General features: G+C 46.8%; 1 protein-coding gene across 1 annotated transcript; it reads left to right on the plus strand.

The window, feature by feature from the left end:
• Positions 1-29,868: 29,868 nt before the first annotated feature.
• Positions 29,869-99,791, plus strand: LOC146859489 (uncharacterized). The gene is made up of 6 exons (XM_085647171.1): positions 29,869-30,073; positions 31,223-31,276; positions 31,789-31,881; positions 40,142-40,240; positions 64,534-64,632; positions 97,264-99,791. Exons 1-6 carry the CDS (start codon positions 29,869-29,871, stop codon positions 97,659-97,661), a joined length of 948 nt encoding a protein of 315 aa, XP_085503297.1. The 3' UTR covers positions 97,662-99,791.
• The last annotated feature ends 44,388 nt before the right edge of the window (positions 99,792-144,179 follow it).

Raw genomic sequence — 144,179 nt, forward strand, 5'->3', positions numbered from 1 at the left:
TGACACAGATGTTTGTGCATATAGCATAAATGAAGATAAACCAATTCAAACAGAAAAATGTGCACCCAAAAATCCAGAAGAAAGTATAACCAATGAAGTCTTGAGCCAGCAATATCCAGTTTTTAAGTGCAAGTACAGGAAATCTTGCAACGTAAGGCAAGAGTCTGTTAAACACTTCAGACAATTCTTAGGGAAGTACAAAGAAATAATTCAGATACAGCAATATCTTAATCCTTGTCATGGACATTAATTGGCTTGCTTATTACAACAGATTTCCGTCGCATACACACACCTTCTGTCCACTACACTACAATGTGTTACCTAGTAAAAAGGTTGTATTGAGTCAAAAGCCCAGCCCTTCATCTTCAAAAACTGTAGAACATGTTACAAATAACTTGTCTTTCTGAACTGTCCTCTGTTATAGCTGATATTCAGATGACAAACATTTGGCCCGACAGGCCATCTGAAGAGAACAAGGAGAATGAGGAGGTGAACAATGACATTTCCAGTGCAAGCAATATTTTAGAAACATTTCAAAAGGAAATTGATGCATTTGATACAACATCTGCAGAACTCCCTGACAAAGATTGTATTTGTTCTGCGTGCATTGTGGGCACAATCTGTGCGGAACATAGTACCAGCCATAGAATACAGCTGACCACTCCTGTCTATGTAAACCCACCCAACCATTAATTACGCTTGCACAAGTGTTGCAGTGTGGAACATCAAATTCCCCCTTCTCCACAGACCAAATATCTCAACAGTACATTCACTCGAAGACATTCATTGGTGGGGCCCATAACACCAATACTCACACTCCGTTGATCTGCTTCCTAGAGGAATAAGCTTCCAAACGCTGACATGAAAGGAATATACCTCACTCTAAATACATTGACTTCAACCCTAAGATATTCCTCTCATAAGGAGATTAATCATTTAGTTATTCTCTATGGTTTAGTGAGACAATCATTTATCTACTCTTTACATACTAAACACTCTTCTTAAAAAATCGACACAACACATTTGTCAATTAATCAAATATTCTTTATCTAAGAAGTATTGCAAAAATCGTGAGAAATCATTATCAGCATTTCAGAGCATCATATTTACCTAATCTGGCTAAAAGTCGACCTCTAAGTCAGTCAGGTCGAAAGAATTTTATTCAGCAAAGTTAGGCCGCAATTCAGTCTATCAAAGATTCAGGATAACAGCTGTCCAGCAGTGTCACCGTCCTCTCCGTCAGCATAACGTCAGGAAATCGAGTTCGTCAAAGAAGAGCGTTTTTTAGTTCAATTCCCTACCTACTTTTATAATGAAAATAATGTCAAAAAGTATCAAGATCGGGGTTTAGGAACTCCTGATTGGTCGACTCGGGGTCGTGAGGTGAAGTTCTCAGGGTGTCCATGCAATGAACTCATCGTACTTGCTGGTTCCGGTTTTAAATTGTCCATTGTGTGATTGTGTGCGAAGTTCCCGGGATAACCTTGGTGGTTACATCTTCTCCCGGGGTCAGGCCCAGGCCACTGTTGCTGGCGGTGACGCATGCGCACTTCACCAAGAACCTTGTGTTTGTCAGGGCAGTCACGTTCAACGTCTCGTTCCGCCATCTTGTTTAGGCCGAAATGGTCAACTTAAGCAAAAGAAACACAAAACGTAATTAAAACATAGAAATGGCTAATAAAATGTTATCCCTTCGCTAATACCCATATGTGTGTGTATTTATCTAGCAAAAGCAACACTCAAAGCGGTTTATACTCACTTAATAAAGCACAACTCACAAATACATCACGAAAGCAACATATATCATGCAGTTTTCTAACTTTCTACTATTAGTATGCGGACATAAGTTAGTTTACAATTAATATAGCCATGCAAATTGCAATTCCCACGTGTAATTCTTTTGTTAATATGATTGATAAGTCTTCCACTGCAAACCAATTAATAAGATTACTATTAGTAAATTATTCAGATTAATATAAACATGCAGAATGGGGGGGTATACAAAATTTTGAACTACCCGCTCTATCACAAGTACAGCATAAAGCTAACTGTACAGATGCATACATCAATGTGTGGCTAGCTGCTTGCATCAATGTACACCCAGCTGCTTGCATCAATGTGCAGCCAACTGAATGCATCAATGGATGGCCAGCCGCATGCATTAATGTACGCCCAGCTGCTTGCATCAATTTGCATCCAGCTGCATGCATCAATGTGCAGCCATCTTCATCCTTCAATGTGCGGTGAGCTGCATGCATCAATGTATGGCCCGCTGATTGCATCAATGTACACTCAGCTGCTTGCATCAATGTGCGGCCAGCTGATTGCATCAATGTACACTCAGCTGCTTGCATCAATGTGCGGCCAGCTGCTTGCATCAATGTATGCCGAGCTGCTTGCATCAATTTTCGGCCAGTGGCATGCGTCAATGAACAGCTACCTCCATGCATCGATGCTTAGAAACTCTGGATTACAATTCCATCTGTACATTGACAACACCAAATATAAATGAAAGTCTCCTCCCTCTGTAAGTGACTTCATCCTCTATCCCAACAACCTGATGAGAATTCAAAGTTGGATGACAAACATCCCCTGTTGGAGGGAGGGTATATAACGGGACAAGGACGCTAGGGGCGGTACTCAGAGCCCCGGGAGCCACCACAGAACAGAGCAGGAGAGGGAGTCAGGGACAAAAGGGGCACCTTAATTTGAGCTGGGGTGCCCGGGAACGCTTGCTCTAAAACTGAAGAAAACAGACATGTGAGACATGGAATTGAAGGCAGAGTAAAATGGCAGTTTAATGAGAAGATGCAACTTCAAAGAAACTGCAAGACAAAGGCATAAAATACAAAATACAGAATTCAGATAATCACATGGAGCTCATCATGATACCCTCTGCATCTGCACTATTGTACTATCAGAGAGAAAAGAGAACGCATCTAAAAGTGCAGTTGAAGAAACAAATTACACCAAGGATACATGTTTCAGAGTATACTCTAGAGCAAGCATTCCTGCAATTCCAATGAATACATTATTCAAAGAACAATGATGAAACATAACAGGACATTTCATATTGGTAAAATACAACAAAATGCTAAGCAGACGCAAGAGCTTCAGAGCTGCTCTTGGGGAAAACCCTACGGAGTCTGCTACCTACAGACAGACAGCAAGGTAGTCCAACGAGGTCTCTGGCGGCACCCCTTTTATATCTTTTTTCGGGCTCCTTCGCACGCAACTTCTACCTACGTATGCTACCCAAAAAAGCCTCGTCTGCAGATTGCACCAGACATGTCGTCATTTACCCACTTAATGCTGACAATGGACTAGGTGAAAAAGTCAGTTTCTCAGGCCAAACGCTTGTCGTAAGTTTCACAGAGCAAGCAGAAAAAATAAACAGATATTGTACGCGAAATACATATATACATATATAAATCTCCTCACTTCTCCTAACTTGACGCTCTGCGGTTGCCACTTCCTTGCAAGCAGGAAACCAACCCAGGAAACAAGTGCCAGGCCAGGATGCAGCTTACTGTATGTCGATGTCTCAAGGGGATGCTGAACTTTGATACCGAGCACAGAGCACTCGGGTAGGGTGGGGGCTACCAGTCTGGAGCAGAAAGCCTCGCAGAAAGAGGAACTGAATATGTGTTGGGTCAGACCTGCCAGACCTGCCATCAGCCTGTAATACACTAAAATGGCAGAGCTATGGTCAATTTAACAAAGGCCTACATAACGTATAAAAGGGCCTACACAGCACGGTCAAGTGGGAGGGATGTCTCAGGACAACTATATGGGACAATCGGTCCCTTTCTCATTTCCCTCCTCTTGTTCATCTTTAATGAACACCATTCGTACAGCATACTTAGCTGACGGTGGGGGCAGTGGCCATGTGGCGTCACGAGGAGAAAGCCCTCGATCACTCCTATTCGGGCCTGCTTCTATTTCTCCCTGTGATTCCCCTTTATGCCCAGCCATTATCTCATACGGGTGTACTAAGTCTTTCCTCGAGGGAAGTGGGGGGCTACCAGGCACCTGGGGCTGGTAACACCTACCAAGGGAAGCTTGTGACGTGTTGGACCCAGGGATGGTGAGCTCTACTATGTTCAGCATAGTCACTTCTTCCCCGTCCCCCTGTTCAGTGCGTATTCCAGTGTACACTCCTGAGCCCGCGTAGTTCATACCAATTACCTTAGAACTGAATCTCTTCACACAATGTATTAGAATCTGTATACCACAACACAACAGCAACAACACACAAATGACAGGCATCATAAATTTTAGTACAGCAGACAGCCATGAAGGCATCCAGTCAAAACTGAACCAATTATCAAAAACGTCTGCTTCAGCACCTCCCTCCTCATGCATCTGTCTCCCCAAAGTGTCCAAGTCCTCGATGGCCTTTGTAAGTGTTCCGTTGTCCGCTTCATTAGCCAAAATGAAAGTACAGCAGGACTTCCCCACCCTTGCGCATACACCACCACTCATCGCAGTCAGCTGATCTAGAACATATCTGTGCTCTAGAACCATAAGTCTCAGAGGTCTCAGTTCTTCTTTCACGGCGTTGAACCCATCACGGGTGTTGTTGACGAGCTGCATCAGTTCGTATTGCGTCACTTGGAGCCAGCGAGCATTGGCTTTTGTCTGGAACATGGGGACAGCACCCCCGAAGAATAGTTCAGCTTCGTTGAAAAGGAGGAATTCTTGTGGAATCTCGTGAAATGGACCATTTGAGAAGTATTTCCGGAGGCTCCTTTTCCGGTGGTGGAGCAGGGTGACATCACCTGTCATTGGGTGGGTATGGATGCGGGAAATGTTCGATGCTGGTAAAACCAGGTGTAGTTCATGCATCAGAACGATGGAACAGAGTCCTTTCCAGTGGGGTGGCAGCTGCAGATAAATGTGTTCACCGCAGGCCCAATAGATGTCCATGAGGCTGGAGGTGCCGTACTGAAGGTCCAAATTAAAAATTGTGCTGCTGCAGTTTGTGTTGCGGCCCACAGAGATCGTTCCATTACCTAGGAAACAAAGGAGAGGAGACTTTAGCTTGTATGCTTTCTTTGGTTTGTATCTTGTACCCTCATTGAAAGTGTATCTTCTAGTCTCTTGTGCCCATATCTCAGCGCACTCCTCCCCTATCTTCTCATCAATACGATGTGTGTCATCTTCCTCCACAATGGCATCCCCTAAGGAGGCTGCCTTACACACCAAGTCATGTGGGCCATTCCACTTACTGCTAAAATAAATGTTGGCCTGCAGGCGCAATATTGGCCTCCACTGACAAGGGTACTGGGAATCATTATGGTTGGCTTGGCGATGCACTGGCATTTTGACGAGGGTGTTGGGAAGGCGAAGTACCCTAGTCTCTTAAACTGGTATCTCCAGACCTCCAACAGGCCGACGGGCATTTCCATACTACGGTAAACCCCTATCCTCCTTTCATACTCTGATGGATTTGTTACAACTGTAAATGTAACATACTTGTCATCCCACTCTGTAGTATTCACAAACGCACCATCTATTGTGGCTGAGTGGAGCAGTATCTGACCGTGTATGCGACAAAGAAACAGATGTAGGAGACATTTGGCAGTGGGTGGTGGCACTTCTCTGGGGAATATCAATTTGTCTGCGCCCACAGCATGAGGGATGTGAGAGCACACAAAGCAGGATTCATTCGTGACCTTCCTCCCAACCTCCCTCATGTCCCTATACCACATGTTGTCAAACAGTGCATTGTGAACCCCATTATCCTCTGACATCTTATCAGTGCGCTGGGAGTGGAAACCAGGCATGGAATGTTGGTCATAGGTGTACACAACTGTGTCCTGAAGTTTTTCTAACCCAGTCTGCTACTGGCGAGGCCCCTGCTTGCTTGCGAGTGATACGTGGCGAATACCTGGCAGGTGCCTTTATGCCTCTGACAATCAACTCGCTCCCAACACTACGCTTATTCTGGTGGAATTTTTTATGAGTATCTGGCATATGGGCATTCAGGGTGATATCTAGTACCATATCCCATTCTGTTGGGTTAGCAGGGGGTGTGGAAGGTGCCAGAGTGGGCGGTGCATAGGTGTCAGGAAATGTCTCAGACTGGGGTTGTCCTAGGGTAGATCTAATATTGCTAGCTGTACCTCCCCCTCTCTCTGGATACACCACAACCCAATGAAATGCAGTTACTGCAATTACAAATGCAACAAAGAAAATACTGATGACTGTACATATCTTTTTCAGTGAAAGTTCGGTATGCGAGGAACGTCTGTTACTGTGTCTCAGTCCATAGATGGCCATGCGATCTTCATACTCCTTCTCTTGGTTAGACCACGGAAACATGATGCCCTCCTCTCGTCCATAGTTCAGGCCTGGGATGGTGGATCCTCACGTGGCTCCGATGTATCCATGCCTTCCTTTCAGCTATTCGGACTGCAGTGGGTGAAGAGTCTATAACCTGATAGGGTCCTTCAAATTTAGGATCTTTCCACTTCCGGACTTGTTTCTTTACGAAGATTTGTGTCCCAGGGCAAATAGGTGGAAGTCCATCAGAAATGGAGCCCTTGTTCTGTGTTCTTGATATCTGAATAGAAAGGAACTTTGCAGCACGAGTTAGAGCACTCAAGTAATCAAACAGTTCAGCTTTCACAATTTCAGAAGACGTTTCAGTGTCTACTTTAGGTCTGGTGGAGGGAACAACCACATTCATTGATCTGCCCGTGACAAGCTGGTGAGGTGTGAGGTGATGGTCAGAACTGGGAGCGTTTCTGAGTGCGAACAGAGCAATGGGAAGGCAAAGAGCCATTTCTTTCCAATTGTGGCACTTATTTTACTGATTTTGGCTTTGAGCAGGCCGTTAAGGCGCTCACAAATACCATTGCTTTGTGGATGATAGGCTGACGTCAATTTATGTTTTATTCCTAACATCGTGGTAATTATGGCAAAGATATCATTTGAAAAATGGCGGCCATTGTCACTTCGAATAGCATCCGGTAATGCCCAGCGACATATGACCTCACGAAGCAAAAAAGTAGCTGCGGCCTTTGCGTCACAATGGACACATGGTCCGGCTTCAATCCACCGTGAGAAAGGGCATACCACTACAATGAGGTACCTGTAATTACTGCATCTGTCAATCATGTCTATGTAATCGATGTGGAGTTCCCTAAAAGGACCTTTGGGCCTAGGTATTGTTGAGGCAACTGTCTTCATAGTTTGGTTAGGTGAATATTGTTGACAAATGAGGCACTGATGAACAAAGAGTTGTATCTGCTCATATGCATTGGGGATGAACCATTCTGTCTGTAAAGTTGTGGACATGATATCACGAGGGACATGTGTTGGAAGGTGTAACTGAGTTAGTGCTACTTGCAATAGTGCCTGTGGCATAACTGGCTTCCCTGTCATTGTCTGTCTGTAAATAAAATCTGAGACATCTTGTTGCACTCCCCTCTTCTTCCACAGCTCTTTCTCTTCAGGAGGGGCACTCTCCTGTATCTCTCGTAGGTGTAGTTGTGCAATGATATCATATTGCTGTGTGTCATCTATAGTGTATGGGAGTGTTGGATCAGTGATATCTGAGAGCAGCGGCTCACTTGTGTCATCAAGTGTACTTTGTGTATCTACCTGTACTACGACGGATGCTTCTTCAGCAAGCAGGATGGGGGCACAGGTATTTTGCTCTGTCACTTGAGATGGTGCACGTCGGGGCCCTCTGGCAGCTGGTTTTGCAGCCCAATCTGCCATGGCATTCCCTCTGGAAATGACATCTTGGCCATTTGTGTGTGCAGTACACTTTACTGCAGCCACTTCTGCTGGCAATGTTAATGAATCTATTAGTTCCTCAAGTAACTGTTTGTGCATCACAGGTGTGCCATCAGTTTTAAGGAAGCCACGCCTTTTCCATCTCAGGATGCTGGAATGTGTTGTTGTGGTGACATACGCAGAATCTGAGTACACAGTAATCCTTTTATCAGCTCCATGTCTGAGGGCTGCAATCAAAGCTACCAACTCTGCTGCTTGTGCTGAATAATGCGATGGCAATGTTACTTGCTGTACGATGTCCAGTGAGTCAGAGGAGTCCCTCTGTTGTGCTCTGACCACTGCAGCGCCTGTGTATCTTATTCCTGTCTCTTGATCAATGGTAGAGGAACCGTTAACAAAGTAAATTACACTATCTGGCAATGGGTCTTCTTTCGCTGTTCCTGACTCATCGGGACAGTATGTGGCACAGTCATGACTGTCATCATCAGTGGCGGCAATGGGATGCACAAAGAACGTGGCAGGATTCACAGTATGAAATTTAACAACCTTCAAAGATGGTAACGACAGTATGACTTCATATCCCGACACTCTTTGTGTGGTGAGAGTTGTTTTAGCTTTTTGTATCACTGCGAATACTGCATGTTCAGTGTACAGTGTCAGAGGGGAGCCCATGACTATGGGGGTGCTTTTCTCAACAGCAAATGCTGCGGTTGATAAGGCTCACAAGGATAATGGCCCTTCATTACCGAGTTCAACATGCCACTGAAGTATGCAATGGGTTTGTGGCCCATGGGGTACTTCTGGGTGAGGACTGCTGTCATGACCTGTCCATTACAGTGAGTGAATAGATAGAACTCTTTTGTGTAGTCAGGAGAGCCTAACACAGGTGCGTTTGTAATCTCATCTTTCAACTTTGCAAAGGCTGATGTCATTTCAGGTGTCCAGTCAATCTTGTTATGCCTGTCTTTGGCCGTTTTGACAGCTGTCAGGAGTGGTGCAGTAATGGTAGAATAGTCAAAAACCCATTGTCTAACGTAGTTCACTAATCCTAGGAACTTTTGCATGTCTTTAACTGACTGGGGTTCTGGAGTGCTTCTTATTGCCTCTACTCTTCCTGGGGTAACTCTTCTCCCTGATGCTGAGATCAGCTGTCCTAGGTACTGTACTTCTTCCTGACAGTATTGGAGTTTCTGTTTGTCTAATTTGAATCCTCTCTGTGCCAGTGTTGTAAGTAGAGCAACTGTATCCCGTCGGCACTGCTGCTCTGTGGCGCTACAGAGGAGTATGTCATCGACATATTGTAGCAAGGTGCTGTCACATTGGAAATTTGACAAGTCATCTTTGACAACTCTGTTGAACACACTGGGGGACTCACAGTACCCCTGGGGCAATCTTTTATATGTAAATTGCCTACCTTGGAATGAAAAAGCAAATAAGAACTGGCTGTCTATGTGTAGAGGGACACTAAAAAATGCATTTTTCAGGTCAATGACGGAAAAATATTTAGCGTCAGGCGGGATGTTGGTAAGTATCACTGAAGGGTCTGGGACAATGGGAAACTCTGGGATCCCTATCCTGTTAATTGAGCGAAGGTCGTGCACTAATCTCCATTGATTTGTCTTCTGTTTTCGCACCGGAAAAAGGCACGTGTTACACGGCGAAATACAAGGGTATATCACACCTTGATCTAGCAGCGCTTGTATGGTAGGGGCAATTCCCTCCTCTGCTTCCCTAGACAAAGGGTACTGGCGCACTCTGGGTAGAAGGACACCTGGTTTCAGTGTCACTCTGAATGGTGCAGCTGATTTAATGAGCCCCACATCATTGGGACCTGTTGTCCAAAGGATGCTTGGTACCTGAGCTAAGTCTAAGTCACGAGTAGCATTGAATACTTCGGGCGGAGTTGGAGTTCTAATCTCAACTGTCACTGACAAAGGTACTGGATTTTGGTAAATAATCTCCGCTTTGGAATATTCCTCAGGCTCTCCAAATAGTTGATGATCTGAAATATTCCTTACCTGATGTCCAGGTTCAATGAAAATGACACAGGCCCATGTGTGGGCATAGTCGTCTAGTGCTAAGAAGGCTCCACACGTGGGTGTTATTTCAAGACAGTGTATTCCTAGGATCATATTTTTGTCAGGCGCAGGGATGCCCTGTGATTGGGAACGAAAAAGAAATTCTTTGGGAAGCTGGACAATACGCCCATTCATCTCTGGTGTGTTGGCAACAACAATATGTACCGCTGTGGAGAAAGCTTGCTCATCCATTGGGCGGGCTCTTATCTCATCTCTCAGGGAAGAATCCACAGTGACAGCCATCATCCTGCACGTTGATGTACCAGGAATGGAACAAGTCATTGTGCCGTTCTCTTTAAAACTAATTGTCATATTTAATTTGGCCATGAGGTCTCGTCCCAAGAGATTTACTGGGGACTGTGTTGAGTAGAGCAGGCGTTGCTGAATACATTTACCTCCTATTTCCATTGGTACTGGCTTGGTAAAAGGGACCCTTATTATTGCCCCAGAGAAACCCTGTGTGTCTGCACTCTGGTTGGAGATGGGCAGTGCTCCTTCCCTGATACAGGAAAATGTAGCACCTGTGTCAACCATAAAACTGTAAGTTTTGTTGTTTATCGTGACATACACAACTGGGTCCTCTCTGATATTTGTGAGGCACGATAACACGGGACACACTAGAGTTGTCTGTGGGCTGTCCTAACTTGAATACCCTCCAGCCTGGTACTGCTGGATGGTGCCCTGCGAAAAGGGATTGGTGGGGGGCAGTATCGTGGCTCCCTGTGTCACAGGAGCTTGTATCTGTGGCACCATTTGGTACACAGGCATCTGTGGCTGAAGTAACTGTGGCTGTGCTTGTCGGATCTGGGGCTGCATTTGGGCCATCACAGGTGTCTGTAACTGTACCTGCTGCAGCATTGGCTGCTGTGCTGGGGAAGGATAGGAGTATACTGCTTGGGGCGGCAGCGGCTGCTGCTGCTGGTAGTATTGTACTGGCACTTGAGCTTGTTGTGGGTGTCCTCTACCCACCGACCTCCCTTCATCCCGCATTTTGTTATAGCATTCCCTCATAAGGTGTCCTGGTCGCTGACAGTAGTAGCACAGTCATGCTCCTGGCTGTGGCGCAGGTCTTTGGAAGCCGAATCCTCTACCTCTCCCCCGCATCCCAGTATTTGTATACCTCATCTGCTCATTACCATAATACTGCTGTTGTTGCTCATTGGTGTATGCCTGTTGTTGCACATTGTTATGGATGGACTGTGCCTGTAGGTTTGGTGCAGCTACCTGTGTGTTACCTCCTAGTGCATTCTGGGCGTCTTGTGGGAAATTAGTAACAGCAGTCATTTGACTCACTGGTGAAGCTACCATCATTGTGTCAGGGGTCTCTCTTTTCTTAAGTTTTTGCTGCACTAATTTAGCTGCTGCATTTTCAATCGCTAATAACCTTTTCTTCTCCTGTTCCTGCTCCTTTTTGCAAAAATGAATGATGTGGTGTTGTATCTCTGGCCATGGTTTGCATTCCATGGCTACTATTCCATCTAATTTGTCTTGTACTGCAGTGGGCAGGCCCTTCTTCACTGTGTGGTAAAAGAACCTACAATTACCCCCTGTTACGTCCCATTTTTCTCCCAACTCCTGATGCCATTTCTCCTTCATTCTTGAAATGTACTGTGCTGGATCTTCATTGCTTCGCATTGTTTGTGACATCAAAGAGCCAATGTCAGGAACGTCAGGAAACTTCCTACGCAATTCATTCCATAGGGGTGATCTAATCTTATTGAAGGGGTTACCATCACACCGTGTGTTAGTGGTAGACAGTCTTGTGTCAATGCGTGTGAACATGTCCTCTGCATCCTCTCCAATCAAGGAGGTGAGCAGACTTTTTACATCTCCAATAGCCAATGGGACACCTGCAGTGTGTTTTTCAAAGGCCTGTATCCATTTTCCAGCACCCTCTGTGAGGGGTGGGAGTTGTTTCTTCAAATTGTCCTTGTCCATAAGCGACCAAGGAACATATAGGGGGGGGGATCTTTAATATTTTTAAATAGCAGGGGTAGCTGGCGTGTCACCCCTGTAGGCCTTGTGTTGTCATATCTACGTGAGTATTTCTGCCAAACTTTTAGGCCTTTGCTCATGTAGTCGTAATCCCAATCGTCATCTCCTGCCCCCTGCAGAATACATTCCTCAGCTGTGGCCATTTCTTCTGGTTCAAATGACCCATCTCGAGGCCAGACATTCATTTGAGGTGCATTGGCTTCTGTCCAACCTGCTAAATTATCTGAGAATGGATTGACATAATAGTCAGTCCCTTCTCCAAGTATCACTATCTCATTTGGCGTCAGACCATTGGTCATTGACAGTACTGACCTGTTAGGGGCCATGTGATGCAGAGTTCTAGATCTTGTTGTTCGCAGTGTTGCAGTACCTGACACATCATAATCTTGTGGGATGTCATCAGGTCGCCCATGGCTACCTAGCACTGCAAGTCTCGCTCTCTCTCTGTCCTTCTCTGCCTTCTCCATCTTGTTTCTGCCCGTTCGAGCACATGTGGCAGATCAAAGTTATCAAGATCCATCTGTTGTGCCTCAGGCCTACGTGGTGTTACTACGGGTGGCACTGCCTGAGGTATGTGCATGGATGGGGGCGTAACAACTGTTGGCAGAGCTTGCGGTGTGCTTGGGTTGGTCGTCAGGGGAGCTGCTGAGTTAGTCTGAGGTGGGGCTGGGACCATGCTTTGGATTTCCTGAGTAAAGTCTATCCATGGCTCCTGTTGTGGTGGGATCACTGGGACCCCACCACTACGTGAACCCACCGGGCCTGCAGCTCCAGCCAATTCACTTAGTGTTGGTGGCTGCCTTCTTCTAACTTGGCCTAAGCCACCCATCAGTTCAGTGAGTTGATCCTCTACCCTGTCCACTTGTAATGATAACCGCTGTATTGTTGCCGGATGGCCAGTGGGGCTCCCTGAATGCTGCTCATATGACATGTCCCCTGATTCTCTACCTGTTCCTTGGTGCAAGTCGTGCTCTGTTCTCCATCTGCTAATGTCCGCCTCAGTGATTATTTCAGGGCGATATTGTTCACTATCCCTGTTCCCTCCATTGAATTGTAGCAAGTACTCTTCCTCTCGCTTGGGACCTGTGTTAAGGGGCCGCCACCCGCTAAGATGTGTCTGTATATTGCTGTGCTGCTGGCCAGGGCAGAGGAATGGTCCATAGTGTCTAGTCCTTGTCTCCAAGGGCTCGCTATTGTCAGTGACAAATGTAGGTGCTGTAGGGTTAGGCCTAGGAAGCGGCAGGTGGGAGCTGTGCTGTGAACCACCAGAGGCTCCATCCCTCTCTGAGCCTTCTTCTTGCTGGTGAGCTACAGAGTTGGGTGCTGGTGTCAATTTCATTGTGAATAGTGCGTCAATCTGACCTGGCATTCCTGATGTTGCACACTGCACCCCTGGGCTTTGGGAGCTTAAGGTTATTTGGCCCTGCACATTCTCTGACATGCTGTCTGGTGATTCTTCTGAGGGCACTGAGGCAGAAATATCCTCATGTCCTACAGCTGCCTGATCATTTAAATTAGGCTCTAGGTCAGCCTTGACATCTCGCTCTGTATACATGCCATCTGCGTCATAGGCTGGTGGCGGTGCGGTAGGTACTGGGGTCTTTTCATCATTGTCTTTAAAGACTCTCCACAGAGACAGGGTCTCTTTACGTTTATCTAGTTTGTTACCAGAGTACTTCCCTTCCAGGAATGTTTGAGCATGATCTAGTACTGCCTTATCGAAGGTACCCTCTTTTGGCCAAGGGTGTAGCATAGTCTGTGTGAGCTTGTGCAGCTCTCCACAATGTTTTCTTATACGTTTCCCCTGAGTAGTAAAGTTCTTTATCACGTGTTCTAGTGGTGTTGCCATTATTCCCTAGCGCTGTGTGTGTTCAGGAATAACAGTGTACTGGGCGTTACTTTTCAGCCTCACCCAGGCTTATTTATGGCAGCAAATTAACAATGTTATTCTTTTGGCACACAGGCGGTTTTGTAAGTATCCCCACAACAATGGGTAATGTGTTATCGAAAGTTGTCCTTGTAACTGCTCTACGATACTTAATGAGGGCTGCTGCTGCAGCTGCTCATGTAGCTGCTGGGCGTGATGACCACAAACCAGGGGTAAGTTGGGGTCGTTGAGTGCCTGCAGCAATAGCATGTGCTGTTCACAGCCTAATGCGTCGCTAGTGATTTGTGAACCTTCCTGTTGTTCCAGGTGGCTGGTGCCTGGAGGAGACGGTGTGAATAGAGGGGATGGTGTAAGGAGTAGTTGTTGAGCGAGATCAGGGCTCCCCAACTGGGTTAATTCCTTGGAGGGGTCTCTAGCAGCACATGGCGTCGATGGGGACACCAGTGGTGCCTGCAGTGGTGTACCTGGAGTGTCTTCCACAGAGAGGGTGCTTCGTGGCCCCTCAAGCGTAGGGTCTGGGCTCAGAGTAGTGGGTCTACAGGATTACACTGGGAGGTGCAGCTGCACTAGGTGCAGTGAAGATACTTTTACCTCAGTGCCCTGTGCTAGTGTGACTCCCAGCAACTCCCACGCGCTGGCTATCAAGCCACTTTGTCGCTTCTTAAAGGGTGCTATAGTCTGTGCATCAGGATTGTGCACTGCTATTATTCTGTCATCTAGTATGTGCAGAATTATCCTAACCGATGTATGTTCACTACAGCTCATCTGTATCCGTTAGTACTCTATATAAATATACTGCTCTCCTTATGTGTCAGTAGTTAGGGAGGAGGCAGGGTGGTCAAGTATAAGCTCGTCCCCTAATGCCTCTTTGATGGTTAAATAAAATGACTCTTTAATCTCCCGTTTATCTGGACCGTTATAAACTCCTTCTGGTAAGAAGTCAGGAAATTGCAGGGCACCAGGATGTTCACCAAGGCAGGAAAGAAGGACCTTGCTTCGCAGGGGGTTACGGGGCCAGGAGCTGGTGACCTCAGTCGGTATTTCTAATCCTGGCACTACCATAGAGACATGCACATATATGGTGTCTGCGGTTTTATAAGTTCTGTAACCAAATATTCTATTCATCTGTGTACCTATGCTGTACCTGAAACCTTAGTGACACCTAATTAATGTTAGCAGCACTGGAAATGGTCAATGGTTTGTAAAGAAGGCAACACTAAACAATATACTTGTGACAATTGTGACGCAAAAATATTTTTAAAAAGAAAACAATACTTTAAATCAAAAATCACTTCAGTTATCAGTGTCAGATCAATACATGTGGGAGTACAAAAAGCATTTACATTCCTCCCTAGTTATTGAATCTCACTAATAAACCAATCTCCTGCATTTGGAATTGATCTTCTGTTACAATGTAAACCCTACCTAGCAGGCCTCACCCTATTAGACTCGGTGAAGGCCAGTCAACAACAACTTAACAAAACAGTTATGTTCTTATACATTTAATACACATCTGCAGATCATAAAACATGTTATAAAAAAAAAAACAAATAGCAAATAACTGCGCACGTAAATAATATGGCCTCACTAAAATCAGTTTCTGTGTCAGCCAGTGACCCTTACTGCAGTGCCTATATGAGCACTAACCACAAAAAAATGCAACTGTTGCACTTAATAAACCTCTGTATGCATCGACATACTGCATACTTTGCCCACTGAAGGACAGAAATACATGTGCTTCCTATTTACAATGGCGCACGCACAAAAGGGAAACTGACACACAACCCAAAAATACCCAAAAACACTTAATCATAACATCCAATAAACAGTCCCGGGAAACCTCTTATAATCCACATCAATCAGGCGATATCCATTAACCTGCTAGCTAGGCAGACATGAGATAATCCAGCCTCTTCCCCACTTTGTACTGACGTAGGGGTTCTTCTCCTCTGCCTACAATCAGAGGAGCACCATACTATTGCTGAAAGATTACGATAGTAAATCGAACCTCTCCTCCCCTCTACCAGGCCGATCCCTTGACCCCCTGGTAGAGGCCCTCTCTATTCCACTATATGCAGAGAGGCACTTTAGCAAGCAAACTCCAAATTTCAAAATACCACTGAAAAGACTGCAGACATAAACAGTCTCTCCCTTATCCCTTATTTCTTTATTTTTTATTGTCTTTCTCCATATGTCTGTTTTCCACAAAAAAGATAATATACGAAAAAATGAAGCTAAGTGAGCCCGTGAAAGACGCAAGACGCAGTCCTTTCCTTCTGGCACTCAAAGCACAACAATAGCACACATCTATATATAGCACAAAATAAACACATAAATCAGCTAGCTTCCTAACCGTACCCTCCAGCTCAGAATTCCATGCTGCACAAGCCTCCCCAGTTAAAGAATGTCCTTAGCGAGACCCATCAGACAGGAAAGAAAACACTGAGAGAGAGCGTAAAACACAGAGGTGTACACAAGCGCTCCTTTCATAAACCGTCACCATAAGTCCCCCACATCAGGTAGCATAATACTCACCCGAGTGCTTGTACTCAGAGGCTTCGGCCAGAAAGGAGTCACGAGTGCCCAGTCTGCGTCTCCTCAAACCCAGCTGTCTCTGCCCCCGTCTGCTGGCACTGCTAATCCGAGTCACGGCACCAAAATGTTGGGGGGAGGGTATATAACGGGACAAGGAAGCTAGGGGCGGTACTCAGAGCCCCGGGAGCCACCACAGAACTGAGCAGGAGAGGGACTCAGGGACAAAAGGGGCACCTTAATTTGAGCTGGGGTGCCTGGGAACGCTTGCTCTAAAACTGAAGAAAACAGACATGTGAGACATGGAATTGAAGGCAGAGTAAAATGGCAGTTTAATGAGAAGATGCAACTTCAAAGAAACTGCAAGACAAAGGCATAACATACAAAATACAGAATTCAGATAATCACATGGAGCTCATCATGATACCCTCTGCATCTGCACTATTGTACTGTCAAAGAGAAAGAGAACGCATCTAAAAGTGCAGTTGAAGAAACAAATTACACCAAGGAGAAATGTTTCAGAGTATACTCTAGAGCAAGCATTCCTGCAATTCCAATGAATACATTATTCAAAGAACAATGATGAAACATAACAGGACATTTCATATTGGTAAAATACAACAAAATGCTAAGCAGACGCAAGAGCTTCAGAGCTGCTCTTGGGGAAAACCCTACGGAGTCTGCTACCTACAGACAGACAGCAAGGTAGTCCAACGAGGTCTCTGGCGGCACCCCTTTTATATCTTTTTTCGGGCTCCTTCGCACGCAACTTCTACCTACGTGTGCTACCCAAAAAAGCCTTGTCTGCAGATTGCACCAGACATGTCGTCATTTACCCACTTAATGCTGACAATGGACTAGGTGAAAAGGTCAGTTTCTCAGGCCAATCGCTTGTCGTAAGTTTCACAGAGCAAGCAGAAAAAATAAACAGATATTGTACGCGAAATACATATATACATATATAAATCTCCTCACTTCTCCTAACTTGACGCTCTGCGGTTGCCACTTCCTTGCAAGCAGGAAACCAACCCAGGAAACAAGTGCCAGGCCAGGATGCAGCTTACTGTATGTCGATGTCTCAAGGGGATGCTGAACTTTGATACCGAGCACAGAGCACTCGGGTAGGGTGGGGGCTACCAGTCTGGAGCAGAAAGCCTCGCAGAAAGAGGAACTGAATATGTGTTGGGTCAGACCTGCCAGACCTGCCATCAGCCTGTAATACACTAAAATGGCAGAGCTATGGTCAATTTAACAAAGGCCTACATAACGTATAAAAGGGCCTACACAGCACGGTCAAGTGGGAGGGATGTCTCAGGACAACTAAATGGGACAATCAGTCCCTTTCTCACCCCCTCAAACTAAACCGAATGGAAAGAGACTTTCTACTTATCGCTACAAAAAAAGACAACCCTTCGATTCTAGACTGGGTGTCATTTCCCCCAACCTGGAGAATCATCATTTCATCGTTTTAAATGTCAAATCTTTGGGATTCACCCTTGAGCAATAGCTCATCTTCCAGAGCCATGTTTAATCCATGGCCAAGAGCGCCCAGTCCCAGCTAAGGAGGTTTTATGGAATCGGCCACCTCATCTCAGATCAAGAGCTAAAACCAGAGAGCCGCCTGTACTCTCCAGGCTGGACTACAGTATTGCTCCTATCAGGTATCCCCAAAATCCACCTAGGACCATTTTCTGTAGTACCATGCTTCACAACAAGAAGCAAACAATGTGAACACATCACCCCTATTATACGCTCCCTTCAGCGGCTTCTCATCGAGATGAGAGCCCAATGTAAAACAGCCTGCATCACTCAAAGGCACTTCACTTCTCTTCCTCCTCATACCTTCCTGAAAAACTGAACATTTCAGACACTGATTGAGATTCACCAAGCGCTCTGTCCCTTCTCCATAGCCTCAGCCGGCATGATCTATTGATGAGCTTTACATGGTACAGCATCCACCCCGTTGAATGATATCACTTGCTCTTCATTGCTCTGTTTTGTTGTGAGTGTGTGTAATCTTCTTCTTGTGAGGGGTACCCTGTTACTCACTCCTGCTAGGGTAATGTTTTTAATTTTACACTTATTACTGATCTGTTTTGAGTTTATTGTAAAGCGCTTTGTTGCCCATGGGCAAAGTTCATGCTATATAAAATCGTAAAAATGAATACATAATTAAATAAATATATAAATACACAAAATAAATATGGCAGATGTGTGCATCATTGTACAACCAGCAGCATGCATTGATGTATGGTGAGCTGCATGCATCTACGTATGGCCAGCTACATGCAACAATGTAAGGCCATCAGCATGCAACGATCTGTGGCTGGTTGCATGCATTGATCTATGGCTGGCTGCATGCATCAATGACTGACCAGCTGCATGCACTGATATATGACACATGCATGCATGGATGTACATCAAGCTGTGTGCATCAATGACCGACCAGCTGCATGCATCAGTCTACATCCAGCTGCATGCATCAATCTACATCCAGCTGCATGCATTGATCTACATCCAGATGTATGCATCAATGACCGACCAGCTGCATGCACTAATGTATGACGGATGCATGCATGGATGTACATCAAGCTGCATGCAACAATGACCGACCAGCAGCATGCAGTGATGTATTATGGATGCATGCATGAGGTACATCTAGCTGCATGCATTAATGACCGACCAGCTGTATGCATCGATCTATATCCAGCTGCATGCATCGATCTATATCCAGCTGCATGCATCGATCTACTTCAGCTGCATGCATTAATCTACATCCAGCTGCATGCATCGATCTACTATAGCTGCATGCATTAATCTACATCCAGCTGCATGCATCGATCTACTTCAGCTGCAAGCATTGATCTACATCCAGCTGCATGCATCAATGACCGACCAGCTGCATGCACTAATGATTGACGGATGCATGCATGGATGTACATCAAGCTGCATGCATCAATCTACATCCAGATGCACGCATTGATGTACATCACAGACACATGCACGGATATAGATCTAGCTGCATGCATTGATCTATAGCTAGCTGAGTCCATGAATTGCATTGCTGTGACCAGCTTCATGCATCGATGTAAGCCCAGCAGCATGCGATGATCAGTGACTGGCTGCATGCATCAAGGACCGCATAGGTAAATGCATTGCTTTTCAGTCAAAATCCATCTGCATGCATCAGTCTACATCCAGCTGCATGAGTTGATGACTAACAAGCTGAATGCATCGGTGCATGGTGAGCTGCATGCATCTACCTTTGGCCAGCTGCATGGAACGATATAAGGCCAGTAGCATGCATCAATCTATGGCTGGTTGCATGCATAGATCTCTGGCTGGCTGCATGCATCAATGACCAACCAGCTGCATGGTGTCATGTATGACGGATGCATGCATGGATGTACATCTAGCTGCATGCATCAATGACTGACGAGCTGCATGCATTGATCTACAGCCTGATGCATGAGTCGATGATTAACAAGCTGAATGCATTGGTGCATGGCTTACTGCATGCATTGATGACCGTCCAGCTGCTTGATAGAATCAGTAGCCCCCCTCGAGCTCCATACGGACTGAAGTGTGTGTACAGACCACAGCTGTGTGCTCTAGTGAAATGGTACAAGCTCACTGATCAACATGAGGTCATGTTAATGCGATCTTACAAGAGAGGTGCAGCCAGACCGAGAACAGCTACAGAATACAGCAGAACAAACACAGGCCAATTTGTTACTTTTTAAAACTTTGACATGGAATATCAGTTTTGTTTGGACATGATGAGGCCCCCATTGAGATTACGCTTCTGGGTTTTACAACCGCGCACCTCTCCCCAGCTCCTCACCTTGCTAGATTTCCCACTAGAGTGAGAAGGAGCTGAAACATGTTGAAGAAAGTGGGGATTCCTCTGTGCTATGGATGCATTCCTGACTTCAAGTACCTCCTGTTGCTGCTGGCAAGGAGTGCCTGCCTGGCACCACATATTCAAGGCATAGGAACAGCTGGCACTGAATGTCCCGTGTGATGAGGCAGGATCCGTGAGAGTTTTTGATGCCACTGCAGAGCATCTGCTGCAGCAGACACAACAGAACCAAGGTGCAATCTGAGAAATCCCCTACAACCATTAGTGCACAACAGAAATGTGAACTGTAGGAAGGGTTGGTACAAGCTGACACCGCTCCTACAACCACAGGTGCACAACAGAACCAAGGTAAACTGTAGGAAGGGCTGGTACAAGCTGACGCCTCTCCTACAACTACTGGTGCAGAACAGTACCAAAGTGAGCTGTAGGAAAGGCTGGTGCAATCTGGGAAATCCCCTAAAACCATTAGTGCACAACAGATATGTGAACTGTAGGAAGGGCTGGTGCAAGCTGACACATCTCCTCCAACCACTGGTGCAAAACAGAACCAAGGTGAGCTGTAGGAAGGGCTGGTACAAGCTGACGCCTCTCCTACAACTACTGGCACAGAATAGAAGCAAGGTGAACTGTAGGAAGGGCTGGAGTCAACAGAGAATGGGCATGGAGGGCACTGTGCTTAAATGGTTTGCCTCCTTCCTCTCTGATAAATCCCAAATGATCAAAATAGCGAACAGTCTTTCATCTCCTTTGGCGGTCGGTCAAGGTGTTCCTCAAGGCTCTATACTTGCACCCACATTGTTCAATCTCTATTTAGAACCGTTGGGAAATCTCCTGAGTAAATCCGGGATCCACTATCATCTATATGCGGATGACACTCAAATCTACCTCAAGGTGGCCTCCACTCACGATCTCTCCTTCCTCAGCTCTACTCTCAACTCCATTCAAAACTGGATGTTAACTCATCAACTGATTCTGAATCCCTCCAAAACTGAAGTCCCCCTCCTCTCCACCTCACTTTCTCCTCCTCCGGTTCAATCGTGAATGGATCAGATGAATCTACTTAACAATAAACCCATCATTGTCGACAGCGCAAAATCCCTTGGTGTCATACTCGACAAAAAACTCAATCTACTCTCCCACATCGATTCCATTGCAAAGTCTGCTCGATACTAACTGCGCCTTCTTTGGGGGATTCGTCGCTTCTTCCCGGAGCACGACCTTAAAACCGTGGTCCAATTGCGGGTTCTCTCTAGATTGGACTACTGCAATTCTCTTCTTACTGGCCTCCCAAATCCCACCTGTCCCCCCTGAAGTCTGTTCTCCATTCAGCAGCTCGTTTCATTTATGGGGCCAAAAGAAGCGACCACATCACACCCATTTTATCCACCCTCCGTTGGCTTCCCATAGAGGCAAGATCTATCTACAAGACTGACTGTATCACCCACAAAGCCTTGCACTCATCCTCCCCTCGCTACCTGGCGAATAAACTGAAACTCTCTGGTGGCTCCAGACCATCACGGAATGCAGAAAATGCATTGCTTGAACCTCCCACTTTCAAGAAGGAAAGATCGATGCCGCAAGCCTTTTCAGGCAACGCGGTGAGAATCTGGAACTCACTTGCGCCTCAGCTCCGGACCACCACCTCTTCCCAGGCCTTCAAAACTGACCTAAAGCTCTCCTCCTTCAAAGACACCTCCAAATTTAATTCACGCCCTCTCTGTTATCTGAAAGAAGTCCTTCCATTATAGGAAATTCTGTTCTCCACGCCTATAGAAGTGCCTTACCAGTGTGTTTTTGTGTTTTGAGTGTCTGCCATTTATTGCAGTTTTTTACCTCTGTGTACTTTGTATGCTTTTGTAACCTGCACACGTCACCTTTCCTTTTGTAACGTATCGTTTGCTCCCTCTTGTATTTTCTTTGCTCCTGATACTTGCACAATTGTCACTTTTGCCTCATGTAACGTAACATTTGCTTTTGTAACATGCTCACTTGTAATTTTTCTCCTTATGTATCATTACTGTTCCTATTGTGAAGCGCTCCAACACCTTCGGGTAAAGTCCGCGCTATATAAAAACGCATAAAATAAAATTAAAATAAAATAAACAAGGTCAAGCCTGGGGCCAAACCTCCAAATCTCCCCGGGAGCATTCAATTTTTTCTTTTTCTTCACAATATTCCTCCTCAAAAGAAAAAGCTTAAAATCAATACCAACTATATTCAATGCAGCAGATTTGTATCTGAAATGAGAGAAAAAACCCAGAAAAATAACAATTCTCACACTGAGAGATCTTCCTTACAGGAAGGAAACTCTCGCCTCTGTCACCACACTTCTCCCGGGCGGGGCTCCCTCCTCCCTGAAGCCCCTCTCAGGCCGCTTTATATTTCCGCCCTCAGCTTCCCTCGGTTGACTCCGGTGCCGAGGGTCACAGGTGGAGTCTGTCACTTCTAGAGCACACCACGATGTGTGTCCGGGCTCTGCTGCTGGCTGCGGTGTTTGTGTGTAAGTTGTGGCTCTTCACACACCGAGGGTCACACAAGGGATGCTCTGTCCTGTGCGTTGTGTTTACTGATACAACTGTTTTGTCATATTATGTCTCCTGTGTGACTCAACATGTAAATAGTAAAGACTTGTTTCCTTTTCAGCTCCAACCCCTTGTAATTTACTTTTCATTTATTCTCCTCAGGTGCAGACACCAGTCACCAGGTCCTGCAGCCTCCGGCGCTGGAGGTCACGGAGGGAGGGACGGCGGAGGTCACCTGTAACCACACCATCACCAACACCCAGTATCTAGCCTGGTATCAGCATCATCCTGGGGGGTCCCCCGAGCTCCTGATCTCGGGGTACAGCTCTCCCCCAGACATCGGACCCCTCTCGATGCACATCACCAAGGACCGCCTGTCCACCACTCTGAGGATCCGCGGAGCCGGAGTGAGGGACGCAGCCGTGTATTACTGCGGAGTGAGGGACACGGTGAGGGAAGTGAGGGGAAACCTGCACAAAAAGAGAGACAGAGAACAGTGGAGAGAAGCGGAGGCACCCCGGAGTGCGTGCTGCTGGCGCCACCTGGTGGATTAATGTTTATAAACACTCAAAGAGTAGCAGTGACATAAACAAAAGTTGGCTCTGCGTGTATTAGTAAATCTGACTTAAGTGCTTGTGTTGTCTGGTGTCACCTCACCTGAGTCAAGGGCTACACAAGCCCTTGATGCATCTGGGCTCAGTGTTCACAGTGATGACACAAACACAACTGAAGTATGTTTCTATTTCCTAAATAGGTTTATAAAACAGGTTCAGTCCTACAGAAACATTGTTTTACAACAAGCACTGGATGAAAAAGACATAAAATGCCACCCAAATTAAACAACCTTTTTAAAAAGCCTATATATCTTTTTGTAAAACTGAAATTGCTTTTTCGTTGACCTACAAGTTTGTGAGAGTATTTTTGTGAATGTGTGAATATAATATTGGGTGAATGGTTAGATGAATACATTGGTTGATTAACAGTGAGTGAGTGAGTGACGATGAATGAAAGCATTGACAGTGATTAGTGTGTACGTGGAGCAGGGATAGGAGGCTGGTGTAAAGGGAGAGTGAATGGGCAGCTGAATGTGCAGTGTCAGGGTGTAAACAAACCAGATGAGTGTAAAGACAGTGTGAGGTGGGACAAAGAAAGTGTGGGGCATAATTAACAAGGCTTTGCATCATGTTAGTGCTCCAGCGCTAAATACCAAAATCCCCTTTCTACACCACAGACCACAGATCCTCTTCAACCAACATTCATTCACTCATTCACTGGTGGGGCCCATAACACCAATCAATAACACCAATCACTCATTCCACTTTTTAAATCAATGGTCCTCGAGAGAGGGGAATTTCTTTCTCTATTCCATGCGCTGGAAATGGGAGGAAAAATTACACCAATCACCTGATGAGTAATAACAAATTCACCTATTTATCCCTACCTCACCAGGATCTCAATATGTTCTTACCTAGCAGTTCCTCCCATACTATAGGCCATGGATCAGCTTAGTTGCTGGGAAAAGCGACACCTAATTCTTCTAAACGATATACATCAATCTACTTCAATAATAACCCGACACAGTTTAAATGAATTGAAATGTTTATCTAAATAAAGCATTAGAAAATCATAAAGCATTCAATATTTTAATTCGCATATTTACCTAATCTGGCTAAATGGCGTCCTCTATGTCAAATTCAGATCTTTCATCTCTATGCCCATAAATCGATCAATCAGTTTGTGAATTAATTGGGCATCTGATCAGTCCGTCAGAGTCTCTGGCAAGCAGCTATTAATATTAATCAGTTATTCGTTTTAATTCAAAATGATAAAATGGAGGAGGTATACGATTCTTAGAGAAAACCTCACTCCAGCATTAGCACCACGCAACATGGTGCATGGTGCATGTGTGATGCAAACCCCAAAATGTGATTTATGCAGGGATGGCCATCTATGGGTGTTCCTTGGCTGGTCCAGTGAAACTACCATGGACGTTGGTGTAATCCAAGATTTACCGTCACTGGTAGACCTGGGAATGTACCAAAAAGATAGGCCTTCCCAGGTGAGGCATAATGAGGAGAAATATCTTCCTTTTTCCATGTTAGTTCCTCTTTCTATGTTAGCTACAGTCTGCAGCACATGTGGGTAGAGGAGAATGACTCTCAGGATTGTTTTTTTGCAGGGAGGAGGCTCATGCTCTGGGTCTGTTGAGGAACAGTAAGCATTGGTACCTGAAAATGAGTCCTGGGGGACCCCACCTGCAACTAATGGCTCAAATTAACTTGTGGAATCTATTATTATTGCAAGCAGTTTCAATAATACATATAAATTTAAGACTACATTTCATCATCCAAATGTAAAAAAAAGATCATTCCTGGGGGATCCTGCTTTTATCTGCACACAAATAACACATCCAACCCAATTTACATCTCCGCCTAGGCCCTCTGCCTCGGACTTGGTTTGAGAGCTTGTAATGGTAGGCCTCGCTCTGACACGCCTCTCACTACACAACTCGCATTTTCATTGCAGCGTCATCGACTATATATTGTTCATGCGAGCCGACTGGCATACGATTTTAAAAATAAACCGTGTCCATTAATGTGCTGAGTGCATTAAACTTAGGTCAAGTAGATAATTCAAGTCTCTAGTCCTGATTGTTTAGCACTATTAAAAAGATTTTTTTTTTTAAAAGGCCTCTTAAATGTCAACCAGCATCAACACCACCCACTGCATTGATTGCAACTTCCATCAGCCCAGACACCCTTAACCCCTTCCTCATGATTGCCGTCACACCCAACATTTGTATCATTTTTTTCTACCCCTGGAAAATGCAAAAAACATAACCCAGAGAATCAAAGGAACTATCCCCAAATGTCACCTCCAGTAGCTGTAAATATACTGACCAGTATTTGGGCTGTCAGGGAGGGAGCCCAGTAACCCCCGAGGACCTCCTGCAACCTTCCCAAGAAGGCTTCAAGGCACATGCAGCCCATAATCTGCAGAATCCCAGGAATCCATGATCAGCTTCTGATCCTGGGGCAGGCAGACCCCTGACTTGTAATGTGGGACCTACTGCCAGACTCAGAAGATATCAATCCCAAGCCTGCTCTCCACAGCTCCTCGTGCGAGGCCACAGGGGTTGTCTCACCCATTTATTGCTAGTGTTTTTTATATATTTCTTTATTGTCATTTTCACATTCATGTTTACTGTCATTTTCTTGGCATGTGGACGAAGTACAGAAGCAATAGCACAATTACTCAACTCTATAAAGCAAGGCGCTACCAATTAACAAAGGAGTAACATTGCAGCGTGCCTACTACAACCCGTAACTTGAGTGGACTGAGTGGTCATTCCAGGACAGGGGGTGACACCGTCAGGGCTGAATGTATCCACAGGTGCCCCCTCCCAGGGTCTATAGCAGGCATCAGCAGGCCTAGTCATGCACAAGCACAGGAGACAGATGGGGAGGAGAGGATGTTGCTGCTTTTGCAGCACTGCATGAGGGGTGGGCTGGGGTGCTGCAATCAAACATGGGGAGCCACAGAACCAGGAGAGAGGGAAGACATGACCTCTAAGCATGCATATCCCCATCAACATTCAAGTCAGTCACTCTGTGGGTGAGGGCAGGGTTCAGGAAGGGCTCCTAGAGTGCCTCAAACACTCCCATTTGATCATTACATTTGTAGATGATGTGTTCAGAGTCCATTGTCCACACTAATCCTGCGAGGCAGTCCGAAGAAGTTGGGAGAGATGGTTACCCCCAGTGTCGAAGGATGCAAACTTCAGTTGATGGGAGGGCTGTCACCAGACAGCATTGCACATGCTTAGATAGGTTACACAGTCTGTCCTGTCACAAGGAGAGCCAAGTACTCTGAGGGGTTTATGGACAGTCCCTGGTTAGACAGAGTTGACCAAACGGTGAACCAATACTGCTGGAGTGCTGGACTGCTGGACAATGCCACAGTATATGTGGTATATGACAGCCCCCAGCACCGCATCTCCAGCATGAGGCTTGTGGTAAAAGGCCAGCTCTCTGAACCTTTTGGGACCTCAGTGTCAGCCATGTAACACTGTGAAATAGTTGAATTTTAGTTTGGGCTCTCACAGAAGAGTATCATGCATTTAAAGGGGATTCTGCCACTTATCATCACTGCCATGCAGTGGAGGCTGGACAGAGGAGCCACGCAGGGCCCGCTGAGCAAAAGTACCTTCATCCTTGTTGCAGCACAAAATGCTTCAATGATCACCACTCAGTTGATGTGTTACATCAAATTTCTCCATGCAGCAGCGGTGATGCCTCAGGTCCGTGTGAGAAGAATTGGACCTGGAGTGCATTGGTTCCAATTCTGATGCACCAGGTTTCTCCATGGTGCAGAGGCACTGCAATGCACCAGGTTTCTACATACTGTAGAGGTGATGCATAGATCCTTTCCACACAGTGGCGACGATGAGTCATTTCTGGAGTGGTGGTTCCTAGTGCGATGCAGTGGTTCAGAGCATGATGCACCAATCCGGTTCCTGCAGCAGCAGCAATGCATTGAGTCTGCCCTCGGAGCAAAAGGTGCATCGGTCTCACTGGAGGATTTCCCTAGGTACACTTCCAAGGGTCCAGGAATGGGTGGCATCAATTGGAAGGATAGACTCACAAGGAGATGAACCTAAGGGTTGGACAGGAATGTTCTAAGTCTGTTTTGTCCCTTGGACCTAGGCAACAGGAGGCAAGCCAGAAAGCCCTTGGAGTCACCCTGGGTTAAAGTGATGCAAGTCCAGTCCTTCTCACCCAGGCAGCAGAACAGCAGATAGCAGGGCAGCTCATCAAGGCAAGAGCACATCAAGGCAGAGTCCATTACAGCAGTAGTCCAGCAGAGGTGCAGTCCTTTCAGCAGCACAGTAGTTCTTTTTCCTGAGTAGTCACAGGTCCAGAAGCATACTGAGTTGGTTATGTCAGGGGTCCAGTGCTTATTCCAAGTTGTGCCTTTGAAGTGGGGGAGACTTTGAAGAAAAGCTGTGAAGGACACTGACCTTCCTGCGCTGGCTCCAGACTCAAAACAGGGGGGCATGCAGCCCTTTGAGTGGGGAGAGGCACAGCCCTATTCAGGTGTAATGTTCAGCTCCTACTTACCATCTTGCTCAGGAAGACCATCAGCCAGGTGATGGGTGATCAGGGTGTGAATGGCCCATCAGGCATACCTGCACTCCATTTGTGTTTGACTTTCCAAAGGGAATGTACAAAGCCCAGCTGTCACCCACCGCAGACGTGTATTCAGAGATAGACAGATGCACAGAACGGTTAAAGTAAGAAAATGCCTAAAATTTGCCTTTTCAAACTTAAAATTATAATCCAACTTCACCATACATTGTGGTTTTAAATTGCGAGTCCAAAGACACCAAACTCGACATTTCTATCTTGTTCTAATTGGAAATTACACTTATAGAATGATACGGCAATCCCAATGCCAATCTGAAGGACAGAGAGGCCTTGCTGTAGTGAAAATCAAATTTGATAGTTTTTCACCACCAGGACATCTAAAGCATAAATGTACATGTCCTGCCTGTTAGATACTCTGCACCCTTCTCTGTTGCTTATACAGGGCTTACCTTAGTGGTGACGTATATGTATAAAAAGGGAATGTTTTGGCCTGCCAATCGGGTTGGTCGACATGACTCACAGGCTCTGGAGTGGCAGTCATGAGAAATGGTTAAGGGGCTTCCTATGTGAGTGGTACAATCAGTGCTGCAGGCCCACCAGTAGCATTTAATTTAGAGCCCCTGGGCACATGAGGTTCACTTTACTTGGGACTCATAAGTAACTAGATTTTTCAATTGGGTATGATCCAATGATGCCATGTTTTAGGGAGTGAGAACATGGACTTTAGCTCTGGCTAGCAGTGGTACAGTGCTCGGAGTCCTAAAGCCAGCAAAAATGAGACCAGAAAAACTTGTAGTTAAGCAGAAAGTTGGGGCGAAGACCAACCTAAGGCTGTCACATCTAACAAATATTTATTCTGCTATCCAAGTATTGGGACCAGCTAGAAATATGAATACACCACTATTTTTAGTAGTTGAATTACGGAAAAGTAACTTTCAGAAAGTTACCTTTTCTCTGCCTGAAGCTCCTGGAGACACATTTGCATTACCTCTGTAGCCATAGCTCAGTGAGTGCTTAGCCCAGATGGATTGTGAATAATGCTCCCAGAGTATATACAATGGCCTTGGTGTGAGGAGGTGTTGTTGTTCCCCTGGCAGGCAGAACAGTTGTTCTGTGTCCAGGGATTGGCAGAGTTCGCGGAGTAGTACTACGCGGAATTCCACTGTGTCGCAAAAAAACTCTGCAGCGCTATATGGAGTTCCGCTTACGGGCAAAGTTTGAAAGAGTGGCCGTTTGTGTTGCGTTGGGAACATGGAGTGTGTCAGCGTTCTCCAAAATCTCACATGAACGGCACTAAATGGTCCTGAACAGCACTACGATGTCCGCATGGGTGCGGCCATCTTGTTTTTCTGCTATCTTTTATGGTGCTGGGCCTAAATTTTAATCTGTACTTTATCTTTGTAATCCTCCTCCTTTATTACTTTACTAGCCCTAATTTTTATTTTTTATAATAGTGTGTGTCTTTGTGTTTGGGTTGTTTATGTTTTTGTGCACATTTTTTTGTGTTTTTATGACTTTTTGATTTAGTTTATTTCCCCTCCTTTCCTTCTTTCATTCTTCTTTACTTTCCCTTTCTTTTGCTTCTTAGTTATTATTTCCTCACCCAGGGCCATGGCAGGGGGGACTTCTGTGCTGGCTGAGCTTCTGCCCAGGTGTGCCGCCCCAGGTGATCTTTGGAGAGGAGGAGGTGGCAGCACAATTTTATGTTGTGCAGCACCACCTACCCTCTATGCTGGCAGCAGGCGACAATACCGATAGCGAGTACACCCTTAGGGAGCATCGGCGGTGCTGGGGATGCTGCGCCTGTGTTTGCACTGCACCAGCAGCTTTAGCACCTTTGGGCAGTGTCACTATTCCACGAGAACTGTGAGGGCATTATATGCAACAAGGAGTGGTGGGCAGTACCTGATGTCGAGGACTCTCTTCTCTCTCCACAGACGACAGACAAAATGCCCTGGATGGAGTTCTCCTCCCCCGCCGATCAGCCTACATGTTCCTTTAACTGGGAACATGACGAACTGGACCATGCCCCCGACTGCCACCCACCTTCCCTGATCCAATCCCAGTTGATCAATCCCCAGGAGAAGGACTGTTAATGACGGAAGCCAGAAGACGCAGAGAGAAGGAACCAGCATCGTGGATGTCAGAGGAGCTGAGTTCCAGAAGAGACAGCATGCTGCGGAAGCAAGCGGAACCAGAGTCGCGGGATCCAGCAAACCTGGAGGCCAACGTGACCGCATTTCGACCAGCCACGTTTCCTGAGGAACCTGGTTCTCCCAGGTACATGCTCGCTTTGCCGGGTGAGCCGGGAGGAGGGAGGAAACCGGGGAGTGACAACTCACTCTAAAGCCGGTGATGACTCCCTTCTCCCCCTGCACTCACCTCCTCACTTTGAGACGCCGTTCTAAAAGAGCACGGGTGTTCCCTCACTCCCTATCCTGCATGGAATAAAAAGAGGATAGTATTTTGAATCTTATTTTTTTTCTCTTTTCTCTCTTTCTTTGGGGCATACTTGCATGGACGTTCCCTGAGGACAAGCGATCTCCGGAGGACGGTGCAAGTTTACCGGATTGAGACATCCTTACCCCTAGCCCAGGAGAAAGGGGCAATACAGACTTTACTTTTGACTATTAAATCCAAAAATCATTAAGAGAGAATAAAACCTACACCAGAATAACATCTCCATCTGTATTTCATTCCTCTCGCTCGGCTCTCAGCCCACAGGCAGACATTCTTGACTGCGAATAGGACCTGCTTGACCTGCTAGGTATTCAGATTCCGGGACTTGGTGAGGTTTCATTATTATTTGTTGGGTTTGTGTTCTACAATGCTAAAAAAAATTGTCTGAATAGCATGCTGCTCACACTCAGAGGTAAGTTATGTTTAGTTTACGCTGGTATATTATTGTGTGATCCAGTTTCTAGTTTCTGCTAGGCAGATGACGCTACCTAATCACACTCATCATGCATTCGGCTGATTAATTAATAAGCCATTGCATAATGTTCTCCTGTCACTTTAGTGAATCACTGAGTAACGCGTTATCTCTGTGACTTTACGTATCTCGTACAGTTCCAACTTATTTAATTGAATTCACAGCGATGATGTGAAGTATGCATCTATGCATTTCAAGAAAGGGAGACAGAGTTGGTTCATCAAGGGTGTTGAGAAAGGGGAATAGAGAGAATCAAATATCATTTGCTGCGATACATTAGTTCCAAATGTAGTTTTTGTTAAGGAGATTTGAAGTATGGATTTAACGGCAGTCGATAGACTTGAGTCAAAACTAGTAGTACTCTAGGTGATCTGTTTTAGTGGCTGCGTTTGCTGTTCGTAAAACATCTTATGGGGATTATTAACAGAATCACTAATCTATTTTTATTTATCTCCTTAATTTCTTTAATCAGCATGCAAGGGCAAGAAGAGGGACGCTTTGGAGGGTCCGGGATAAGCTGGTCAGCCGCTGCCAACCACCAGCGCTTCTGCCGAGGGGTCTGCAGATCCTAGTAAGTCCTTTTATGATTGTTGTGGACTTCTTAGGGTGGAATCTTGGGGCATTGGAATGCTGGTGCTGGCTTTCTTGATTCGTGAAGCTGCAGATAGCAGGCCCAAGTAACCTAGTATCACCGTGTATGTTTGCTGTGAAAGCTTTCCTTTTCCTGCTCATGCCGAGCTCTAACACAGTTCAGTTCAGGAGACAGTGCCCACACCCCCAATGCAGTGTGCTGCAGACCTGTTCATTCATAGTTACAGTATACAAGCAATATCCCATGAATGTGCTGCAAGGCTGGAAAAAAATATGAGGTTCCACTCCCATTTAATTTGGCATTGAACACCATATGTCTTTCATTGACCATTATTCCACACCTGGCTTGCCTAACTTTGTGAACCAACCAATCAAATGTCCAGAGAGATATTTGGAAGACACTGACATGCTAACTGAGCAGTAGTGCTGCATTGCTATTGTATTTGGGGTTGAGTATCTGGGATCTTATTTATGTGCAATGTTTAATTCTAGCCTCACAGCCAATCAGTGATGCCGGCTTTAGTGCCGCTGCAGGAGGAGATGGGTCAGTTGAAGGGGGAGAAGCGGCAGCAGGGACGGGCACTGGTAAGTCACATAATTTCTTCCAAGTACTATGCTCACTAGCTATGGCATAGCGTCATTCGCCACCCTAAAAAATGACTATGAAGTGAACCCGCACCCTAGATTTACCAACCACAGCAGTGGTTGAGTTATTATTATAGACTCATCTATTTGCAATGCAGCAAAACCTCACATAATAAGCCTTGATGGCTTCAGGGAGACATGAAAGAACGGAAGTTAACTTATAAGAACGAAATTGGTATATGAGTAAAAAGGTGTGTGGTGGATGGGCAAAAGGATGGTTTGGAGAAAGGGTTTCTATTGAATGGGTGGATAAGGTATTGGAAATTTTACTGGAAGACCGGATGAGAGAAAGTAAAGCTTAATCGTGGTGGCTCGGACGAATTAGAATGAACATTTGGATTGTTTGGATGAATAGGCAAGGCAGCTCTTCTCACGAGGAGCGGGCTGCTGCTCATCGACTCTGCTTTATGTAGGGTTATCGCTATCATTCAAAGCTAGGGTTCTAAGCAGTGGTTATTTATTTATTTGTATTCTTTGGTTTACTTCCTTGACTCGCTGTATTTGTTAAGTGAGCCAGATCGATCCTACCTATCATACATCAACCCCCCTCCCCGCTCAAGGCATTTTTGCCAACTATGACCCCAGTGCAGTTGGGGCAATCAATTTGTGACTGCAGTGTTGGCTGTGTAATGTGTGTCTGCTTCAGTTAACGCAACATTTATAATCTTTTCAATGTTTTGCAAACTGAACACACAAGGTGTGTTGTTCCTTCGCCAACTCAGTCACCTCTTAGTACTTCACTCCTTTATTTTTTCTTAAGTTCTTCCATTCCAGCCTTCCAAATTGAAAAATCCATTCCTGGCATGTGGCACATTAAATCATTCGATACCCATGCAAAGTGATTCCAGAACATATATCATGGTTTCCCATAACAGATTTATATTTTTCCCTTTTGAATCGTACCGTGACTGAATGAGCCAAAGATGATGAATCAGTGATCAGTGTAGTGGTCCCTCTATTATATATATAAAAAGCTCTGCCCTACCGGTCTAATCCCTCTACCCTACCCCCTGCAGTAGAAAAAATAAAGTTTATTTTCCTTGGTTACTGCCTAGCAAAAGAATCTGTTGTATATACATGGTGGCAGGCGAGGCCACAGAGTAAAGTGGGAGTTAGTGCATGATCTTATGTCACGTTTTGCATATAGGATACACAGTGAGGAATGTGCCAAATAAAATCCATATAGTCCGTTCCTTTACCTGTAGGGCAGTCCATTAGATTCATTTTTCTCAACGTCTACTTATAGCAGACATAATATATTAATATCTGCATTTCATATATGAGGTGTGTGACTGACGTAGTATCTTATTTCTTCTTTATCTGCCTCTTTGGAGACAGGGTAGAAAGAGAACTGCCCTTGGCGCAGAGCAAAGGCATTGTAATTAGATATTTGTCATCTTCAGATGTAGACAGTAGCAAACTAGCAGAGGCGCTGGCAAGGAATGAGCGTGGCTTCATTATTTCAGCACCGCATGCAACTTGTACCCCATATATTGCATAATGTCGTACTCATCAATTAGAAGTCATTTATTTTTCAACTCTAAGAGTCTGACTCTGTTTATAGTTACTTGAAAAGCATTTAGAAAAAAGAAAAAAAATCACTGTTTTTTTAATCCTGTGGTGTTATTCTCTGCTTTTTGCTTTTCTGCTACACAGACAGTGCTTTTTTATGTATGGTCACATGTGTGGGTAAAACATAAAATTGGCCTTGTGACCCTCCATAATGCCCTCTTTTGGCCCTTTTGTATTGTTTGTTTTGGTGGGAGGGATTTGTAGATTGTTGGGGCAGGTTGGAGAGATTGGGAAGGGAGTTGGGACTGTAGAGACTTTCTTAGACATTTTGGGGCTTATTTATGAGCCCTTGCGTCACTTTTGCGCCGCCGGTGCGTCACTTTTTGTGACGCACTAGCAGGGTAAAAAATGCGCAATGTTGCATCATATTTACAAAGTGACGCATCTAGGTAGATCCATCACTTTGTACCCCCCTGCACCACATTATACCTGCGCCAGGTATAATGTATGCAGGGTGGGCGTGCTGACACAAGTAAGCCTCGTAGAAGTGATGCAGTGAAATCTATGAGCTTTCACTGCATCACTTCAAGGACGTCAATATCATACGCCTGCCTCACAGCAGGCTTCAGACTGACACAGGCACATTTGAAATGGGATTTGCCCATGTGAAATGACCCTTTGATGTAGTTGCGTCACTTTTGTGACACACTCCAGCAATGTGTCATTTTTGCGCCTACAGATACGTCAGAAATACTGATTTATCTGGAACTCCTTTCGACAGGATGTGTCATACTGTTAATATGACGCATCCAGCATGTCTCAAGGAGGGTCTAATGAAATGTGACGCATCGCTGTTATCACGCAGCAATGCATCACTTTTCATAAATGAGGCCCATTGAGTTTTGGGGCTCGGGTCAGTTTTGTTTGAGAGAGGGTTGTTTGGGTAGAGATGGTGGGTTGCTTGTAAATAATTATGCTTGAAGTTTTTTCTTGTACTTTTACTTTGCATTGCTGCCTTCAAGTAGTTTTACACAGCCTGTTTATGTGCTTGTGACTTAAGAGAGAGCAAAGCACTTAGTTATAGAGTCTGGGCTTTTACTTCTCTATCTTGACCATTACGGGGGGTGCTGCCATGATGACCTCAATTGTGTCAAAGTTCTGAATGGTCTCGATAAGAAACAGTGGCAGATAATTTATTTCTGAGCAAGTTAAATTTCATCCATTTTAGTTGTCTTACTGAATATACATGCAGCAATAACAGTTGAGGCATCACAACTCTACAAGCGTGGTCCAACTTCCAATTCCACCTAGGTGAGCTTCAACTGTAGGATTGATCTGATTGCTTATCCATCTTAGGAAACTAAATGGAACTAGAAAGACTAAGCAATTGGGTTATATATTCTTCTTTAAAGATTTACAAAGAATTGACACCCCATGAGTACTAAGTGATGACACAATGAGAATGCCTCATTGCGCTAAAAACAGAAAAAATTGTCAGTTTTGGCTAATGTGGAGCTAGCATTATTATTTGTGAATCCACAGGTTAATAAAAATGGACTCAAAGTCTGGAGTCGACAAACTTAGGTTAGGCATTCACTGTTAGGTAACACAAGTCCTGAATCATGATGCTGATGACTGATGTTCTTCATTCTATATCTAAAAAATACGGATCATTATTAATGCATGGGTTGGTAATGGGCTGGTGTGGGCTACTGCTTCGAAGATTCTACAGTAAGTTGGTGTTGCTTTCACTACATCAGCCCCCCAAGTGTGTGATTAATTGATGGTATAATTGTAAGCCACAGCTCAATAAATCACACAGCTCGGGGGAAGAGCGTACCGGGTTGTATGAATGGATGGGTAATGGGGTTTGGCGAAAGGTTTGACATAGACAAACACTACGACACAAGGCCAACATTCCTCGGGGCAATCAGCAGCAGCACATCATTCACCATCAATCTGTAGTTAGGGAAGGAAACAAAAGAATGAGTATGACCGAGTACAGATACATGCATTGCAAACACTCCTTCTGCCCCGAGACCCAATTTACCATATATCTAAATGTTATGTCTTCTAGGTTAGGAAGTGAACCCACAAACCCACTTCTCCTAGTTAATATGATTGTTAAAAGCAAAATGATAATGTATTGCAAAATTGGGTGGTGTATCTGCATTCTCATCTGAAATGTCCTTTATTTGGGGTCTGTCTGCACTGGTCCCGTAGGTATGCAAAAGAAACAATTGATGGACGGAATGCTGGACAATGCAAACATTCAACCCCAGTCACAAGGATCTGGGTTAAATCCATCATTCTTTTGCTCACCACACCACCCCAGTTTGGACCCAGCCAAATGCTAATCAGTCTTGACCCTGTTCTTGTGGGATCAGTCCAGCCCGAACTGCCAAGCCAGGTCCTCCCTGCACCGGAAACAAGCATCCTAGGACCGGTTTCAGGGCATCACCCTTCATCAGCCAGGCTAGCTTGAATCCAGTGGTGTAGTGACCACGGGACCAACGTCTGGTCTGGTAAGTGAGCAGGAGAGTAGTTGAGCTCATCTAGCTTTTTCCTTGGGATGTGAAGGAGACTAGAAGAAGGTCCGGGGCTTGTAAAAGAGAAACTGTATTTTAGAGTTGAGGAGATGGACAGAAGGAAGGTATGGGTCATGAGGAGTGTATCCAGAAGACTTAGAGGCAGTGCAAAAAAATAAAAGGAAGACTCAGAGTATCACTTTTGCCACAAATACAACATACCCGCACACACATACAGAACAGCATTTCACAAAGCACCTCTCTCTATTCCACACAGCTGAGTACTAGGCCTCAGATTCTTGGTTTACCTTTGAACTCAAGTCGATAGTGTACTTGATATCTTCTTGTTTCTAGCCATTGATGAGGTAGACCTGCAGCTCCTGCCCCGACTTCTTCTATGATACTGGAGCTAACTGGAGGCGTTGTCCACCCCCAAAGACCCTCAGGATTGCTGAGAGGTTTTTGGAGGCAATGCCCGCTTTCTCCACCACTCTACAAACACATCTCCTGATGCAATTATTTTTGAGGACTCGAGTCCCCTTGGCTCCTGAGGGTTCTTGAGGGCCAACAAGGCCCCCTGTTACCTCTAGTAAGGCTCACACAGCAGGATTGCTGAAATATCTTTGGAGGACAATCAGAGCAAAAATGCTTTTGGGCATGCAGCTTCCTCTGTCCAAAAGCAATGCTGGTAGGGAATGTTAGGCTTAAGTTTCACTCATACACAACCAGTGAAATTCAGCAGTTATAGTTAGCTGAGCTACAAATCACACCCTCACAATGCATTGCTTATGACCTCACATATTACACCACTCATGACATGATCAGTGACATCTTAAATGACATTACTGATGAAATCACTGATTACATCATCCACAAAATCTCCTACGCACTCACAAATACATCTCCTCACAGATGCACTCACTAACCCATACAGCCACTGACTCACCTACTTACTCATCCATAAAGGCAGTCACACACACCCTCACCCACTCACACAGACATTCATACACCCATACAGGTACTCAGACAACCATTGAATCACCCATATAGCCATTCACTTACCCACTCACCAACCCATCCAGCCACTTACACATCAACTGACAGACTGATACAGACAATCACACAGCTCAGTCACTCACCTATACATTCAGTAATACACCTAATTACTCTATTATACAGTCAGTCATGCACCCCCTGAATAATCCATACTGGCACTCATAAAGTAAGTAAGTAAGTGTTATGTTTGTAGAGCGCATGAATACCGAGGCGTCTTGGCGCTGTAGCAGGACACCGGTTTAGCACAGGAGGGGTACCTTACTTCTGCCGCGTAAATAGCCATATCTTCAGCAACTTCGTGAATCCTGGTCTGGAAGATTGGAGTTTGATATCGTCTGGTAATTCATTCCATAGTCTGGACGCACAACATATCAGGCTCCTACCACCCAATCTAGCTCCTTGTATTCTGGGTATCTGGACCAGACCTTTGTTAGCCGACCTAAGTTTGCGCCAAGGAGTGTACTGCTGAAATAGTTTCTGTAAATCCGCTGCTCCACCACCAAACTGAGTTTTATGTACCAAGCAAAAAGCTTTAAACTCAATTCGCTGTTGCACCTGCAGCCATTGAAGGGTTTTAATGCTAGTGGAACTTAGGAATGTTTAACAGCATTCTAGCTGCAGCATTTCGAATAGATTGCAGATTGGACAACCGATATCCTTAGTTCCGGGGAATAGAAAGAAAGATTTTTCGTACGACTTTCAGCTGGAAGAAGCGAGCTGATGTAAGCTGGTTAATTTGGCCTAGGAAACTCACTTGATCGTCCAACAAGATTCACAGGTTCCTGACTTTTCCTACGGGTACAGGGCAGTTTCCTGCCTCTGCCAGACCCATTCCTGGTTCCAGAGCGATGCCCCAGCCCCAAACTCCATCACTTCTGTTTTTCCCGTATTTAGGTTGAGATAGTTCTGGTGCATCCAGTCCATGTTATGTTTTAGACAGCCATGGAATTTCCCAGCAATGATGTCCTCATTTGAAGAGATGGAAATGACAAGTTGGGTGTCATCAGCATATGACACCTGCAAGAAGCCATGTCCTCTGGTTAGCTCAGCCAGAGGTGCCACATAAATGTTAAAGACTGTTGGGGACAGCGCTGACCCCTGGGGAACTCCACAGGGGAGGGAAAAAATCTCTGATTGATGGTTGTCATACACCCACTGATTCATCAATACACATTGGTATTTATATTTAACACTTATTAACGTTTTAAAAACACTCACAGTAACTGGATGATGTCATCAGTGATGTAATTTGAGATGCAATCAGTGATGTCACTGAAGATGTCATGAGTGATGTCATATGATAGGCCATAAGCAGTGCATTGCGGTGACGTGAGTTGTAGTTAGATCAGCTACCTATAGCAGCTGAAGTTCACTGTTTTGAATGAGTGAAACTTGTGCCTAACTATAATGTCTCTGTAAGTTTGTTTTTTTTCAGTGAATTTCTAAGTTTTTGGAAAATTCAAATTCCTAACTATAATGTCCCTGTAACCTTTGTTTTTTTCTAAGCCGGGGCGGAGTTCGCCTAGCGGCGCTACGTGGAGCCCCGTGAAGTTGCGAAAAAATCTGCTGCGTTACTCGTAGTTCTGCATGGGTCGGAGTTGCTTGTCCCGCCCATTCGCGTGACATTTTCCGCTGTACGTCAACGCAGATTTTGTGTTTGGGTGGAAATATTGAAGGTACTGCACCACGGGGACGCATCATTCCTTAATCTCTGTAATCCTTGGCTTTTTTTCCCATCTTATTTTTTATTGTTTTACCCTTAGTCTTTCTGAGTGTGTATTTGTGTGTTTTTTCTACTTTACTGTGTGTTTTTGGTGAGTTTTGTGCTTTATTTTTTAGCATTCCTCCTTTCTTATTACTACCCAGTCCTTCCTTCTTTTTTCCTATTTCTTTTTTTTCTCTCTTTTCCCCCAGCCCCATGACAGATAAGGGCGCACCAAGGCATGGCCTCTTTGATTGAGGAAGGCGGCGCCAGGCAGGGGTGCAGCCCAGTGCTCTGTTTTCCAAGGTGGAGGTGGCAGCGCTTGTTTTTTATGTCCAGCGCCACTTTCCACCCTCCCTGGCAGCAGTCGGCAGGCCTGGGTCTGGGTACGGGATGCAGGAGCACCAGCAGCTCTGGGCGAGGGTGCGCCGGGCAGTTTACCGCTGCTCTGTGGTCCGGCACACCCATCAGCAGTCAGACATCCTGGCTTGAGAACAGGACATGCATGACCCATCTAGGAGTTGAGGTTGCAGGACTAGGTTAATAATGATTATAATTATTACTTTTTATTATTACCTGTGTTCTATACTACAGCTAATATTTTTTCCCAAATAATGGCAAGCTTACAAGCTGGGATGTTACGTTTTCAAATACTATGTATAATCTGTTATGTTAGACAGGTGCGTAGCTTACTTGGCGCTACCCACCTAACCTTGTTATTGAATCGTACTTGTTGCCAATCGCTTGGGCTGATGTAATCAGTGATGATTATGTAATATGATCTGTAATTAGTTATTTGGAATGTCGTAACCTCGTGGTGCATGGGATGTTTGTGAACAACAACATCCATTTTTCAATTGAAGCTTGTGCTGCAGTCCTTTTTCACCTGCCACACAAGCTTCCATTGACAAATGGAAGTTTGCAACCGTCCCATGTCCTATGGGCGATCGCATTGATTTCTAGTAGACTAGTGCGGTCGTTGTGACCGCAACACCGACCTAAGGCCAGGCGGTTCCAGAACCGCAATGGCATCCGCCTGACATAACTGTAATCATTATAAAAAGGCCCTTAGTGATTAGTGCATTGGCCCGTCAAAGGGGGTTGACTTAAGACTGAGAGATTGCGAATGAGATTTGAGAAGAAGCAAACATGAAACCTCAGGGTTTTCTGCAATTTATTATTAGTACTTCCAAAATGCAGTTGACCAAATTTGGAATAGGAGTGGACTAAGTAGGTAGGTTTTGTAAATTGTGAATACGATATGTCCGTGATATACTACTACTAGTTGATCTGATTTAGAAAAGTTTAATGTTATTGCGATTGTCTTTCCTGTCAAATATGTTTCGGGGAGATATTATTTATTATACCGCTAATCTTTTTTTATCTTTATGTTTTACATCAGCATCCAGGGGCAAGAAGAGGGCTGAGGCGGTTCAGGGTCTGGAAGCTGGAGCTGGAGTCGCCTCCCAGAGTTCCTCGGCCGATGGCTCTGCTGGCCCCAGTGAGTCAATCAATTAATCAATCAGGGTTTTTTTAAAGCGCGCTACTCACCCATGAGGTTCTCAAGGTGCTCGCGGGGAGGGCAGGGTGTGGGTCAAAAGTTTTGTTTAACTGAACAGCCAGGTCTTCAGTGCCTTCCTGAAGGTGTTAAGGGAGGGGGCACGTCTGATGTCGGTCGGGAGCTCGTTCCAGGCCTTGGCCGCGATGTAGGAGAAGGATCTTCCCACCGCTCAGGCTATGTGGATGCTTGGGGTTTTGGCGAGGAAGAGGTTGGTGGATTGGAGGTTTCTCTTGGGTATGTGGAGGTTGATTCTGTCATTGAGGTATTGGGGTCCTGTGTTGTGTAGGCATTTGCAGGCCTGGGTGAGTATCTTGAAAGTAACTCTCTTCTCAATGGGGAGCCAATGGAGCTTCTGTAGGTGTTGGCTGATGTGGGTGTGTTGCGGGATGCCGAGGACAAGTCTGGCAGCGGTGCTCTGTGTCATCTGAAGCTTGCGGAGTGGAGACTTGTTTATGCCGGCGTAGAGGGCATTTGCGTAGTCCAGCATGCTGGTGATGAGGGCATGGGTGACTGTCTTCCTTGCCTCGGGGGGATCCACTTGAAGGTTTTGCGGAGGATGCGGAGGGTGTTGAAGTAGCTGTAAGTGACGGCGTTGACCTGTCTGTTCATGGAGAGAGAGGAGTTAAGTACGATGCCAAGGTTTCATAGCATGGTCCATGGGGGTCAGGTGGATGCAGAGGGCGGTAGGCCACCAGGAGTTGTTCCATGCCGATGGGGGAGTTCTGAGGATGAGGACTTCTGTCTTTTCCGAGTTGAGCTTCAGGCAGCTGTTGCTAGACCAGGCTGCTACTTCCTGCATTCCTTTGTGGAAGTTGCGTCTGGTGGTGGGGTCCTTGGTGAGGGAGAGGATGAGCTGGGTGTTGTCAGCGTAGGACACTATGTTGAGGCCATGCTGTCGGACGATGGTGGCAAGGGGGGCCATCTAGATGTTGAAGAGGGTTGGGCTGAGTGATGACCCCTCTGGGACTTGATTTCCGTGGATTCGGACAGGAAGGGTGGCAGTCTGATCCTTTGGCTTCTGCCGGTGAGGAATGATTGGATCCAGTTGAGGGCGATTCCTTGTATGCCGGCGTCATGTAGTCTGGCTGCGAAAGTGCGGTGGTAGTCGGTGTTGAATGCTGCTAACAGGTCGAGTAGAATCAGGGCTGCAGACTGGTGTGGCCTTGGCCGAGGAGGAAGTGGATGTCATCTGTGGCGGCGAGTAGGGCAGTCTGGGTACTGCGGAATCTGGATTCGGAGGAGTCGAGTATGGCATGGTCAGTTCTGGATAGGCGGTCTTCTCTGCTACTTTCACCACGAAGAGGAGGAGCGAGATGGGCCGGTAGTTCTTGAGGTCCTTCGGGTCTGCTGAGGGTTTCTTGAGCAGGGGCCTGACTTCTGTGCGCTTGCAATCGTCGCGGAAAGAGTCTGTCTTGAAAGTGGTTTTGACGGTGCATTGCAGTGCGAGTGAGATGGTGTGGTGGCTCTGTGGTAGATGTTGTAGGAAGGTGGAATCTACCTACATGGTTGCCCCCACTTTTATTCTGGTGTTTTGATGGTTTTTGACTTAGTTTGGCTGGGAACCTGCTTTTCAGGTCCCCAGCCTATCTGCTTTCTCTTATAAATTGATTCCATGTACTTTAGGTACACTCCAGATTGGGATTCTGGGGTACCCTTATGAGTCCCTAGTATATGGTATAATATGTACCCACGGCATACCAGGGGCTGAAGCATGTATTATGCCACCCCTGGAAAGCCCTCGAAAATGACACCACAGGTCTGCTACTGCCGCCTGGGTAAGGTGGTGCATGTGATGCAGCGCGGAATGCAAAATCCCTCCCTTCGTCACAGATCATAGATCACACTCAATCACTACATACGCTGGTGGGGCCCACAACACCAACATTCATCCTTCTAACAACCTGTTTCCAAGGAGGCGATTGTTCCACTCGCTGTAATGGAAGGAAGTACTAATATATCCCTATTTATAAAGGCCTAAACTTCACCTTTTAGCACTTCTCCCATGAATAGGCCATGGATCAGCTAGCTGCAGGTTGGAGTGATAACAAAATCTATAACTTATTTACATAAATACATTTTTCATAATAACGACCCAACACAGTTCTTGTAATAAATCTTAAATTTTTATCTAAATAATTGAAAATTGAGTTTTTGGTTTAATCAAGCAGTAGACCATCATATTTACCTATTCTGGCTAAAAGTCGTCCTCTAAGTCAAAATCTTGGTCATCAGTTCATACTGTCAGAGTCTTAGGAAACAGCTGTCCTGCAGTGTCACCGTCCTCTCCGTCAGCATAACGTCAGGAAATCGAAAATCTTCTGAAGGGTCTCGCTCCTCAACCTCTCTATTCTACCATTTTTATAGTAAAATTACATTCCAAATAGTAACGAATGATATTTTAAAATGCTTCTAATTGGTCCGTTTAAAATGGTTCAACAGCTTTCCCATGCGGAAGATATAGTTCATATTTTCTTCGGAAAAGTATCTTTTATTGTTTCTTTCAGAGTAGCTGGCTGGTAGCCCGGTGTGTCCTTGAGTGGCACAGTTGAGTTAGGGTCGTCCAAAGGCCACTGCTGCTGATGGTGACGCATGCGCACTTCACCCAGAGACCTTCATAATGGAGTTGTGTTCATCAAATAGGGATGTCGGCCATTTTGTGGCCACCAAATGGTCAACTTAAGCAAAGAAACAAAAAAACGTAATTAATACATGGAAATGACTAATAAAATGTTATCCCCTTACTAATACCCATATGTGTATGTATTTATCTAGCAGAAGCAACACTTAATGCGGGTTATATTCACATTAATAGGCACATGTTAGAGTCGGGGATCTCTGGTTGGCGCAAGGTTGCCCTTGTGTCAAGCAGGAACCCTCTCCTCCACGTCAGGGCGCAGGATAACCCCTCGCGAATGACCCTTGCTCACCCTCTAGGTGCGTGGCGTGAGCAGCCAAGGCGATTCCTCAGGCGTTGTTGGTTAAGCACTTACAATCATACACACAGTAAATACATCAATCCCCCCAGAAACGGACACCAGACTTGGATTTATATAAAAATACGCTTCTTTATGTAAAAATAAGGATATATATCTCAGCAGACTTATCACAAGACCAACAACGTTTTCGCTAGGCCACCAGGTTGTAAAGCGGGCAAAGGTTCTTGGTTCGTAGCTTCAAATAGATTCTTTGCAGTCTCTTACAAATGTTACTTGTGGTTCCAGTACTCACAGAGATCGGCTCCTGCGAACGGGGAAATAAGGCGTTGCGGGCCCCGAGCCCGATACTGGAACTTCTTTCGTGATGTGGAGAGTCGGCACAGGTCGGTGCGACTCTCAGCTTGGGAAGTGTTCTTGGGTCCTCAATCAGCAGGTGTGGGCAAGTAGGCAGGCGCGGCCAGCGACCCTTTAGCACGCGGTGCCGGAGGGTCTCCACAGTGGGGGCGGCGCGGCCTGAGATGTCCGGGGATAGCGAAGCGGGGTCGCAGGGCACGGTCAGTGCAGCTGGATGACCCGGCGTAGATCACAGTCGTCGGACGGTTTCCGGCGGGAGGGGTGATAGCGCGGTCAGCGCGCTCCAGTAGCAGGCGGTGACAGGGATGCAGGCGACCTGGCCCGGGGACAGAGAGCGGCTCTGGACGGAGCGGGGCTCTCACGGGTTTAAGGCAGGCAAGCTTCTGAGTGTCACGGCCCTAGGAGGGGCGATGAGGGGCGCAGTCTCTTTCCAGCGGGATGCACACACGGCTCGAATTGGAGGACGAGCAAAAGCACAGAGAACCCACTGGTCCTGGGGTTCAGTTCAGGGGGCAAGCTCAGATCAAGCCCTTGGAGAATGTTCAAGCACAAAGTAGCAAAGTCTTTTCAGTAAGTCTCTTCCTCTCCTTTCTCAGCAAGGCAAGCAGCAGGCCAGCTCCTCCAGCGTCTTCTTCTCCTTCTAGTCGGGCAGAGGTTCTTTGTGGTAAACAGGATTCTGATTTCTTAGGAGCCAGGCTCCTACTTTTATACCATGATTCTTTTGTTCTTTAGCGCCAGGGGGCCTAGGCCTGGCTCAGTCCAGTTCTGGAGCACTTTGTTATGGTGACTCTGCTCTTTCCTTTCAGCAGCAGGGCAGAGACATCAGCCGCCCCACAGGGGGCGGCGCCGGCTTTGTGGTGGCAGAGCACAGGTCTATTCAAGAGTCAAGGTGTACTCCTCCCACCCATCCAGGTGTCACCTTTCTACCCACCACCTGGCAGCCAACCTGTCTCTGGGGATCCCCCCACCCTGCTCCTTACTGTTGCTAGGCAGAACACACACACACACAGCAGAGGCGGACTGAGATGGTCAGGTCAGTAAATACTAACTTTCTAAAAGTAGTATTTACAAACCCAGGATATTAAAATAAACTTGACTACAAGAAGTATTTTATTATTCTGAGTTCAGGCATACTAAACTTGATACTCTACCATGCTCTATGAGTCCACTGGAGTCACAGCGTGTAGTGACTCCAGCAGCCCATTCTGGCCTATGGAGAGCAGGTAGCCTTCAATAGTGAAAAACGAAAAGGGCTGTAATTCACTACTAAGACATGCCACACACATCAGGGCATGTCCTACCTTATGCCTACAATGCACCCTGCCCTTGGGCCTACCAGAGGGGTGGCTAATATGTAGGTAAGGGAAGGTTTAGGGACTGGCAAGTGGGGGCACTTGCACAGTCAGCGCGACAGTCCCAGACTGCACGCAGGTTCTGCAGTGGCAGACCCTAGACACATTTTACTAGGCCGCTTCGGTGAGTGGCACAACCAGTGCTGCAAGCCCACCAGCAGCATTCGTATTTACAAGCCCTGGCACTCCTGGTGCACTTTACTAGGGGCTGATAGTAAACCGAATAAGCCAAACATGGACACCAATCAATGTATACATTTTACCATAGGGAGAGCATATGCACCTTAGCACTGATCAGCAGTGGTAAGGTGCCCAGAGTCATAAAACAGCCATCAACAGGTCAGAAAAAATACTGGAGGAAGGCAAAAAGTTTAGGGATGACCCTGCAAAAAGGGCCAAGTCCAACACAACCCCCTTCCAGCCAAAACGCAGGGTAGACCAATCACCACCGTGATGGTCTTCCCTGCTTGGGGCGATAGAACAAGGACCTGGCCCGCAACTGCAGGGGCAGACTCCATTTCTACGCCAATCTGAACCTATAGGACTCCCTCTGTCCATACTCTCAGGGCCCACCAAGCCAATCCATGGGGAACCCTTCTCCTCCCCGGTGGACACCACCTGTGCAGCACCTAACCTCAACTGGCCCACAGGTGTGTCCCAACAGACAGACAGCAAAATGCTACAGTGGCCACTGACAGTAGTCCGGGATGAGACCCAGGCCGTATGCCTCTCAGGGCTCTCAATCCTCTGTGGCGCCAGGGAGCGGGGGGCAGTATCCCCAGGTGCTTGGCACCCTTTGTCCATTCTCCCCCTTGTCAGGTCAGGTATGACATCCTGGTACTGACCCACCAGCCCCAGGACTGTACCCGGCGACTGGACCCAAGACTGGGGTGGCCTCTCCCACACCCGGTCCTTCTCCTTCGGGCTCTGTACCCTCCCACCTGGAGTGGTACCCCCTTCCAGAATTGCCAGGGCACCTGGGGCAGGTATCCTGCACAATTCGCCCACCAGTTCAGGTGTTCTATCCTGCAACTGGGCGTCCAGGTCCGGGGGGACACCCTGAACCTGGCCCTCCAACCTAGGGTCTAAACCCTTCAGTTGAGCCGGGGTCAGAGGCGAGGACTCCCTCCCTCTGCACCCCCTTCCAGAGTACTGCCCACTCCCACCTGGCGTGGTACCCCCAGAAGCAACATGGGTCAGGACACTGATTACAGTAGTCCCACCCTCCAGGTCAGACAACACCTGAACCTGGCTTCCCAACCCTGGGACCAACCCATGCGGTTGAACGCTCGCCTGGCGCACCAGGACTTCCCGGGGAGCACGCATGCCCCCCCTGAGGGTGACGCATAACTCTTGTGTCGTGCGACAGTCTGCCTGGCGCTGATCTCCCGACCCCTGTCCATCTGACAGTGCCTGAAGATCCCCCAGGACAGAAGTGGTGTCACCATGGTCATTCACCGGTGACGCAGCCCTTCTGGCTGGCCCCTGACCCACTGGTTCTTCCACGGGGGACTCTTTCCCCCTCTCACCCCTCAATCTGGACCTCTGCACCCTCCCAAATGGAGCGGTACTGCCAGACACCAGAACTGATGGAGGTCTGATTACAGACACTCCTAGCTCACCAGACACTAGGGGACCCCGCACGACGGGCAGACCCTCAGGACAGACTAGGCTCCCCACCTGGTGTTCCCTCAAAGAACCATCCAAGCTCTGAGACTGAGGTTGGGCACTACCGGGACATACCCCATTCTCACTCCTTCCGCTTACAGACAGGACGTGAGGCCCTACACCCCTCTCACTATTACAGGACCTAGCTGGGCTACTCTGAGCCACTTCCCCCACACTGGGTTTGAAGATACCTGGACCACTCATCGTGGGATCACTTCCCAATGCCTTTCCAGACCCTCTGGACTCCACCAAAAGGTCTGCCTCCAATGTGAGCTCCCTGCGGTCAGAGAACTCACTCTCCCACAGGTGTTGGCATAGCTCTGGAAAACAGGGACTTACAATATGCTCTCCCACAATTGTATCACACAGCCCCCTAGCAGGGTTAACCAAACTATCCTTCACCTCACCATCCAGTGCCTCACACACGTACTCCACCCCATTCTCCTGAGACCGGCAAGACAGTATCTGACTGTCTCTGTCACACAACCCACACTCTTCTGGGCGGTCTTCACACTCACCCACCAGGACTTCAGTTTTGGGGGAACCCCTCTCCCTGCACCTCTCATCTAGAGTCAGTAGAGTGTCCCTCCCGCCACTAGGACCATGAACCCCTGCGCCAGTTACCCTATTCCCTTCAGGGATACTGCGCACTACTGGAGCTACCTCATGCCCTTGAACCTCCTGGGCTATGTTAACCCCCTCCTTCAAGTCAGGCGCCATATCTCTGGGTGTGCGTACTACTCTCTCAGCACTGTAACACTCAATATTGCTGCCACCAGAGGGAGAGCGGTCTAAACTCTTGATCTTGAGATCCAACTCCCTCATTTTTATATCATGATCCATTTGGCGTTGTTGTGCCTCCAAGGCCAACTTCTGCTTTTCCATTTCCATTTGTCCTGCCAACTTTGCCATCTCCATTGCATGCGCCCTGTCTGCTGCCCTGTCTGCCAGCTCCTCTGGCGACCGGACTCTGCTGGGCTCCTCAAGGTTGTCGGGTGGAACGATGTCCCCCGCATTCCGTGGGTCTCGTGACTCCTTCCAGGCTCTCAAAGCCTTGGCGTACTGGACCCTCCTCTTGAATCCAGCATGGGGAACTCGGAATTTTACACTGTAGCCTTTCAATTGCTCTATCGTGTAGCCTTCCAGTCTCTCCCAATCCACCTCATCCATTCCAGAAATCACAGAGAGTGCTCTTCCAGCGGAGAGTGAGCCAGGCATGGTTGCAGTAATGGCAGATGTCTCAACAAAGTTCCAAATGAAAACCTGTGGCTGCGTTACTTGGTCTGCTCTCACTATCTGGTGATTAATAATTCACTGTATGTCAATTATAAATGCAAATCCGAAATCCCAGCCGCTGCCAACAATGTTAGAGTCGGGGATCTCTGGTTGGCGCAAGGTTGCCCTTGTGTCAAGCAGGAACCCTCTCCTCCACGTCAGGGCGCAGGATAACCCCTCGCGAATGACCCTTGCTCACCCTCTAGGTGCGTGGCGTGAGCAGCCAAGGCGATTCCTCAGGCGTTGTTGGTTAAGCACTTACAATCATACACACAGTAAATACATCAATCCCCCCAGAAACGGACACCAGACTTGGATTTATATAAAAATACGCTTCTTTATGTAAAAATAAGGATATATATCTCAGCAGACTTATCACAAGACCAACAACGTTTTCGCTAGGCCACCAGGTTGTAAAGCGGGCAAAGGTTCTTGGTTCGTAGCTTCAAATAGATTCTTTGCAGTCTCTTACAAATGTTACTTGTGGTTCCAGTACTCACAGAGATCGGCTCCTGCGAACGGGGAAATAAGGCGTTGCGGGCCCCGAGCCCGATACTGGAACTTCTTTCGTGATGTGGAGAGTCGGCACAGGTCGGTGCGACTCTCAGCTTGGGAAGTGTTCTTGGGTCCTCAATCAGCAGGTGTGGGCAAGTAGGCAGGCGCGGCCAGCGACCCTTTAGCACGCGGTGCCGGAGGGTCTCCACAGTGGGGGCGGCGCGGCCTGAGATGTCCGGGGATAGCGAAGCGGGGTCGCAGGGCACGGTCAGTGCAGCTGGATGACCCGGCGTAGATCACAGTCGTCGGACGGTTTCCGGCGGGAGGGGTGATAGCGCGGTCAGCGCGCTCCAGTAGCAGGCGGTGACAGGGATGCAGGCGACCTGGCCCGGGGACAGAGAGCGGCTCTGGACGGAGCGGGGCTCTCACGGGTTTAAGGCAGGCAAGCTTCTGAGTGTCACGGCCCTAGGAGGGGCGATGAGGGGCGCAGTCTCTTTCCAGCGGGATGCACACACGGCTCGAATTGGAGGACGAGCAAAAGCACAGAGAACCCACTGGTCCTGGGGTTCAGTTCAGGGGGCAAGCTCAGATCAAGCCCTTGGAGAATGTTCAAGCACAAAGTAGCAAAGTCTTTTCAGTAAGTCTCTTCCTCTCCTTTCTCAGCAAGGCAAGCAGCAGGCCAGCTCCTCCAGCGTCTTCTTCTCCTTCTAGTCGGGCAGAGGTTCTTTGTGGTAAACAGGATTCTGATTTCTTAGGAGCCAGGCTCCTACTTTTATACCATGATTCTTTTGTTCTTTAGCGCCAGGGGGCCTAGGCCTGGCTCAGTCCAGTTCTGGAGCACTTTGTTATGGTGACTCTGCTCTTTCCTTTCAGCAGCAGGGCAGAGACATCAGCCGCCCCACAGGGGGTGGCGCCGGCTTTGTGGTGGCAGAGCACAGGTCTATTCAAGAGTCAAGGTGTACTCCTCCCACCCATCCAGGTGTCACCTTTCTACCCACCACCTGGCAGCCAACCTGTCTCTGGGGATCCCCCCACCCTGCTCCTTACTGTTGCTAGGCAGAACACACACACACACAGCAGAGGCGGACTGAGATGGTCAGGTCAGTAAAAACTAACTTTCTAAAAGTAGTATTTACAAACCCAGGATATTAAAATAAACTTGACTACAAGAAGTATTTTATTATTCTGAGTTCAGGCATACTAAACTTGATACTCTACCATGCTCTATGAGTCCACTGGAGTCACAGCGTGTAGTGACTCCAGCAGCCCATTCTGGCCTATGGAGAGCAGGTAGCCTTCAATAGTGAAAAACGAAAAGGGCTGTAATTCACTACTAAGACATGCCACACACATCAGGGCATGTCCTACCTTATGCCTACAATGCACCCTGCCCTTGGGCCTACCAGAGGGGTGGCTAATATGTAGGTAAGGGAAGGTTTAGGGACTGGCAAGTGGGGGCACTTGCACAGTCAGCGCGACAGTCCCAGACTGCACGCAGGTTCTGCAGTGGCAGACCCTAGACACATTTTACTAGGCCGCTTCGGTGAGTGGCACAACCAGTGCTGCAAGCCCACCAGCAGCATTCGTATTTACAAGCCCTGGCACTCCTGGTGCACTTTACTAGGGGCTGATAGTAAACCGAATAAGCCAAACATGGACACCAATCAATGTATACATTTTACCATAGGGAGAGCATATGCACCTTAGCACTGATCAGCAGTGGTAAGGTGCCATAGAGTCATAAAACAGCCATCAACAGGTCAGAAAAAATACTGGAGGAAGGCAAAAAGTTTAGGGATGACCCTGCAAAAAGGGCCAAGTCCAACACAACCCCCTTCCAGCCAAAACGCAGGGTAGACCAATCACCACCGTGATGGTCTTCCCTGCTTGGGGCGATAGAACAAGGACCTGGCCCGCAACTGCAGGGGCAGACTCCATTTCTACGCCAATCTGAACCTATAGGACTCCCTCTGTCCATACTCTCAGGGCCCACCAAGCCAATCCATGGGGAACCCTTCTCCTCCCCGGTGGACACCACCTGTGCAGCACCTAACCTCAACTGGCCCACAGGTGTGTCCCAACAGACAGACAGCAAAATGCTACAGTGGCCACTGACAGTAGTCCGGGATGAGACCCAGGCCGTATGCCTCTCAGGGCTCTCAATCCTCTGTGGCGCCAGGGAGCGGGGGGCAGTATCCCCAGGTGCTTGGCACCCTTTGTCCATTCTCCCCCTTGTCAGGTCAGGTATGACATCCTGGTACTGACCCACCAGCCCCAGGACTGTACCCGGCGACTGGACCCAAGACTGGGGTGGCCTCTCCCACACCCGGTCCTTCTCCTTCGGGCTCTGTACCCTCCCACCTGGAGTGGTACCCCCTTCCAGAATTGCCAGGGCACCTGGGGCAGGTATCCTGCACAATTCGCCCACCAGTTCAGGTGTTCTATCCTGCAACTGGGCGTCCAGGTCCGGGGGGACACCCTGAACCTGGCCCTCCAACCTAGGGTCTAAACCCTTCAGTTGAGCCGGGGTCAGAGGCGAGGACTCCCTCCCTCTGCACCCCCTTCCAGAGTACTGCCCACTCCCACCTGGCGTGGTACCCCCAGAAGCAACATGGGTCAGGACACTGATTACAGTAGTCCCACCCTCCAGGTCAGACAACACCTGAACCTGGCTTCCCAACCCTGGGACCAACCCATGCGGTTGAACGCTCGCCTGGCGCACCAGGACTTCCCGGGGAGCACGCATGCCCCCCCTGAGGGTGACGCATAACTCTTGTGTCGTGCGACAGTCTGCCTGGCGCTGATCTCCCGACCCCTGTCCATCTGACAGTGCCTGAAGATCCCCCAGGACAGAAGTGGTGTCACCATGGTCATTCACCGGTGACGCAGCCCTTCTGGCTGGCCCCTGACCCACTGGTTCTTCCACGGGGGACTCTTTCCCCCTCTCACCCCTCAATCTGGACCTCTGCACCCTCCCAAATGGAGCGGTACTGCCAGACACCAGAACTGATGGAGGTCTGATTACAGACACTCCTAGCTCACCAGACACTAGGGGACCCCGCACGACGGGCAGACCCTCAGGACAGACTAGGCTCCCCACCTGGTGTTCCCTCAAAGAACCATCCAAGCTCTGAGACTGAGGTTGGGCACTACCGGGACATACCCCATTCTCACTCCTTCCGCTTACAGACAGGACGTGAGGCCCTACACCCCTCTCACTATTACAGGACCTAGCTGGGCTACTCTGAGCCACTTCCCCCACACTGGGTTTGAAGATACCTGGACCACTCATCGTGGGATCACTTCCCAATGCCTTTCCAGACCCTCTGGACTCCACCAAAAGGTCTGCCTCCAATGTGAGCTCCCTGCGGTCAGAGAACTCACTCTCCCACAGGTGTTGGCATAGCTCTGGAAAACAGGGACTTACAATATGCTCTCCCACAATTGTATCACACAGCCCCCTAGCAGGGTTAACCAAACTATCCTTCACCTCACCATCCAGTGCCTCACACACGTACTCCACCCCATTCTCCTGAGACCGGCAAGACAGTATCTGACTGTCTCTGTCACACAACCCACACTCTTCTGGGCGGTCTTCACACTCACCCACCAGGACTTCAGTTTTGGGGGAACCCCTCTCCCTGCACCTCTCATCTAGAGTCAGTAGAGTGTCCCTCCCGCCACTAGGACCATGAACCCCTGCGCCAGTTACCCTATTCCCTTCAGGGATACTGTGCACTACTGGAGCTACCTCATGCCCTTGAACCTCCTGGGCTATGTTAACCCCCTCCTTCAAGTCAGGCGCCATATCTCTGGGTGTGCGTACTACTCTCTCAGCACTGTAACACTCAATATTGCTGCCACCAGAGGGAGAGCGGTCTAAACTCTTGATCTTGAGATCCAACTCCCTCATTTTTATATCATGATCCATTTGGCGTTGTTGTGCCTCCAAGGCCAACTTCTGCTTTTCCATTTCCATTTGTCCTGCCAACTTTGCCATCTCCATTGCATGCGCCCTGTCTGCTGCCCTGTCTGCCAGCTCCTCTGGCGACCGGACTCTGCTGGGCTCCTCAAGGTTGTCGGGTGGAACGATGTCCCCCGCATTCCGTGGGTCTCGTGACTCCTTCCAGGCTCTCAAAGCCTTGGCGTACTGGACCCTCCTCTTGAATCCAGCATGGGGAACTCGGAATTTTACACTGTAGCCTTTCAATTGCTCTATCGTGTAGCCTTCCAGTCTCTCCCAATCCACCTCATCCATTCCAGAAATCACAGAGAGTGCTTTTCCAGCGGAGAGTGAGCCAGGCATGGTTGCAGTAATGGCAGATGTCTCAACAAAGTTCCAAATGAAAACCTGTGGCTGCGTTACTTGGTCTGCTCTCACTATCTGGTGATTAATAATTCACTGTATGTCAATTATAAATGCAAATCCGAAATCCCAGCCGCTGCCAACAATGTTAGAGTCGGGGATCTCTGGTTGGCGCAAGGTTGCCCTTGTGTCAAGCAGGAACCCTCTCCTCCACGTCAGGGCGCAGGATAACCCCTCGCGAATGACCCTTGCTCACCCTCTAGGTGCGTGGCGTGAGCAGCCAAGGCGATTCCTCAGGCGTTGTTGGTTAAGCACTTACAATCATACACACAGTAAATACATCAATCCCCCCAGAAACGGACACCAGACTTGGATTTATATAAAAATACGCTTCTTTATGTAAAAATAAGGATATATATCTCAGCAGACTTATCACAAGACCAACAACGTTTTCGCTAGGCCACCAGGTTGTAAAGCGGGCAAAGGTTCTTAGTTCGTAGCTTCAAATAGATTCTTTGCAGTCTCTTGCAAATGTTACTTGTGGTTCCAGTACTCACAGAGATCGGCTCCTGCGAACGGGGAAATAAGGCGTTGCGGGCCCCGAGCCCGATACTGGAACTTCTTTCGTGATGTGGAGAGTCGGCACAGGTCGGTGTGACTCTCAGCTTGGGAAGTGTTCTTGGGTCCTCAATCAGCAGGTGTGGGCAAGTAGGCAGGCGCGGCCAGCGACCCTTTAGCACGCGGTGCCGGAGGGTCTCCACAGTGGGGGCGGCGCGGCCTGAGATGTCCGGGGATAGCGAAGCGGGGTCGCAGGGCACGGTCAGTGCAGCTGGATGACCCGGCGTAGATCACAGTCGTCGGACGGTTTCCGGCTGGAGGGGTGATAGCGCGGTCAGCGCGCTCCAGTAGCAGGCGGTGACAGGGATGCAGGCGACCTGGCCCGGGGACAGAGAGCGGCTCTGGACGGAGCGGGGCTCTCACGGGTTTAAGGCAGGCAAGCTTCTGAGTGTCACGGCCCTAGGAGGGGCGATGAGGGGCGCAGTCTCTTTCCAGCGGGATGCACACACGGCTCGAATTGGAGGACGAGCAAAAGCACAGAGAACCCACTGGTCCTGGGGTTCAGTTCAGGGGGCAAGCTCAGATCAAGCCCTTGGAGAATGTTCAAGCACAAAGTAGCAAAGTCTTTTCAGTAAGTCTCTTCCTCTCCTTTCTCAGCAAGGCAAGCAGCAGGCCAGCTCCTCCAGCGTCTTCTTCTCCTTCTAGTCGGGCAGAGGTTCTTTGTGGTAAACAGGATTCTGATTTCTTAGGAGCCAGGCTCCTACTTTTATACCATGATTCTTTTGTTCTTTAGCGCCAGGGGGCCTAGGCCTGGCTCAGTCCAGTTCTGGAGCACTTTGTTATGGTGACTCTGCTCTTTCCTTTCAGCAGCAGGGCAGAGACATCAGCCGCCCCACAGGGGGTGGCGCCAGCTTTGTGGTGGCAGAGCACAGGTCTATTCAAGAGTCAAGGTGTACTCCTCCCACCCATCCAGGTGTCACCTTTCTACCCACCACCTGGCAGCCAACCTGTCTCTGGGGATCCCCCCACCCTGCTCCTTACTGTTGCTAGGCAGAACACACACACACACACAGCAGAGGCGGACTGAGATGGTCAGGTCAGTAAATACTAACTTTCTAAAAGTAGTATTTACAAACCCAGGATATTAAAATAAACTTGACTACAAGAAGTATTTTATTATTCTGAGTTCAGGCATACTAAACTTGATACTCTACCATGCTCTATGAGTCCACTGGGGTCACAGCGTGTAGTGACTCCAGCAGCCCATTCTGGCCTATGGAGAGCAGGTAGCCTTCAATAGTGAAAAACGAAAAGGGCTGTAATTCACTACTAAGACAGGCCACACACATCAGGGCATGTCCTACCTTATGCCTACAATGCACCCTGCCCTTGGGCCTACCAGAGGGGTGGCTAATATGTAGGTAAGGGAAGGTTTAGGGACTGGCAAGTGGGGGCACTTGCACAGTCAGCGAGACAGTCCCAGACTGCACGCAGGTTCTGCAGTGGCAGACCCTAGACACATTTTACTAGGCCGCTTCGGTGAGTGGCACAACCAGTGCTGCAAGCCCACCAGCAGCATTCGTATTTACAAGCCCTGGCACTCCTGGTGGACTTTACTAGGGGCTGATAGTAAACCGAATAAGCCAAACATGGACACCAATCAATGTATACATTTTACCATAGGGAGAGCATATGCACCTTAGCACTGATCAGCAGTGGTAAGGTGCCCAGAGTCATAAAACAGCCATCAACAGGTCAGAAAAAATACTGGAGGAAGGCAAAAAGTTTAGGGATGACCCTGCAAAAAGGGCCAAGTCCAACACAACCCCCTTCCAGCCAAAACGCAGGGTAGACCAATCACCACCGTGATGGTCTTCCCTGCTTGGGGCGATAGAACAAGGACCTGGCCCGCAACTGCAGGGGCAGACTCCATTTCTACGCCAATCTGAACCTATCGGACTCCCTCTGTCCATACTCTCAGGGCCCACCAAGCCAATCCATGGGGAACCCTTCTCCTCCCCGGTGGACACCACCTGTGCAGCACCTAACCTCAACTGGCCCACAGGTGTGTCCCAACAGACAGACAGCAAAATGCTACAGTGGCCACTGACAGTAGTCCGGGATGAGACCCAGGCCGTATGCCTCTCAGGGCTCTCAATCCTCTGTGGCGCCAGGGAGCGGGGGGCAGTATCCCCAGGTGCTTGGCACCCTTTGTCCATTCTCCCCCTTGTCAGGTCAGGTATGACATCCTGGTACTGACCCACCAGCCCCAGGACTGTACCCGGCGACTGGACCCAAGACTGGGGTGGCCTCTCCCACACCTGGTCCTTCTCCTTGGGGCTCTGTACCCTCCCACCTGGAGTGGTACCCCCTTCCAGAATTGCCAGGGCACCTGGGGCAGGTATCCTGCACAATTCGCCCACCAGTTCAGGTGTTCTATCCTGCAACTGGGCGTCCAGGTCCGGGGGGACACCCTGAACCTGGCCCTCCAACCTAGGGTCTAAACCCTTCAGTTGAGCCGGGGTCAGAGGCGAGGACTCCCTCCCTCTGCACCCCCTTCCAGAGTACTGCCCACTCCCACCTGGCGTGGTACCCCCAGAAGCAACATGGGTCAGGACACTGATTACAGTAGTCCCACCCTCCAGGTCAGACAACACCTGAACCTGGCTTCCCAACCCTGGGACCAACCCATGCGGTTGAACGCTCGCCTGGCGCACCAGGACTTCCCGGGGAGCACGCATGCCCCCCCTGAGGGTGACGCATAACTCTTGTGTCGTGTGACAGTCTGCCTGGCGCTGATCTCCCGACCCCTGTCCATCTGACAGTGCCTGAAGATCCCCCAGGACAGAAGTGGTGTCACCATGGTCATTCACCGGTGACGCAGCCCTTCTGGCTGGCCCCTGACCCACTGGTTCTTCCACGGGGGACTCTTTCCCCCTCTCACCCCTCAATCTGGACCTCTGCACCCTCCCAAATGGAGCGGTACTGCCAGACACCAGAACTGATGGAGGTCTGATTACAGACACTCCTAGCTCACCAGACACTAGGGGACCCCGCACGACGGGCAGACCCTCAGGACAGACTAGGCTCCCCACCTGGTGTTCCCTCAAAGAACCATCCAAGCTCTGAGACTGAGGTTGGGCACTACCGGGACATACCCCATTCTCACTCCTTCCGCTTACAGACAGGACGTGAGGCCCTACACCCCTCTCACTATTACAGGACCTAGCTGGGCTACTCTGAGCCACTTCCCCCACACTGGGTTTGAAGATACCTGGACCACTCATCGTGGGATCACTTCCCAATGCCTTTCCAGACCCTCTGGACTCCACCAAAAGGTCTGCCTCCAATGTGAGCTCCCTGCGGTCAGAGAACTCACTCTCCCACAGGTGTTGGCATAGCTCTGGAAAACAGGGACTTACAATATGCTCTCCCACAATTGTATCACACAGCCCCCTAGCAGGGTTAAGCAAACTATCCTTCACCTCACCATCCAGTGCCTCACACACGTACTCCACCCCATTCTCCTGAGACCGGCAAGACAGTATCTGACTGTCTCTGTCACACAACCCACACTCTTCTGGGCGGTCTTCACACTCACCCACCAGGACTTCAGTTTTGGGGGAACCCCTCTCCCTGCACCTCTCATCTAGAGTCAGTAGAGTGTCCCTCCCGCCACTAGGACCATGAACCCCTGCGCCAGTTACCCTATTCCCTTCAGGGATACTGCGCACTACTGGAGCTACCTCATGCCCTTGAACCTCCTGGGCTATGTTAACCCCCTCCTTCAAGTCAGGCGCCATATCTCTGGGTGTGCGTACTACTCTCTCAGCACTGTAACACTCAATATTGCTGCCACCAGAGGGAGAGCGGTCTAAACTCTTGATCTTGAGATCCAACTCCCTCATTTTTATATCATGATCCATTTGGCGTTGTTGTGCCTCCAAGGCCAACTTCTGCTTTTCCATTTCCATTTGTCCTGCCAACTTTGCCATCTCCATTGCATGCGCCCTGTCTGCTGCCCTGTCTGCCAGCTCCTCTGGCGACCGGACTCTGCTGGGCTCCTCAAGGTTGTCGGGTGGAACGATGTCCCCCGCATTCCGTGGGTCTCGTGACTCCTTCCAGGCTCTCAAAGCCTTGGCGTACTGGACCCTCCTCTTGAATCCAGCATGGGGAACTCGGAATTTTACACTGTAGCCTTTCAATTGCTCTATCGTGTAGCCTTCCAGTCTCTCCCAATCCACCTCATCCATTCCAGAAATCACAGAGAGTGCTCTTCCAGCGGAGAGTGAGCCAGGCATGGTTGCAGTAATGGCAGATGTCTCAACAAAGTTCCAAATGAAAACCTGTGGCTGCGTTACTTGGTCTGCTCTCACTATCTGGTGATTAATAATTCACTGTATGTCAATTATAAATGCAAATCCGAAATCCCAGCCGCTGCCAACAATGTTAGAGTCGGGGATCTCTGGTTGGCGCAAGGTTGCCCTTGTGTCAAGCAGGAACCCTCTCCTCCACGTCAGGGCGCAGGATAACCCCTCGCGAATGACCCTTGCTCACCCTCTAGGTGCGTGGCGTGAGCAGCCAAGGCGATTCCTCAGGCGTTGTTGGTTAAGCACTTACAATCATACACACAGTAAATACATCAATCCCCCCAGAAACGGACACCAGACTTGGATTTATATAAAAATACGCTTCTTTATGTAAAAATAAGGATATATATCTCAGCAGACTTATCACAAGACCAACAACGTTTTCGCTAGGCCACCAGGTTGTAAAGCGGGCAAAGGTTCTTGGTTCGTAGCTTCAAATAGATTCTTTGCAGTCTCTTGCAAATGTTACTTGTGGTTCCAGTACTCACAGAGATCGGCTCCTGCGAACGGGGAAATAAGGCGTTGCGGGCCCCGAGCCCGATACTGGAACTTCTTTCGTGATGTGGAGAGTCGGCACAGGTCGGTGCGACTCTCAGCTTGGGAAGTGTTCTTGGGTCCTCAATCAGCAGGTGTGGGCAAGTAGGCAGGCGCGGCCAGCGACCCTTTAGCACGCGGTGCCGGAGGGTCTCCACAGTGGGGGCGGCGCGGCCTGAGATGTCCGGGGATAGCGAAGCGGGGTCGCAGGGCACGGTCAGTGCAGCTGGATGACCCGGCGTAGATCACAGTCGTCGGACGGTTTCCGGCGGGAGGGGTGATAGCGCGGTCAGCGCGCTCCAGTAGCAGGCGGTGACAGGGATGCAGGCGACCTGGCCCGGGGACAGAGAGCGGCTCTGGACGGAGCGGGGCTCTCACGGGTTTAAGGCAGGCAAGCTTCTGAGTGTCACGGCCCTAGGAGGGGCGATGAGGGGCGCAGTCTCTTTCCAGCGGGATGCACACACGGCTCGAATTGGAGGACGAGCAAAAGCACAGAGAACCCACTGGTCCTGGGGTTCAGTTCAGGGGGCAAGCTCAGATCAAGCCCTTGGAGAATGTTCAAGCACAAAGTAGCAAAGTCTTTTCAGTAAGTCTCTTCCTCTCCTTTCTCAGCAAGGCAAGCAGCAGGCCAGCTCCTCCAGCGTCTTCTTCTCCTTCTAGTCGGGCAGAGGTTCTTTGTGGTAAACAGGATTCTGATTTCTTAGGAGCCAGGCTCCTACTTTTATACCATGATTCTTTTGTTCTTTAGCGCCAGGGGGCCTAGGCCTGGCTCAGTCCAGTTCTGGAGCACTTTGTTATGGTGACTCTGCTCTTTCCTTTCAGCAGCAGGGCAGAGACATCAGCCGCCCCACAGGGGGTGGCGCCGGCTTTGTGGTGGCAGAGCACAGGTCTATTCAAGAGTCAAGGTGTACTCCTCCCACCCATCCAGGTGTCACCTTTCTACCCACCACCTGGCAGCCAACCTGTCTCTGGGGATCCCCCCACCCTGCTCCTTACTGTTGCTTGGCAGAACACACACACACACAGCAGAGGCGGACTGAGATGGTCAGGTCAGTAAATACTAACTTTCTAAAAGTAGTATTTACAAACCCAGGATATTAAAATAAACTTGACTACAAGAAGTATTTTATTATTCTGAGTTCAGGCATACTAAACTTGATACTCTACCATGCTCTATGAGTCCACTGGGGTCACAGCGTGTAGTGACTCCAGCAGCCCATTCTGGCCTATGGAGAGCAGGTAGCCTTCAATAGTGAAAAACGAAAAGGGCTGTAATTCACTACTAAGACATGCCACACACATCAGGGCATGTCCTACCTTATGCCTACAATGCACCCTGCCCTTGGGCCTACCAGAGGGGTGGCTAATATGTAGGTAAGGGAAGGTTTAGGGACTGGCAAGTGGGGGCACTTGCACAGTCAGCGCGACAGTCCCAGACTGCACGCAGGTTCTGCAGTGGCAGACCCTAGACACATTTTACTAGGCCGCTTCGGTGAGTGGCACAACCAGTGCTGCAAGCCCACCAGCAGCATTCGTATTTACAAGCCCTGGCACTCCTGGTGCACTTTACTAGGGGCTGATAGTAAACCGAATAAGCCAAACATGGACACCAATCAATGTATACATTTTACCATAGGGAGAGCATATGCACCTTAGCACTGATCAGCAGTGGTAAGGTGCCCAGAGTCATAAAACAGCCATCAACAGGTCAGAAAAAATACTGGAGGAAGGCAAAAAGTTTAGGGATGACCCTGCAAAAAGGGCCAAGTCCAACAGCACAAATCACGAATACATCACAAAAGCAACATATAATCATGCAATTTCTAATTGTCTATTATTAATATGCATACGAAAATTAGTTTACGTATTAATTAGGCCATGCAAATGCAATTCCCATGTGTATTTCTTATATTAGTAATGTTGGTCAATTCACACAGCAAACAATTAGTACAATTACTATTAATTAATTATTCTTATTAATGTAAACATGCAAAATGGAGAGGGTATACAATTTTAAAAGAAAACCCCACTCCAGCACATGCACCTCTTACTGAGATCTGGGTTCACTATATCTCACCATATACTGCACATACAAACCTATCAGTCACCCCTATAGCAGGCCTTAGCAATACTGAAGGCAGGGTGCTTGGTTATATGTGAGAGGGTGTCCAGGCATGAGCTGAGCCCCTATGCAGCCTTCAGAATCTCTTCTCCGGGGTTGTTAGTGGTGCAGCCTGACCATATACTCTTAAGTGCATTAGAACCAAATTGTAAATGTTAATTTTGGACTGGCTGCACGGAAACCTGTTGTGTTTGGGGTCACTCACCTTGGAATCATACCCCCATACCAGTAACTGGTGTGGGAGTATGATCCCACCCTTCCAGATGGAGAGACATGGCAGCACTGGTATACCCGGTAGAAACTTAACAGAGCCCTGGCATCAAAAAATGGATGCTGCAGCCACAGACACAGGTCTGGCCTCCTGCTGCTGACCGAAACTCTGGCAGGGGAGGCCTGGACAATAGGTTTCCTGTCACTGGGAGGGTAACCCACCTCCCAGACAGGATGATGTGTATTGGGGCTGAGTGGGAGCACTCTCAGAGTGCTTTGAAGTCCTGCACTGAGGGCACATTTGGTGTCCCTGTGCATAGTCCAGCTCAAACCAGTTCAGGGGCTTCCAGCCCCTGCTCTGGTGCAAAACTGGACAAAGGAAATGGGTGTAATCACCCCTCTTTCCAAACCCTCCCATAGGTGGGTCCCTGGAGTAAGTCCAACCCCTTTCTTAGGTATAAGTAAGGAGCCCCTGGCAACAGGAATTTAGATATCCCTGGACGAAACTCTGAAGCTGAATCCTGGAACTTCGATGCTCTACTCAAGACTAGAGGACTGAAGAAATCTTCCTTGGGGTCAAGGAGTGACTCCCCTGCTTGGCAGGCACCAACGAAGCATTTTGCCAGTCTGCATCTCGAAGCTCCCGCTGGACTCCGAAGTATTTGCAGCATGGGAAGAGGATTTCCAGACATCTCAGAAGCCGACTCGAGTCCCCAGCAAAGCTGAGACCCGCAGCCCTCGTGAGTAGCATGGAACCGGAACTCCTGGTCACCGTGCACATTTGCAAGTGCATTGACCTCTCGACGTCTCTTGAAGTTGTGCTTGGGGTTACTTGTAGCGCCCACCTCGTGCATAGAGTCCACCGAAGATTGTCGGCCTAGTGACCCCGAGTGACCCGTGGGCCACAATTTTGTGTTTCCTCTCGAGGTTCCTTTGCGATCCCTGTTCCGTCGACTGGTGGGACCCTGAGAAGGCAACTTTGATTTTCCTTGGGCTTCTCTGGTTGCTCCAGATGTGCCCTGACTCCCCACCACGTGGTGAGTTCTCCAGACCTTGCTGATCTGCACCGAAGCATCTTTCTCCTTTCTGCATGGGTTGCTGTTGCCATGGCTTGTTGTGTCCAATCTGGGCACCAACACTGCAACACTCGACATCCTTTGTGGGAAAGCTCTAATCCAGCTCCTGGTCATCCTTGACGCATCCTGGGCCTCGTGGCTGAAGAGTCAAGCTTCACCTTCTTCACCTGAAACACCTGACATTGGTGGGCATTCATCTATCGTTCCCCTGGTCACTGGCAAGTGACCCAGACTCTGTCCCCTCTGCTTTCAAGTTCTTCTCGACTTCAATCCAGGCTTGGATCTCTTCGGACACTTCGCATCTTCCCGGCAGCAGCACTTCTTTGCCAGCTCCCATTGAAAACGACGACGCAACCCGACACTATTTGACACCTATGCAACCGGCTTCCCTGGGTGAGGAAACTTCAGTACTCCAGTGCTCCCGTGGGTGTTGACCGTAGAACTTCCTAAGTCCCAAAGTGTTTGTTCCTGACTCATTTCTAAGTGTCCCTAATCTTAAAAAATCTAACTGCGTCTTTCCCCATAGAAGCTAATGGGAGCTCGCAGCTGTGTTCTCACACTGCACACGGCCCCCGTGGGTCCCCTGTGTCACTACCTTGGATGGTTCCTTGGGGTACAACAATTCTATAGGCTCTAGGCCTTGTGTCTAGTTAAGTCGTTGTTCTTATACCACTATTTTAGTATATGGTTTGGCTCGCCTCTAGGGCCTGACGTGTATTTGTGCTATTTTACTGTAAAATTTGAAGTGTAACTTATGTGTTTGGACCTCTAGCCTCATAAAGAGACTAGTAGGGTGTGTTTAGAAATAAATCAATATATTTTATATATATACCTGGTGTGGTTGTCTTTCATTTAGCCATTCAAGAGGTTATAGACTGGTAAAACAATCTGATTTACATTCCTTCAAGGCTTAGCCTGAAGGCTGCTCTCCATAGCTACCACTAGGATAGCTTTCAATAAAGGTTGTTTTTAACCTATCATCAATAAGGGGTTGTTTGGACTGGTACAAGGTGCCCACTATAATTAGTGGACAGCGTATACCAGACCAACTTCTCATAGATGTGTGGTGGTCAGGGGTCTTTGGGGGCCCCCAAGTGGATGCTTTTCATGGTCGAGGTGGTCTCTTCGGTCATGATTGGTGTCCAGGAGGAGATGGTGGGCTGGCCGGCGTTGCCGGAGGGTGAGCTGCCTGCGGAGTCAGGCATAAGGTTGTTGAAATTATCATAGAGGTTTTTGATCTTCAGGTGGAGGTAGAATCCGAGTTTGTCGCAGAGGTCCTGAGAGGGGGCGATGTCCGTGGCTTCGCTGGGGGGCCTGGTGAATTCTTGGATGATGCTGAAGAGTTCCTTGGGGTTGCTGGAGTTGATGTGGATTTTGTTGTGGATGAAGGTTCTTTTGGTGGTTCTAATATGTTGATTGTATTCCGCCATTGTGTCCTTGTAGGTGTTGTAGTTTTAAGGTGTCTTGTTTCTCCAGTTCTTTTCCAGGCATCTGAAGGTGCGTCTGGCTTCTTGGAGGTCGGTAATGAACCAGGCGGCTTTCCTGGTGTGCTGTTTGTCGGGGTTGCGTAGCGTGGCGAGCTTGTCCGTGCAGTTGGAGGTCCACATGCGGAATTCCCTGGCTGCGAGGTTGGCATCGGTTGCAGCGGTGGGTGTGTTGCAGTTGAGGGTGGAGTTGAGTTGTTCCTCGGTGACTCTGCTCCAGTTTCTTAGCGGGGGGAGCGGAGCAAGTTTGGGCTGCTTGGGTTTGTTGATGAGGAAGTGCACGCAGTGGTGGTCGGTCCAAGGGGGTTTTGTGGTGTGACTGAAATGGATGCTGTTGCCTCCAGCGAAGATGGGGTCGAGGTTGTGTCCTGCCTTGTGGGTCTGTGTGGTTACAAGTTGTTTTAGTCCTATGTTGGCGAAGTTGTCGTGGAGGGTGGTGGATTTGGGGTCACTGGGGTTATCGAGGTGGAAGTTCAGGTCTTTAATGAGTATTTAGTCCAAGGTGGTGATGGCGTGGGGTGCGATGAGGTCAGTTATGGTGTCAGCTAAGAGGGTCTGGAGGGTCTGTAGGCGTGGGTGCCTCAGAGTGTGGAGTTGGGGCTGGTCTGGACTTGGAACTGCAGGTGTTCGGCGGCGGGGAAGGTTTCACTGTAAGTGGTGAGTCCTCCTGGTGTTAATATTAATATATTTATTCCCCTAATTTTCCTGCTCCTTTTTGAATATTGTGACGTACCCGTTTATATATTATTTTTCCAAATCCTCTTCGATGTATCCATTTCTAAATTCTTGTTATCCCTGTATTATCCTATTTACTTATTTTCTATATTTCAAGTTTCTTTACTTTACATCAAACTGTCTCTAGTTACTAGTCTGTCTGTCCCTTCCTTTCTTCTACTTTTTCAGTCAGCTTTCCCTCTACCCTTTTGTGGACTGCCTAGTGGTGGAACTCTAAGACTCAGAGAACCCATTGTTCACATAGTACTTCTACTCATCTGCCATGCATATTGCATGCCCATTGCCCAAGTGAGGTATTCTACACATGCAATCGATGAGAAGGCTTCTAATCACTAAAACAAGAGAGTAGCAATGGTCACGTTGGACACCCCAAAGTTGTGTCTTCTTATTATCGAGGCCTAGTATTATTAGCATCAGTTGGGGAACTGATGACTGTGCACCATGTGTGGGAGGAAGTACGAGGAGGACGGCCACATTGCAATTAGCCAAACTAGGCCATATGCTATTTTTTCTCAAAACATCAGATTCATCAATCAATAGCTCCAGCCACTCCTTAACAGCTTGTCTCTTGCCTTCAGGCTTTTTTAAAACTTTCCAACAACAAAATGACCATCCTGATATTTTCAATAGAAGATGCTGACTGTAATGTATCCAAAGTGTAGTGAATGATGTGTGTTTTTTTTTTAATTTTGCTATAAAACAATTAATAGGAGGAGGTGTATCTGGCATCTAAGAAATGTATAATCTTTTTTTTCTAGCTGCCCCGACCACCAGTGCCGGGGCAAGCACAGACAGCACCAGCCAGTCTGCAGATGCAATAGCAGAAGGGGGTGAGCCAGCGGCAGTAGCGGGCGGTGGTAAGTCATATTGCTTGCTTATTATTGAAAAATCATTATAATTATAAGCTCACTTTAAAGGTGTAGTCTTGTTGACGTGTGAACAACAGGTGAACACAGCAGGAGTTGAAGTTGAGCTGAGTAACTAATGGCCGCTCCTATCTTCAACTAAGCAGAAAACGTTTCATGTACAAGCCCGTGAACTATGGGTTGTTGCAAAAGGGAAAGATGGAATGGGAAAGGTTGTATGAAATGTATTATATATGACTGAAAGCAAAGGATAGGAAATTTAATTAAATGATCTGTAGGAGTAAAAAGCAAACATTAAAACAACACACACAGTAGTAGTGAATGAAGAGAAAAAAAAGATACTGTATAAATTGAGAGTTGCATCTCCGCATTCCTATTGGACTGTCTGCCTGTGAATCTTGGGTGCCTGGTGGATGCTTTTTGGTATGGTATGTGTGAGTTGTTTTTCCAGTATGCTTTAGAGTAAAGGGCCTGTAATTGGAAAAAGAAAAAGTATATTTAAAAATCAACGAGAAAACAAAAAGTTAGACTGCATAAGGAGGAGTGCAACAAGAAGACTTTAAGAGGCAGCATAGCTAAATCAGATTCTGTTTACGGCAGTTACCCCAAACAACAGGCCACCCCCCACCCAAACTCACATTAGCTTCAGATTTGAGCCACCAGCACTGAGCACACATACATCGTATACACACAGAAACAAGAAATGCACCACTGTGAGTCACACCACAATCACTGCCCACCACCACTAGACAGACATGTAGGTGTGGTCTATGTTGTTGTTTACATTAAGGTCACTTCAAAGTCCTTATCAATTATCCAAATCGGTTGGTTTCTGTGAATGTGAAAAAATCTATCTTCTTCCGGTGGCATTTCTCTAAGTAGTCACACTCTCACCCTGATTTATTCCATGAATCATCTCTTATCCTCCTGACCTGACTCTGACTGCGAGTATGGTGTCCAACTCCAAGTCTGTACCAACAGTGTCTGACTCCTGAGGGAGTCCTCCGGACTCGTCCACTCCCGACTTAAAAATGTAATGGATTAGCCTGTAGTAGTACTATTGTGATATTGAACAACAAGAAGGTAAAGATTGACTTGCGTCACTTTGTAGAATAGACATTCACAAAAAACAACAATCACTCATTGTTCAATGCATGCCATCATTTACCTGTTCTTCCAGGGCAGTACCTCTAGGTTAGGAAAGGAAAGATAGATACTCAGGGCCCAGGGTTGGAGGCAGGCACACATTTGTTTGAATTCTCTATCCAATGTCTGGATTGATAGAAATGGTTTTTGGGTGAGTCAGGAGTAGACGTTACTTCTTCATTGACTACACACAGCTGCAACTCTGATCCGGCAATAAAAGAGTAAGACGGTGGGGATGGATTTGTGAACAAGAAAGACAGTCACACACACAAATAAATAATACAGTAAAAGATATTCCTTAGCTTTATCTTTTTTTGGAAGGGGCGTCAAAGAAAGAAAGAAAGTAACTGAAAATTGAAGGAGCCTACTTGTCAGGGAAGTAGAGCTCATCCTCAAACTCTGGTGGTTCGACCAGAAGTAGGTCACCTAACACACTGCTTTTATGACCTGAGTCACCGTCATCAGCTTCCTGCTGTGCTACTTCAGGTATGATGTAATCTGGTGGTATAAAGTGCTGATTAAGTTTGATCATGGTTAAACTCTCCACGTTTTCGGGTGAGAGACTGGTCCTTCTCACTGTCAGAACGTCACCAGCAGCATTGAAAACACGCTCAGAAGAGACACTTGTGACAGGGCAAGCCAGATAGTTTATCGCCACCCTGCTGAGGACTGGCTATTGACGCCTTTTCCCATACCAATAAGCAAAAGGTTTTGGTCATCGTAGACCCCTGCTGGGTCATCCAGATGCCTGGACCATCTGCTCAATGCTCAGGGGTGCGCCGCTTTGCTCAGCCACTTTTTACCTTTGCCTCAGCACTGGACCTAACAAGCCCTTGCTGTAGAAACCATTCCTGTGCCGATTTTGGTAGGGATGATGCTCCTGTTATTGTTGTTGTTGATGTTGTTTTGGTGCTGTTGGCAGTTTTGGCTGCTTTGAGCCAACCGCACTGCTCTCAGGCTCTGAAGTTGAACTTAAAGTCGGCTCCCCTACACTACTTTTTGTGCCCTGGAGTAGCAGGCTTCTAATTCCCAGCCGTTCTTTTTTTAAGTGACTGGCTTTCACAGCTATCCAAGTTTTGTAGTTGGCAACATCCCCTTTTGAAAAAGGAATGAAAGTGTGCAGTAATGGTTTGTACTGTGCTTCCAGAATTGTGGCACAAATGTAATGGTTGGATGACACAATGCCTTGTTGCACCCTCGTATTTTCAGATAAGAGAAGGGTTAATCTCTCCGCCAACTCATATGCTTTTTTTTCCTCCATACCTGCGTACATTGCATACACCCTTTTCAGCTGTTCCTGTAGCATGTGCAACAATGGGATATCTTGGCCCATAGTACAGTCCCCCCTTCTGACTTCACGTGTGAGGAGCTCGAAAGGAAGTAGCATCTCTGTCAGGCCCATTGGTCCATCTCAGTGATCATGCCTTTCACAGTAGCATCATCTCTTTGCATGACATATTCAATGATTGGTCTGTACTGCTAAAACAGACTTTCAAGCATGTAATAAGTTGAATTCCAACATGTTGGCACCTCCTGGATGAGTGCTTTAGCTTGCATTCTATTATCACGTTGAATGATACTCCGAGATTTAAAAGAATGGATGAAATGTGTGCAGATTCTTTTGCAGGTGGTCAGTAAGTTCCTGACTTGGTCTCCTTTTTTCAGAAAGTCTTGAACAATGATGTTAACGTAAACACAGTACCCTGAAATATCCACTATTGGCCATGGTCTTAACTATATTAATGCCATTGTCCGTGTCAACAAAACCAATGGCAAGCCCTCTTGGTCGCAGCCATTCAAAGACCTTGCTGTCAAAGTCTTCCAAAATATTTCCAAAATATTTGCAGCAGCAGCAGCAAGAGATTTCTCCATGTGGAACATGACTATAGTTGCATGTTTCCGAGTGGCATTAAAAATCTCAGCAGGGTCAACAACACCTGCTGCAGAAGTCTTTTCTCTAACCCCCACAAAAGAGATCCAGTGTGCAGTGATGCACATGTAATCACTGGTTTAGAACCTGGTCCACATGTCTGTTGTCAGGTGGACAGTGTGAACAGCACTCTGCTGCAAAATATGTCCAAGCAATTCCAGCACGTCGTGATGTAGTACTGGAATGGCAACTCTGGCCAAATAGGACCGGCTGTGATCCTTCCAATTTAGGCAGAGGCTGTCACAAATTCAAGAAAACCCACCCCTTCCACACAAAAAAGGGAGGAGGTCCTGCGCTAACATTTAAGCCAGCTTTGTGTTGTACAAACGTTGGGTGGTTGCATTCGTACGGCCACTACGAGCTAAACATGCTGAGAATGGTAGCCTAGATTTTTTTCCTTTTCTGGTGCCACTAATGCAGGTTACTTCTTGACGGCAGATGTTGTTAGGCTCAACCCACGTTTTTTCATTGCGGTTCTCTTTTGCCTGGGACCCCTTGGTGTCTCAGCCTGACTCTTGTGCCACTGCGATGTTGCTGATGAGGATGTGGGTGGTACCACTGCACTGCTGGGGACAGGGCTGCTTTGTGTACCAGAAAAAAATGTCTCCCTCTTGTTCACATTCCACCATGATCAGATCTCCTACTTCTTCATCCCCACCATCAACAATGGGTGCAGTTTTTTGGCTGCTAATGTGTGCCTCCCTCTGGATCAAGTGGTGATTTTTCAGATGGGTTGTTTGGCCTTCGGTACCATAGTTTGTACCAAGCTTACCCCAACTAACACCTTGTCCACAAATGGAGCATATAGCAATGCTCACCTCCTTCCTGCTAACCAAAAAGAAGTCCCAAACTGGGGAGGTCAACTCTCTGGCGCTGCTGGCGCAATTTTCAATGTCTGATGAACTGGTAGGTGGACGTGAAGTTTGACTCTCTGCAGTACCTACTTCTACTAAGGTGGGTGTGGTGAATGTATGTCGCTGATGGCGAAATATGGAAGCAGGAGGTCATGTTAGTGGTTTCACCTGTGTTGGTGGTATCCGTGCCACATCCCTCACAGATGTTTGGGATGGGGAAATGTGGATCTCCACTTGGGTGGGATTAATGTCCATGATGACAGGATTATCATCATCATCATCCCCCTCTTCTACATCTATCTCTATAACTCTGAGGCTATCTGGAACCTTCCTCTTCCCTATCTTTGTCTTGTGGGTGTGGCTTGTCTCCAACTCAGAAGGAGGAGGGATCCAAGCGGTGTCTAGCTCATCAGAACGGGGGCTTGGAGAAGAAGTTGATGGACTAACCCTCCTTTTCCATGCTGTGGATTTGGACAACAAAGGATCTTCTGAGTGGCTTGCTCTTCTTCTTCCTCTGCAGGAAGTTCAATATCCTGCACTGCCCCTACTTCTGGAGGAACAACTACTATTGTGGGTGGTTGTGGCTGTTGTTGCCCACTTATCTGAGTTTCCTGCATTGATTGGGTACTACTTTACGATAACAATAAGTCAATTTCAACATCACTGCTAGTCGGCTTTGGACTGGTGATTAGACTGGCTGCCTCTGCAACAGACATGGGCTTGGGCCTAGGTTGGTGAGGTGGGTCCACCGATGCAGGGTGCTGCTCTCTACTTGATCCCCGGACATCGCTGCTGCAGGCACAATTTCTGGTTTCCCAAAAAAGGTCTTGGGTGCCATACCGGTCTTGGTAACTGGTAGGGCCTTCTTCTCACTGCCAACTTTCTTGGTACTGAACCTGGTACCTTGCTTTGGGGCCATCTTAAAGATGTCAGCAGCCCTCAGTGACACAAGTTGACGAGATGTCTGAGGTCACATGTCATGTGACGTCATGTGCAGTAGGAATGTTGTCTGGCAGTACAATGGGTGATGGCGTCTCCTCCTCTTTTGTGAACCTAAAATCAAAGAAGCATCAGTGAAACATGGCATTCATTGTTGTGGTTCAAATACTACTAGTACAAACAAACAAATATATTATATAACTTAGTGTGTGGTCACACATGTTAGTGTTATTAATATTATTAAATGTATTACCTCAGTTATTAAAAAAAATAACAATAATATGTAGACATTCAATCAATCAATTCATCATTTGTAGAGCGCACTAGTCACCCGTGAGGGTCTCAAGGCGCTGAGCGGGGGGGTGAAGCTACTGCTCGAACAGCCAGATCTTGAGGAGTCTCCTGAAGGTCAGCATGTCCTGGGTTTGTCGCAGCTGTGTGGGGAGGGTGTGCCATGTCTTAGCGGCGAGGTAGGAGAAGGATCTGCCACCGGTAGAGGTTGTGGATATGTGGGACGGTGGCAAGGGCGAGGTCGGCAGAGCGCAGCTGGTGGTTTGGGGTGTAGAAGGTGACATGTTTGTTGAGGTATGCTGGTCCGGCGTTGTGTAGTGCTTTGAGGGTGTGGTTGAGGAGCTTGAAGGTGATCCTCTTGTTGACTGGGAGCCAGTGCAGGTCTTTCAGGTGGGCAGTGATGTGGGTGTGGCGGTGTATGTCGAGGATGTGTGGAGGCATTCTCTATGCGTGGGAGTCTCTTCTGGAGTTTGACCGAGGTTACTGCGTAGAGGGTGTTGCTGTAGTCCAGCCTTCTGGTTCCGGTGAGGATCCATCTGTAGATTTTGCGAAGCATGCAGAGGATGTTGAAGCAGGAGGAGGATACGGCGTTGACTTGATGGGTCATAGAGAGCAATGAGGCCAGGATGAACCCCACGTTGCGTGCGTGGTCTGTGGGAGTGGGTGCGGCTCCCAGGGTGGCTGGCCACCAGGAATCATCCCAGGCGGAGGGAGTGGATCCGAGGATGAGGACCTATGTCTTGTCCTAGTTAAGTTTCAGGTGGCTGGTCTGCATCCAGCTGGCGACGGCCTTTATTCCTTCATGGAGGTTGGTTTTGGCGGTGGCGGAGATTTTGGTGAGTGAGAGGATCAGTTGAGTGTCGTCGGCGTAGGAGACGATATTGAGGTTGTGCGAGTAGACTATGTTTGCGAGCAGTGCAAGGTAGATGTTGAAAAGGGTAGGACTGAGGGATGATCCTTGGGTCATGCTGCAGATGATCTTGGTGGCTTCAGAATGGAATGGGGGGAGGTGGACACTATGGGTTCTGTCAGTGAGAAAGGAGGTGTTCCAGTGCAGGGCTTTGTCGCGTATTCCTGCATCGTGTAGGCATGTGCTTAGGGTGTGGTGGCAGACAGTATTGAATGCGGCCGAGAGGTCCAAGAAGATGAGGGCCTCGGTGTCGCCACTGTCCAGTAGGGTCGTGATGTCATCTGTGGCAGCGATGAGGGCGGTTTCGGTGCTGTGATTGTTGCGGAATCCAGATTGGGATGGGTCCAGGATGTTGTTTTCCTCGAGGAAGTGGGTCAGTTGCCTGTTGATGACCTTTTTGATGAGTTTCGCCATGAACGGAAGAAGGGAGATGGGCCGGAAGTTCTTGAGGTCCTTTGAGTCCGCTGTGGGTTTCTTGAGTAGGGAATTGATCTCAGCGTGCTTCCAGCTTTCCAGGAAGGTGGCGCACTCGAAGGAGCTGTTGATGATTTTCCAGAGTTGGGGTGCGATCATGCAGTTTGCTTTGTTGAAGATGTGGTGAGGGCAAGGGTCAGATGGTGAGCCGGAGTGGATGGTGTTCATGGTCTTGATGGTGTCATCGTTGTTGACGTGAGTCCAAGAGAGCAGGCGGTTGGTGAGGCTGGGGGGCAGTGAGTCTGCAATGTCGGTGGCTGTAGGGAGGGTCTGGGTGTTGAAGCTGTCATGGATGTCTATGATCTTGCGGTGGAAGAAGGTGGCCAGGGAGTCACAAAGGTCTTGTGATGGCGTGATGTATTTGGACCTGGGGTTGAAGAGTTCCTATACAATGTTGAAGAGCTCTTTGCTGTTTTGTGCATTGTTGTTGATGCGTTCCTTGAAGGAGGTCCTTTTGGTGGCTCGGATGAGTTGGTGTTGCTTGCGGCTGGCGTTCCTAAGGGCTGCGTGGTTGTCCAGTGTCTTTTTGTGGCACCACTTTCTCTCGAATCTTCGGCAAGTCCGCTTGGATTCTTGGAGGTCGGTGGTGAACCAGTTGGCCTTTCTGTTGGTGCGTCTGTTTGAGGGTTTTTGATGGGGCGAGGGTGTTGGTGCAGTCATCGATCCATTGCCTGAGGTTGCTGGTGGCTGCGTTGGTGTCGGTAGGGTCTGTCGGTGGGTCTCGGGCATGTGTGGTGATGAGCTGGTCTTCGGTGACCTTGAACTAGGTGCAGTAGGGGATCCGTTGCGGGTGGAGGTTTGTGGTAAGTTTCTTGAAGATTAAGTGGACTCAGCGGTGGTCAGTCCAGTGGAGTTCGATGGTGTGGCTGAAGGTGACGTTGTTGCTGGCAGAGAGGATGGGGTCGAGCGTGTGTCCAGCGGTGTGTGTGGGGATCATGCCAAGGTGTTTGAGTCCGAGGTTGTCGAGGTTGTCGAGCAGAGCAACGGAGTTGCTGTCAACGGTGTTCTCGAGGTAGAAATTCAGGTCTCCGAGGAGGATGTAGTCTGTGGATGCAAGAGCGTGTGTGCTGACAATTTTCGGCGATGGCGTCAATGAACTGTGGGTCCAGGGGGTCTGTAAACGAGAGTTCCTCTGAGGGTGGTGTTGGGGTCGGTGTGGATCTAGAAGTGCAGGTGTTCAGCAGTGCTGGAGGTGTCTGTTGTGAAGGTCGAGACTCTGAGGGTATTCCTGTAAACTGTGGCGATTCCTCCTCCTGGTCTGTTGGTGCGATCCCTTCTGGTGATCTTGTAGCTGTCCGGGATGGCTACGGCGATGTCTGGTGCCGAGAAGGAATTCATCCAGGTCTCTGCTGGAAAGGCGACGTCCAGGGAGGCTGAGCTCAGTAGATCCCAGAGTTCAATGGCGTGCTTGTGGACAGAGTGGGTGTTGAGTAATATGCATCTGAGATGGTTGCATTCTGCTCTGATGTGTGGGGTAGGACGTGTGTTTTTTGGTGGCTGGAGAAGTTGCAGCTACGGCAGGTGAAGGGTCCGTGGGTGAGTGTCGGGCTGGCCTGGAAGCAATTAGATGATCGGCCGGTGTTGAGCCCGTGGAGGAAGCCGGTGTTGTAGCATCGTCGGGTGTCGTGGCTCTCACGAGGACCAGGGGGTCTGGCGCTGGGCGCCGTCCAGGCTCGGACGAGTGAAGATGGGCTTGCCTTCAGCGTGCCTTTGGTGCGCCAGCGGCACAACCACACAGCGGTCGCCATATAAGTAAGGGAGGGGCATGCGGCTGGGAGGTGGGAACGAGGCGGGATGCGGCGGGAAAATAACGCGGAATCAGAGTTATGGGCTGCGAGGGAAAACAGTCAGAAAAAGCAAGCCAAGAACAAAAAGAGCATGACCCAGCAGGGAGAAGACACAAACCCTGCCTTGGATGTGACTGAAGTCGAGCGTAGGCAGGCAGAGCTGCAGGGTAAGAGCTGATCTCTGACCGGCAGACATTTATGAGACTTTGACAAAAATAAGGGCTTTCATGGTTGGTGTACTAGTGTAGAGTACACTCAGGAAGAATAGAATAGAAGAACAACAGCAACAAAAATACAAATGTAACGGACTCGGTTTGGCATTGTGCATCATCTGGGATTAAGCATTGATGGAGCTGCAGCTGACAATGGATAGAAGCAATAAGCCAAGAGGAACAAAGGAAATACATGCAGGCCTAATGCAAAAGCATACTGGCTGCCTTCACAAAATGGCCACCAGCCACATGGCCAGGCAGGCCACAACACCAAGAAAGGGAAGACAGACAATGCAGGCCTATGGAAAAAGCATATTGGATGCCTTCACAAAATGGTCGCCAGCCACATGGCCAGGCAGGCCACAACAGGAAGCAATAAGCCAAGAGGAACAAAGGAAAGAAGACATGCAGGTCTATTGCAAAAGCACTACTGCCACCACAAAATGGCCACTAGCCACATTGTCAGTCACTAAAAACAACAACAAGCAGGAGGCCTGGAAAACAATGAACTCAAGCAGGCCTTTATGGACTCAGACTTTACAAAATGGCCCCAGGCCACACAGGGAGGCTCAGCCAAGGAAAATGCTGGCCCACTATTAGGAACACACTCACACACTGGCCAGATAAATGAGGTATGCTAAACAACACAGCTTTAATACAACAATTCCAGAAACGAAAATCCACAGGGCTAAAAAAGGTTAGCAACCAAACATGAAAATAAGTGAAATACCAAAAGAAACATATTTTGCAAATCAATCCAATGTCATCCATGCCCTAAATGATATTTAAATTCAACAGACATCCCAGAAACAGTTGTTTCATGCACCCATGAGTAGCTCTGTGTGTACTGGCTGAAAGGCCTCTTGGCACACTACTGGCTGGCTAGTGAATTATATAAATATTGCACATTGATTTCAAAAGGTAGAAAAAATTTAGTGAATTGTGCAACATGTTTCCTTTATAAAAGAAGACAAATTACTTACAAACAAACAAGTAGGCCCCTAGTGACACTATAGGCCACCCACCACAATAAAGTAAAAATATAAAGGATGAAAAGTGCAATAAAATGTAGGTGCAATGCCTCAATCAAACAAACAACACCAATTTTCAAACTTACTTATGAAATCTCCAATGATATATGATGCAGGAGAAACAAAGAGGGATCCTTCCAGCTCCAAATCCAAATAAAAAGTGAACAGGAGATGAACAAAGCACTGGGAGGAGCCTGCTGGACAGGAACAGGAATTTGGAGACTCCGGGACACTTCCTTCCTCTTAAGAAAAAAAATATGAAAAAAGACTCCTTGCACAGAAAAGCACAGCCAAATGTCAATCTGTGGAGTTTTTCTAAATCCAAATCATCATTTTGAAAAGGTTTTGATGCTGCTTGAGAGAGATTCTTCTCCAAATTGCAAATCTGGGATCATGATCATCACAAAATGTCCACTGTAAGTCTGATCGAGGGACCGAATGACGTGTTTGGGATCACAAACTCTTGCGGGACCATGCAGCCACCTAGCAAATCTTGTGACTTTCGCAAATGGATGGGAAATCTCGTCGGCGATCGCAGGCACCCGGTAAGTCATTCCCGCGAATATGCTTTTTGGGCACGCAAACACAAAAAAACACTCTGTTCTGGTGCAGAGTGCGGAGATTTGGCAATTCCGTGTTCCACGCGGAATGCAGAGTTGCCAAAAGTCCACAAACTCCGCAAGCGGAGCGCAGTTTTATGCCAAAGGGTTAGTTTTTTCAGTGAATTGCAAAGTTTTTTAAATGCTAATTCTTAACTATAATGTCCCTGTAACGTTTGTTTGTTTTAGTGAATTTTGAAGTATTTCACATTTTATGTCCTAACTGTAACCTGTAAACTTTGCGAGTGGGTGTGTGAGTAGCTGTATAGGTTGGTGACTGGGTGTATGAGTGGCTGTATGGGTCTGTGAGTGAGTGTGCAATATGTGGGTAATTATGTAAGTACATGAGTAGTGCCTGGGTAATTGTATGATTTCATAGGTAATGCCTGTGTGAGTACAATTGCAAAGGAAACACTGCAAATACTGGCTGTTTTTGACAAAGTGTAAAAAATATATAGAGACATATTCAATCAATCATTTGTAGAGCGTGCTACTCACCCATGAGGATCTCAAGGCGCTATGGGGGTGTGCTGCTACTGCTTGAACAACCTGGTCTTGAGAAGTCTCCTGAATGCCAGTAGGTCCCGGGTCTGTCGCAAGTGGATGGGGAGGGTGTTCCATGTTTCGGTGGTGAGGTGGGAGAATGATCTGCCGCCGGTGGTCGTTCGGTGTATGCGTGGAACGGTGGCGAGGGCGAGGTCAGCAGAGCAAAGCTGGCGGTTCGGGGTGTAGAAGGTGAGTCGTTTGTTGAGGTATGTTGGTCTGATGTGTTTTGTGAGCGTGGGTGAGGAACTTGAAGGTGATCCTCTTGTTGACGGAGAGCCAGTTCAGGTTTCTCAGGTGGGCAGTGATGTGGCTGTGGCGGGTGATGTCGAGGATGAGGCGAGCAGAGGCCTTCTGTATGCGTTGAAGTCTTCTCTGGAGTTTGGCAGTGGTTCCTGCGTAGAGGGCGTTCCTGTAGTCCAGCCTGTATATCTGTATATCTTGAGAAGCATGCGGAGGGTGTTGAAGCTGGAGGAGATGGAGTTGACTTGCTGGGTGATTGATAGTGTTGAGTCCAGGATGAACCCCAGGTTGCGTGCGTGGTTGATGGGTGTCGGTGTAGCTCCCAGCATGGCCGACCACCAGGAGTCATCTCAGGCGGAGGGGGTGGAGCCGGGGATGAGGACCTCCATCTTGTCAGAGTTCGGTTTCAGGCGACTGTTCTTCATCCATTCTGCGACAGCCTTCATTCCTTCGTGGATGTTGGTTTTGGCGGTTAGCGGGGTCCTAAGCGAGGGTAAGGATCAGCTGCGTGTTGTCGGCATATGAGATGATGTTGAGGTCGTGCGATCAGACGATGTTGGTAAGCGGTGCCATGTAGACGTTAAAAAGGGTTGGGCTGAGGGATGATCCTTGGGGTATGCCGCAGGTGATCTTGGTGGCTTCGGATCAGAATGGGGGGAGACGGACTCTCTGGGTTCTGACACTGAGGAAGGAGGTGATCAAGTCCAGGGTTTTGTCGCGGATCCCTGCATCGTGGAGGCGTGTGAATGGGGTAATGTGGCAGACGGTGTCGAAGGCGGCTGAGAGGTCCAGGAGGATGAGGGCCGCAGTTTTGCCATTGTCTAGCAGGGTCCTGATGTCATCGGTGGTGGCGATGAGGGCGGATTCAGTGCGGTGGTTGCTGCGGAATCCGGATTGGGACGAGTCCAGGAAGTTGTTCTCCTCAAGGAAGCGGGTCAGTTGCCTGTTGACAGTCTTCTCGATGACTTTCACCGGGAAAGGGGGCAGGGAGATGGGCAGGATGTTCTTGAGGTCCTTTGGGTACGCCTTGGGCAGTGGCGTTACTAGGGTTGGTGTCACCCAGTGCGGCGGGTAACTCATGGTGTCACCCCCTCACGACTTGGGCACCCGGTGCATATTCCACTGCAACATAATGATTACCGAGCTGTTTTCTAAAACAATCCCAATTGCGAGTTTATAGAAGAAAATGCTAAAGCTTTCTCACATAATTAGCAGTTAAGAAGAGTAGAGTTCCCATACACATACAGACAGGTAAACATATGCATACACCATAATAGCTGTTTACTTAAGTTCCACACCTCTGTAACTACGTGCAGGTTCTCTCTTCCATTATTTTTCCTTTTAAAGACCAAACACATCATTCATATGACATATCAATTTGTAGCATATATCATAGGTGCAAAATGTTACAATTAATTCCTCCTTCACTTATGGGTAGGAAGGCGAACATTTTCGTGACTCCTCCTCCTTTTCATTCCATTCATGAATGAGGATCATGCAATACTCGACGAAGAAGTTCGACTTTTTGCTGAAATAAATGCAGACACAAACTGCAACAGTGACATTTATCCGTCGACATAGCACGAGAATTCGAGGGGCGTACATTTTGAGCATATTTGCTTCCTGTTCTTCTGGCTGCTAAAAGTCCCTGCTGACAATGCAAGTCCATCCAGCGTGCGTCCCTATATGTAGTTTGTTTTCCTCCGTCACATAGCTCAGTTATGAATCTTTCAAGGAAATGCCTAATTAGAAAGATGTGAACCGGATACAAATGGACGTTTATTCCTTCACACACCCACTCTTTCGCCACAGTGATGCGTCTTGAGAGTTGTGTTTGTGAATAAGTCATTATCCGATGACGTGCCTTCTCTTCCTGCCGAAGTGTGAAGCATATTGCACTATTTATTACTAAGCAGGCTTTAACAGTTCAACGTTTGCTGTCGCCATGAGTAACTAACAGCCACACATTTTCTTTAATTATACAGTAGTTGCACAGCACAGCTTGTTCTTTCATAGTAATGCAGTCACAGATTTAGTATTTGAAAAAAAATACAGATCAAATTATTTCTGGGCCTAATTATATAAGACTGGCATGTAGAAACTGTTACCAGCTGGCCGTAATTCGCAGGCAGAACGAGATCACACATGTAACTTTCTCGCGGCTTAATAGATTATCGAAAAGCTGGAAAAGGAGCTTTGAAAGTGTGGGCGGGGACTGACGGTGTCACCCCATGTGATGGTGTCACCCGGTGCAGTCCGCACCCCCCGCATCCCTCTAGTGACGCCACTGGCCTTGGGTTTCTTGAGTAGGGCGTTGATCTCTGCGCGTTTCCAGCTCTCCGGGAAGGTGGCGGTCTCCAAGGAGCTGTTGATGATCTTCCGGAGTTGGGGTGTGATGATGAAGCTTGCTTTGTTGAAGATATGGTGGGGGCAGGTGTCTGATGGTGAGCCGGAGTGGATGGTGTTCATGATTTTGATGGTGTTGTCATCGTTGACATGGTTCCAGGAGAGCAGGAGGCCGGTGTGGTTGGGGGGGCGGTGAGTTTGAAGTGTCGGCGGCTGTCGGGGGGGTCTGAGTATTGAAGCTGTCATGGATGTCTGCAATCCTGCAGTGGAAGAAGGTGGCTAGGGAGTCGCAGAGGTCTTGCGACGGCAGGATGTCGTTGGAGCTGGGGTTGGCGAGTTCTTTCATGATGTTGAAGAGCTCTTTGCTGTTGTGCACGTTGTTGTTGATGCGTTTCTTGAAGGAGGTCCTTTTGGCGGTTCGAATGAGTTGGTGGTACTAGCGGCTGGCGTTCTTGAGGGCTGCGTGGTTGTCCTGTGTCTGTTCGTGGCTCCACTTCTTCTCGAGTCTTCGGCAAGTCTGCTTGGATGCCTGGAGGTCGGTGGTGAACCAGATAGCCCTCCTGTCAGTATGTCTGTTTGAGGGTTTCGCAATCGGGGCATGAGAGAGTTGGTCCTGTCGTCGATCCATTGCCTGAAGTTGAGGGCGGCTGTGTCGGTGGGGTTGGTTGGTGAGTCTCGGGCGAGGGTGGTTATTAGCTGGCCTTTGGTGACCTTGTTCCAGCTGCGGTGGGGGATTCATTGCGGATGGTTGTGCGTGGTGTGTTTCTTGAAAGAGAAGTGGATGCAGCGGTGGTCGGTCCAGTGGAGTTCGGTGGTGTGGCTGAAGGTGACGTGGTTGCTGATTAAAAAGATGGGGTCTAGCGTGTGTCTGGCGGAGTGGGTGGGTGTTGTGAAGAGCTGTTTGATCCCGAGGTTGGCGAGGTTGTCGAGCAGGGTGGTGGAGTTGGTGTCATTGGCGTTCTTAGGTGGAAATTCAGGTCTTCGAGGAGGATGTAGTCTGTGGAAGCAAGGGCATGCGTGCTGACGACGTCGGTGATGGAGTCACTGAACAGTAGTCGGGGTCCGGAGGGTCTGTAGACGAGGGTGATGTTGGGATCGATGTGGATCTGGAAGTGCAGGTGTTCAGCAGTGCTGAGGGTGTCTTCGTTGCTGGTCGTAATTCTGAGGGTGATCCTGTGGACGATGGCAATTCCTCCTTGTTTGTTGATGTGGTTCCTGCGGGTGCTCTTGTAGCCATCAGGGATGGCTATGGCAATGTCTGGCACCGAGGATGGGTTCAGCCAGGTCTCCGTCAGGAAGGTGACGTCCGAGTAGGTCCCAGAGTTGTGACACTTGTGTGGGCCAGGGGGTCTGGCGCTGGGCATGGTCCAGGCGCGGATGGGCGCAGACAGGCTTGCCTGCGCGCCAGCGGCGCACCCGCTGCGCACGGCCACCATTAAGAAGGGGAGGTGGTAGGGAGGAGCAGCTGGGAGGCGGGTGTGGGATAGAATGGGCGAGCGAGGGGAGCTGGGCCGCAGGGGATGCAGCAGCGGGAAGCAGAAGTGGCTGAAAAATCACAGGAAAAGAGCAGGGAAAGGCGAAAAAAGTGGAAATAACGACAGACAGGCCGAACAGGTAGAAACAGGCAATGGGGAAAAAACTGAGAGAGTAGAACCAGAGGACTGACGGCGCGAACTCGCGGCACCAGTGAGGGTGGGAACACGGGCACAATCAGGTGGAGCTGTGCGGCGTGGGGAGCGGCCTGCCCGGAACCAGGATCAAGGGTCGCTTTCTTCATGGCACAGTAGCCGCCATTAAGAAGGGGAGGTGGGAGGGAGGAGCAGCTGGGAGACGGGTGTGGGATCAAATGGGCGAGCGAGGGGGGCGTGGCTACAGGGGACACAGCAGCGGAAAGGGGAAGTAGCAGAAAAATCATAGAAAAAGAGCAGGGAAAGGTGAAAAAAAGTAAAAATAAGTGGAAAAAACGGTAGACAGGCCGAACAGGCAGAAACAGGCAATGGGGGAAAAAAAACAGAGAGAGTAGAACCAGAGGACTGACAGCGCAAACTCGCGGCAGCAGCGAGGGCGGGAACATGGGCATAATCAGGTGGAGCTGTGCGGCATGGGTAGCGACCTGCCCGGAACCAGGGTCAAGTTTTTGGTTTTGGTGAAGTAATTTAGTAAGATATTAATTTTCCCCTTTGTAGTCACTTGTCGGAATAACTACATCAAAAATGCATTTTTCTCCTTCAGAGCAACACTGGAGGTAGCAACAACATCAGTAGTCATGAATACAAATGACAAAGTGTAAAAAAGTGTAAAAAAGATGTATAGATAGACATATTTTACAAAAAGGTTTGAGGCTAGCTGTTTAGTAACATAATGGTTTAACTTCATTTTAACAACACATTTACAAAAAAACAACAGTATCAAAAAATTACTTTCAACATCCGAACTCACAAATAGAACATACCTACCAAAGAACCTTCATTGGTTTACACAGTTCAAAGCTCACCTAGCTAAAGAAAAGCTTATTTGTAAACAGTTTGAATGAAAGTGGAGGTCTCAATACAGCGGAGATAACAGACTTATATGCAGAGGTGCTCTGAAGAAGTATCCTACTTTGATTAAAGAGGCGAATAGTGAGCTAAAGAAAATGTTAATATTGCTAAGTGATTTCTTCATCCCAAAGCCTCTGAAAGAGATTCCCTTCATACTCATACTCTTTAATAATTTTTCTTATTATTCTGTAAAAAAATCCACACGATCCAGACACGTTTTAATAATAGTCTTGATAGGACCTCCATCTCCCCACCGTCCCACGTCCAGGACAGGACTTTCTGCCACCTAAGTCTTCTTTAGCCGTTTTCCAGCACATTTCTCTCCAGCAATCAGAGTGAGGCCTTCTGCTCTGTAAATCAGGCTCCCTGATTGACCCCTGGCCTCCCATAGTGCTTAAGAAAACTACTGAAGTTATTAATTCTGTTATTGACAACATTCTGAATCTTTCTACCCCTTTTTCTTTGGTACAAGAGCCATGGAATCTGACTGTGATCAAATCGTTACTAAAAAAAACTACTGCAGAACAAAAAATGTGCCCAATTTGAAACCCATCTCTCTGCTTCCCGTCCCAGTTGAGATGCTGGAAAAATTGGTCAATGATCAGTCAATGAATTTCCTTGTAAAGTCTGTCAGTTTCCACCTCTCTCAATCTGGTTTTAGGCCTCGACCTTCCACTGAGACATCATTACTGGAAGTCTCCGAAACGAGTAAACTTACTTAGGACAAAGGTCAGAACGCAGTGTTGATTCTTTTAGATCAGTCCTCAGCGTTGAACACAATATCTCACTCAGTTTTTCAATGGCTCAGAGAAGTCGCATTTGTGGACAGGCGCTGGATCGGTTTTAGTCATTTTTTGAGAACAGGTCGCAGGATATATCTATCAGTCATTTCTCCTCAGGTGAGCCCTGCTGTCAGTGCACATGACGGTTTGGGCCGTCTGTCTCAGGCCGGCCAAACAGTCATGCGCACTGACATCTTCCCAACATGTGTGCCAGTTGTAGGCTGAGTGTCTCATTAAAGAAATCTGATTTGTTGAGTAGGAAATTGTTGATCAACCAACAGGCAGTTTATGACAATTCGGTGTAAAGAGAGCTAAGAAGTGCCTCCCTGACAAGCGGCAACATGTGTAACGTGGGTTCAAGCACTCCCTTTAACAGCAGCAGCTCCTGTTCAGGGGCTCCTGCGCATAGCCCTGTCACCTGTGAGCCCAAGAAGCCAATGCAAAATGACATTATTAGTGACAACACAAGGTGCCGTTAAAAAAAAAATCATCATTTAGGGTTGTATATGACATATATATGGCAGTTCATGTCCTCATACCACCCATGCTACCTTCCAAGTCCTTTAATAAGGTGAACACATACTATGGAGCTAGACCAGCACAGGCTGCTCCAACAAATTGCTGCATTGTGCCATTTTGAACAAGTCTTGTGGGAGAATAAAGGAATAACTAACTTTAATACATGAGTAACCCCTTGGATCGGTTACCCAATTCTGCAAATAATAACATGGAGGTTTGACAGGAAACACCATCGATGGCGTGCAAATGATACCTGTTCACAACATATGCCCAGTATACCCGAGTGACCTCAAGACAATGTGTCCTTGTTTACAATTGAAAGAGAAACGCAAGTTTGCCCGTCATGGAAAGTGACAAAGGGGAGCAACAAGAGCAGCAATGTACGGTACGATAAATTACTGCCTGCCAGGTTTCTTTTGTGCCAGTACAGCAGCAGACCTTTTGCATTATTCAGATATTTCAAAATATTAAAAAATGCCAATAATCAACATTTTAATTAACTGGTATGAGTGCAACAAAAACAGACTCGAACCTTATGGCCTCCGCCGTTGTATGCGGATCTAATGCCCGGCACATCAGCGATATTCCTTTCTCACATGAAGCATGTTTCTCTGCTTAGTCCACGAGGTTTCTACAAGCTAGTAACTCTGGAAAAATACTGTAACTGATATAATAATTGCCTTGGATAAACAACACTAACACAGCAGAGACTCCCAACATGGGTAGACATTGAACCTCCCTCCATGTCCTCTGCAGTGCAATACAGCCTCTGCTGTTGTACCTCGGTTACCAGGGCTCTCCTCTTTGGCCCTGATACCACAAGTCTTAATAGGCTTTTCACTCAGGGTGGCCAGTATGATCCTCTGGTGGAAGAAGTTGTAGCCTTCATAGTAGAGGCAGTGTGCTGTGGTCATCGCAAGAAGGAACTTCTGCTGGTCTCCAAGGGCTAAACTCCTGCTGCTGCAGACCTCAAAAGAGCTGCATCAACTGCCAGGCTGCGGTGTGAATGGCGTGGATGCCATTTCAAAATGTAACTTTTTTGATTAAAAATGTGTAACAATTCAAAGCATAGAAACCCATATCTGTTGCACAGAGGACTACTACTAAACCTCGGTAACAATGAGGTCATACAAAAGTAGGCGTACATCTTATGTTTGTCAGAGCAGCTTTGTTAATGGCATTCGCTGATGCTCTACATGGAAATATGGCAGAATAGCATTTCTAAGAACAATTTAGTGTAGGTGGGGTCAGACATGCAGTGGCATGGGAGGAGAAGGAAGAGACAAAAGCTTCAATAAAGCACAAGCAGCTATGAGTGCTGAAGCTAAACACAGGCAAACAATAACAAAAGCAGGAAACAAAGAAATAAATTGTCTCACAAAAGAACAAATAAAAATCCAAAACGTGAAGATACAGTACTTGGTCCCTGTTCCGTGGGAAGAAACAAAAGACAAAACGGAGTTAAACAGGGGAAGGATTTACCACTAGCAAGCCAGAATTTTAGAAGGACAATCTGAGTAACAAAGACAAAGCCATGGGCAGGACAGTAGCCCACAAAGTGTATACAACAAGTCTTGGATGCTTAACCTAACAAAGAGGAGAAATACACATATTTCTCCGCATTACACCTCACATCAGGAGGAGTACCGATTTTCTAAATCTGGGGCAGCATCAAATTCCATGGGTGTTGCATTGGAAAACCCAAGGCAACGCACATGAGACGCACCCCGGGTACAGAGTAAGGCAATGCAGTGATTAGCGTTGCGTAGCCTTACTCATGATTCATGACGTCTCTTAAAGCTACGTAGGGTGTCTTTATGATAGCCCAGCATCAGGCATGTACTACTTTATGTAGTGCAGAATTGACACAGGGCTCTCAAAAAAAGATCACAAAATGGATAGTAGCTAAATCGATAGAGTCCATTCATGTCTGACCCGTCACCAATATCATAACCAACATTTTTTAATTGATTATCCTGTTCCACTTTTAGGGAAAGTATATTTTAAGGAGCTTGATCTTAAGGCGCTATCTGTACTGGTGACGTTTAGGTTCAGCTCTGAATTGGGACTCCAGGACATTCTAGAATTTTGGATCCAATGCTCTCAAAGATTACCCTCTGTGTTTCCGCATTTTGAAGGAACAGCGCAGCATTAGGTGCATTTAGTAGGATAGAATGCAGGTTGGAAAGTGTGTAAATGAGAGGTAAAGTAGTGCACTGAGGACAGTGTGTCTGCGAGAGGCAAGGTAGAGCAAGTAGGACATTGTGTGAGTGAGAGGTAAGGTAGTTCAAGTAAGGCAGTGTGTTAATGAGAGGTAAGGTAGTGCAAGTAGGACATAGGACAGTGTTATTGAGAAGTAAGGTAGTTCAGATTGCTATTTTTAATGTGTGCTTAATTTTAATATGTGAAATTATCCCAACTTTATTTTAAACTGCTCATTTCACTTCTTCACGTTTTTTTTTACTGAGCCGGACACCACACTGTTATTCTGTTGGAGCAACAGTACTCTGCATAACTCATATACCACATTCCTTTGCTCTAAATTACAACATGAAGAATGTGCGAGATGACCACTTGCATATTGAGCCCTGAAGAAGTCCCAGGTGTACGAAACACATTGGCTACTATTTGCATGCTTTGATTTTAAGAAAAACTGACGAATAAAGACTGTTAGGAAGATGGAACAACTTTCACATTTGTTCATTTAGATGACATTGTCTTATCATTCCTATTTGTGTATCATGGACTAAAAATGTCAGTTATATGTACAGATGATTTTCAAGTTGAGTTCTGAACCACTCTTGTGTAGGGCTGTTCTGGGAAGCGATTCTCTTTTAGAGGTGTAGGAGGGTCACATCTCCGGTTCATAGCACCACTGTGTATTCCATTTTTAGTCTTACCACTCCATGTTGATGAGTGCAGTACTTGTGTGCCTCGACCCTTCTTTGGCTGACCTACTCACCTGCGCTTCTCTCCGTGGGTTTCCTGCTTCCCTGTTCCGCCACAAGCAGTTCTGCTCTATTGGTACAGAAGGAAGCAGGTTCCTGAAGCACTTCCTTTCTCGGGGAGGGGGTGCCCTGCAGTTAGTGGTCTAGTGTTCTCACTTGACACGCCCTTATAAGTCACATGTGTACACGGACATGCAGCGGATGCATGCCCTGGCGGGCCAAAGGCAAGCCCATCTGCGCCCATGTGCGTCCGGACTGCACCCTGTGCCCGGAACCCTGGATTTTCTAATAGTGAACAGGTAACTAGACTTGGGTACTCTAGAGAAAACCTGCTCAAGTTCAGAGAGAGCAGGAAGTCCCTCTTCTGTATTACCTTTCCCTTTGAGAATCTATATGAGCAGCATCAATGTATATGTGCCTCTTGTGGTTACTGTGTGTCTCTACGCAAAAGCTCTCCCAGGGTGCATATGGTTAGGAAAGCCACCAATAACCCTGGAAACTCCATTCCTGGTGAAGGAGCGAGTTATAATTGTTTTCTTGTAAATGCTCGCTACCTCATTAAACATAAAGTGGAGTTTGCTATCTTTAAACCGGACTGGGTCCTTATCGCCGAAACCTGGGCCAATAACGCTTCATGACCCAATCTAGTAGACGCCATCCCGGCTAACTACTCCACCCAGAGGGTGGATAGGGTCGGACGTACGGGCAGAGCCCTGGCCATTGTTTTTAAATCTCACTTTAAATGTCTGATAGAATCAGGCTTCAATCTTCAAACTTGTGAAGCTCTTCACTTTAAACTCATCACCTGTCCATTTGGTAATTTTGCTGATCTAACGGCCCCCAGGTCCTAGACCCGCTTTTCTCAGGAATCTCAACTTCCTTCTAGACCCTTTTCTAGCTGAGAGTTGGATGCCCATCTTAGATGACTTTAACTTTCACCTAGAGGAGATGGACAACCAAGATTCAAATACCCTCTCAAAGGTCCTTGCTAATCTTGGACAGTCACAACTGGTTTCCGCTCCCACCCATAAGGTGGGCCACACTTTGGATGGGATTTTTACTAATGATTCCAGATTGGCCTATCAACAAAAACATTCCTATCTGCTGGTCTGATCACAGTGCAGTTGCTTTTGATGTTCTACCTCTTTTGGTAGCCATAAAACTTCTCGCCTTCTGGGCAAATCTAGAAATTGGAAAGGGGTCACGGCTGAGGCACTAGCCAGAACTTTAACAAGTATATCCTGTGTAATCCTAGATGGCTCTGATAGTGGGACAGAGGCCTTTGCTACATGGCTGGAGAGTGCAGCCGATAAATTGGCCCCTCTGAAGGCAATTGTACATAAAAGGTGCTCTCCATCTGCTCCCTAGTACCATGATTGGCTTAGGATGTTTAGCGGGCGTGGAGGAAGACCCAAGATGAACATGAAAGGTTCTCCTATAAAATGAGCATTAAAGAATATGAACTCACATTAATTGAAGAAAAGTCTAAGTATTGCACCCAAAAATTGAAAATGCCTCCTCCGCTAAAGAAGTGTTCTGTAATCAGCTAGCAACTTTCATCCATTCCAAGATTATGGATATTTATGCAGATTTTGTCCCAACTCCTTTTACGACTACCCAGTCAATCGCCGCTTGTGGGCCCCTATTAACATCCCAAGAGACGTTATCATGATAAAGCCAAGAGACAAAATGTCGCTCCGTGTTTCCTACTCTCTCTCCCAAGATTGATGAACATAACCTCCTGAAAACATACTTGGGATCCCCTCTAGAAGCCTGTCCTCCATATGGTGGCTAATAGTATAGCTGACCCTATCTGTAAGGTAATAAACAACATGAACCTATCTGGATCCTACCCTCAGAGCTGCAAGCTGCCTATTATCAGGACCCTCCTAAAAAAATCAAATCTGGACATAACGGACTGTAAGAACCATGTCCGATCTCTTTGCTTCCCGTTCCTGCAAAGATTCTGGAGATGCACCTTAATATTTATTTGATAGAGATTGCAGAACAGCAACACTGGTTCAATAATTCTGAGTTTGGCTTTAGGAAGCATCATGGAACAGAAACTGCTTTAATTTTGAGCCACGGACTGTATCAGGCATCTAGTGGATGAGGGACAGGGGGTGGTGCTGATACTCTTGGATCTATCAGCAGCATTTGATACCATCTCACCTGTGCTGCTGCTGGATAGACTCCGAGGTCTTGGTATCTCTCATCAACATTAGCCCTCATGTCCTCTTTCCTTAGGGAAAGATCCCAAATGGTGAAGTTACAGCACTTCTACTCACAAGCCTTTTCCTTGTCTTGTGGAGTGCCGCAGGGCACATACCTAAGTCCCGAGCTTTTTAATCTTTGTGTGGCACCCTTAGCGGCCATAATCCATTCCTTTGGAATGGAGGAAGTGTTGTATGCAGACGACACTCAGATCATGGTGTCAATCCCTAAAAACTCATGCTTGGTAGCAGAGAACGTATTATGTTGCATGACTTAAGTGGCAGAATGGATGTCATGTAGCTTTCTAAAACTTAATGGGGAAAAGACGGAAGTGATGATCTTTGGCCCAGGGGCATCAAGCTGGAACAGCAGTTGCTGACCACATTCCTGAGGAACCTGTCCTACTCCGGGTAAAAATGCCAAGAACTTTGGAGTACTGATGGACGCTAAACTCAACTTCAATGACCAAATTAATCGTACAATTATACCCTGCACCTGGACTATAAGAATGCTGAAGAAAATCTTCCCATTCATCCAGCAGTCTGCCCATAGGCAGGTTGCTCTTGCCCCGGTAGTGTTGGGACTTGATTACTCACTGTACCTGGACTTGAATAAAGGGACACACTCCAGGTGGTGCAGAATGCACTGGCCAGACTTGTTCTGGACATTCCTAGGGGGCAGTGGGTTGTGAAGGGATTGGAGACCATTCATTGGCTTACTATTAATAAGCGCCTCAGCTTTAATTCCCTCTGTATAGTACATAAGGCTCTTTGAATCCCATATCCAACCAGATTAAAAACCATTTTTGGTTGGTATATCCCAGGCAGACCCCTTCATTCATCGCTTCAACTACAGCTCACTGTACCGAGAATCAAAAGTAAGAAATTGGGCAACAGAGGATTTTCTACGGCCGCCAGTAAACTTTGGAATACCCTTCCAAAAAACAGAAAGGCCATTTCTCAGCTCTTGTCCTTTAGGAAGGCTCTCAAGACTTGTCCTTCTGCTTGTAGTTATTTTGTGAAGCTGGAATTTTAGTGGTCTTTTTACGGATGGTGATCTATAGCGCCTTGACGCCTTTGAGTAACCGCTGCACGTTATAAATTTAAAATCAATCAAGTAGGGTATTGTGTTAATGAGATGTAAGGTAGTGCAAGTAGGACAGTGAGCTAATGAGAGCTAAGGTACTGCAAATAGGACAGTGTGGCCCACATTTGTGGGGGGCTGGCACCGGGCAGTGCTGCAAGTCTTCTTGCTGCGCTGCCATACGCCAATGTGAAAGGACAGGAATGCACCATATGAAAAGAATACTCTGCTTTCCTGTCCTTCCCGCCTGTGCTAGCACACAATTTGCTACCAAGCACTAACGCAGGCACTCTTACTCCATAGTGCAAGGGTGCCTCCACTGCAGGCAGGATAGTTTTTGTGCTGCAAGGGCCACCTCCCTGCCCAAAACCACCCCTAGAGGAGTTTTCCTCTTTCTATGTGTGCTGCTGAATGTAACACACATGGAAAGGAGAAAAATGTTTCTCCTCCTTAAGCCTGCTCTGGGGAGGCATAAGGTTTTGGTGCTGCCCCAGGTTTACACAATCAATCCGGGGCAGCATCGACATCTGTGGGTGATGAGTGGAAAAACCCTCTGCAATACCCATGGTACTCCTACATGACGAAGAGTAAGGCAAGACAGCAACATTTGCAGCTTTGTCTTACTCCATATCTAGGAGGCCATGCAAAGCCACACAGAGTGGCGATAAGACTGAGAAGTTTGCACCACCGGAGCATAAAAATAAATGCTGCTTCGGTGGCGCAAGCCTCTAATAAATAAGCCACTATGTTAGTGAAAGATAAGGTAGTGGAAGTAGGACAGTGTGTTAATGAGAGGTAAGTTAGTTCAAGTTAAGTCAGTGTGTTAATGAGAGATAAGGTATTGCAAGTAGGACAGTGTTAATGAGAGGTACGGTTGCACACGTAGGAAAGTGTTGATGAAAGGTAAGGTAGTGCAAATAGAACCGTGCTAATGAGAGGTAGGGTAGTGCAAGTAGGACAGTGTTAATGAGAGGTAAGTTAGTGCAAGTAGGACAGTGTGTTAGTGAGATGTAAAGTAGTGTAAGTAGGACAGTGTGTTAGTGAGAGGTAAGGTAGTGCAAGTAGGACAGTGTGTTAGTGAGAGGTATGGTAGTGCAAGTAGGGCTATATCAATGAAAGGCAAGGTATTGTAAGTAGAACAGTGTGCTAGTGAGAGGTAAGGTAGTGCACATGGAACAGTGAGTTGTTGAGAGAAACGGTAGTGCAAGAAGTACAGTGTGTTAGTGTGAGGTAAGGTAGTGCAAGTAGCACAGTGTTAATGGGAGGCAAAGTGGTGCAAATAGAACAGTGTGTTATTGAGAGATAAGGTAGTGCAAGTAGGACAATATGTTAATGAGGTAAGATAGTGCACGTAGGTCAGTGTTAATGAGAGGTAGGTTTGTGCAAGAAGGACAGTGTGTTGGGAGAGGTAAGGTAGTGCAAGTAGGACAGTGTGTTAGTGAGGAGTAATATTAGTAGGACAGTTTGTCAGAGAAGTAGGGTAGAGGAAGCCAGACATTGTGATGATGAGAGGTAAGCTAGTGCAAGTAGGACAGTGTGAATGAGAGGTCAGATAGTGCAAGTGGGACAGTGTAAATGAGAGGTAAGATAGTGAAAGTAGGACAGTTTTAATGAGAGGTACGGTAGGTTCATTGGAATCTAATCCATGCCCTTGAGCAATGCCTGAGGGATGAGGTATTGGTTAGATCTTCAAGGAGGGCCTTTAAATTCGCAATTCAAAATAGGAAGAAGATTATTAGGGCCAAGGCTTGGGAGGCCCTTGATCATGAAGTGGGCTGACAGACAGTACAAAGTTCTGGGAAGTGGTTAATAGCCCCTTCTTTTCAGATATACAAACACTAAAACAGATTTACGATAGCTGCTGAAAGATGTGCTGTACACTTTGAAGGGAAGTATAGTGGTGATGATGTAAGGGGGTCTGACCCACACTGGGACACTGACATAGATAGTGCACCATTGAATTTCAGTATCGATGAGGTACACAAAGCTATCCTGGCCATAGCTGGAGGGAAAGCGCTGGGCCCGGACGGGGTACCAGCAGATTTTTATAGAGCAGACTCCCTAACCAGGGCCATGATCTTGACACAAGAGTTTAATGCAGCCTACTCCTGCAGACCCCTTCTTGGTCAATGTCCACTATTATACCTGTCTTCAAAACGGGCTCGAGGGATGATCCGGCATGTTATCGACCAATTTCTCTTTTAGATTCGGCTGCAAAAATCATGGGGAAAGTAGTCCCGGATCGGCTTACCTTTTGGTTAGATAAGTTTAAGATTGTCTCAGATCTACAGTATGGCTTTAGACAGAGGAAAGGGACACTAGACCAGTGTATTAACCTACATTTGTTGGTGCGGAAATATACATTAGTAAAAAAGGGATCCCTGTATATGGCCTTTATGGACCTAACATCAGCTTTCAACCTCGTTAATAGAGCTTAGCTATGTTCAATTCTTTTGGAGCTGGATCTGGAGGTGGATCTAGTGGCTTGTCTACACTCTGCCCATAATGACACCAGGGCAACAGTGAGCTATAATGAGGATGGTTGTGTGTCGGCTTCTTGGGCTGTCAAAAAAGGGGTCAGGCAGGGGTGTATCCTGGCCCCACTACTGTTTAGGCTCTTCATTATTAAGCTAAGGGATATCCTCTCAGCTACTATTAGAGCCATCCCGAGAGCTGGCGCTAAACTCATATGGCACTTCTGTATGAAGATGATGCAGTGTTGTTTGCCAGGACAGGTGTAAGACTCCAAAAACTTTTAGATGCTTTTATAGATTTTTTGGGCTCACTAGACTTGGCAACCAATTTTTCCAAATCGCATACAGGTGGTGAAAAATATTTTTTTTCATAGGCTTCTCGCTGTCCCAGCTGCATCCCCGCCTTTACGCTGCATGAGGAGCTAGGTGTGGGATACATTTCCGATTACCTTGCAGTTGCACCTTTAATGGGATTTTGGTCCTCCCCAGTCTCCACCCTGAATCAACTTGTTATACTGGACTGCATGGCTCTGGAGGGGGCTCTGTATATTCCATGGTTAAGGTACATATCAGAGCAGACGAGAGGATTAGGTCACCCCAATTTGTACACTGAAGGTAGTGCAAGTAGGACAGTGGTAATGAGAGGTAAGGTTCTGCAAGTAGGACAATGTTAATGAAAGTTAAGGTAGTGCAAATAGGACAGTGTTAATGAAATATAATACAGGGCAAGTAGGACAGTGTTAATGAGTGTGAAGTTCGTGCAAGCAGGACAGTGTTAATGAGTGGGAAGTTAGTGCATGTAGAACAGTGTATTAATGAGAGATAATGTTGTTAAGGTAGGACTGTGTTATAATGAGAGGTAACAGAGTGCAGGAACGACAGTGTGATAATGAGAGATAAGTTAGTGCATGTAGAACAGTGTATTAATGAGAGATAATGTTGTTAAGGTAGGACAGTGTGTTAATGAGAGGTAAGACAGTGCAAGAAGGACAGTGTGATAATGAGAGATAAGGCAGTGCAAATAAGACATTGATTTAGTTAGAGATAAGGCAGTTCAAGTAATACAGTATGTTACTGAGAGGTAAGGCAGTGCAAGTAGGACAGTGATAATTAGAGGTAAGGTTGAGCAGGTTGAATAAGAGTAAGAATGTAGTCCAGCCTAGAGAGGCTCCCACGGGACACCGAGACATGCGTGGATTGTTTGACCCCAGGGTGTTGATGCCTCCAAATATCGCGGAGACCCTATGAGCAGAGGAATTCGCCCAATGGGCCTAGTCGTCTTCCGCCACCGTGCCTCTACGGGTGTCTAGGGCTCCCGAATCAATTTCATTCATATCAGCCCAATTATTAGTCTGCCCTCTGGGAGTGCCAGAAGCAAGGGACCCAACGAGTCAAGAGTTTCTCCTTGTAGGCCCAGGGGTGCGTATACCAAACAGAGATCTAAGGTCCCATTGGCCACTTACCACCACATATCTACCCAATGTGTTGGACCACTGCGTCACTGAGGTGTATGAAAATAATGCCTTAAATAATATTCCCACCCCTCCAGGACCCTGTTGAGTAGCCTACATGTGTCAACAAGGTGTCGGGGTCTCTTGGTTCTGTCTTGATCCTCTTGTTTGAGTTCGGTATCCCGGATATTGCCCCTCCAGCCATTCCCACACCTCTTCCGGATTTGTGAAGTGCCATGTCTTACTGTCTATGATAACTTTGAGATTGGTTGGAAAGAGCATCATATACTTGTTTTCCCTCTCATGTAGTTTCCTCTTTGCCTCCTTGAACTTTCTGTGTAGTTTCTCCACCTGTTAGGTGAAGTCTGGGAAGAATCTAATTTGAGTATTTTTGGATGGTATTTCTCCTGCGGCTCTGGCTGCTTGAAGGATGGCATTCCAATCATGGTAGTTTAGGATTTTTTAGATTATTGTCCTTGGGGGGGGGTCCCAGGCTTCGGCGGCGAACAGGAGCCCGATGCGCCCTCTCGATGGAGAAGAACTTGGACAGTCTATAGGTTTCACTCTGTTCACAATAAAGTCCTCCATGAAGAGCACAGCACTAGGGCCCTCCAGCCCCTCCAGGACCCCAACCACTTTGATGTTATTCAGTTTGGCCCTAACCTCTTGGTCTTCGAGTTTGGCCGCCATCATCATGGTGCGGTGGGTTAATTTCTGCACTTGCCCCTCTAGCCGCTTTGTCACTGATTGTACTTGAGTGATTTGTGTTTTGGCAGTCTTGACTTTATCTCTGAGTTTGAACAAGTCTGTTTGAAGTAAATGTACCTCGATCTTTACAGTCTCTATCTTTGGCTCAAGGGTGCTTTTCAAAGAGGGCTTCCCAGCTTCCTCACTTCCCACTGTGAGCGGGGCTTCAGGATTGTGTCGCTGTCCATTTTGTTGTACTGCATCACAGATTGTCCTTTAGGTTTCACCAGTTTAGGTTTGGAGGCTCAAAGTCTGATGTCGCCTCTCTCAGCAGTGTTTCTCTAAACCCACCTCACAGCTCCCAGGTCCATACACTGCCCCTCAGGTCCAGATCATCAGGGATTCGAGTATCAGCACTCTGGGGGCTTGCTCTCACCGGGCTGTCTTGTATTCCCTAGTTCTTGACGAGTCCTCGACCGCCGGGGGGCCTCACTCTATGTCGTCCTATGACTGGTGCTGGGGCCTCATTCCATTCATCCCGCCATCACTAAGTCGAGGCAGAAGTCTGTAGCCTCTCCAGTGGTACCCTGCGTCTTCACATTGTTCAGGGCCCCTTTTACATTGCTGCTTCTAGCAGCGCAGCGTCACCTAGTTCACCCGGGATCTCATAGGCAGTGAGGAGGGACAAACCTCAGCCCCGGACCCTAGACCAAGGCCCTGGATCCCCACTGTCCATGTCGCTGCCGGGTATTGGCGGATTGACTGTCCAGTCAGTTTTAACCACACAGCTCAAGTCTCTGGGCCACGGCGCCTCACAGCACCCGGCTGTCTCATATTACGCAGAAGGGGCACTTCACACATTCTTAGGCCTTATGCCACTTTCCCATCGTACGTCCAGGCACCGCTTCCCACTGTCTCGCACACCATCGGGGACGAGCTCCGCATGCAGAGGCATTCGGATTGTTGCTAGATGGCAGGATTAATCACCGCTAAACGCGGAGCTCAGCCGAGAGTGGTCATCTTCGCTTGCGGCCAAGCAGCGCCCCCTGCTTACAATAAATTTTAATAACATAAGATAACAATGTGTTAGTTAGAGGTACGTCAGTGCAAGTAGGACAGTGTTAATGAGAGGTAAGTTAGTGCAAGTAACGCAGTGTTTCAGGAAGAGATAAGGTAGTACAAGTAGGACAGTGTGTTAATGAGAGGTAAGATAGAGCAAGTAGGACAGTGTGTTAATGAGAGGTAAGGGAGTGCAAGTAGGACTGTGTTTTAATTGGAGGTAAGGTAGAGAAAGTAGGAAAGTGTGCCAATGAGAGGTAAGGTAGGGCAATTAGGACAGTGTGTTAAGGTAGTAAAGTAGAACAATGTGCTAATAAGAGGTAAGGCAATGCAAGTATGACAGTGTGCTAAAGAGAAGGAAAATAGAGCAAGTAGGACAGTGTGTTAATAAGAGGTAAGACAGTGCAAGTAGAACAGTGTGGTTGTGTGAGGTAATGTAATGCAAGTGAGACAGTGTTAATGAAAGGTATGTTATCATAAGTAGTACATTTTGATAATGAGAGGTAAGGTATTGCAAGTAGGACAACATGTGTTAGTGATATGTAAGCTAGTGCAAATAGGACACTAATAAGGTAAGTAGGACAGTGTGTTAGTGGATGGTACAGTAATGCAAGTAGGACAGTGTTAATGAGAGGTAAGGCAATGCAAGTAGGATAGTGTGCTAAAGAGAAGGAAGATAGAGCAAATAGGACAGTGTGTTAATAAGAGGTAAGACAGTGTAAGTAGAACAGTGTGATTGTGAGAGGTAAGGTAATGCAAGTTGGACAGTGTTAATGTGAGGTAAAGTAGTGCACATAGGACAGTGTCAATGAAAGGTAAGTTATCATAAGTGGTATATTTTGTTAATGCGAGGTAAGGCAGTACAAGTAGGATTGTTTTAATGAGAGGTAAAGTAGTGCAAGTAGGACACTAAGTAAGTGATGGTTGAATAAGGTAAGTAGGACAGTGTTAATGAGAGGTAAGGCAGTGCAAGTAGGACAGTGTGTTAGTGAAAGGTGGTGCAGTGTAAGACATATAGGGCCTCATGTAGGTAGCATACCAGTTACCACTTCTAAAATACCGAACGATACCGAATCGGTATTTTAGAAGTGGTAACTCGTATGTAGGTAATGAGTCGGTATTTTTTACCGATTCATTACAAGTCGGTAATTACCGAATCGGTATTTACCGATTCGGTAATGAGACATACCTTCCCATTAATGGGAAGGTATGCCTCATTACCGAATCGGTAAATACCGATTCGGTAATGGGGGGAACACATGAAAGGGTGGCAGGGTGTCACATTGACACCCTGTTGCACCCCTGATTCGGCCATGTGTGCACATGTGGCACACATACATGCCCTAAGGGCATGTATGTATGCCACATTGCACACTGCTACGCGCGTAAAAATGCTTAAACACATACATTAATTATTTACCACCAACTATAAGTTGGTGGTAAATACCGACTCTAAAACACACCCACACACTCCCCCTACATCTCGATTTTGGCTTCGGAATTTACCGAATCGGTAAAATTACCGATTCGGAATAGTTACCGATTCGGTAACATTACCGATTCGGTATTATTACCGAATCGGTAATTTTACCGATTCGGTAAATTCCGAAGCCAAAACTTGTCCCCCTACATACCAATAGCCAAAATACCGGTCGGTAATGGTATAATTACCGAAAATCGGCCGTTACCGACCGGTATTTGGCTACCTACATGAGGCCCATAGTGTGTTAGTGAACGGTAAAGGAGTGTGCAAGTAGAATAATGAACTAATGAGAGGTATGGCAGTGTGAAAGTAGGACAGTGTGTCAGTGAGAGATAAGGCAATGGAATTAGGACAGTATGTCAGTGAGTACTAATGTAAGGCAAAAGTGGGACAATGTATCAGTGTGACTCCTGCATTCTGCCTTCAGGCAGGACATTACAGATGGATGGGATTACTCTACCTTTCATCCACCTGAGGTTGACTATCAGTGCCTATAGACCATTCTGTTGTTACCCCTTCGCTGTTGTCTTCCTTTAGCTTCATGAGCGCCTCTGACTGTTACTCCCACGTTTCTCCTTTTGTTAGCAGCGCAAATAGCGTTGCTGTTCAGCTTCTTGCCGCTTGTGTTGAGGCTTAGAGCAGGCACATCAGCTAAGAGCAGAGGACAAAGACCCTAACACATGCTTATGACTGTTGTGTATTTATCACCCTGTGGATGGTTAAGGGTGCATTACACCTCCTCCTCCTGGTGACTGAGTGTGTGGGCTGTGACGTCAGCAGGAAGTCAGCTGCTGGCACCCTTGGGCATGATGCCAGGGAGCGGCTGAGCTCAGTTGTGATCTCAGCTCCGTCCTGCAGAGATGTCTTCTCCTCTGCAGTACATGGCCCTCCTGCTCCTGGTGACAGGTGTGTAACATGGCCTATTGTGTGTAACATGTTCTTTGTGTGTATCATGTTCTATGTGTGTAACATGGCCTATTGTGTGTAACATGTTCTTTGTGTGTATCATGTTCTATGTGTGTAACATGGCATATTGTGTGTAACGGATTCTAGTGTGCGTAACATGTTCTTTGTGTGTAATATGTTCTATGTGTGTAACATGGCCTATTGTGTGTAACAGGTTCTAGTGTGCGTAACATGTTCTTTGTGTGTAACATGTTCTATGTGTGTAAAATTGCCTATTGTGTGTAACATGTTCTTTGTGTGTAACATGTTCTATGTGTGTAACATGGCCTATTGTGTGTAACAGGTTCTATTGTGTTCATTTTATCTAAGAGTCAGGTGTGTAAAAATGTATTGTGTTTATTTTACATGGGACGTCATGTGTGTAACATGTTATATTGTGTGTAACATGTTCTATTGTGTGTAACATGTTCTATTATGTTTATTTTACCTGATACTCTGCACCGCTCTCCCAACAGAGTCCAGAGATGTCAGGTGTCTAACATGGTCTATTGTGTTTTTTGTACTTGGGATGTCGGGTATGTAACATGTTCTATTGTGTGTAACATGTTTTATTGTGTTTCTTTCACCTGATATCCTGCACCGCTGCTCTGATTTCATCTGCAGCTGAAAATAAGAGTTCTCAGATGTTTCTACATAGTCTGGTGGGGTAATGCGCATGCTGCAGGGATGCCCTGGCAGGCTCCTGTGTGCTCATCTGTGCAGAGAGCAGGAGCCCACGCATTATTATAAATACTGTGGTGGGATAATCTGCCTGCCTTAGAGTCAGATTTTAAACAGTCTCAAGTGCTTTAAATGAACAGATTTATGGTAGTAAATAACATTTAATTTGTGATTTGCAGCCACCATGTGATGTTTGTTGTTGTACAAAATTATTATTATTTAAATATACAAATGGAGTTGGAAATATGTATCCATTTGGACCTCAAGTGACAATTAAAAACCATGAATATTGACAACCATTCAAGGGTCCTTCGAGCCTCTAAATGAACAATGTGTTGACAGGTTTTATCTTTGTATTGTTCTTTCTGTGTCTGTCTCTCTGATAACACCCCGGGCATTAATGCATAAATACGTCCTGCTCTGTTTTTATACTTTTAACTCTTTGTTTCAGGTAAGAGTGGGGCGCAGTCGGTGTCTCAGTCTCCTGAGAAGCTGTCTATGTCGGAGGGACGCCCCCTGTTCATAAACTGCACCTATGAAGCTTCGGGGTACCCCTATCTCTTCTGGTACTTCCAGCCCCCGGGTGAAGCCCCTCGACTGCTGCTGCAGGACCTCGGGGAGAAGGAGCAGAGGGGCTTTGGTGCCCCCCACAATAAGACGACAAAGTCCTTTCACCTGAGGAAGAAGAACAGTGAAATGGGAGATTCAGGGCAGTACATGTGCGCCTTGAGCGACACAGTGTCCGATGAGGCGCTGGGAGCTGCACAGCAACCAGGAAACACACCATCCTTCACTGTTAGCGCCTGTGACACCAGTCTTCCCATGGGCTGCACAGAAACCAGCCAGTAACACTGTCATCCTCTCTGCAAAGTACAGTGACACTGTCCTCCTCTCTGCACTGCACAGAAACCAACTAGGGACACCATCCTCCTCTCTGTGCTGCACAGAATCCAGCCAGCGACACTGTCCATATCTCTGCACTGCACAGAAACCAACCAGGGACACTGTCTTCCTCTCTGCAAAGTACAGTACACAGTCCTCCTCTCTGCACTGCACAGAAACCAACCAGGGACACAGTCCTCCTCTCTGCAAAGTACAGTGACACTGTTCTCCTCTCTGTGCTGCACAGAAACCAACCAGGGACACTGTCCTCCTCTCTGCGTTATACAGAAACCAGCCAGCGACACTGTCCTCTTCCCAGCACTGCACAGAACCCACCTATCTGTGCTGCACAGAAACCAACCAGTGACACTGTCCTCCTCCCAGCACTGCACAGAAACCAGATGGTGACACTGTCCTCTTCCCAGCACTGCACAGAAACTAGCCAGTGACACTGTCCTCCTCTCTATGCTGCACAGACACTAGCCGGTGACACTGTCCTCCTCTCTGCACAGTACAAAAACCAGCCAGTGACATTGTCCTCCTCCCTGCGCTGCACAGACACCAGTCGCAGACATTGTCGTCTCTGCGCTGCACAGAAATGAGCCACGGACTCTGTCCTCCTCGCTGCGCTGCACATAAACCAGCCAGTGACACTGTCCTCCGCTCTGCGCTGCACAGAAATGAGCTGGTGACACTGTCCTTCCCTCTGTGCTGCATAGAAACCAGCCAGTGACACTGTCCTCTCTGCACTGCACAGAAACCAGCCGGTGACACTGCCATCCACTTCCATCTTCTATGTGCTGCACAGATACCAATTGGTGACACTGTCCTCATCTCTGCGCTGCACGGAAATGAGCCGGTGACTCTGTCTTCCTCTCTGCGCTGCACAGAAACCAGCCAGTGACACTGTCCTCCTCTCTGCGCTGCACAGAAACAAGCCAGTGACACTGTCCTCCTCTCTGCGCTGCACAGAAACCAGCCAGTGATACTGCACTTGGTTTCAGGAGGTTTGAAAACATTAATAGGACTAGGAAATAAACAGAACTTCAACAGACCTGTTAATTTTCTGTAGTTCCCACTTCTGGCCATTTTCAAAGCCGCTCAATAGCAATTATAAGACACTCTTGGGGTCTAAGGCTGGCATAATGAGTCAGCACTGTGGTGTTATCAGGGGTCAGAGGATGATGACGTTAATTCTGCCACCGCTGCGGTGTTGTTGCATGCCATTTAGAGAGTTATAATGAGTCTAAAGTGCTCATTTAGATACCAGTGGGCAGCTGCTGGTTTTGGTGGTGGCTTAGGCCTGCCTCCTTCATCACTTCCACCCTCCAGTGGAGGAGCTCCACCCTAGCTAGACACCCCTGCCTTCCCAATGGAAAATACCTATGCCCAGGGCATGAGTCGGGGGTACACGCTGGTGGACTGCGTCCACCCATTATTTTCACCGGGTCCCTGGGATCCAACTAGCCCACCAGGTACCTCCAGTAAGTGCAACAGAGTTGCGTTGCAGAGAGGTGTAAAAAGGGGCTTGGCCTCAAACCACCTCTCTGCAAAGCAGCTCTGTGGTGCTTACTGGCGGTACCTGGTGGGCTAGTAGGCCCCCAGGGACCCTCAGGATTCAAGGGGACTTAATCCCCCAACTTACAACGTGCTAGGGGGCGTGTTTGAACCGTGGTGCAGGGAGGGGGCAGGGCCTGATATAAAAAGTTAGCAATACTGCTGTGTTGGACTTACTGGTGGTAATAAAAGGGGTAGTTGGCTCCCAAGGTTTACGTTGAGGGCTAACTCCTCCTGTTACCTTCAGTAAATCCCACACAGTGGGATTGCTAAGAGGTATTTCAGAGGCCACGCTCACCTTTCTCCACCACTCTGGAAACATGACTGGTATGTTATAGTTAGAAATTACATTTAAAAACCTTTGAAATTCACTGAAAAAACCTTAGGTTTCAGGGACATTATAGTTAGAATTATCTTTTAAAAAACCTCTGAAATTCACTGAAAAAACCATAGGTTTCAGGCACGTTACAGTTAGAAATTAGCGTTAAAAAAACCTTAGAAATTCACTGAAAAAACCACAGGTTTCAGGGACGTTATAGTTAGTTGGACATTTCACTCGTACAAAAACATAGAAATTCGTCCGTTATAGGTAGTTCAGCTAACTATAACTTGCGTACCCACAATGCACTGCTGATGACGTCACATATTACATCATTCATGACATGGTCAGTGTCATCACTGATGACATCACTGATGACATCTCAAATCACATCACTGATGACATCATCCACGTGAAAATCTGATGCACCTCCTCACACTCTAATATAACATTTGATACACCCACTGTAAAATACAGACTACCATTTTGGAAACCATCGACACACCATTACCAGTTACTACATACGCACTCACTGATTCATAGGTCTACACACACATCCACTCATTCACCCATACAATCACTCATACATGCAGTCACTCATCAATACAACACTATCATATTCACTCATACACCTATACAGACACTTACACACCACCACTCATCCGTGGAGTTACTCACACACCTAGACAGTCATGCAAATAATCAATCACACTCCTGTTTACTCACCTATACAGTTATACACACACACCACCTCACTTATTCATACAGATACTAATGCATACTTACTCTTATAAAATCACTGATACAAGTACACACTCATCCATACAGCCTTTCTCACAATCACCGACTCTCACGTATAGACATTTATATAGTCCAACTCTCACATACACTGCCTTTTACATATGTAGTTTCTTGGACATGTACCACTGAGACATCCATTCACTCACCAACACACGCATACATACCCTTGCCCACCCATACAGCTGTTTGCACATGCACTCTTGAACCGATACACCCAGTGAATCAACCACTCACACATCTAAGCACAGAGTCACACACCTCTCACCCACCCACACACACACTCAGTCTCCCATACAAATACTCAGGCAACCAATCAATAACCCATATAGACACTCATGTAGATACTGACCAACCCATGCAGCAGCTTACACAACAACAGACAGACTGATACAGACATTCACGCAGTTTAGTCACTAACCCATGCATTCAGTAAGTCACATTTAATCACTCACTTATACAGTCAGTCACGTACATACTAAATGCTCCATTCAGACACTTATACACCCACTCATTCTTCAATACACGTTGGCATATATATAAAACATACTTAAACTTTACAGAAATGTCATCAGTGATGTCATTTGAGATGTCATCAGTGAAGTCATCAGTGATGTTACTGACCATGTCATGAATGATGCAATATGTGACGTCATCAGCAGTGCATTGCGGGGGTGCGAGTTATAGTTAGCTGAACTAACTATAACGGCCAAATTTCTATGGTTTTGTACAAGTGAAATGTCCAACTAACTATAACGTCCCTGAAACCTTTGGTTTTTTCAGTGAATATATATATATGTATATATATATATAAAAATGAAAAAAATAATTCAACATTTTTATAATGTAAACACTAAAATTTAAATAAGTGACATTATCCTCAAGCATATCATTTTAATTTATTAAACTGGTATCTCATTGCTCAACCATCCGTGCATGCATATGGCAAAGGGCCACACTGGATGGGCACACAAAACGGCTGCCTGCCATTGCCATATGGTCATCAACAAAACAACACTTAGCAAAAAGACATTGGGAACAAAGAGAAGGCATGCAGGCCAATGGCAAAAGCACACTGGCTGCCTATACTGACCACATGGTGAACCAGCAAGCTAGGAGGCATGGCTGCAACATTAAGATAGAAGAGCAACACATGCAAGCCTATGGCAGAAGCACACTGGATTACTATGCAAATGGCCACATAGTCAAACAGTGAACAAGGAGGCATGGGGAACAAAAAGAAGACGACATGCAGGCCTATGGCAAAAGCACACTGGCTGCCTACACTCAATGGCCACAAGCCACATGGTTAGACAACAACAAGAACCAGCAAGAAGGCATGGCCACAGACAAACAAGACATGCAGGCCAATGGTGAGCATACACTGACTGGCTTTACAAAATGGCCACCAGCCACATGGTCAAAAAACAACAAGCAAGGAGGCAGGGTCACAAAAAGAGAAGACGTGCGGATCTATGACAAAAGCACACTAGCTGGCTACATAAAATGGCCGTCAACCACACGGTCAGCACAACAACAACAATCAGAAAGGAGGTAAGGCCACAAAGAAAGAAGACATGCAGACCTATGGCAAAAACACACTGGCTGGCTATACAAAATGGCTGCCAGACACATGGTCAGAACAACAATAATCAGCAAGGAGGCATGGTCACAAACAGAGCGGACACGCAGGCCTATGGCAAAAGCAAACTGGTCGGCTAAACAAAATGGCCACCAGCCACATGGTCACAACAACAACAACCAGCAAGGAGGCATGGCCACAAACAAAGAAGACATGCAGGCATTTAGGGAAAGCACACTGGCTGCCTACACAAAATGGCCACCAGACACATGGTCACTCACAACAAAAAGAAGATGGCCTGGAAAACAAAGAACACAAGGCCTAGGGTGGACACTGACTATACAAAATGGCCCCTGGCCAAATGGCATAATGAACAACAAAGGCAAATGGTGGCCTATGCCAAACAGACAAACACAAACACACTGTCTAGATAATAGAGGCATGGCAACACACAGTAATTCAGCAATGCCAAAATCAAAAATTATTAGGGCTAAAAATCTTAACAACACACATCCTCTGTAGTGAGGACTCCCTTAATACGTACATACATTGTTAAGTTAGCATAACCACGTTAGATGTTAGAAAGCCATCTTGCTGCTTTTGCGCACGACACTGCGTTTACATGTTATTCTTTAAACAAACTGCTGACTCGAGCCTTGCCTCACACGGGAGCAATCTGTTGTTTTATCATCCCGAGCTCTGCGCAGCGACCTTGGTCTGTACAGGGTGTGACAAACAGTCTGGGTTGTTACACAATGCATGTTTTCCACTCTAGGTTGATCGACCCACTATTTAGCCATAACACACGAGCAGCTGCAAATACCTGAAAGGTGGTGCTTTTAATATTGCAGACATCATAATTAATATTCAGACCGAAGACGAGCCTTCCTGCGAGAAGACTCCTGATGCTCCTGTGATGTGATTTCACTAAGCTGATCTTTGAGGTATGGGGTCCCCTATTCAAGCCTAAGAGACCTTCTATTAGCCTAATAATAATATTAGCTTCTTAGTAAAGGGAAGGTGGTGGTATCCACTGTCATTATAACATGATCACCCCTTTTATATTCTATGGTATTGTAACGATGCTGATGGTTTTGATTTTAATCATTTGTCTGCTTGTATTAGCCAAAGTACTGCATCTTAGGACACGTGGTCTATAAAAATAAACTCTTTTTATTTTCACCGTGTCTCTGTTGATTCTTGTTGTGGACTGATGTGAGAATAATATACGAACAGGTATTTCCGATTCCCACCATTCCTGAGAGTACACTGAGTAGCTTGTTGTGGGTTGTCTTTTCATTGGGATCTCTGAGCCAAATCTCGGATAACGAATGGGACACTTATGCTAGCCGGATACTGGGTTCTGGGTTCTGAGGTGAGTTTCTGGTACACCACAATTCACTGAGGTCCTGGGGTTCTTCGCATAGTTCTGTGTATAAGCAGAATCCCTGCAACATGGCGCACCTAACGTTTGGTCTATGAGTTGAAACGCCTTAGTAGTGCTTATATTAGTCCACGACACCCTCATTCTTGTTTCCGGATAACAAGACTGACGGATTTAATACCTACCTAGCTCTTTTGATATAGGTTCCTTCAAGCTTGATCATTAAAAAGGTTATTGAACCCTTGTGCTACTGATACTTTAAGTGTAGCTTGTCCTTATGGCGGTAGATATTGCGGCGCATAGCCGTGCAGCTCTGAAACGTCATTTGACGCAGTATGGGGTGCTGGACACTGGTATGAACGTCATCTTCGTGGTAGGAGCCGATGCGGCTCATCCATTTGAGTTGTTCTACTCTTGGGTGACGATTCCGGCGGTGAGCGAGGATGATGATACCTTTCATTCGTACACTGCCACTGCCGTGCCAGCGAACAATGTACCGTATAGGACACAAGAGATACCAATATCTGCTTGGCAGCATCTTATTTGGTTTAATGGCGCCCTTCCCCATGTGGTTATACCGCCGAGAATGGGACCTTTATCGATTGCAGGGGACACTTGGCCGGTACTAGCCGGATTTACGCCTCATCCCCGTTACCTCACGGTGACGGTGGCTGAGTTGCGTGTACTGCACACTGCCCTTATTACGGTATATAGGGTGTTAGTGCAGTACATGTCGCGCAATATGCAGGCGGGGGCACCTGCTGTTGCGGGACAGCCTACTGACATAGCGGTAGTCATTAGTCCTGTTATGGTTAATTCGGGTATGGGCAAGCGCCCCCAAACTAGGGATGATTTCCCCTTTTGGCTTGCTGAAAAATTTGACCAAATAGAAGCGGTATACCCGAATACATCTCCTGTGGAGAAACACAGGATCCTTACCATTAGTTTGCCTAAAGACTTGGTCCCCGACGTGGATGATTGTGTAAACTGGGGCAAGGTCTTTGCAGCGACGTACGCGCAGTGCTTTCGGCACTCCGTCTATGATGATGCTGCCCTCCGTTATTAAACGTGTTCAAGAGAACCACGGTGCGGAGTCTGCGATAGAATTAGGAATGCGGCTCCTCGGACAGTTTGACCTGGTGGCTACCATGATAATGGGTAACCTTAAAGGTGGTGCGTTGCAGTTCCAAGTTCGTAATGAACTGAAGAAAGTTGCTGAAGAGGATAAGCCGCGGGAATTTGCGAAAATAATCTCGTGTGCATACAGAGATTTGGGTCGTAGCTCTTTAGGAGTTAAGCCTGTGGTCAAAATTCCCGATATTAAGCAGCTGAGTAAGGCGGAAACCTCTGGTAAGGATGACCGTCCAATCTTTCAGAAACAGAATTGGCGGTCGAAACTACAGGGAAAGCAGCAGCAGAAACAGGGCTCTCAGCCTGCCTCTCCCGTTCAGTCAGGTAGTGAACGCACTTATGATCTACGTGATCGTGCTACTATTAAGTCTCCTGATAGATTTCAGGTTTCTGAACAACGTTCTCCTCGTTCTTCACAGGAAACATCGGCTTCACAATCCGGTGGCGGAGGCGGTGGCAAAGGTCGGGGTGCTCCACAAACACGTGAACAGCCCCGACAGACTGAGGGTAAAGGCAAGCAGGACGATTTTGCACGACAAAGACCCCCGTTTCAGAAGAAGAAAGTGGCTGCTCTGACGGCGAGGTATGCCTCAGATAGTGCGGACACAGCTTCGGAACCGGACATGGGCGCTGACGCTACTGGACAGCGCGGCGGAAATTACCATAGTCCGTCAAGCTCTGCGTCCATTTCTGGCGGCGACAGTGTTACATTTGCATTTTCAATGGTTGTTGTTCAACATGGTTATGGTATGGCATAGTAGCATCTTATGAGAAACAGTTCTTGTTCTATTTGGAACCTTAAGGGACTGTGATGCTCTGGGCAGTTATCTCTGTCTGGATTATGCTGATCAGTCACCTTGGGTTGCTGTGCTGCTTAAAATAAATCTATTTTAAATTTATTGGAGCTGGACTTCATCATTGTAACAATGGCGACGAGTTATGAAGGAGAGGAACATTTTGCCTCTGCATGCAAGGATGTAAGGAGAAACAATTTTTCTACTCAAGGCAGAGTATCTTCAATGGCTGAGTTGGATAATACTGTTCATAAATGTGAAGCTTGTAGTTGCAAAGAACATAACAAAGGTTTTGTAGTTTCTATCTATGAAGAAATTTCTAGCATAAACAATACAGTGTCCAACGAATATAAAAAACCTCCCATGTGTGTGGTGGAAATCTCTGGCGTATTAATAGACCTGATGGCGGATTCTGGTTCACCATGGACCATTATTTCAAATGACTATTTCCAGCAAAAACTTAGTAATGTTTTGCTACCTTCAAAATTGTTACCGTCCGACATAATTGCACATGGTTATGATGGTACAAAAATTGATATGATGGGGTATTTCAAAACAAGGGAAATAGATGTCAAGTTATACATTGCGGTCAAAGGCATAAATGATTTGGGATGGTGGGACCAGTGGAAAATAGGCATTATTCTTAATCCCCGTTCTAGTGAACCTGTATTATTGGATGAGGAAGTGCATTTAAACAACATTTCACATGTTTCGTCACAAATGAAAGAAAATGCCATAAAGGGTAATTTCAGTGATGTATTTTCAGACACGTTAGGTAAGCTTAAAGATTATACCCACAGGATAAAACTTAAAAGAGATGTTGATCCTGTAAAACAAAAACTAAGAAATGTACCGATCAACGTCAGGGAAGAGCTTAAGTGCATGTTAAATGATTTAGTAGCAGAAAAAATTATTGAACCTATTGATTCGGCTGAGTGGGTTTCTCCCATTGTTTTGGTAAGAAAACCAGATAAAAAATTGAGAATGTGTGTTGATCTAAGAGCACTCAATGCTGGCATCATCATTGATTGCCATCCCCTTCCCAACATACATGAAGTGGTCTCAATGTTAGAGGGTGCGAAAGTGTTTTCCACTTTGGACCTCAGGTCCGCCTACCATCAAATCTGCCTCACTGAAGACTCCAAACCACTTACGGCATTCATCACTCCCCAGGGTTTATATCAATTCACTAGAATGCCGTTTGGGTTGGCCTCAGCGGCTTCGGTGTTTCAAAGGGTGATGTTTAACATATTTAGGGATGTGGACAAATTCGTCAAGTGTTTTCAAGACGACATCCTAATTTTTTCAAAAGATGAGGAAGAACATGTCAAGCATTTAACTGAGGTGTGTGGAAGGTTAAGACGCTGTGGATTAACCCTTAAAGCAGATAAATGCAAAATGTTTAAAGATTCGTTTGAATATTTAGGTCACACTTTATCTAAGGATGGGGTGGTACCTAAGAAATCTAATGTTGAAGGAATAGTGAAGGCTCCCCCTCCATCGAACAAGGAACAGTTGTTCTCATTCACAGGAATGTGGGAATACTACAGTAAGTTTGTTGAAAACTTCGCTGACAAGATGGAGCCCTTGAGGAAATTGTTAAGAATGAAAGTTGTTTTTGAATGGGGTTCAGAACAACAAAAAGCCTTTGAACTTATCAAAGCTGAAATTCTGAAGGCTCCTACCCTTAAACCTTATTGCATGAACAAAGAATGCATCATTACTGTGGATGCAAGCTTATATGGAGTTGGAGGTGTTTTATCCCAAAGATGTGGTAAGGATGAATGGAATGTTTGTTTTGCATCCCGCACGTTAAATGACACTGAGCGTAGATATGCAGTAATAGAGAAAGAACTTTTAGCATGCGTGTGGGCCATTGAACATTATAGGAACTACATTTGGGGTAGTAAGTTTATCTTGAGGACGGATCATAAACCGCTAGTTAACATACTTTCTCCGGGGGGTGGCTGGAACTCTACCGCCCGAATAGCAAGACTTACCTCTAGGTTACAAGAATAATTCTTCATACCAGTGTTTGTTCCTGGAAAAAAAAATGTCATGGCAGATTTCATGTCTAGACTTCCATGTCAGGCTTCTGATAACAGTGACTGTGAAGATTCTGAGGTGATTACCACAATTCAGGATGTTGTGAATGGAACCTTTGAGGATATTTCTGAAAATAGCTGGAAGTGTTGTGAGAAGGAGGATATCATATGGCAAACTGTCAAAGAGTATATTTTGAAGGGTTGGCCAGAAAGGAAAATGTTACCAGAAGAGTTTATGCCAATGCATAGAGTTGCAGATTCTCTGGTATTAGAAGGTGATTTGATGTTTAAAGATGGTAAGTGTGTGCCTCCTTGTGGAATTCAAAAGGTCATTATAGAGTTGGCACACAAGTCACATCCAGGGATATCAGCAATGAAGCGTTTGGTCAGGAATTATTTCTGGTGGCCTGGTTTGGATCGCATGGTGGATCGCATTGTAAGAGAATGTGATGTGTGCATGGCAAGTGAGAATATGTTAAAACTTAACACTCCTCCTTTAAAGAATACTGAATGGCCAACTGAGCCTTGGAAGAAAGTGGCATTTGACATCTCTGGTCTTTTTTTGTGTTTACCGCGTGATTCTCAGTATGCGTTTGTCTTGGTGGATTATCACTCCAAATGGCCAGAAGTTAAATTTTCCTCAGGCGCCTCGACCAATTTAGTCATGGAATTTTTCAAAGAGATTTTTTCTAGAGAAGGTTGTCCAGCTGAGCTTGTTACAGACAATGGTGTACAACTCACATCCAATGATATGGAAAACTTTTTGAAATGTCATAACATCAAACACCATACTGTTTCAGTTTATGAACCACATGAGAATGGTCTTGTTGAACGGTTTAATAGGGTGTTAAAAGGGTATGTTGCAGATGCAGTAAAAGTGAAGGATAATTGGAAAAATTTTGTAAGGGAAAAATTATGGTTGTACCGCATCACACCTCATTCCACTACGGAAGTCAGTCCTTTCCATCTTTTAAAAGGGAGAGATCCTGCTTCCAAGATATGTCCATGGTGGTTCAAAGAGAAGTGCAAGCATAAGTCTTTTTCTGATTCCATGGTTACTGGAGTTAAAGAAAGAGTTGCTTCCAAACAAATGAAAACAAAGGTGTGGTATGACAACAAGTGGAAAACTAAAGCTCACAATTTCAACAGGGGTGATTGGGTCAGGGTAAAAAAACCTGGTTTAACTATGAAGGGTTCAGGTAGTTTTGGTAAACCCATGAAGATTGTAAGGGTTTTTGATAACAGTGTCATAACTCAAGATGGAAGATTATGGAATGTTAAACGTGTTGGTAAATGTCACAATATACCCAGTCAAACAGTGTGTTCTCCATCAGTGAGTGATAATGATAATGTAGCTTCTAGAGTTAAAATCTCTGATCGCATAAGAACAGCTCCAAGAAGGTTTGATGATGAGTAATGTTTGTACTCAATAAGTAATGTATTAGTTTGTGCTGGAGTATTTATGCTTGTAAAAAAAAAAGGAGAAATGTTACATTTGCATTTTCAATGGTTGTTGTTCAACATGGTTATGGTATGGCATAGTAGCATCTTATGAGAAACAGTTCTTGTTCTATTTGGAACCTTAAGGGACTGTGATGCTCTGGGCAGTTATCTCTGTCTGGATTATGCTGATCAGTCACCTTGGGTTGCTGTGCTGCTTAAAATAAATCTATTTTAAATGTATTGGACCTGGACTTCATCATTGTAACAGACAGCAACTGATATAATGGTTACTGTTGAAACAGCTGACACCAGAGTGGCTCCCCCTGACAGACTTTATGAAATAGTCTTACTAATTGAGGGTGACATACAACGTACAATTAAGGGGATTTTTTGGGATAATCTGACTACCACCTATGATATCCTCCTAGCGGAGGCAGATTGGCCCCCAGCTTTCATTTTAGAAGCTCCTAGAGGGGAGGAGGTAATCCTCCCGTCCTTTGCGCACACAGTGCATAAGGACCAGGCTAAAGTGTACGCTGAGGAGTGGGCGCTGGCGCTTGCGCCGGCGGTGTATCGTACTCAGGTGGGATGGGACCGGTTGTACCCCTGCCATGAGATTCCATTGCGGTCTATGCCCCAGCCTCAACCCCAATATCCCATGCGTCGTGAAGCTAGACCCCACGTCGCGGCGATCCTTGAGCAATTGGAATATCAGGGTGCTATTGAAACTTGTGTGTCCCCTATGAATAACCCTTTATTCACTGTAACGAAGCCTGATGGCTCGTACCGTTTAGTTTTGGATTACCGGCACCTAAATTCCCATTGCCGGACCTGCGCGGTACAAAATACACACAGCTCGGCTCTTGTCGACAGTCTCGTGCGTAAAAGATTTAAAACGACACTTGACATTTCCAATGGCTTTTTTAGCCACAACCTGTCCACACTGAGTAGCCAGTGGACGGCGTTTACTTCGGGCGGCAAACAAAAACAGTTTACGAGATTGGCCATGGACTACAAAAATAGCCCTGGCGTCTTCTCCGCTCGCGTGGTTTCTCTCTTAGAAAGAATAGACCCCGACGCATACTCCTATGTTGACGATATCTACCTCACGGATGATGAGCTAATGCCACATCTGTCTCGAGTCGACAATATTATAGTGAGTTTTGCTGACTATGGCTACAAATTCAATTTTGCGAAGTCTCACATCGCGGAATATACTATGTTGTTTTTGGGCTACGAGCTCAACAATGAAGGTAAGGGACTTGCTCCCCACTTTCTGGAGAAGTGCGCATGCTTGCGTGCTCCTACAACGCTGAAAAAATTACAATCCCTGCTGGGCTTTCTGAATTTCGGACGTACGTATATTCCTGATTATGCCCAGCATATCAAGTCGCTATACGCCTTGGTACAACCTTCTTTTTCGAAGTCTAGCTGGCAGCTAGAACACTCTGCTATTTTACAGTCTTTACAGGCTGATCTTCTTGCTTCACAATACTTGCTGACGCGTGATAACCGCACTAACCTGGTAATAAGAATAGTACCAGGCGCCGTGGGTTTCACGTATTTGACGTTTAATGAGGGCGATACAGTCCCCATTGCGTACAAATCACACTTGTACACCTCTGCTGAATTACGTTTTTCCACAGTCGAGAAAGTTCTGACTGCTGTACAGATGGCGATCCTTAAGGAACGCGCACTGTCGCATGGGAAACAGATTCTGGTTGTAACACCGTATCCTGCCCTGGAGGCAGTGACTAAAGCAAGTGTACCTAATTCTAAAGCTTTGCATCTACGGTGGATACAATGGGCCACAACTCTGACGTCGCCAGATGTCACTTATATCTTTGACGCCTCATTACAGACTCAAGAGTACTTGCAGTATGAATTCATTCATCCGGCTCCTCTGTCTTTGCGCCCGCTCGAAGAATACCATTGTGTCATATACACTGACGGCTCGGCGCAGCCCGCGATTGGATCGAAGCACGCTTATTCTGCGGCTTGCGCAATTGTCGTAGGTACATTCGTAAATGGTGAATTCCAATCTGATGCAGTGCATACGCAGTCATTAGGTGATTGTACCGCGCAATTGGCGGAGCTTCGGGCTCTGGTGCTTGCACTGGAGTTTGCTGATCCCCGAGTCACGACTCTTATAGTAAGTGACTCTTTTTATTGTGTTCAGTCCTACAATGACAACTTACACTTCTGGTCTCAAAATGATTATCGAGATACCAAAGGTAGCACAATTAAGCATAAAATGCTTTGGGTTCGAGTGACAGACTTTAAAGAACGTCTCCCTCTTGTGGATGTTATTCACACTCTTGGTCACCAACGACTTGGGTGCCGATCACGATCCGGTAAAAAATATCCCCGTGCGACTCGTATCCGGTCTTTTTACCGTACGAATCGTACAAGTGCCGTACGAACTGGCAATCACGATTCGCATGGTAAAAAGTCCATACAAACCGCATTGGGAATCATTCCCCACACGTCCTCGGGTCGGAAAATGTGTCCGACACGTCCTCGTACGATTTACCGTACAAACGTGAAAGGTGAAGTCCGACCGAGGAATCACGATCCATCCCGTGCGTCCGAGGTTACAACCGGATGGAAAAATCACCGTCCGCACCGAACTCCCATAGCAACCATGGAGACGTGCCCGCATACGCGCCGACCCCCCCAGCCCCCGTAGGTACGCGCCGACCCCCTCCCCAGCCCCCGTAGGTACGCGCCGACCCCCCCCCGCCCCGTACGTACGCGCCGACCCCCCCCCTAGCCCCCGTAGGTACGCGCCGAACCCCCCTGTATGTACACCCGTGTACGTGTCGAACCCCCCGTGTACGTTCGAGTCGTACCCCCACCCGTGTACATTCGAGTCGTACCCCCACCCGTGTATGTACGGTGCGTACCCCCAGCGCGTGGGGGTACGCACCGTACATACACGAGTGGGGGTACGACTCGAACGTACACGGGGGGGTTCGACTCGAACGTACACGGGGGGGTTCGACACGTACACGGGTGTACATACAGGGGGGTTCGGCGCGTACCTACGGGGGCTGGGGGGGGGTCGGCGCGTACCTACGGGGGCTGGGGGGGGTCGGTGCGTACCTACGGGGCTGTGGGGGGTACGGTGCGTACCGGGCCACCTACTCTGGTCGATTCGCGCCGTACTTCGCTTTTGCGGCACTTTTTGGGTGCCGTGAAAATATTGCCGTCCGGACTGCTGTCGGTTCGAATCGTAATTCCTGGGTCGTGAAACGCTGCCTGACAGCGTCCCGACGTCACGTCGCAGGATTCCCGGATCACATTCGTATGTATATTTTCGTCGGTCGGTGTTTTTTACGATTCGTACGGAAATGGTGTTTCCGTGCGAATCGTAATTCCATGTTTGTAAAGTTTTACGACCGGGTACGAGTCGGACGGGGAAAACGCTCCGACCGACGGTTCGTACCCGGTTTTTACCGGATCGTAATCGGCACCTTGGTGTCCATGCTGTCGGTAACAGCTTGGCTGACGAGGCAGCAAAAACCGCAGTGGCTACATACTTAGTGGCAGCAGTTACAAGATCCAAAAGTAAGATTGATGATGACATCTTGGCAGCTATTGCTGCTACAGAGAAGGGAAGTGATTACCCGAAGGGTTTTCCTTCTCGTTATTTTTATCATTTAAGTCCTGATAACGTCCCGTTAGTGAGGATTAACGACGTTGGTGACAGAATTATTCCCAACGCGGACTGCAGACCAGCTTTGATATTAGCAGCGCACGAGGGGTTGGCGTCAGCCCACGCCGGCGTGTCCGCTACTATATCTCTGTTACAACAACGTTACTGGTGGTTTGGTTTATATAAACAGGCGCGTGCTTATGTACTTGATTGTGACATTTGCCAGCAGATTAAACCTTCCTCTGTTGCGCGCCCACCACAGACACAGTTGTACATATCTAATAAACCATTTGGTTGTGTTTATTTGGATCACTGCGGTCCTTTTTCTTCTGATACTGCGTACAAGTATATCTTGGTTGCAGTGGATTCGTGCACACGTTTTCTCTGGGTATGGCCACAAAGGAGTGCTGACTCGCGAACTGTCATCAGGGATTTGCGTGTCTTTGTGGGAACTTTTGCGTGTGGTACCTTCCATTCTGATCAGGGCCCTGCGTTCGCCTCTAAGGCTTACAAGGAGGCTATGAGAAATTTGGGGGTCCTAGTCAAATTTTCGTCCCCCTACCGACCTGAGGGTAATAGTGTGTTGGAGCGAATGAACCGTGACTTAAAGCAATCATTGACAGCAAGTGTTTTAGGCACAGGCCGGAACTGGCTAGCCCATTTGTATAACGTCCAACGTGCACTTAATAATCTCCCTAGAAGGTCTCTGGGTGGGCGGACCCCATACATGATGCTCTTCGGAATCAGAATGTTTGTTCCAGACCTTGATGGTCTAGACATGGCGGCGTCGACCGCACCCTTTGACGTAGATGATCACTGTGCTGTTTTGCAGACTCTACAAGAAGCCAGAGACACTCTTTCGAAGGAACACTTGCCCTCCACATCTGAATCTGAGGTTCAGTTTCCGGTAGTCGGCTGGCTACCCCGAGTTGGAGACCTGGTCCGTGAGAAGGTGGAGAACAAGAAGGAGTTTGGCCCCTCTTATCGTGCACCAGTTCCAGTGCTTGGAGTGCAGGGTACAAGAACAGTCATTTTACCTCCACTTCCTGGTCGAAAGGAAAACAGGTACATCACTATTGACAATGTCAAACTTCAGCGAGTGGCCGATACTTCTTAGTCTGACTCCTGCAGTTTCATGCCAGACGATGCAAAGAAATTCAATGTTGGTTCCTGCTTCTAACACCTTGTCTGATGTTGCCATCGAGATGCAGTCAGTTACTGATCCCCTGTTAATACCACCGGCTGGTGGTCTGCCAGACGAGACTGAGTATGCTTATCCTACAAATGGTCACTCGCCCGTTTTACAATCTACAGCGCTTGACCAGTCCAGTTTCTCCTTTGACTCTAACTCATTGCCCACCACTCCAACTTCGAACATTGCTGTTTTTGCTAGTTGGTTTAAAAGACATTTTTTGATTGCCCCTTGGACATACATCTGGCTGTTGCTTTTCAGTATTTTTTTGTTTATGTCCATTGGATTCGTAATAGTTTTTTTCCGTCTCGTGGATGGCCACTATCTCAAAGAGAGATCAACAATTAGACTTATCAATGGAACTTTGGCTCCCCACTCCTCGTCCCACGTCATGAAAAGGGACCAGACTTTTGTGAATATTACTGCCTGGCCCGTCTTGGATGGAATCGCGTGGGATGCTGTTAAATTTCAAATCCATGGGCCTACAGAGGTCATTAATGTACCTAATGTATTTCGTGTTTCTATGGGTGATGTGGTTAAGCAGAACATACGTTCTGATGATTGGGATGTTATGCCGCTTTTGATGCTGAAGATTTATATGAAAATGCGGCTAACTATGCAGAACAGTATTGTTTTCAGCATTATGGAAATCACTTCCTGCATAAAGCGAATACATTTAGGAATTTTGTAACTTTTACCCAATGGGAACACTGTCCCACCCCCTCTTTTGGCAGTTCACCTACATTAGTTGAAAAGTATACCTATTTTACTGATTTCAGTGTTTCCGACCCGGCATCCTTTTATTTTAAGTTTATGCCTGAGTCTGCCTCGAAGGTTAGACTGACACACACCAAATTACTTTATTCTAAATCCTTTATGGATGAGTTGTCAATCAAAGGTTATGATCTATGGAAGGCTACTATTGATCTTAAGTCGGTTTGGGGTTCCAAACCGTGGCAGGTTCAGGGAACTGAAGCTTTACACCGTGCCTGTCTCGTACCAAATCACATGTTGTTTTTGAATTCAACCATCTTCCAAACCACCTGTTTCGGATTGGCTACTTCTAAAAAACTAAATACACCTTCTGTGCCGGATCTGGGCGCTTACCCCAATTGGGATAACCACACAGATCTGTCCCTTCCTGCTTTGCAGTCATTGATTGCTAATACATCTTTCAATATTTCGAAGTTTAGTAGTGAGGGGTGGTTAATTTGGCAAAGCGGTTCAGATACCTGTCAACGTCGTTTTCTAGGGCTGAAACCAGGGTATACTCAAGAACGCGTAGACCCGTCGTCACATACAGTAACTATATACTCTGTAGGGAAACTATGTCAGTCCTGGCTGCGACATTCCACCTTGGCATCTGTCAAAGTTCATTTATCAAAATTACATGACAAAATAGATTTGAATGATTTTGTTAAAGGTCCTGTGGGTGGCAGAACCAAAAGGTGGGCGTATGCTATTTACAACGAAGTATGGAAATTGTCGCAAATTGAGGCGGCTTCCAGATTGAGAGCTATTGACCAAGCTAATATGGAAAAGGTTTTAGTCGTTATTGATAACAGCATTAACACTCTCTCTTCACGAATTTATATGTTAGATAATATTGTTTCTTCAGTTGTTGATATTGTGCAAGATGATATGTCTGTATTGTATCATGGTCAAAACCAGTTACGTTCTGTTATGCAGTTTGCATGGACATTGCAAACGTTAAAGGCAGGGAGTGTCCCTTGGGACTATTTGAATACAACATCTTTATTTCTTCCCTTTAACCTTACTGAGAAGCAGCGGTTCATGTCCATGAAAGATGCTACATATTCCTTGTTACATATTGAAAAATTGGAGCCGTTACCTTTCTCTGTGGCGGAACTAAATTCGGCCACGTGGTTAATCCACGGGTTGATCACTCTCCCGTTCGCGCTTTTTAAGTTTACGTCCTGTATGAAACACTATGCTCTGGGTAGATATGAACAACTGGGTACCGCTTTCATACATGAGGTTTGGTCCCTCCCTTTTACGTATCGATGTACCAGAGACGGTACTGAGGTTTATCTGAAAGGTGAGGAATGTACAACGACACCTGATCATTCTGTCGTGTGTAGGCACATTCAGTTACACGGTGCATGCAATGTACAAGCCCCGAATTTGGCCTGCGTCCTAAAAGGTGTCCCAGTGCCTGTGATTACGCCTTCTTTCACGCTGCTTGCAAACGGTAGTTATTTAATTTTGAATAATGAAGCTTGCTGCGGGATGTTAGTGGGAATCCCATATATAGTAACTGTATCGCAGAGGGTTGTCTGCTGCAATAATGTTCTCTTTCCAACCCCGCATGGGCGGCTGGATATTTCCATCTGGCCTTCCATTCCGACCTTGAAAGCAGAGTTCAACAAGATGAGCAGAATAAGAGCTCTATTGTCCCAAAAAGAGGTGCCATTGACTTCCTCTCGTGAAACATTAGTCCTTCACGTTGCAAATACGCGCACTGAGGTGCAGGCGCTTTTGAATACTGACCTCCCCCTGCATTTTGGAGCTTTGATCCAAACAATTTTCAATGCCTCGTCCACAACCGGCCTGGCTCATTTTTTTAAACTTGTGGGCTCAGGCCTCGTGACCTCTTTCCAAACTATTTTTGGTGTGATTCCGGCATTTTTTCATTCTATTTTCTCAAGCGTCTTTGGAGGTGTTCCGCTGATTCTGACGCTGGTGGCAGGTGTGCTGCTTTTACTTTTCATACGACGGAATGGCTGCTTTTTCTGTGCCACACGACAGCCTGTCCCGTCTGCATCTTCTTCGTGACAGAATGCTTGACTATTATGGTACGCTGCCGTTGGCAACTTTGAGCCTGGCATATGGATTATCCTTCCGGTATTCCTACTTCACCTGCGTGCAACCTGTCTTTCACTGCCTAGATTGTCCCTTTGAGTGGCCTATGGATTTATGCTTAACCAACACGGTGTCTCCGGTGCCGGATTACGATCGACTGATGAGGCCCTTAGTGTCTCACGAGTTTGCCTGTTCTGGTGTCCGGATTATGGCCTGTGGTGCGGCGCATGGTATCCTGGGTAATTGGGACATCGCAAGGGCTGCCTACGACTTCTTAGCTATGAGCTATCTGGAGGAACAGTTCGGTTGCCCTCTGATTGTGCTAGAGGCTCCGCTTATTGAAGAACATGTATGTTCCTTTTCTTTACTTAATTGGATGGCTGAGACTTTTAGTGGCTCTGCAAACGATTTCTTGTTGGAAGCAGTTGCCACGTATGCTGCATATACGTTCATGGATTGAGTGTACTGTCGTCCACTTTACCTGTGCCTTTGGACGGCTACCCGGCGCAGCATTTCTTTTTATTTTTTCTCTTCCCGTTATTCGTTTGAGGTTTTTTGATTTTTTCCCTTTTCATTTTTCATTTTTTCAGACTTTGCCCGCTCTGAAATTTTAAATTGAATACGCCTTGTTCTGCTCTGTCGAAACTGAACTCTGCGTTCTTTATTTTTCTTGCCTATTGAATAGTGCTTCGATCGAGGGGGCATGTAGTGAGGACTCCCTTAATACGTACATACATTGTTAAGTTAGCATAACCACGTTAGATGTTAGAAAGCCATCTTGCTGCTTTTGCGCACGACACTGCGTTTACATGTTATTCTTTAAACAAACTGCTGACTCGAGCCTTGCCTCACACGGGAGCAATCTGTTGTTACCATCCCGAGCTCTGCGCAGCGACCTTGGTCTGTACAGGGTGTGACAAACAGTCTGGGTTGTTACACAATGCATGTTTTCCACTCTAGGTTGATCGACCCACTATTTAGCCATAACACACGAGCAGCTGCAAATACCTGAAAGTTGGTGCTTTTAATATTGCAGACATCATAATTAATATTCAGACCGAAGACGAGCCTTCCTGCGAGAAGACTCCTGATGCTCCTGTGATGTGATTTCACTAAGCTGATCTTTGAGGTATGGGGTCCCCTATTCAAGCCTAAGAGACCTTCTATTAGCCTAATAATAATATTAGCTTCTTAGTAAAGGGAAGGTGGTAGTATCCACTGTCATTATAACATGATCACCCCTTTTATATTCTATGGTATTGTAACGATGCTGATGGTTTTGATTTTAATCATTTGTCTGCTTGTATTAGCCAAAGTACTGCATCTTAGGACACGTGGTCTATAAAAATAAACTCTTTTTATTTTCACCGTGTCTCTGTTGATTCTTGTTGTGGACTGATGTGAGAATAATATACGAACAGGTATTTCCGATTCCCACCATTCCTGAGAGTACACTGAGTAGCTTGTTCTGGGTTGTCTTTTCATTGGGATCTCTGAGCCAAATCTCGGATAACGAATGGGACACTTATGCTAGCCGGATACTGGGTTCTGGGTTCTGAGGTGAGTTTCTGGTACACCACAATTCACTGAGGTCCTGGGGTTCTTCGCATAGTTCTGTGTATAAGCAGAATCCCTGCAACACCTCCAAAGGCATTACCCCACTTAAACACTGTTTGCAGGGGGAAAAAACATGAAATACTACAAAAAACACATTTTGTATTTTAATCTAATGCCATCCATGGCTTAAATGATGTTTCAATTCAACAGACACCACAGAAACAGTTGTTTCATGCACCCATGAATAGAACAGGACCTACTGACTGGAAGGCCCTTTAACAGACTAGGCCATGAAGTGAATTAAATCAATACAGAACATGTATTACAAAACAGGGAGAAAATGTAGTAAACTGTGCAGCCTTTTTCCTTAACAAAAAAGAAATATCAACAGCAAAAAAATAACTAGACCCTTACTAAAACTGTAGGCCAACCACCACAATAACATTAAAAAATCAATTAAAAATACACATTATTCCAGGTGCATGCCCCCAGCCAAACAAACTACACCCTTATACACCAGTTTTTCAACTTACTTGTGATATCTCAAGAACAAAGTCCTTAAATCCAATGGTATATATACAGCAGAAAAGGAGAGTGATCCTTCAAGCTCTAAATCCCAATGAAAAGTGACCAGGAGAGGAACAAACACAGGGAAGAGCATGCTGGACAGGAACAGGAAGTTGGAGTCTCTGGGGCACTTCCAACTGGTTTGAAAATAAAGTTTAAAAAAAATGACTTCTCACATAAAGAACAGCTCTACTGGCCAGTTTGAGAAGAAAATCCACTCCAAATGCCTCTCAGGTGTATTCTCAAGCAGAAAAGCTGCTCGACCTCTCCATTTGCGATCTTGATCGGCACTAAGGATGCAAGATTGTCTTTGTGGGGCCGGAAGCCATGCAAGTGAGCACAAAGTCTTGCGGCAGCTCGCTAGTAGTGTGAGAAGTATCACGCGTGCTGGCAGCCCGAGTGTCTTGGCACTCCATGGTTGAGAGCCAAAAGAAAACTCGAGTGCTTGAACATAAAAAACTTTACTTCACACCCGAAAGGCGGAATTCAGGAATTCCATGTTCTTCTGCGGCGCTCAAAGTGCCTGAAATCCACAAAATCTGTGAGCGGATCGGAGTTTACCGCCCAGGCTTAGCTGTGCCCAGGACCCTAAATTACTTCAAATGCGTCTCTTCTGTCACAAGAAGGAGTGTGTGAAATTTGTGTAATTTGCTTTCATGCAATTATGCACAATTACGGCACAGTGTGCAAAATTTCATGGATCCTATTGGCACAAGGATGCATTTAAACAGCACCACAAACAAAAGCCACTCCCCTTTTCTTTTTCCCATGCATTTGTGCTAAATGTGTATCACAAATTGTGTCATTCACAGTACTTTTATCTACGAGTAGCACATAAATATGTAAACTGGCTTAATTTTGAGAATTTCACGCAGGATGCATAATGAGAAATTCTCAATGTTAGGCAAACTATGCAACAGTATTTAAATTTTGCCCAGGCCTAGTCACAAGCAGATGTCAGATGACACCTTCACAGGCCCCTTCCTTTGTCCTCCCACTTAGACAGGTACAAAACTAAACGAGTGTGAGCAGCCTGGTTTGGAGTGATCACTCTGACCACAACTCTGGGTGGGCACATATGCTCTGGACAATGAAAGAAGGGTTTCCTCATCTTTGATTTAGAGCATGAGGGGCACTTTGGGATTGTTTGTTATAGGGCACACAAAAGTGGGAAGAGTTACCCATGGGAACTTTAGTTAGGGAGGGATGGAGAGGTACCCCTGACAAGCTACTGCCTGGCATAAATGTGGCACCCCAAGACACATTTTTCAGAAGGCTGCTGGACCTGAAGAAGACCAGAAGAGTACTGCAGGTTCTGTTGTGACCGATGAGGAGCCATTAAGGACTTTAAATGTTCCCTTTTGCACCCAGGACAAAGACATGGACTCCAAGGGTCACAAGGCTTGCTTACTGCTTACCTACAGGGATACAAAAAGCAACAAGAGAGGACTTCTCTTGATTTTTTACTTTCTGAGCTTTTCCAGCTAAGATCAATTGCTTCACTGGGACTTCGTCCAACACCTATCCAACTTTGTAAGGACTTCCTCAGATACAGCCAGCTGTCTTGCTCTGCTGAAGAATTCTGACTACTAAAAAAATGACAACTGTCTAAGGTTAAACCTCTGAGTGGGCCAAATCTGGTTGTATAGCAAACCCGTGCTCCATTGTAGTCCACCTCAAATCTCAATTTTAATATTTAAAACCCCCTGGCCTATTTCTCCTAAGTGCTCCCTGGAAGATGGTCAAGCTCACCCTTACCTTTAGGAGTCAGGGTGAACCCGATGATGAAGCCTGACACTACTAGAGTGTGTGAGGGTTATTTAACAAAAAGGAATTGCTTCCTTCGCCGTGTTTGAGGTGTATTAGGTGGGATACTTTTTCGTTTGGGGATCTAGATTTGGGAGGACGTATCCCTCCTAGAAATACCTCTCAACCCTTCCGGCTCAGGTTAAGCTCCCTTCTCATGTAGCTAAGGTTCAATAGAGTATATACGACTGACTCCACCTGAAGAAACTGACTTGACTCTTGTTCTTCTCAATGTATAATTTGTATTTCTTGATCCCATTCTAGGACAAGTATGGAAATGAAAGTAAATCCCCATTTACCTTTTAAAATCTTCTTCAAAAGGATGGGTAGAAGGCATGGGGGGAGGTTAGAAATGATGGGCCTAGGACAGTATGGGAAGTACATCACAGTTCTCGCTGAGACCTTGAGCAAGTGCACTGATATCATGTGTGGTTGATAAAATCCTGCTCTGACCACACACATCCTAAAGGTAGAAGTCAGTCGCTTTTAAGTCTTAGCAAAGAGATTACATCCTCTGATATATCTAAAGTCCCTGAACGTGTCACCAGCCCTCAAACTACTATCATTGACTGTAGCAGGTCTGGCTAATAAAATAGGGGATAAGAACAGGGGTGATTTTGTATCTAAATATATTATCTTTTTATATCAATAAGAGGTTCTATGGCTCCTGTCTTCAAACAGGAATACATCAGCTACACTGTTGCACGTGACAGGGGTGTTCTTTATCCTCTCTTTTGTTTTCTCTGTTTATAGAACCCCTTGCTGTCAAAATTCGTAATAATGTGTTGATTGTACCCCCATTGAAAATATGCCTAAAATTAAGTTGAACGCAGACGATATAATTTTATATCTTAAAGCTGAAGAGTCCTGCATACAGACTGCAATGGAGGAAATCCAGAAATGTTCAAGGGTAGGTGGGTATAAAATCAACCAGGTTGAGGTCCTTACATTTAATTCAGCTCCGTCTGATCTTCCTGCATCAATATATAGTAGACAACCACACCCTATTAGATACTTAGGCATTTATGTCACAAACAACTATGATCAACTCTTTTCCCTGAATTATACCACCATGTTAGGAAAGGTTAAAAAATGATTGGGAAAGTGGACCTTGCTGAATTTATCTCTGATAGGCCGTGTGTCTATGGTCAAAATGTCGGTGCTCCCGCTATTTCAGTTTCTAATTAGTAATCTTCTCATGAAAATTCCAAGTGACTAATTTAAAGAACTGGACGGAATGATTAGTGCATTTGTATGGAATGATAAGCACCTCAGAGTTAAGCAGCCCATATTACAGTTGGATGTAGCATCAGGGGGATTAGTGCTGCCACATTTTCTAACTTACTATCAGGCTCCCCTGCTTAACTTGCTTTCACAATTAGGAGAAGAGAATTTGTTTCTTGATAATTTTTTTCTAATATGAATTTTGAAAGAAAGCACTACAAAACTCCCCATTTTTCTGCGATCAGCAAAACTGCATTAAAAAAAACAGGCATAAGATTATTTCGGCATTGGTAACTAGGATAACCCTTTTTTTAATTCAAGAAACATTCCAACATATCATGCTTATACCCCCATACAAGATTGTGTAGCTGAAGGTTTAATGATGTCAAAAGAACTCTACCAAGAATGGCAAGAATTAGGTTCTGGCCTTCTTGGTGATTTTTATAACCATCAAACATTAATTACATGGGACACAATAAGGTTACAGTTCGGCAACTTAAATGCTGCCTTTTTTCTAAGCTATCTTAAGCTTGCGAAATTTCTCGAAAATAATATACTATTTTGAGGAAAACAGTGCTTCCAATAACCAAGCAAATATTAAATAAAGTCACAGGAGTGGGAGTTTGGTACCAGCTTTTGCATCAGCAAGCTCATAATGAAGAGATTATTGTGAAAGAACGTCAGAAAAGTCAATCAGAGACAGGCTGTAAGTTCAATATGAAAGAATGGCAATGAATAAATAATTAAGCGAATTCTTGAATAAAGCATTGCGAGTAGCAAATTATAAAAGAATGAATTTTCTATCAAGATGGCTAGCACATTATACCCCTCAGAGACTGCATAAAATGTTTCGTACTTGTTCAAATCAATGTTTTAGATGCAATGAATCGGACGGAGGAGGATGGGTTCATACATTTTATGGATGTAGTAAATTGCAGCAATTTTGGAAGGTTGTGTTTGGTATGATTTCTCAGTTTTTGTCATTAACTATTGATCCATCACCAAGGCTGGTTTTATTTGGTGTCTCGCCAGAGATGGAATGCTTTAAGAAATATCAACAGCATTTTGTAATAATTTCTATAGCTGTTGCTAGGTCCTTAGTGCTGCAAAACTGGAAAACCAGTAAACAACCTAGGATTAATCAATGGATCAGTAAAATGTGTAGGACCTATAGATTCGAGGAGGCCTACGCAAAACATAAAGAAGCTACAGTAAGATTCAGAGCTCTTAGGCAGAAGTTTTGTATAGCGGAGATAGAGTAGGTTTTGAAGAACTCTCTGTAGTTGGTAACAAATTACGGTACAATATTCAGTAAAATTGATGTTGATTGTCGCACTTGTACTTTATAGAGTTCCTGGACATTTGTATTGACATCTTCTTTGCATTTATGTAACGTTTAATCCTAGCTGCACATGCACCTTAAAAAATGCTGGATGTATTGTCTTTCTCTCTGTACTTCAGAAATAGTCTTTCCTAGTTGCACAAGCACTTTAAAAAAATGTTAAACAAATTCGGCCAATAGGGTTATTTTCTTTTCTTTTTAGATCTATGGGGATGTATCATGCAGAAATAAGGTACCAAGGAATATAAGCTGCTATAGAATTTAGTTTTTTACGTATCCTTCTAAAATGTTTTTTAATCTCTTGATATTATTTCTGAATATTATTGTTATTGTATGCATTATGGTCTAATGGACAGTGTTTTTCTTACTGCTCCCAATAAAAGTATAAGTTAAAAGAAAAGCTACACTATTGCTACTTACTCAAACTCTAAACGCAAACCATAGGGAGGATCTGTAGCTTGTACTGAATACCGACTCTCCAGATATCTGAGCTTTACCTTTAACTTTCAAAACAGAGCAGACTGTGGTCGCGTTTAATGCTTATAATAGAGGCCTCAGAATGGACGTTGAGTCATCAATATCACTTCAACTGGATCATTTTTGACAAAAATTCATAAATATCTTGTGGTTAACTCTGCCTGCTCTATTAATATTGTGGGAGACTTCAGTACCACACACAGGCCTGTAAGTACATTTCATCATGAAATGAAAGAAGACAATCCTGACAGGGGGTTCCCACTAGTACCTCCTCACCAGTCAAAATTCCAAGTCAAGTTGCCTCTCCGTGAGTGACTCTGGCTCTCTGACTTGGTTTGAGAGGTTGTGATGATAGGTCTTGCACTGAGAGAAATAATTGATGACATTTCTACTGAAAATGAAGATTGATTAATGAATGTATTTTCACTCCAATCTTTCTTTTTTCGGTCTGTGGAACATAAAAGAACATTCACAGATATATGCAATGAATAAAAATGGATTAAAAAGCTAAAATCCGGGTAAAACAAGATTGGGTGGTGCATAACAGGTAAAAATAATCAGTCAGTAAAAAATCCATTACAGGTTCCTAAGAAGAGCTTTCGCGCCCACCACATCGAACACAAAAAAATGGTACAGCATAGACAATTGGTAGTTTAGTGTCATATTTGAGGAGCCTAAATGCTTCTTTACAATGTTGTGTGTCTACGTTCCTGCACAATTGGACCGCCATCTGTGCTGATTTTTAATAACCAGGGAAAAAATACATGAAGTTTGGTCTCCTCTCCACTACTGCATGCTGGGCACCACAGAAAAGAGCTGCCAGACCATTTATTAGTAAATGCATGCAGGGGGAGGGAGCCGTGCCTAAATTGTACGTACAGTTTCCTAGCTAGAGCCAGTTGACATTTGTCTAAGCAAGGCTCTAGACTGTACGCATTCTTTATTGCCAGAAAATTAACAGTGAGGTAACCAGAGGCAGAGTTTTCTTTTAGTTGGGCAAGTTTTCCCCCCGTAAATGCTGATTAATTGTTTGGGTGTAATTGCCACACAAACCGACTCTGGATTATTCCATAAATTGTCTTTCCCAATGTTACTGAGACCTTCCTTGATGTACACAAACCAGGCCAGTTTACCTATACAAGGGAAATCAATAGCTCTTGAAGCTCAGATCTATATTCAGCCAGTTCAAAGGTCACCCATAAGCGCCGCCAGAATAATAGGGGTCTACACCCAATTTCCTCTGCAATGGGTCTCACCCCTAGATCCAATCGCAGTGGAACTAATGCAGAGCTCACCGGTAGGCCGAACAACTGTCTAAGTAAACTGTTCTAAGTTTTAATGATGGTCTTAGGGAGACAGTGCCCCCCGAGTTCAGCCCCGTACAGAGCAGCACTGCTTAGTTGGGCTTTGTAGCAACTCTATGACTGGGCCTACAGGCTTCTGGATAGAGCTTCTATAAAACTTGGCAAGGCCACCAGCAGTCTGGGCCAACTTGAGACTTGACTTATCTGTTTGGGGCCCCCAGGCCATTTTTTTCGGTTAAGGTAAGACCTAAATATTCAAAAACAGATACCCGCTCCAGTTGGATGCCATTCACATGAGGGTTGGGGTGGGTTGAGCTAGCAGGGTTGAAGACCATATATTTTGTCTTTTGTATGTTGATCTCCAGCCTCCTGTGTCTACAAAACTCATCAAACCCGTCAAGGATTCTCTGGAAGCCCATCAGGGATTTTGAAAGCAAGAAGGTTTCATCTGCGTACACCATTGCTGGGATTAGCTTGTGTGCTAACTTGGGGGCATCTATGTCTTTCAGTCCACACAGTGCACCTACCAGACCATTGATATATATACAGAACAGGATAGGGGCGAGTACACAGCCCTGTCTCACTCCCCTGTTGATTGATATAGGCGAAGTGAGTTCCCCCTTCCTCCCATACCTAACTTGGGTATAATTGCCATTGTGAAGACTTCTCAATATGTTCAAAAGATAGTGAGGGATTCCAAGATCACTCAATCCCACCCAAAGTGCATCTCTGGGAACCAGATCAAAGACGCTTTTCAGATTCACAAAGACCAAATAAAGACTGCCACCTTTCAAATACACTGATTTCCAGTATAGGAGTTGGAGCCTAAAAATTTGATCTGTAGTGGAACTTTTGTTCCCTAAAGCCAGCTTGTAGGGGGCTCATACCCTTGTGTTTCTCCAGCTAGGACTACAGGCGATCAAGTAGGATCTTAGCAAATACTTTTTTAGATACATTGATCAAACTGACCGGCCTGTAGTTGATGGGTAGTAGGGGGGACCCCTTTTTGTATACCAGAAGAATCTCGGCTCCAGCCCAGGTTTAAGGGAGTGCCATCCCTTGTAGAATGGCATTGAAAAGCACCCAAAAATATGTACCCCAGATGTTCAGTTCAGCACGGAAAAGATTCCCTGGTATCTTATTCAGACCTGGTGCTTTGCCAGGAGCTAATCTGTTTAGGGCTCTGATAACTTCTGCCAGGGTTAGCTCCGGGGTGTCTAGATAGAGTTCAAAGGTGGCAGGGTTGCTGAGGTCTGGCTACTAGACTCAACCTCCAGTGGAGCATAGAGAGACTAGGAAAGCTCTTTCCAGCTATCAGCCGCTATGTTTGGCTCCAGAGCCACCTTTCCTTTGCTGCTACCTGTAGTTACAATGTTCCAGAATGTTTTCATATCTTTGGCCGCTAGGGCCAGTTTCAGGCTTGCCCACTGATCCATTTCCCAAGATATTTTGGCGAGTGCAATAGTGGCTTTATAAAATGCCCTCGCTGTTTTTGTTTGGGTGCTACTCTTAGATTTTATGGCTTTTGTCAAGGCCTTCTTTGCCTCCCGGCAACTTTCCTTGACCCTGGTCCCCTTCACCTTCATCCCTCCCCCCTGAGTGCACACTGGCCAGAACACATCTACCAACTTGGCGGTCATGGTCTCATGGATCTTAGCAACATCTACTGCGGCTTCGGCGGCACCAACTGTCGTTACAAGCTTTGCCAGTCCCTTAAAAATGGGTATAATAGATTCAGATAAAAGGGCAATTTTTTGGGGCGATTGTTCATTTCACGCCCACCTTACTTTCTGCCTATCATTGGTAAGGATCAATCTGTTAGCTATTGTTGAATCTACATCAGGGTTTCCACAGGTGGTTGGCAGCAACAGTTCGAGGATTAGAGCATTGTGATCGCTATCGTGTTGTCGCCGGACAGCGAAATCAACAGCACAACCCCACATCCTGGTTTCCACCAGGAAGTAGTCTATGATAGAAGAATGACCAACCCTATTAAATGTGTGCTTCCCAGGAAAGTCGGAATGTTTCAGAGTAAATGCATTGATCTGAAGAGCCAGCCTTGTCCAAGCCCTAATTGGAGGGATGTTAGGCTCGGGGATAACCCAGAGCGCACCCTCCTCTGCGCCAGGTATGCCATTAAGACCTTTCATTGGCTCGAATTGACAGTTGAGATCATCCCTCAAGACCACCCTAACTTTTTGTGAAAAACTAGAGATTAGGCCATCAAGTTTTTCTACAGTTGGAGATTCTTAGCCGATCCTCACAGGCCTTGAATAAACTTTGACTAGAGCTAGTTTGAGGTTTGGTGAAAAGGTTAGCATGATACACAGTATATCAGCTGAGGGGTTCTCCACCGGGGTGACCATGCATCCTAAGTTGGTACCAACCCAGATACATAGCCCTCCAGAAGGTCTACCCCGTTTTCGTGATTGGGCAGGAGTATTAAAGGATGCAAACCCCAGACATGAGGTTTCCTCGTTTCCCCAGGTCTCCTGGAACATACAATTTGATTGACTAAACTACCACCCTGTATTTCGGGCTCCAGTGGGTCTTCTGGTAGCACACAGTAACATTTACTCGTGCTGGCAGTAGCTACGGATTGTACCCGTTTTACTGTAGCGCAGGGTGTATTAATTTGGACATAAAGGTTTGTAGGGCTAGAGGGGACTTTCTCCTAGGGCAATATATTAGTTTTCGTACCTGATGGTACTGGTGTACCTGTAAACATGTTCATAAGGTTAATGTTGGAACACTGTCTAAAGGGCCTAGGTTCTTCAATTTTAGCATCCAAGGCCATAACCATTGTGACCTCTCTCAATAGTGCAATCTTTGGTGCCCTCCATGCCCCATATAGAGCAGGCAAATCAGACCGCGGGCTCGGCCACACAACCCTCCCCCTTTGAGTCCCTGGGAGAGTGGATTGCGGCTCAGAATCGCATTTCAGAACAAGTCAATCAACTTATTCCAGGACCCCAAATCTGTTTGCCAAGGGCAGATTGAATGTATGGTGACTGGAGTGTAGGTACCCCTGTCCCAATGGTGACCGATTCTGGTACCAGTCATCCTGTAGTCATCTGTTACCTGCCCTGGTCTGGATTATCAGTTTTGGGATGTAAGAGTGAGTGAGCGAGAGTGTTGCCTGATTACGGTATCAGGAACTCTGGTGTGATGGTTTGATTGAGGGAGGTGTTGTACAGTTTGTGGGTTTTTAAAATTATAATAACACAATCCCCATGTTGTTCTTTGGGCCTATTTCCCACCCAACTAACCCTACAAGTCATAAGGATTTCGCTAGCATGGGAGTAGGCATACTGGCTTTGTCTAACAAGCCAGTCCAGACACTTATTTTTTAGCACAGACTGGATTTCCTTCTGGCCCTCCTTAGTTTCAGGGACTCCTACGAGAACGACAACATATGGAGTTGAAGCTGGGGGAAGGTTTATGATGGGCAGGTCACCCCTTACCCCACTCCCCTAGTTCTGGGGCCTAACTTTGGGCATACTATTTAGCAAAGTACCCCTAGTTGTTGGCAATTATTTCCTGTGCTTGCATCCAGTTTCTAGAATGTTGTTGACGAGATTCTCCACACAAGATGCTTTGGGCCTTTCCGTAGCCTCTGCGATGCCTGAGGGTGGGTGACCAGCAGGATCGATTCTGCTCACTCTGACCGATGCAGGGTTTACATAGGTTTTTCCATCACAATTAACACATGGATTGGCTAGTTTATCGAGTCAAGCTAGTACTGGGGTGAGTTCATCTCTCAGAATATTGCTAGTCTGCCCTTGTAGAACTTCGAACAAGGAGGCCACCCATGCTGGAAGTGACGTGTCCGGTTGCAGATTTTGACCATTGTTGAAGACCTGGTTAGTGGTAATTCCCATCTTAACCGATGTTACATCGTCAGACTTTTTTTGCTTTACCTCCCTTGTGGACTGTTTGGTTTCATTGTCCTTAACTATACCCTTATTCTCTCCCCCTCTCCGTGTAGATACTTTGGGTATAGTTCCCTATTTCCATGTCAAGAGCTTCCAGGGACAGCACCAGAGATCCTTCCGGGAAACTATTAATTGAAGGCGAGGCCGGGTCTGTGGCGGTGCACCAGAGGTTGGGGGTCAGTGACAGCCATTGTTCTGTTAATTGAATCTCCATGGCCACTACATCTATGGCTCTTCGGAGCATCCTATCAATGGATGTCTTTAGAAAGGTGGAGGTATTGACTGGGGCCGCGCCTGATGAGTTGCATTGGTGGTATGCTTCCCCATTGGTTAGAATTTGCTGTGCGAGTTGCAAAAAGACGCCAGTTCACTCAATTACCACCATGACCAAATGGAAGAAAAGTACACTAATTTGTGAGGGAGGGGCTCCAAGAGAGGATGAGAGGCATTACTATAGCTTTCAAGTTGTAAAAGCTGTCAAAGCAACAAAGAAATGGTACTTACAGGTTATCTAGACGTCGCCCTTCCAGGAATTGTTGTAGGACCAGCCCAGCAGGCCCGAAGGACATATATTAGCAGTTTGAACGAATATGGAGGCGAAGTAAATGACCCTCAGCAAAAGCAGAGTGTACTCCGGATGGTAAAACCAAGGAAGGGGGGGCCCAGCCCGGTCTCTTCTGGTCTCTGACTGGCTAAGACAGGCCTGTCTTGGCCCAGTCTTGGCCCAGGCCCAGTCCGGGCTTGCCCATGCATCCCACGCTGCGGGACGCCTGTGACTGTTTTTATGGTGTTCGGCAACTCCTGGGATTGTTGCTACCCCTCCTCCTGGCCCAAAAGCAGAGTCAGAACAAGCAGCAGTATCCCCACTGTGGGAAGCTTTTTACTATTTCGATGGCGCTCGGCGCCTTCTGAGATCGTTGCGGCCTCTCTTCCTGGCCCAACAGCAGAGTCAGCACAAGCAGTGGGCCACCTGTGACTGTTTTTATGGAACTCAGCGCTTCATGGGCTCATTGCGGCTCCTCCTCCTGGCCCAACAGCAGTGTCAGCACAAGCAGCGGTATCCCCCGTATGTATTTCAGTTATATCGATCGGAAATACTCTTTCTACGAGCATTCTGCTGCACATAAACGCTTCTCCTCGCTCAGCGACAGCAGCGAGGGCTTGTTAGCATAAAATTGTGTTCCAATCTTTCTGCTGCTATTTCTGTGTACTTTAATGTTGTAATTGTGTGGTTCAATTTTTTAAATAATTTTACCTTTTAAAGTGTCGCTTTTCTTTTAATTCATCGTTCTGCCCTCTTACTTGCACCTTAAAACTCGAAGCCATTCACTCGCTTTGCGAGACTCCTCCCCTTTTGTCCCGGTGCCTATCATTGGTCGCCATCTTTGATTGGGTCCCTGGAGGAGACTATTTGTATCAGGCCAATGCAAGCGCGCAGTCCTACGATCGGAAATACTCTTTCTACGAGCATTCTGCTGCACATAAACGCTTCTCCTCGCTCAGCGACAGCAGCGAGGGCTTGTTAGCATAAAATTGTGTTCTAATCTTTCTGCTGCTATTTCTGTGTACTTTAATGTTGTAATTGTGTGGTTCAATTTTTTAAATAATTTTACCTTTTAAAGTGTCGCTTTTCTTTTAATTCATCGTTCTGCCCTCTTACTTGCACCTTAAAACTCGAAGCCATTCACTCGCTTTGCGAGACTCCTCCCCTTTTGTCCCGGTGCCTATCATTGGTCGCCATCTTTGATTGGGTCCCTGGAGGAGACTATTTGTATCAGGCCAATGCAAGCGCGCAGTCCTACGATCGGAAATACTCTTTCTACGAGCATTCTGCTGCACATAAACGCTTCTCCTCGCTCAGCGACAGCAGCGAGGGCTTGTTAGCATAAAATTGTGTTCCAATCTTTCTGCTGCTATTTCTGTGTACTTTAATGTTGTAATTGTGTGGTTCAATTTTTTAAATAATTTTACCTTTTAAAGTGTCGCTTTTCTTTTAATTCATCGTTCTGCCCTCTTACTTGCACCTTAAAACGCGAAGCCATTCACTCGCTTTGCGAGACGCCTCCCCTTTTGTCCCGGTGCCTATCATTGGTCGCCATCTTTGATTGGGTCCCTGGAGGAGACTATTTGTATCAGGCCAATGCAAGCGCGCAGCGCGCGCGCGCAGCGGGCGCGCCGATGGCGCGCCGGAGGCGCGCCAGAGGCAAGCCCGTCTGCGCCCGTCCGCGCCAGGACGGGCCGAGGGCGAGGACCCTCGCTCCCTACCGCAGACATTCGTCTGTTCTACTCTCGGGAGGAAATGCTGTCACTGCGCGCCCCGAAAAGTGCTGCATGTAAGTACGTGCATAAGGGGGTCGACCCCTTCACTGTCTGCTCGACCTGCAACACTACACAAGCGGACAGGGGCAAGACTACACTGGCAATGGCCCTGCTTAACTGTCGTTCGCTGCCATGTCATGCAGTAGAGATTAATCTCCTGATACAAGACCACGATCTAGACATCCTGTTCTTAACTGAAACATGGATCACACCTAATTCAGGGGAGGGCGTGGTACGTGCCCTCCCCCCAGGCTTTCTCATTTACAATCTTGATCGACCCTCTGGTCGAGGGGGAGGCATAGCCATCATCTATAGAGATGTGTTTGTATGCAGGGCCTCTAACAGTGAGATTCAGGACTGTGAAAGCTGCCAGTTCTCTTTACGGATTTCCCCTACCGCGACAGCATCGGGTCTGCTAATATATCGCCCCCCAGGTCCTTCGGGGTTCTTTACTAACTCTCTTTTGGAAACCGTTATACAGATGGCCACTTCTACCTCCAATTTCATGGTACTGGGGGATTTAAACCTTCATTTTAATGACCCTTCCGACTTTACAGCCACTGACTTGGGTTCGGACTTGAAGGCTTATAATCTGACCCTTAGCAATCAGGGAGCCTCTCATATTAAAGGTCATCTTCTCGACCCGATCTTTTCTAATATCCCGCATGTAGAAGTCCTACCGGCCTGCCCCCTGCCATGGTCAGACCACTTTTTGATACCTTTTTCCATGCAATGTGACACCAAGGCCATCCCGTCCCCTGGAGTTTATTCCTTTGAAAGAGCTTGGTCTAAACTTTCATTTGAAAGCTGGACAGCGCAGCTACAGAGCTCCTTCCCTCCCCTGGCCGATGATCCCTCCACGGCTGACCTGGCCTTTGATCAATGGCTTACCAACTCTCTTGATTCCATCTTGCCAAAAAAGAGAGTTGCTAAGAGTCGGAGCAGAACGGGTTCGGCCCCTTGGTACACCGCTGAACTACGCACCCTTAGGAGATGCTGTAAGAAGCTGGAGAGGACATGGAGAAGGGACTGGGAGGCGGCCAGTCGAGAGAACTATCGGGTAGCCATGAGGTCATATAAGAAAGCCCTTCGCGATGCCAAGGCCAAATTTTTTGAGGAAAAAATTACTAGCGCCTTTAACTCTTCTAGAGAGACATTCAGAGTGATTAAGGAGCTTCTCAAAATCCCCGAGCCGCCAGTCATCCACGACAATCCCGCGGAAAAGTGCAGGGAACTCGCGGACTACTTCCATCTCAAAATCGAGAATATTCTTTCTCTGCTACCTCGGGCCACACAGAATACTTATGTAGCAGATCAAGGAAAAGGCACTCACGTTCTACTCGACTCTTTTGACCCGATAACTGAGATGGAAGTGACATGGGAACTCAGCTCGATGAAGAGCGGCTCGCCAGACGACCCTGCTCCAATGAGATTCCTCAAACAAGTTGCCTCTGTGATCACGGCCCCTATCACGAACCTCATCAATCTTTCCCTTACTCAAGGGGTGGTTCCTCCAGGTTGGAAAAGGGCTGTGGTGAAGGCCCTCCTGAAAAAGCCTAGTCTGGATCCCTCGGACTTGGCTAATTTCAGGCCTATTTCTCTTCTGCCGGGACTTGGTAAGATCGCAGAAAGGCTGGTTAACTATCAACTTTCCAGCTTTCTGGAGTCCAACGGGCTGCTTCGAGAAACCCAAACTGGCTTCCGCCCAGGCCACGGCACGGACACCGCCCTCCTAGCAGTTGTGGACGAAGCCAGAAGCATGCTGGATTCGGGGGGGTCAGTGGCAGTGATCCTCCTGGATCTTAGCGCTGCCTTCGATACTGTTAACCATCAAGTACTGATCCAACGATTGTCCAACGTGGGAGTAAGAGGTGTTGTGTTGCAGTGGCTGCGCTCCTTTCTTACTGGCCGTACTTATCAGGTATGGGAAGGTAGTGCGCGGTCTTCTCCTATCCCCCTCCAGTGTGGGGTCCCACAGAGCTCCTCCTTGAGTCCCACTTTATTTAATGTGTATATGTCTCCCCTGGAGGATGTGGTTGCACCTTTCGGGATAAAAATTGTCAGCTATGCTGATGACACGCAATTGGTGGTGGCTCTCTCCCAATTGACGAAGAATCCGGAGGTTTTGCATCAATGCCTGTCTCATGTATACACCTGGATGTGCGACTCAGCGTTGAAACTCAATGGATCTAAAACTGATATTATGCTTCTGGGGCACAAGGCTCCCCCTCTCCCTCTGTCCAGCTGGCCTAGCTGCCTGGGAGATCTCCCCTGCTCCAAACAGGAGATCAAGAGCTTGGGGGTCTGGTTGGAGCAGGACCTTACCTTCAAGACGCAGGCAAAGAAGACGGCAGGGATCTGTTTTGGGCTTCTTCGCTCTGCCCGTAAGGTCCTGCCCCTTCTCCCCCCTACTTCCAGGAAGCTACTTATTCAGGGCCTGATTACATCTAGGTTAGATTACTGTAATTCGATCTTCCTTGGTGCCCCTGAAGCCACGCTGAACAAGCTCCAACAAGTGCAAAATGCCGCGGCCAGGGTACTAACCAATGCTCCTAGGAGGCAGTCAGCCAGACCAGCCTTGAAGATTTTGCATTGGCTCCCAGTACGAGAGAGAGTTAAGTTTAAGTCCCTCTGTATTGCCCATAAAATCCTGCAGGGCAAAGGCCCCCCTATTCTATCTAAATTAGTGGTACCCTATAAAGCTTCTAGACCCCTGCGTTCGGACCAGAAATCCCTTCTCAAGGTCCCCAGGGTGTGTAAGGCCCGCACTGGTGGCAGAAGATTCGCCGTGCATATCGCTACCCTCTGGAATGCGCTCCCGCTCGAGTTGCGTTCAGAAACAGGCACCCTGCGCTTCCGGAAACTGCTGAAAACCTATCTGTTCCCTCTTTGATGTGCCTTCTTGTTCCTGGTTAGGGTATGACTGATCAAGCGCTGGGATGCCCGAGGGTAACTGCGCGCTATACAAAACCGCCTACAATACAATACAATACAATATAATATTTATACCTGACTCTTAATGATATGTTTTCATCAGGATGATCTTATACTATATTGTGTACCTTTTTGGGATTTTAATTAATGAAAATCAGAAAAAAAATTATTTAACTGATGAAACACTTAGGTGCCGATTCCGATCCTATAAAACCCGGGTACGAATGGTCGTACGGAGCGTATTCTCCGTACGACTCGTACCCGGGAAATCCACCTTACAAACCAGCAAGTACGATTCGTACAGAAATACCATTTCCGTACGAATCGTAAAAAACACTGTACGGCTAAAAAATACCTACTATTCTGATCCTGGACAGAGCGTACGCGACGTCCGCACGGAGTCAGGCAGCGTTTTACGGACCAGCAAGTACGATTCGTACCTACAGCACCCCGCACGGCTATTATTTTACGGGAGCCAAAAAGTGCCGGAAAAGCTAAGTACGCTGCGATGCACGACGATAAGGGGGCCCGGTACGTGACGTACACGCCATCAACCACATTGTATGTGTCATCATGTACGGTGCTTACCCCAACATTGCAGATGTACGGTGCGTACCCCACCATTGCAGATGTAGAGTGTGTACATACGCGCTGTTGGGGTACGCACCGTACATAGGCCAACAGTGCGTATGTACGGTGCGTATGTCCGCACCGTACCCCCAACCCGTATGTTTGCACCATAGCCCCCCCACCCACGTATGTCCGCACCGTACCCCAGGCATACCCCAATCCTCGCGTATGTACGGACCGTACATACAGTGGGGGGGTATGGTGCGGACATACGCGGGTGGGGGGTACGGTGTTGACATACGCAGGTGGGGGAAGGCTGGAGGGGCCGTACGACTCGTACCCCGGGTACAAGTGTACTCGGGGTAGGGGTTGTACAAAGTTTGCTCCGTACGGGACGATTTCCATACGCTTGTGTATTCGGAACGCCGGTACGGATCGGACTTGTGCGCTCGGACTTCGTACGTAAAACTGTCTGGGGCTGTCACGTAGACTTTTCCCGATACGATTCGTATGTATTTTTAAAAGTACGAATCGTACTTCACCGGTTGTACGGGACTTGTACGATTCGTACGTAAAAAAATACGGATACGAGTCGTACGGTACATTTTTTTAACAGATCGGAATCGGAACCTTAGTAGGGTTGGCATAACTGATGTTATGCACTCTATAGCAACTACTGATAACTGCAACAAAATTACTCATAATTATATGTCATTGCTTGAGAAGAGTAAACCGCCATTTAGCACTAATTTATGATTAGGCACCCTCACATCCATTGTGCCCAAGAATGCATTTTGCGCTAAGAAAAAAGCATTAACTGCTACATGACATAGACAGCAGTAGCCAGAAGCCGCTTGTCCTCTGTTCCTGTACGTTGTTCCTGTGCTCCTGTTAATAATACTAAATATTATTCTATTACATGCTATGGATGGGCAAAGAGAAAAGAAAATGTTGTAATTAATGAAAAAGAGCAAAACCATCCCCCAAATGTTACAGAGATAGAAGTTAGAAATATTTTACAAGACAGGAGAGAGGCAATCACACACTCTGAGGAACCACAACCAAAATCCTTAAAGACATACTACCCAAAAGTCCCTGAACATATAATAGGCCAACCACCATCTATCCTCACTTTAAATCACACAATTGCTATCATTTTGCATCACATCAGTAATGCATAATTGCAAAATTTATTCCAATTACTGAGGTATAATTAACATTCGTCCCATGCGTAGCCCTTAGCGCTCCGATGGTCCCTCTTCATTTGTAACCTGCTTAGACCTCTAGGGCTCCACGGGCCCTCCATCTTCTCCTGTGATCTGCTGAGACCTCTGGGGCTCCACGGGCCCTCCAGCTTCTGCTGTGACATGCTGAGGCCTCTAGGGCTCCAAGGGCCCTCCATCTTCTGCTGTGACATGCTGAGACCTCTAGGGCTCCAAGGGCCCTCCATCTTCTGCTGTGACATGCTGAGACCTCTAGGGCTCCATGGTATCTCCATATTCTGCTGTGACGCGCTGAGACCTCTAGGGCTCCATGGGCCCTCCATCTTCTGCTGTGACCTGCTCAGAGCTCTAGGGCTCCAAGGGCCCTCCATCTTCTACTGTGACATGCTGAGACCTCTAGGGCTCCTAGAGCCCTTCATCATCCACTGTGACATGCTGAGACCTCTAGGGCTCTATGGGTCCTCCATCTTCTGCTGTGGCATGCTGAGAACTCTACGGATCCAATGGCTCTCCATCTTCTGCTGTGTGAAGATGGGGCAGCTTGGTTCCCAAGGCACCAACATCTTCTGCTGCGTAACAATGAGCCTCACACAGTTTGGGGGCCTTCTTCTTCTGCTTTGACATGAAGAGCCACTAGGGTTTTGTCCTATCACTACTAATGTTCAACCAATGTTTGTTTCTTCTTGGAGAACTTCAGCAGCCACCTATGCGTATGTCGAGATTTATCAGCTGTGCTAAAAGTATCAAGTTATGTAACTTTAGAGTGATTTCTGCTTTTTCCCATCCACGGTTCAAGGATTCCTTTACAGCCCAGAGTCTCATTTCAGTCTGAGTGAGCTGTAGGGTCAGTAGTGACTTCTGGTAGGTGTGTGGAAGAGTTGCAGTGTTAGGTAGTCGTGGTCGAAGATCATAGAAAATCATCTCTACATGCGTAAACTGTGTGTGCATGACTTAGTGTAGCATAGGAGTGATGTAGCAGAAAGAGAATGCTTTGCAAGGGCCTCTATAGCCATACATTGTGCTGTAATCACTGTGTGTTGGGTGTCATATAACAGACTGAGAAAAACATCATTATCATATAGAACAATTGAATGTTGTGGCAAAAAAATAAAAGGAGGTTTTAAAAGAATATATATATTGTACAAACATATCCTACAGAATCCTGTCTCCTGCCATATCCACCACCCTCTAGAACCAAACATGGGATGTGCGGCCAACCCTGATGGCCTGTCAATGTCAATGGCCTATAAGTGGAGGTTCCTGGCACCACCCTGACTGCCCCTGGAATGAATCAGTGACGCAATATCGATGCAACAATTATAGAGAAACACAAATTTCAGAAATTTAATGTCAAGAACAAAAATATTGACTCCATATACATAACTTTAAAAATCACTAAACATCGAACACACAAATATTGCTAACAAAAATATCACTTTTAACATATATTGATAACAAAAATATCAGAAACAGAAATATTGGCGGACGAAGGGCTAGATGGCATCTGAGTAAGACCGCTGTCAGTCACCTCCGCTCTGCTCCAATCCTCGATGGGGTATTCCTCCGAGTGGAGCCAACTATGCGAGTGGAGGGTGACAGCTGGACACGATGGACTATATGGCGTGAAGGAGAGTGGAGACAGGGTGATCACTGGCCCGAGGGAAAAAGTGGGGGCTGCTGTGCGTGGTGGGAATCCCTTGCCTGACTACTGCTGATGGCAGCTTCTGGATGGGGAATCAGTGACAGCTGCCAGTCGAAGTTTCCTAGCAACGAGGACGCTGGAGATTCCAGAGCTCATTCCAGAGAAGCCATGGCAGCGTGAGGAGGTCAAAACAAGACATGCTTGACTGTCAGGCAGCGCCAGTGCCAGCACGACGGGAAACTGACTCAAAACCAGACATGGACCTAAAGAAAAGTGAACCTCGTACCGGTAAGGGGAGCAAAGCAGATAAGGATAAAACTGAATTTAATAAAAAAACTGTCCAGAGGGGCATGACAGCAGGACAGCCAGGGAAAAAGCAGGTTGCCATAATAAGTCTGTTCAAATCAACAGAGGCTGTTGCGACGACCGGGGGCCTTTACTGCTGCTCACTGGTGCCCTGCCTTACCTCTATAGCTGCTGCCGCTCCAGACCAGGAAAACTGCGTTGTCCCTCGCCATTGCCGCCACTGCATCGCCCAGGGGAGACTACAACTCCCAGGCGCCTGAGCGCCCGTTGACGCCAGTTACGCGCCCGGAGGCGCACAAAAGTCCGAGGCTCCCTCCGCGTCGCGGGACGCGCGTGGGCGGCGCCGGGCTAAGCCCGGGCAAAGGGCGGGCCGTCTGTGGCCGTCAGGGGCCGCGGGAGGCCGGGCTGGGCCGATTCTCTTGGTTCCCGAAACAAGGCTGTTAATTGCAGCTTCGTATTTACAAGAGGACAGTTGAGACAAGTCGAGGGAGGGGGCTTGAGGGTTACCCACCGTTTGGCACATTGAGCCCCAGACACAGGTATTCAAACTTCCAGTAGGGGGCTTGTCAGGGTGCATTGCTATTTGTGTTTCAGACTGTTAACGTGGGTTGATAGCGCTGGTTAGTACTCATTGTAACTTTTCTTTGGGACCAGGACCACATCTCCCAGGAGTCCCTACGCTGACATCACCCGCACCTGGGCGCTCTCCCTGTTTGCCCCGCCCCCGAGTACCTCCCTCCTATATCAGGATTAGTACTCACACGTTGAGCATACGGGAGCAGCTCGGGACAAGTCTGTGGCCGTCCGTGATTGGACGAGGTTGGGCTGGACTACATTTATTGGTTTTCTGTCTTATCTTATTTTGGATCCCATCGTAGAGGGTATCCATCCATTAATACAGATTGTAGTTTGGTCTAGGTATTGTTTGCCTCAATATACTTTAATATGTCTTTAAGGTCTGGTAAAGATCGTACAGTTCAACTGCAAACTTCTAAGGGGGTAGTTTCTGGACCGCTTGATGCATTCATAACTCGAGCAACTGGGATATTAGAAAAAGAAATAGCAATGGCTGAGAAAAGGCTTTCCCTAGATTTAGTCAGTGGTAAGCGTTCCTCTTTGGGTGCCCTTGCTACAATTTCTAGCCCTGTGGCTCAAGTCCTGTCTAATAGCTCATACTCAGTAACGACTGAGGCACTAACGCATGTTGAAGGAGAAGGGGTGGGTTCTCTACATTCTGTAGACAATATTGATTTGAGCTCGGATGACACTCAGAATAGCGGGGATAAAGACAGGGGCTCAGATAGTGTGGACATAGTTAATAATTCTGAGTCGAATCCTCTGGTAGTGGTTGATCCTTTGAGACAAACAGCCCGTAAAAGGAAAAAGGTTCAGAGCCGTCAGGGGAGGAGAGATCAGAAGTTGCTTAAGCTAAATGTTCCTAACAGTACTTGTGCCGTTGGCTCGCTGTTGCCCACTGCTCCGCAACTCCCCCCGGTACTTCCCAATGTATTATGCCCCTCTCTAATTCCCCCTGGTTCATCAGATTCATGCCCTACCTGTCTTAATAGTGATGAAATCCTGTTGGTAAAAATGGAGGCTATGATTAAAACTCTCCTGCTTCCTGTTTTGGAACGAACCAGGTTGATGACCGTTAAAATTGATACTTTGGAGTCTGTAGTGAACACGAATATGCGCTTGCTTCAGAAATTATCCGTCCCCTCTACAGTAGCGGGGGCTTCTACTTCTCAGGCAAGTAAAATTAAGCGTTTAAACAATGATAGCTCTGGTAAAGCAACGGGGGTTGTAGTAAACAATTCTACAGCACTGGGGGGTTCTGGGGACAAAGCTAGCACTGCTGATGTAGGCACCTCGGCGCAGGAACCCAGAAAGGCCACCTCCAAGTTGATCGCGCAACGAGTACAAGCAGGCTGGTCGGACGACAGTGCAAACGTCGCCCCTAGTACCTCATCCCAGTCTTCTTTAGGAAAGCCAGCCATTATTCGTAATTCCACTACCCATACTGGGGGGAACGCTACTAAGAATGTTCACCTTCGTACAGATTTACCCCCCGAAGCAAATCAATATACCATTGTGTTAACTGGGGTAGCACCTGTAAAGGAGGGTATTAAAGAGACTGACAGGGACCTACGCAATAAAGTAGTATTCTGGCTTAATAAAAATCGCCCCCTCCCGCCATCAACTTCAACTGAAATTCTATTCGTGAGGAGAGTAGATTGGGTGGGTCATGGGACCAAAGATTTAGAGGGTGATTGTATTTTGGTATCGTTTAAGGACCCTTGGGTGGTAGAGTCTATTCGAAGGGAAGCAAGGTTTGCAAGACTGGGGGATGTACAAACTCTGGGGCTTGCTTACTTTTATCCCGAAAGACACTTCAAATTCCCACCAGGCCCCCCACCTAAGAGATCACTAGATAGGAGGCGTCCAACTGTCAGAACACCTTACCTCCCCCAACACCCTATACTTTTCAATCGCTACGGCCCCCTTTCCGATCTAGAGGCCATCGATTGACTACACCCACCAACTAGGGTGAACAGTATTGCTGAGTGTTGTAGGAATGTGGTAACTCGGCCTGAAAGGGTGGAATCCTTCCCTGGGAATGTTGAAGAGGGGGGCTTAATGTTAAACTTTACAGGGGGGACGGTTGAAGCGTCCGCTGAGCATACTATAGAGGCAATCGTGGGGGTGGATAGCGCACGTATGGTTCCCAGTCCAGAGACAAGGGCAGAACTAGTGAGGGAAGTGGAGAACCCAGCTACTACTGTGCCAATGGTCCAATTTTCCAAAAGTAATGTAACAACTCCATATGATACACTAAAGGTAGCTTCCTGGAATGTGGCTGGGATCAAGGGTCGGCTACACTCTAAGGAGTGGTTGGAATTTATAGATACCTTCGACATCATATTACTCCAGGAAACTTGGGCAACGGCTCCAATCCACAGGGTTGGGTTTATTAATTTTTTTAAACCCGCAATTAGCGGTAGCAAAGGGCGTGCTTCCGGGGGGTTACTGATTTGGGTGAAGCAGGTCTTGGGATTCCATCTGTCTGAAATACTTGTAGAACATCAAGACCTTTTGGGAATTAAATTGAGTAACGTTGTCTATCGGGACCTGATTATAATTAACATCTATGCACGAGGCCTACCTGGAGGCCGCTGCCCTGGTATTGTTGACGTAGTGGACAGGTATTTCGATGGGCTGGGAAGCGATAATTTTCTTGTTTTAGCGGGTGATCTGAACTGCACCTTTGAGCCGCTTCAGGCAGTTGGGGACAGTTGGGGGTCTGCAGAGGACGCTGTCTGGAACATTCCGGATTTATCAATTGATAAAATTGCTAAAGGGACCGAGGCTGCCTTGAACTGGATGGCCTTATGTTTGAATAGGGGCTTAAGGGCAGTTAATGGTCGCTCCACATCAGATCAATGCGCCTGTGATACTTATGATAATGGTCTAAGGAAAAGCCGCATAGATTATATTTTGCTAAAGTTGGAATTCTGGCAATACATGATAGACATGGAAGTGGTATCCCGCCCAGAAAGCGACCACAATCCGTTGTCACTTAGACTAAGGCTGCCGGGTATAAATAGATTGAAGGATCCAGATACTCTTAGGACAGGAGATGTCGCCCTGACCAATGACCGAAGAAGGCTGAAATGGTCCAGGTGAGTGGGGGACGTCACTCTCCTTGAAAGTATTAAAAATTTGGTCACCAATACGGTGAACGAACCCATGCCCATTGTGCCTGAGGGGGCCGGTCTTGATTATGTTATTGAGTCTCACGAATGTTGTTTTGAGCAGCTTAAATCTCTCTTATCCATTCCATATTCAAAAGGCCCGTTAAAAACACCTGGTTCCCGTCAGAAGTGGTATAATGGGAAATGCAGGGAGGCCTATAGTCAACTAGTTAAAGCGGTCAAGTCTCGGGTTATGAGTGATGTCAAGCTAGCAAGGGTACAGTATAAAAAAAACCAGTGGGATGCTAAAAGAGAGTGGGAAGATAGGCACTGGTCCGACCTTTTGGATGCATCCACATCCAACAACCAGACTAAATTCTGGGAACTTGTAAAGTGGGGTAGAGACCCAGATTCCCACAGGCCTACAAATCATGTTTCTCCCGAAACCTGGGTGGATTTTTATGCTGCCCAATTTAGGTCTGAGAACACGGAATCCTCTACAATGTTAAGTAGTGTGTATACATTGTCTGATCAAGGTGGGGTCCTGATCTTCACAGAACATGAAACTGAATTAGCCTTGGGCTTGACTCAGCGGGGGAAAGCACCGGGGATGGACCTAATCCCTGCTGACCTGTTTAAAGCCAACCATGACCTTTGGGTACCGTATATTACCAGGTTAGCCAATGCAATTGCCAAAGGAGCTAGAATCCCCAAGTCATGGAAGGGGGCTGAGATCCTTCCAATTCACAAAAGGAGATCGGTCAAATCCGGGCAATTATCGCCCGATTAGCCTTATTGATTCTCTTCAAAAGGTCATTGCACGGATGGTCTTAGGTAGAGTTCAGGGTTGGATGGTTTCTGAGGGCATCTTGTCTCCCATGCAAGCAGGCTTCAGATCTGGCACCAGCACCATCGACCAGGTGTTTAGATTTTGTCTGATTTACTGGAAGGTGGTGCTGCTGGGCGGGGGAACAATCTTCGCCGCGTTTATCGATCTGAAAGCGGCTTTTGACATGGTGCCGAGGGCTAAACTGTGGCGTGTCTTGAGAGACTTAGGGCTGCCCATGGAACTACTTGATTTAATTGTTAAACTGCATGATGACAACTTTGCAAGGGTTCGGTGGGGAGGTCAAGGACAAGTGACGAACAGCTTTCCGGTAACACGCGGGGTCCGTCAGGGGTGTGTTTTGGCGCCCACACTCTTCCTGTTATTTATTGACCAGGTAGTAAATTTTTTTAAGGCTTTCCCTACTGACGCTCCTTCCCTGGCCGGGACGAGGTTCCCCATGCTTATCTTCGCTGATGACACCCTGCTCCTCTCTAAGACCAGAAGTGGTTTACAGCGGGCTCTGAACCGCTTTGAGGAGTTCTGTGTCATCAACGATCTGAAGGTAAACGTAGGCAAAACTAAGTTTATGGTTCTTACTAAGAAACTCTCGGTGCGGAGTTCGGTAAGCATGGGTGGGGTTAATTTGGAACAAGTTGAGCATATGACCTACCTAGGGGTGACCCTAGATTTTTGCTTGCGATGGAAGGAGCAGGTGGTCGAACAGCAGTTAAAACTGGCCCGCTTAACTGGTTGCCTTCTTAGGGAGCAAAAGAGATCCTTCACCAAACGTGTGCACCCAGCGCTAAAAATTTATGACACAAAGATTAATGCTGCTATTTTGTATGGTGCGGATCTCTGGGCGTATATGGATCTCTCTAGCCTGTTTAAAGCACAGTGTAAGTTCTTGCGGAGTTTAGTGGGGCTACCGCAATCCACTCCATCCATACCTCTTTGTTTGGATTTAGGATGTAACCCAATAAATGAGATGGCAAGGTTCAGATTGGTAGCCCTTTGGAGGCGGATTTGGACTTCTCCTGACCTTGCCCTTTTTGCTAATGAACTTGCTGAAGTTAGGTCTATTGAGGGTTCCGGGAGAATTCCATGGCTACGTACGGTAAAATCCATTTTGGTTGAAATGGGAATGGAACAGCTGTGGGTGTCCCCAGGTACCAATGTGTTTCCCACCAAACAAGAATTTAAAGCTCTGTATTGGGCCTCAGTTCGACAAACCCTAGTGACTGCCTCTAGCTCTACCAGTCTAACAGGAAGGTTCCTGATTAATAAGCTGGATCTCTCTCGCGAGAACTACTGGGATATTATTACCAGGCCTCTCGATAAGAAACTCTATCATCAGTTTCGGGTGGGATCCCTGCCTTTGAATTAATTCACAAAAAATTGGGCTTCAGGAGTATCCGAATTTTGTCAATGGTGCCCAGGCCATAGGGAGACTGAGGGTCATCTCTTATTTGCCTGTCCCATGTATCAAGACTCACGTAGAAAATGGATAAAACCTCTGTTCCAACGCCTTACCTGCAGTAGGTCTGCGGAGGCCATTCGGGTATTAAAGACCAATACCTCAGAGTTATTCGTGGTGAGCATGGCGAAATTTCTTGGCTGGGTTTGGATCATTAGAGCTAATAAACAGGTAGAAAAGATTTCTCCTCTGAATTATATTTAAATCATTATTTCTCTGATCTAACGTTGGACATTGTATATAGTATATTAAGATTGGTTTATTTATTGTTTTTATATTCTTAAAATTATTTAGACAGGTTGTCTTTGTATTATTAGGATGTTTAACAAGGGTTTTAATGTACTGATCTTATTGTGTGTAAAAATATTCGTAAATTGGACAGTTTTATTGTGATTGTAAAGTATGAGTAGTTTGATAATTGGTCCAAACAGTATGTGTTGATTTTGCTGTCTTTTATGATTTTATTATCGAAATAAAGACTTTAAAACCTGAAACCTGAAGTCTGTTTTCACCTAGAAAGGTATATGCGAGCCAGTAATAACTGTAAAGGAGATAAGT

The sequence above is a fragment of the Triturus cristatus genome, chromosome 3_2 (assembly GCF_964204655.1).
Source record: "Triturus cristatus chromosome 3_2, aTriCri1.1, whole genome shotgun sequence".
Lineage (NCBI taxonomy): Eukaryota > Metazoa > Chordata > Amphibia > Caudata > Salamandridae > Triturus > Triturus cristatus.

Bases quoted from the DNA above. Each gene is read 5' to 3' on its own strand.
- LOC146859489 (XM_085647171.1), top strand. From the start codon at position 29,869: ATGACGGAAGCCAGAAGACGCAGAGAGAAGGAACCAGCATCGTGGATG. The intron at 31,277-31,788 runs GTAAGTCCTTTT...GTTTAATTCTAG, and splicing joins CGAGGGGTCTGCAGATCCTA to CCTCACAGCCAATCAGTGAT. The intron at 31,882-40,141 runs GTAAGTCACATA...GTTTTACATCAG, and splicing joins GGCAGCAGGGACGGGCACTG to CATCCAGGGGCAAGAAGAGG.